Below are 144,179 nucleotides of genomic sequence, written 5' to 3'. Positions count from 1 at the left end.
GAGATCCAACCAGTCCATCCTAAAGGAGATCAGTCCTGGGTGTTCATTGGAAGGACTGATGCTGAAGCTGAAACTCCAATACTTTGGCCACCTCATGCGAAGAGTTGACTCATTGGAAAAGACCCTGGTGCTGGGAGGGACTGGGGGCAGGAGGAGAAGGGGATGACAGAGGATGAGATGGCTCATCAATGGACATGAGTTTGAGTAAACTCTGGGAGTTGGTGATGGACAGGGAGGCCTGGCGTGCTGCAATTCATGGGATTGCAAAGAGTCGGACACGACTGAGCGACTGAACTGAACTGAATAATTATTTAAGTGTTTTGGCTGAATATGTCCTAAATCTATAATCTAAATATTTTGATTTTAAAATTCAGAGACCAAAAATTCACATGATGTTACATTAGAATCTCAACTGCCATGCTTTGGAGCATCTACCTGCTCCATTACAGAATTTACAATCTTCTTCAGTGCTCCCTTGCCCAAATTATCTTAATATTTCTCAGTGCTCATGAATCAATTCTTCTCTGTCTCTTTTTCATGCTGAGCAGGAATTCATAGAACCTACTCTGTCAATTCCTCCCTGAGCCAACTGCGCATCACTGTCTTCGAGAGGGCCTCACTCCAGCATTTTCTGGAGCTACCAATGGCTCCTGAACTTCCATAGCTATTGTCTCCCTGGGGTGACAGTCTAACAGCCAAGTCCTAACAACCTCATAGGCTTAGCTCCGGTCATCTCCATGTCAGTCATCCGGCTCACTGCCATCAAATCTTGCTCTTTTAATCTGCTAAAATAAAGCCATGACTCCGTCACCAACATCCATTAACTGAGGTCACTTAAAAAAGACAAAATGAATGATACTACTTTCTTCAGTCAGGAATGCACACACACACACACACAAACACTCAACTTGGGCCCCAAGGTTTACAAATCTAATGGTGTGAGTCCTCAAATTCATCCACATAGCCCGTTTCCCCCTCCTCCCCAAGAATACTTGAGATTTCAGGCAAGCTGATGTGGTTGGGGAATTACTACCCATCTCCAAGTTGGCCAGAACCAACATTATCCATTTCACATTTTCATCTCCAACACCTTTTCTTGACATCTCTTCTTGGCTAGTTCTTTCCTTGTCTCACTGTATATATGTATGAGTGTTTCCTATATCCAAGGCACAGTTCAAGCAATAGAAATAGTCTACCATTTGTTTTAATCATCTAAACATCAAAGAGAAGGTATGGTACCTTTCAAACTATTTTCTTCTAGGTTTTTCTACCTCGTTTATATTTATGTTTTCAAATAGCTCTCTGGGAGTAGTCAGATGGAATCTAAGGCCTAATCAACATGTTGTGTGAGAATTTGCAGGACCCCAAATATTTACTGAGCCTGAGCCCTAGGAGGCTACTTAGTCAAAAGCGTACTGTATACCAGAGGCACCAAGATCAGAGCAGTGGGAATGGTCTACCTGGGTTCAGACAGTCAGTATGTACACAGTCTGGTGTGTTTTCTTGTTTATCATCACCAAACACCAGCAATTCTAAAACAGTATCACTGTTAAAATACTCTTCCCCAGAAAAAAATTTTTGTTCCTCTAAGTTAAGCATCAGCAAGCAACTTTTTCTGTAAAGGGCCAAATAGTAACCATTTGGGACTTTGGGGGATAAAAGAAACCTGTTACAATTACTCAGTCTTGATGCTGTAGAAATAAAGACGCCATAGACAAAACACAAATGGCTGGAAGTGGCTGTGTTCCAATAAAACTTTATTTATAAAAATAGGCAGCAGGCAAGATTCAGCTCAGGCTATAGTTTGTGGTCTAAATTCTAAATAATTGTTGTTCTTACTGATGATTTTTAATAATACATGTAAGCTTTAAAGAAGCATATTTTTATTACTTATCTTTTGGTAAACATTGGATTCTATATCTAAGTTAATTCAGAGAACTTCCAGTTATACAGAGGGGCTGACACATGCAGACTCAGCCACATCACTTATTTCTAGAGTAAATTCTTAACAGTAAGGAATCATTTGAGCTTGCTTCTTTCTAGTTCATTTCAAACCCCTATGGTACCACATATTTTTTCATCTAGACATATATTTAAAATAAACAGTGATCACAGAGATGTAAAGAAGAAGAAATAAAAGCTGGTTTACTTTAATTTTATTATATTATTCCTTTTGTGCACATGAAACCCTGGTGACTCTCTGCATGTTCAAATTTCTTCTTCCTATAAGGGCCCTAGTCAGATTGGATAGGCCCATCCTAAAGATCTCATTTTAACTTAATCACCTCTTTAAAGGCCCCATCTCAAAATACAGTTACATTCTGAGGCACTGGAGGTTAGGGCGTCAATATTTGAATTTGCAGGGGTATATAATTGAGTTCATAACATACAGGATGAATTAAAAATATAGTCTTAGCTTTTTAAGCCTGAAGGGAAATCAGAGTCCACTTTCTCATTTTATAGCTGAGGAAACAAAGGTCCTTCCAAGGTAAGCCAGGAAGTGAAACCATGGCAGCCCAAATCTGAGCCCAATGCTCTTTCTACTAAAATTTACAATATATTTTGTTTTCCTATTTTCTCTCCACTGGCAATAATTAAAATAGTAACTTTACATTATGTTATTATATTGCCTTCTGTAGAAAGTTTCTCATTTTGGCTTTTACTCTACACATTATTTTACCTACTTCTGTTACCATACCATGCAAAACAATGTATTTGGGAAGGTCTCCATCAGAGCCTAGAAGCTCAGTTCTTTGATAAAATTTCTGATAGGAACACAACAGGAAAAATGTGTATTATAGGAGGTCAATACTTTTAGAGATTATAAAGAGCATTATCCTTCCCATCTGTCCCCCAAACTGCCTTTTAAGGAAATAAAATATATTTTGGGATAAAGAAATACTTCTTATTCAAGGGAAAAAATCAGGCATCATGTGTTTTCCATAAAACACAGCAGTTTAAGCTCTATTCCAAGAGGGTAGAAATATTTGTGAAAGAAAAATGTAATTACAAAAATCAAAAGAATTACACAGCAGAATGATTTTTCCTAAAAGAGGAATATTAAAAAACCGAAGGAATTATTCCTGTAGATCTCTCTGCAAATCTCTGAATTTCTAACAGTCATTTCGTGATGGTTCCCAAATGAAAAATACATGCTGTTATCTGCGGCTGAGGTCAGGCAAGTTTGTTTATAAAGATGTCAGGGCACTTCAAAATGCTTGATGCTTATCACGTACATAGGCTCATGCAGTAAGCAGTGGGATAAGGGAGGCATTTTCTCATAAAACCTACCAGAAAGTGATTTTAAAAGCATAGTTAAGATTTTTCAGATAAAGATGAAGCACACAATGTCTTTTTTTTTTTTAAAGGGTTAGGGTGACCCTGATTTTGTAGAAGCCTTTTTTTTTTTTTTCCTGTACAAATATCTAGGACCCACTCTGGAGTTTCAAATCTGTTAATAGAGATGAGCAAAATGTACCTTATTATCTGGCTGATTTCCCTCTATGTGTCTCTCATAATCTAGCAACATTTTAGACTCTTGATCTCAGCTACTGGAATTTTGGATTCAGCTCTGTTCTGTTCTTCTGTAATCTCTATGTGGATGGAATAAATTAGGGGAGTTAATAATAATTATGGAATGTTTTTAAGCGCACTAATTAAATTCTGCAATAATGGCAGAAGTTTTTTTTTTTTTTTTTTCTTTTGGAAATAGTACCTTATTGTTGTTTTGGCCCTTTTTCTTTTACTGAAACTATTTACACTATTTTATTTTTCTGAAGGATTTGCAATTGGAGTCAGTAGGAAAACAAGTTTTCCACTGAAAGGAATTTTAGAGATAATCTAATCAAAGCACCAGTTCTTTAAGTTGAAGAAACTGAAATAAATGTAAAAAATGGAGGTAATGGTCTCCTGCCACATGATAAGTAGAGAGAGAACAAAGAATTGAACCCTTGTGTGATCATCCTTCATGGTATTCTTCCTGATGTGCCATGCAAAATAGAAACATTCAGATATGTTAATTATCTTTAAAAGAAAATATGACATCATGCCTTTCCTGTGGGAAGAGTAAAGGATTTTATATTCTTTCAATTCTCAAATAGAATTTTCTGTTTTTTCCTCCTAAAATTTTTATTTTTACTAGATACAGTTTTTTTTTTTTCTTTTTAATTTTTTTATTAGTTGGAGGCTAATTACTTCACAACATTTCAGTGGGTTTTGTCATACATTGGTATGAATCAGCCATAGATTTACACTTATTCCCCATCCCGATCCCCCCTCCCATCTCCCTCTCCACCCGATTCCTCTGGGTCTTCCCAGTGCACCAGGCCGGAGCACTTGTCTCATGCATCCCACCTGGGCTGGTGATCTGTTTCACCATAGATAGTATACATGCTGTTCTTTTGAAACATCCCACCCTCACCTTCTCCCACAGAGTTCAAAAGTCTGTTCTGTATTTCTGTGTCTCTTTTTCTGTTTTGCATATAGGGTTATCGTTACCATCTTTCTAAATTCCATATATATGTGTTAGTATGCTGTAATGTTCTTTATCTTTCTGGCTTACTTCACTCTGTATAAGGGGCTCCAGTTTCATCCATCTCATTAGGACTGGTTCAAATGAATTCTTTTTGACGGCTGAGTAAAATTCCATGGTGTATATGTACCACAGCTTCCTTATCCATTCATCTGCTGATGGGCATCTAGGTTGCTTCCATGTCCTGGCTATTATAAACAGTGCTGCGATGAACATTGGGGTGCATGTGTCTCTTTCAGATCTGGTTTCCTCAGTGTGTATGCCCAGAAGTGGGATTGCTGGGTCATATGGCAGTTCTATTTCCAGTTTTTTAAGGAATCTCCACACTGTTTTCCATAGTGGCTGTACTAGTTTGCATTCCCACCAACAGTGTAAGAGGCTTCCCTTTTCTCCACAGCCTCTCCAGCATTTATTGCTTGTAGACTTTTGGATAGCAGCCATCCTGACTGGTGTGTAATGGTACCTCATTGTGGTTTTGATTTGCATTTCTCTAATAATGAGTGATGTTGAGCACCTTTTCATGTGTTTGTTAGCCATCTGTATGTCTTCTTTGGAGAAATGTCTGTTTAGTTCTCTGGCCCATTTTTTGATTGGGTCATTTATTTTTCTGGAATTGAGCTGCAGGAGTTGCTTGTATATTTTTGAGATTAATCCTTTGTCTGTTTCTTCATTTGCTATTATTTTCTCCCAATCTGACGGCTGTCTTTTCACCTTACTTATAGTTTCTTTTGTAGTGCAAAAGCTTTTAAGTTTCATTAGATCCCATTTGTTTAGTTTTGCTTTTATTTCCAATATTCTGGGAGGTGGGTCATAGAGGATCTTGCTGTGATTTATGTCGGAGAGTGTTTTGCCTATGTTCTCCTCTAGGAGTTTTATAGTTTCTGGTCTGACATTTAGATCTTTAATCCATTTTGAGTTTATTTTTGTGTATGGTGTTAGAAAGTGTTCTAGTTTCATTCTTTTGCAAGTGGTTGACCAGTTTTCCCAGCACCACTTGTTAAAGAGGTTGTCTTTTTTCCATTGTATATCCTTGCCTCCTTTGTCAAAGATAAGGTGTCCATAGGTTCGTGGATTTATCTCTGGGCTTTCTATTCTGTTCCATTGGTCTATATTTCTGTCTTTGTGCCAGTACCACACTGTCTTGATGACTGTGGCTTTGTAGTAGAGTCTGAAGTCAGGCAGGTTGATTCCTCCAGTTCCATTCTTCTTTTTCAAGATTACTTTGGCTATTCGAGGTTTTTTGTATTTCCATACAAATTGTGAAATTCTTTGGTCTAGTTCTGTGAAAAATACCGTTGGTAGCTTGATAGGGATTGCATTGAATCTATAGATTGCTTTGGGTAGAATAGCCATTTTGACAATATTGATTCTTCCAATCCATGAACACGGTATGTTTCTCCATCTGTTTGTGTCCTCTTTGATTTCTTTCATCAGTGTTTTATAGTTTTCTATGTATAGGTCTTTTGTTTCTTTAGGTAGATATACTCCTAAGTATTTTATTCTTTTTGTTGCAATGGTGAATGGTATTGTTTCCTTAATTTCTCTTTCTGTTTTTTCATTGTTAGTATATAGGAATGCAAGGGATTTCTGTGTGTTAATTTTATATCCTGCAACTTTACTATATTCATTGATTAGTTCTAGTAATTTTCTGGTAGAGTCTTTAGGGTTTTCTATATAGAGGATCATGTCATCTGCAAACAGTGAGAGTTTCACTTCTTCTTTTCCTATCTGGATTCCTTTTACTTCTTTTTCTGCTCTGATTGCTGTGGCCAAAACTTCCAACACTATGTTGAACAGTAGTGGTGAGAGTGGGCACCCTTGTCTTGTTCCTGATTTCAGGGGAAATGCTTTCAATTTTTCACCATTGAGGGTGATGCTTGCTGTGGGTTTGTCATATATAGCTTTTATTATGTTGAGGTATGTTCCTTCTATTCCTGCTTTTTGGAGAGTTTTAATCATAAATGAGTGTTGAATTTTGTCAAAGGCTTTCTCTGCATCTATTGAGATAATCATATGGTTTTTATCTTTCAATTTGTTAATGTGGTGTATTACATTGATTGATTTGCGGATATTGAAGAATCCTTGCATTCCTGGGATAAAGCCCACTTGGTCGTGGTGTATGATTTTTTTAATATGTTGTTGGATTCTGTTTGCTAGAATTTTGTTAAGGATTTTTGCATCTATGTTCATCAGTGATATTGGCCTGTAGTTTTCTTTTTTTGTGGCATCTTTGTCTGGTTTTGGAATTAGGGTGATGGTGGCCTCATAGAATGAGTTTGGAAGTTTACCTTCTTCTGCAATTTTCTGGAAGAGTTTGAGTAAGGTAGGTGTTAGCTCTTCTCTAAATTTTTGGTAGAATTCAGCTGTGAAGCCATCTGGTCCTGGGCTTTTGTTTGCTGGAAGATTTTTGATTACAGTTTCAATTTCCTTGCCTGTGATGGGTCTGTTAAGATCTTCTATTTCTTCCTGGTTCAGTTTTGGAAAGTTATACTTTTCTAAGAATTTGTCCATTTCATCCAAGTTGTCCATTTTATTGGCATAGAGCTGCTGGTAGTAGTCTCTTATGATCCTTTGTATTTCAGTGTTGTCTGTTGTGATCTCTCCATTTTCATTTCTAATTTTGTTAATTTGGTTCTTCTCTCTTTGTTTCTTAATGAGTCTTGCTAATGGTTTGTCAATTTTGTTTATTTTTTCAAAAAACCAGCTTTTAGCTTTGTTGATTTTTGCTATGGTCTCTTTAGTTTCTATTGCATTTATTTCTGCCTTAATTTTTAAGATTTCTTTCCTTCTGCTAACCCTGGGGTTCTTCATTTCTTCCTTCTCTAATTGCTTTAGGTGTAGAGTTAGGTTATTTATTTGGCTTTTTTCTTGTTTCTTGATGTAAGCCTGTAATGCTATGAACCTTCCCCTTAGCACTGCTTTTACAGTGTCCCATAGGTTTTGGGTTGTTGTGTTTTAATTTTCATTCATTTCTATACATATTTTGATTTCTTTTTTGATTTCTTCTATGATTTGTTGGTTATTCAGAAGCGTGTTATTTAGCCTCCAGGTGTTTGAATTTTTAACAATTTTTTTCCTGTAATTGAGATCTAATCTTACTGCACTGTGGTCAGAAAAGATGACTGGAATGATTTCAATTTTTTTGAATTTTCCAAGACTAGATTTATGGCCCAGGATGTGATCTATTCTGGAGAAGGTTCCGTGTGCACTTGAGAAAAAGGTGAAGTTGCTTGTTTTGGGGTGAAATGTCCTATAGATATCAATTAGGTCTAGCTGGTCCATTGTGTCATTTAAAGTTTGTGTTTCCTTGTTAATTTTCTGTTTAGTTGATCTATCCATAGTTGTGAGTGGGGTATTAAAGTCTCCCACTATTATTGTGTTACTATTAATTTCCTCTTTCATACTCGTTAGTGTTTGCCGTACATATTGCGGTGCTCCTATGTTGGGTGCATATATATTTATAATTGTTATATCTTCTTCTTGGATTGATCCTTTGATCATTATGTAGTGTCCTTCTTTGTCTCTTTTCACAGCTTTTATTTGAAAGTCTATTTTATCTGATATGAGTATTGCGACTCCTGCTTTCTTTTGGTCTCCATTTGCATGAAATATTTTTTTCCAGCCCTTCACTTTTAGTCTGTATGTGTCTCTTGTTTTGAGGTGGGTCTCTTGTAGACAGCATATATGGGGGTCTTGTTTTTGTATCCATTCAGCCAATCTTTGTCTTTTGGTTGGGGCATTCAACCCATTTACATTTAAGGTAATTATTGATAGGTGTGGTCCCGTTGCCATTTACTTTGTTGTTTTGGGTTCACGTTTATACAACCTTTCTGCATTTCCTGTCTAGAGAAGATCCTTTAGCATTTGTTGAAGAGCTGGTTTGGTGGTGCTGAATTCTCTCAGCTTTTGCTTATCTGTAAAGCTTTTGAGTTCTCCTTCATATCTGAATGAGATCCTTGCTGGATACAGTAATCTAGGTTGTAGGTTATTCTCTTTCATTACTTTCAGGACGTCCTGCCATTCCCTTCTGGCCTGGAGGGTTTCTATTGATAGGTCAGCTGTTATCCTTATGGGAATCCCTTTGTGTGTTATTTGTTGTTTTTCCCTTGCTGCTTTTAATATTTGTTCTTTGTGTTTGATCTTTGTTAGTTTGATTAATATGTGTCTTGGGGTGTTTCGCCTTGGGTTTATCCTGTTTGGGACTCTCTGGGTTTCTTGGACTTGGGTGGCTATTTCCTTCCCCATTTTAGGGAAGTTTTCAGCTATTATCTCCTCGAGTATTTTCTCATGGCCTTTCTTTTTGTCTTCTTCTTCTGGGACTCCTATGATTCGAATGTTGGGGCGTTTCACAGTGTCCCAGAGGTCCCTGAGGTTGTCCTCATTTCTTTTGATCCTTTTTTCTTTTTTCCTCTCTGCTTCATTTATTTCCACCATTTTATCTTCTACCTCACTTATCCTATCTTCTGCCTCCGTTATTCTACTCTTGGTTCCCTCCAAAGTGTTTTTGATCTCATTCATTGCATTGTTCATTTTTAATTGACTCTTTTTTATTTCTTCTAGGTCTTTATTAAACAATTCTTGTATCTTTTCAATCTTTGTCTCCAGGCTATTTATCTGCAACTCCATTTTGTTTTCAAGATTTTGGATCATTTTTATTATCATTATTCTAAATTCTTTTTCAGGTAGATTCCCTATCTCCTCCTCTTTTGTTTGACTTGGTGGGCATTTTTCATGTTCCTTTACCTGTTGGGTATTTCTTTGCCTTTTCATCTTGTTTAGATTGCTGTGTCTGGAGTGGACTTTCTGTATTCTGGAGGTCTGTGGTTCCTTTTTATTGTGGAGGATTTACCCAGTGGGTGGGGTTAGACGATTGGCTTCTCAAGGTTTCCCGGTTAGGGAAGCTTGCGTCAGTGTACTGGTGCGTGGAACTTGATTTCTTCTTTTTGGAGAGCAATGGAGTGCCCAGTAATGAGTTTTGAGATGGGTCTATGTGTTAGGTGTGACCTTGGGCAGCCTGTATGTTGACATTCGGGGCTATGTTCCTGTGTTGCTGGAGAATTTGCGTGGTATGTCTTGCTCTAAAACTTATTGGCTCTTGGGTGGTGGTTGGTTTCAGTGTAGGTATGGAGGCTTTTGGACGGTCACTTATTGCTTAAAGTTCCATGTAGTCAGGAGTTTTCTGGTGTTCTCAGGTTTTGGGCTTAAGTTTCCTGCCTCTGGATTTCAGTTTTATTCTTCCTGTAGTCTCAGGACTTCTCCAACTATACAGCACTGATAATAAAACTTCTAGGTTAATGGCGAAAAGATTCTCCCCTGTTAGGGACACCCAGAGAGGTTCACAGAGTTACATGAACAGGAGAAAAGGGAGGAGGGAGATAGAGATGAGCAGGAGGAGAAAAAGGGGGACTCAAGAGGAGAGAGACAGATCTACACAGCTGTCTGTTCCCAGAGTGTTCTCCGTATCTCAGACACCTACAAGGATTCACAGAATTGGATTGGGAAGAGAAGGGGAAAGGAAGAAATAGAGGTGTTCTGAGGTAGAAAACAGAGAGTCAAGATTGGGAGAGAATAATCTTCGGTTTAAAGATAGGGCTTCTCTTTTTTTTTTTTTTTGGTAAGGTTATAGTGTAGTGAAAATGAAAATGAAGAGTAGTAGAGGAGTACTAGAGGACTTTAAAAGAAATAAGAGAAAAAGAAAAATAGAAAATAAAAGAGAAAACGGAAAGGAAAAAAAAGAAGAAAGAAAAAAAAAGAAAAAGAAAAAAAAAGAAAAAAAACAAAAAAAAAAAGAAAGAAAGAAAGAAAAAATTTTTTTTCCCCTAATTAAAAAAATCTTAAAAATCTATGTAAATGAAAGTTAAGGAGTAATGGGGGAGTAATAGGGAATTTTAAAGGAAAATAAAAGAGAAAAAATAAAAAAGAAAAAATATAAAAAGAAAAAAAAATTTTTTTTTTTCCTTACTTAGAAAAAAAAAGTAAAAATATATCTAGGAGTTTCTCTGGAGCTGCTGCGGTCAGTGTGGGTTCGGCTCAGTTTCAGATAGCTCCTCATTCCAGCTTACACTTCTCGATATCTACAGGGCCCTTCCGGTGAAGTCGGTGTTTTCTACAGGGATTTTAATCTGTTGCACCAGTCCCTTCTGAAGCGGTTCCCTTTGTTTATTTGGCTTCTGTTTGCCGGTCTCTTCAGAGCCTCATTTCCGCCCTGACACTGGCGGGCAGAGGTGGACTCTTATTCAGTTAGCTAGTTCCAGTTGCGCTGCTGGGAGGGGCTGACGCTGCGGGGAGGGGCTGGCCCTGCGGGGGCGGGCTGGCGCTGCCGGGAGGGGCTGACGCTGCTTTCTCCGTCTGCGCTGCTCAGGCTCCCGGCTGTTCTATATGGAGCGCGCCCCGCGCTGCGCTAGGTTCCAGCCCTCGGGTGTTACACAAAAGCGCGGAAGGAAAAGCTGCGCCTGCTCTCTGTGCCTTCCCCGTAAGAGCGGTCCAGGCAGCGAGGGGCTTGATGGGCACACTATCCCCAGGTGTGGCGCACTCACTCCCTTCCTCGGACCCAGTCTCAGTTTCCGCTGACGCCAGTCGGGTGCGCGCGCCTTCCGCCCTCTGCGTCCCCAGCCCCAGTCCCCGCCCGCGCCGGTCGGGTGCCTGCGCCCTGTGTCTCGCCGCGACCTTCCCCTCCCCCCTGCCTCCTGCCTCCGGCGGGGCTGGGCGGGTCCGCAGCCTGCGACCTCTTCTTGGGACTTTCTCCGTCCCTTTGTTCTGCGAACGGCCGGCAGTGTGTTCCGGCCGGTTAATTTTCTCTCTTTTGGTCTCCCACAGTTCAAGTTGGCACCTCACAGAAGCTCCCTCCGATTGTCCTCAGGGCACTCAGGCCCGGACCCTAGCCCAAGCTAGGCCGCCTAAGACTCCCTTCCCGGGACGGGTCTCCGTCCTTAGCTCTTTTGTCTCACTTTTTATCTTTTATATTTTGTCCTACCTTCTTTCGAAGACAATGGTCTGCTTTTCTGGGCGCCTGATGACCTCAGCTAGCGATCAGAAGTTGTTTTGTGAGGTTTGCTCTGCATTCAGTTATTCTTTTGATGAATTTGTAGGAGAGAAAGTGGTCTCCCCGTCCTACTCCTCCGCCATCTTGGCTCCTCTAGATACAGTTTTGATTTATTCAAAGTATAAGGAAAAATTAGTTGGGAAAATTTTGTCCCAGTTTGTTATCATTTATCTTGAGAGGCCCACTGGTCTCTCAGAGAGAGCTTTAGCCAAAGAAGCTTCAAAGTGAGGATTACATTCCAGAGATTGGTTGTTCAACTTCCCAAATCCAGGAAATTTTTGCCAGTATACTTTGAGGTGATGAATTAAGTCTTGTGAACTGACATATAACAAACTTCTTGGAAACTGATTTAAAGAAACTCCAGTGACTAATTTGTAATGAAAGCTAAAACTAACAGACAGAATATTTATGTTTACTGACCTGCAAATAGTTTACTGAACAATTGCTCCTTGGGAGAAAATTATGACAAATCTAGACAGCATTTCAAAAAACAGAGACACTTTGCCAACAAAGGTCTGGATAGTCAAAGCTATGGTTTTTCCAGTAGTCATGTGCAGATGTGAGAGTTTGACCATAAAGAAGGCTGAGAGCTGAAGAATTAATGCTTTCGAACTGTGGTGCTGAAGGAGAGTCTTGACAGTCTCTTGGACTGCAAGGAGATCCAACCAGTCAATCCTAGAGGAAATCAGTCCTGAATATTCATTGGAAGGACTGATGCTGAAGCTGAAACTCTAATACTTTGGCCGCCTGATGCAAAGAGACAATTCATTGGAAAAGACCTGGATACTGGGAAAGATTAAAGGCAAAAGGAGAAGGGGACAACAGAGGATGGTTAGATAGCATCACCAACTCAATGGCAATGAATTTGAGCAAACTCCAGGAGAGAGCAAAGAATGGGGAGTCTGGTGTGCTGCAGTTCATGGGGTTGCAATGAGTAGGACAAGACTAAGTGACTGAACAATAACAATAACAAACAGCAAATAGAAGAGATGCCAAATTACAATCCAGGACGATTTTCTCAGAAAGATTTAATGAGCATCTGGCAAAATAGATAATTTAGATTGATAGCATCAGCAGTCTATTGATAACCTGATTTTAAACTCAAGCTTATTCACCAATTTTAGTTTACATGAAACAAAGGCACAGTGGAACATTTAAAAATGTATTTTGCATGTTTGTGATATTAATAGTTAATATACTTTTACATGTACAAAAAGAAAACATGCATTTAGCTAAGCACATTTCCTTAAATTTGTTACTCATTACAGTGGCTTTTTATTTTTTACATCTAAGTAAATCTATTTTAAAGAAACATTTAGATATTTGTGGTAGTAATACTTCAGATGTGAGGCAGTAATTCCTGAGATGTTTTTTACCCACAGTTAGAAGTTGCTGTAAACTCTTAGGGAGTAATTCTTACCCTTTAGTAGTCTACTAAAATAGGCATGTACATTTAACTGGATTATGCCCTCACTTTATGTTCTCTGCCCATCAAAAATCAGTTCAAAATCCACCTAAAAACTCCTTGCCACTTTTAGAAAACCCTGCATGATGAATTCTGGCCTATCCTGATTACGCTGTTATCATTTCAGAATTGGTAAGTTCATTTTAACTCTATGAATAGGCATTTATTGATCTAAAATGTGCTTTCTGTACTTCTTATTTAACGATTGTGTAGCCAATGTCAAAGATGGACCCACGCATTTTCCTGTTCTGATATTCATAATCTTAGTTGTATCCTTCCGTAGTGAATAGGGCTCAATCAGATCAGATAACTGGATATTGTGGAAGTGGCAGACCTTGACTTCTGAGGCAAGGTCACAAAAGACATTGAAATTTTCCCCTTGAGACTTCTCCACGGTCCAGTGGTTAATATTCCGAGTTTCCACTATAGGGGGCACGGGTTCCATCACTGATTTGGGAAACACGATCCTGCAAGCCCTTCTCTTGCCTGGCCAAAAAAGAAAAAAAGTGAGAGAAACTTTCTCCTTGCTCTCCTGAATCACACACTGTGGGAGAAAACAGTTCAGACCTCGTAAAGACATTCAAGAAGCACTACAGAGACGTTCCTGTGATGAGGAGCTAAGGCTTTCTGCCAATATCCGTGTGAGAAAACCATTCTGGAAAAGGATCTTTCAGCCCAGTCAAACTTTCAGTTAACTGTAGCCCAGGATGATACCTTAACTACAACTCATGAGAGACCTTGAGCTGTAACTAACCCAGTTAAGCTGGTCTTGTTTTCCTGCAACAACTGTTAAGATGATACAATTTATATTATTTTAAGCTACTACGTTTTCCAGTATTGTGCCATGCATAATAATAACCCTGGCATAATGATCACTTGTGTTCTAACATTTAAGCTATTTAAAGTCATAACATTTTTCTTTCCATATCTTTCTTTCTTTCTTTTTTTTTTTTTTTTTGCACAGTCCTTTTGTTATTGTTCAGTTGCTAGGTCATGTCTGACTCTTTGCAACCCCATGGACTGCAGCACGCCAAGCTTCCCCATCCTTCACCAGCTCCCAGAGTTTGCTTAAACTCATGCCCATTCAGTCAATGATGCCATCCACCATCTCATCTTCTGTCGCCCCTTTCTCCTCCTTTAGGTGTAAGAGAAGTAGCAGAATTGATATACAAGGTTAAAGACAAATGTGATAGAGAAATGGTGACCTCGCCACTGTGGTTTGGTGCCATAGCATTTTGCTCTGTAAATAAAATGATGATAGGGCATTCCCTGGTGGTTCAGTGGTTAGGACTCTGTGTTTTCACAGCCGATGGCATGAGTTCAATCCCTGGTCAGGAAACTAAGATCCCTCAAGCCACACTGTGAAGCCAAAAGGAAAAAAAAAAAAAAGGATGATGATAGGAATCACAGTTTATTCATCGTTAACTTCAGGGATATGAACTAGATGAGCAGGTACCATAATTTAATCTTTTACTTTTTTTCTGTAAGTTCTTGATGGTAGAATTACTCCCTGGAAGCTAGTAAAATGTCTACTTTTCTCTTTGTCTGAAGTCCCCAAATTAGATGATAGTCTATTGCTGTTCTAGTAAATAATGTAAAACTGTTTTTTCAATCTCTCTAGCTCTCTCCCTCTTTCCTTTCTATCCTCTTTTTTCTTTTATCAAATAACTGGCTGAGGAAGATAGTGAAGGAAGGTTTTAAAAATATCTTTATTATCGATAAGTAATAGTTTTAAGAGGTTAATACATGACCCCCTTTCCCCCTACTTAAGTAGGCATAATCACTTTCTTTGAAAGAAAATTTAAGAAAATTGCCTCTGTTTTTGATATTTGACATCTCATTATAACTAATCAAGCAATAATATTTCTAAAGGTGGGATTACCAATGAGGAATTGACATATAGAAATAAAAATCATGTTGATGGGAAAATAGGTGAGGGTTTTGATTTATAGTAACTGTTGGTTTATGGTGAAGAGTGAAAATCATTTTGCAAATATTAGGGGTGTTTTCATCCATATACAAATGTTGTTACTATTCAGAAGATGTAAGTGTTCTCCAAAAAATCAGAACAAGTAGACAACATATGCACATATGCATATAAAGATATTTATTTCAAGGTATTGCCTCTTTTAAATATAATTTTTTTTATTTATATTTGACTGTGCTGGGTCTTTGTTTCTGGTCAGACTTTTCTCTAGTTGTGGCGAGCAGGGGCTACGCTCTAGTTGCAGTGTGTGGTCTTCTCATTGTGGTGGCTTCTCTTGCTGCAAAGCATGGGTTCTAGGGAGCACGGGCTTCAGTAGTTGTGGACCTGAGTTCAGTAGTTGCAGCTCACAGGCTCTAGAGTGCTGGCTCGGTAGTCGTGCTACACAGGCTTAGTTGTCCAGTGGCATGTGGGATCTTCTCTAATCAGGATCAGACCTGTGTCTCTTGCATTGCCATGTGATTCTTTACTACTAAGCCACCAAGAGGAGCTCCAAGGTATTGTCTTTTGCTAGTGTGGAGGCTTGCTGTTCAGTCGCTAAGTCGTGTCTGACTCTTGGCAAATCCACGGACTATAGAGCCTGCCAGCATCTTCTGTCTGTGGGATTTCCTAGGCAAGAATATTAGAGTGGGTTGCCATTTCCTTCTCCAGAGAAACTTCCTGACCCAGGAATTGAACCCCAGGTCTCTGGCATTGTAGGCAGATACCTTATCTCTGAGTCACCAGGAAATCCCGTTGTAGAGGCTATCCAATTCAAATTTGTAAGGCAGGCCTGCAGACTGGAAATACCAGGAGTTGATTCTGAAGTCTTTGGGTTCAATTTCTTCTTCTTCACAGAAACCTCAGTACTTGCTTTTAAAGTCTTTCGTCTAATTGGACAGGCTCACCTACATCACGGAGAACAATCTCCTTCACTTGAAGGCAGTTGACTGTACAATGCTAACCACACAAAATACCATCACAGCAATACCTTGATTAGTGCTTGATTGAACAGTTGGGTACTATTGCCTCGCCTAGTTGACACATATTGATAAAACCAGCCATCTTAGAAAATACGAATTTGGAATTAACCATACAGTTCCCATTTATAGTAGGAAATATAAATTCCCTAAACACAATTGTCACCATTAAAAAATGCTTCTAAGAACATTTAGAGTCAACTACATATTGATCTTTATTGTTGGGGAAGATTAAAAAATTTTTCTCTGTTACTGAACTGGTTGAAGTCTTAGTACTGTACCTGCTAAAAGGTCCTTAATCTTCAAAGATTTCCAACTTTTAACATTAAACTCCTTCTCTTTCTCCAAATAAAATGTGCAAGGACTTCTGGCACATAATCTGGAGTGAGAAGTAGTTGGAGCTTGCAGGGCTCCCATTACACCCACGATTTTTCCTTTTTATCTGCAGCAGATTCTCCACTGGTGAAATTTTTCAGTTTAATTTTAATCAGAAACAGCTGTTTCAAGCAGATGCTCAGAGTTCAAAGACATTATGTACACAATTATAAAAACTTTCATTTTCAGACAACAACAGTAAGCCAATCTAAGTGTAGCATGCCTAGGGATTCAAATTACATCCTTGTGTTTTATTTAAGAATCTACCTAGTATAATACTTCCTAGCAGCTAAGAAAACAGTTCTGTCACTTCTCAAAACCTAGAAAAGCCAATGTCAGGTCTCTGGAGAGGCTGCCTTTTGTCATATCTCCAGATATGCAAATTGCTTATCACAGGGCAGAGGTGTTTTTCACTGCTTCCAAACAAATGTTGCTTATATTTACTGTAAGCAACATTAACAACAAAAATCACCTGTAATTACTGACCCAATGACATCTTTCAAAGTAAAATTCTTGGCTACCCACCCTTCCAATAGGCTGCCAAAAGATACTAGAAAGAGTCTCTAACTTTTGCAAACATTTCCAAAGCCACTGAAATTCAGCTAAGAATCTGAAGTACTTACTCTCCTGGGATATGAATGTTTGTCCCCTGCTGGGCTGATGTGTTGTCACCTGCTTCTATCATTTATTAGGACAGAATTGCCTGATGGGCTAGGTATTTCCGAAAGGGTGAATCAATTCTAAAGTAAACACAAATGGAAAGGCAATGTTTTTCTATTAGATTCTCTGCTCAAATGTGAATAAATTTAGATATGCACTATTCAGTTTTGATAAGCCAAAAAAACATTGGAACTTCTTTAATACTCTATTTTTTTTAAGATGTTCTAAGAATTTAATGTCGGACTGCTGACTTTTTTTCTTCTTTTTGCTAAATTAGAGCATTTTAAAAATACAAACTTCTACAATCTACCATCTTCATCATTTTATTCAGAAGTATCAGAATACCAAGAAATGGAAACAACATCATCTTAGAACAGTATCCACCTTTTTTAATGGAATAAACTTAAAGAAAAAAATGACTACACTGTCTTCATTTACTCATTTATCCATAGATTTGTAAAACAAACAAACAGAAAGAATCACAAAAGCCCAGCATATGCCCTCTAGTAGTTTTGGAATCACTAGTGAAAATGTTACCTGAAAACTGGTTCACCTCTTTGTAGATGTTGAGTCAAAAGACACAGTCAAGTCAAAGGTTTGGAAAAGGAAGGATTTATTATTTGCTTCAAGTAAAGGGAACACTGAGGGTCTCTTTCAAAGTAATGTCTCCTGGAACTGCAAAACTGGGGAAGTTTTAAGTTAAGCGTACATGCAATTCATGAAGGGGCTTGAGGAGAGGAGAATTCAGTATGGGATTGGGGCAAAGGTCGACAGAGTCTAAGCTTTAGTTGATTGAAATCACTGATAGTTAGAAAAGGCCAACATCATCATTCGTTAGGTTCCAGTTGATTGAGTGGTTGAGTGCCCAAGAGGGCTTTCATTCTGCAAAATAGCTCAAGAAAATGATTTGGGCTTATCTTTACCACTGAAACAAGGGCTTCCCTGATAGCTCAGTTGGTGAAGAATCCACCTGTGATGCAGGAGACCCCAGTTCGATTCCTGGGTCAGGAAGGTCCCCTGGAGAAGGGATCGGCTACCCACTCCAGTATTCTTGGGCTTTCCTTGTGGCTCAGCTGGTAAAGAATCCACCCACAATGTGGGAAACCTGGGATCCCTGGGTTGGGAAGATCCCCTGGAGGAGGGAAAGGCTACCCACTTCAGTATTCTGGCCTAGAGAATTCCAAGGACTGTACAGTCCATGGAGTGGCAAAGAGTCGGGCACGACTGAGAGAATTTTACTTACCATTGAAACAGAACTGAGAGTCTTTACAATTGATTTATTATCTCTACTGTTGTTACTTCACTTGCTGATAACAGTTTGCTCTTTTGTTCCCCACAAGACCATTACTACTGAGACCTACCTGTTCAAAGGCAACCATTGTGACCAGGCTTAGATTACAAAACAGCTTAGGCCAAAATAACTTAAGTCAAGAAAGTCATTCCTGGTTCTCTTTCTGTAGAGAACTCCTCACCTATCTGTTTAGAATTATTCTGCCAACACAATTATTCAGTTTTTTTTTTAATAAAAGGTGAAATGATTTGCTCACACACACACACAAAGGTAGAAGAGCCACACTTTGAACCCATATTTTCCAATTCATTGCCCATCTTACTGAACACTGATTTGTCCAAAACTTTTATAGTTCTGTCTGTTCCCAAAATAATCTTGTCTCATCCATTCTTCTATTACTCTAACAAACTGTGACCATGCATGTTTTTGTTGTTGTTTAGTCGCTAAGTCATGTCCAACACTTTATGATCTCAAGGACTGCAGCCCATAATGCTTCCCTGTCCATGGGATTTTCCAGGCAAGAGTACTGGAGTGAGCTGCCATTTCCTTCTCCAGGAGATGTTCCCAACTCAAGGGTCAAACTCTTGTCTCTTGCGTTAGCAGTTCAGTTCAGTCACTCAGTCATGTTAGACTCTTCGAGACCCCATGGACTGAAACACACCAGGCTTCCCTGTCCATCACCAACTCCCAGATTATTAGCAGGTGGATTCTTTACCACTGAGCCACCAAGGGAACCTCTGTCATAAATTAATCCTAGTTTAATCACTGCAGAAGACAAGTTCTTTTAAAAACAAAATTTAAGATGAAAATTGGTCTGAGATGGTCTATTGGTGAGTCTTCTTTTTTTAATATTTATTTTTATTTATTATTTATTTGGCTGTACTAGGTCTTAGCTGTGGCACTCAAGAACTTCAATCTTCACTGTGGCATGTGGGATCTTTAGTTGTGGCCTGTGGCATATAATTCCTTGACCAGGGATTGAACTGAGCCCCCCTCCATTGGGAGTGCAAAGTCTTAGCCACTGGGCCACTAGAGAAGTCTAATTGGTGAGTCCTCTTTGTAACAGCACTTTGAAAGTTAAGAGAGGTAGGACTGGGCAGAGAAAAGCTGAAGGAGAGCAGTGTAATTGCAGCAGTGGCCTCAGCCAACCCTCAAAGAGTCTTGGAAGTGGCATTGCACTTCAGAGATGTTCCAAATTGAGACAAGAGGGCTAGGTCTTTGTAACCCTGTGTCAACTAGTCATTGGATGCAGGTTTTCCTTGAAGACAGGCATAACCTTGCAGAGGCAACTTCTTCCAGCGAGGAGAGGTCCCTGAGAGGACTCTGTTGAGAGCTAGCAATGGGCTACACCACCAGCAGCCATGGTAATGAGAGCATGGGTCCTTAATGGGGCCTGGGCAGTGCACCAAGGCATTCACTGCAGTGTTCTCCTGCAGCTCTTAGAACTGTTTTGCTTTCGAAATAAGCTTCTTCCATCTTGAGACAGCTCTTTCTTGCTGTGTTGCAAGGCAGAGCTCTCCACATCACTAAGTGCTCACCTTTAACAGAGAATGAGGGGTTTCTTCAGGTACATTGAGCCTGATATTTCCACTGTAAGTTTTCAGGGTCCCACTCCTTCCCAGCCAGGTCCCTGCCTGCAGGAGAGGATTGAAAACTCATCCTTCCTTGCAACACCCTAGTGTAGGGCAAACCTGGGTCTGGTCCTCAGCTTTTCATGCTTTTGGCTACAGAAATGAGTCTCTGTGTAGGCTGCCAAGGTCTCTGGCTTTCACATTTCATTTGACTTGGTAATTAATTGCCCAAGACATTTTATTTTCTTTCTCTAATGTCTCAGTAGCTTCTGGCTACAACTCTCTGATTCTATATTCTTATAATTACGACTCCTCCTGACCCTCTCAAACACCTGGGGTACTTCTATTATCAGCATATTTCCTTCCACTTGTATCCCATTCCAACTGCACAGTGGCAGTATGCCAGAGGCTCTCTGAACTCCACCTAATATCAGTAATATGTCCTCATGGCTGCAGGATATAGGTTGATTCAACTCCAAAATCCTATTTTAGAACTAATTCCTAAAGTCAGCTCTCTTAGGTGAGTATCCTAGGGAATAGGCTCTGGTAAAATTTAAGTGCAGAAACAATACCTCTAAAGGAAAGAGGGGAGAAAGACTAGGAAGAGGCAGTTTCTACAGAGGCTCTCAGACAATCCCTAGCTGAGACAAAGTGATTTGTGCCTTTATACGCAGGAGACACAAGAGACATGGGTTCGATCCCTGAGACCAGAAGATCTTTTCGAGAAGGAAATGGCAACCCACTCCTGTATTCTTGCCTGGAAAATTCCATGGGCTGAGAAGCCTGGTGGGCTGCAATCCATGGGTCTCAAGGGGTCAGACACGACTGAGCACACGCATGCACACACTCCAGTATCTAGCATCACTGAATATGAACACCATCACTTTGGGTGAGATAGCTCTTTGAGGCTGGGGGAGGCAATTCCTAGGGGGGTACTTATTTGTGAGTCATCAATAGGCAATGATCATAGCAGCTATGAGATTGGGTACTTTGGTCTTAAATGAGAATCTATACTTACCCAATCACATCTGTCAAAGGAAATTCTTGGCTACCTGCCCTTTCTATAGGCTACTAAAAGATATTAATATTTCTAACTTCTGCTACCGTACTGATATCAATTACAAATAAATTGTGAACTATAGACTAGAAATGCTTACATTTATTGTCTTCTTCAGATTCAGTCATTTATTTATCTTGCATTCAACAAACACCCCTCCAAAATACTAATGAGTACTCATCAAGCACTGGGCTGGATAATAAGACTATAGTTATACATGTGATAGACAAGTTCCTTCTGTCATGGAAGTTACATTTTTTGTGAGTAAGGCAAGTAATAAACCATTCATTAACTTATTTAATTAATATTTGAATTAGGCATCTACCATTTTGATATCTTATTTCAAATACTAAGGAAATCACAGTAAAACAAAACAAAGAAAAATGCTCCTGCTGTCAAAGATCTAATATATGAGTAGGAGAGATGGAAAACTTGTAAGCAAGCAAATAAAAGAGTGGTATTATTTCAGATCGTGACAGATGCTACAGAGAAAATAGCACACAGTAATGTGATGAAAAGTGACAGAGAGGACGGTCAAGAAGAGTCTGTCTAGAAGGTGGTATTTGAGATAAAACTTGAATAGTGAGAGCAAGCCACTCATGTGAAGGTCAGAGAGACATGTGCTCAATTAAGCACAGGCAACAAGTGAATGCCCTGATGAAACAGGAAGGAGGCCAGCAGAAGTATGGCTGAGGAGGCAAGGTAGATGCTGAGGTTAGAGAAGTGGGCAGGACATGCAGGCCATGGTAAGGAGTTTGGATCTCCAACTGATAGAGAAACTATTCAGTTCAGTTCAGTTTCTCAGTCATGCCCGACTCTTTGCAACCCCATGAATCACAACACACCAGGCCTCCCTGTCCATCACCAACTCCCAGAGTTTACTCAAACTCATGTCCATCGAGTCGGTGATGCCATCCAGCCATCTCATCTTCTGTTGTCCCCTACTCCTCCTGCCCCCAATCCCTCCCAGCATCAGGGTCCTTTCCAATGAGTCAACTCTTCGCATGAGGTGGCCAAAGTATTGGAGTTTCAGCTTCAGCATCAGTCTTGCCAATGAACACCCAGGACTGATCTCCTTTAGGCTGGACTGGTTGGATCTCCCTGCAGTCCAAGGGACTCTCAAGAGTCTTCTCCAACACCACAGTTCAAAAGCATCAATTTTTCGGCACTCAGCTTTCTTCACAGCCCAACTCTCACATCCATACATGACCACTGGAAAAACCATAGCCTTGACTAGATGAACCTTTGTTGGCCAAGTAACTTTCAAATAGGTGCATGAAGAGTTTTACTTCAGTTCTGTTTTGTTTTTTAATATATATTAATATTTATTTATTTTACTGCACCTGGTCTTAGTTGCAGAACATGGGATCTTTGATTTTCATTTGGCACAAGAGATCTTTGGCTGCACATGTGCACTCTTAATCATGGCATATGAGACCTGGTTCCCTGACCAGGGGTTAAACTCAGGCCCCCTGCAGTGGCAGCACTGAGTCTTAGCCACTGGACCACCAGGGAGCTTCCTGACTTAAGTTTTTTTTTAAAAAAAAAAAAGATTATTCTGATTACTATAAAAAATTGAATATGTGGGGATCGATGTGGAAGCGGGTCCTCCAAATAGAGGATATTGCTGTCGTCTAAAGCAGTGATGTTGGTAAATAAAGAATAAAAACCTTAGAGATGGAGACAAATGAATACTTACTGAGTGGATTTTGGAGACTAGTTGACTACTGACTAGTTGATGATTAGGCACAGGAGTGAGGGAAAGAGGACTGAAGGATCATGTTTTTTCCTTTGTTTATATACTAGACAAATGATGAAATAAAGGTGGTCATGCCATGAGAGTGATGTGATAGGGAATAAATGGTGAGCACCTTTATATGTAGATAGCATGGTTGTGAAAGGCTTCTTGTGAAGGTAATGTTTGAGCAGAGATCTGAGGCATAAGAATGATTGGCCAGCTGAAGATACAGGGCCAGAATGAGTAGTCCGAAGGGCAACTGACACCACAGCAAAGGCCTGATATCAACAGGAACCTATGATGGCTGGAGCACAGTGAGGGAGGGGAAATGCCATGAGATATGGCTGAAGACAGAAGCAAGAACCATAAAATAGCTACTCACAACTTTTTCCCCTAGACCTGTATATAAATCAGCCAGTTCATTGATTAGATAAAAAGCTCTGCATGAGAACTGGAAGAAGACCAGTATGCCTGGGGGCAGGGTAAAGTTTTTATAACTCCCAGTATTTGGCAAAGCTGGTTTGTTTTTACCACTTAGTCCCTAGGGCCATTTTGAGATCTTTTCATTGTGCTTCAAGATTCCCTATGACTGAGTAAATGAAAAATTCATTTGTGGTTTTTAGTTTTAAATTTAGAATTAACTTTTTGGCAGGTTTACTAACAATAATATTATAGAACACATGTAATGTGCAAAATGCTCTCAATTTTCAGCATTTCTGTAAGATATCGCAAATATTATTTTGCTCATTTCATCAATGAGTTGAGTTGAGTCATGGAGCAATTTAGTGAACTTGGCTAAAGTGAATTCCCCACTGAAGCAGGAGTTAGGATTAGAAATCAGGTCCCTTGTTTCCTAGTGCAGAATCCTTTCTAACAGACCCTTTTCTCTCTGAAAATGATGAATCATCACAGATAAAAATGTTTAGTAGAACACAGTTTTGGAGCCTTGGTCTGAGCAAAACTACAGAAAGAAGCAACAAAGAACAGCATTCTTTCCAATAAAGAATACTTAAAGACAAATAGGTGAGGAAGAAGCAAGCCAGGAAATTAAAAAACCGAAAGGGACTATTGCTTACCATTTTCTTCCCCCATTTCTAGTTTTTCCCTTTCCTGGAAAATGCCTATTTTTCTAAGATCAAGAACAAAAAATTTTTAACTGTTGGTCTCTCACTCACACCTATTTTAGAGCTGGAAAATTTGGTCCTTACATTGCTTCTTTCTATACTCTTTCCATTTTAACTTTGTGGATTGCCTTTTTTCTTTTTAATTTAGATTGCAAACACTTGGAGAACAGAGTGCATTCTATACAGTGTAGAGCACATTATGTAAATATGTGGCAAACATTTTCACAATGATTTAGTTTTTTTTTTTCAAACAAGCCATTATAAAGGGACCATGACTACTGAGTGTTGGTTCATTAGCTAATAAATGCCCATCCAAAGAATAGGCACCAGATCTGAAGCTGAGTCTCAATGTGTTCAACATAATACATGTGGGTTTGGAAATTCAAGATGATCATAGGTTGTGGCTAAGTTGATGAAAGGAGTGTAGACATAAACTAAAGCCTCTGCCATCAGGTGAAACTTTTTCTACTTCTTTTGAAATAAATCTAAAAAATGCTAACCTGAAACTTGGTTGAATAATTCTGCATACTTCAGCTGTAAGAACACTAGATGTTTCTGTACTAACTGGCCCTTCTGGCAGCTAAGGTTTGAGACCTCTGCTTCAAAGTAATCCAATGCCTTGAAAATATGTCATTTGTTCATGTTAGAAAAGCAACTTGACTCTTTTCAATTTTTCATTTAGGTACACACAGGTTCTTCCTCAGTATAAGCTTTTGAGACACGTATGGATAATTGTGAGATTCCTTTTAAATTCTTTAGTTTTTCCTTCTGAAACAAAAGGCTGTATTTCTTCTTCATCCTATAGTCAATTAACTGTTACTATTAGGTGGAACAATCTCAAATTAATAACAAAAAGAGGTTACCAGACTTGGTTCTGAAACTGAATTTTAATAGCATAGGTAGAAAACCTAGGTGTGTGTTTAAAATATTTTTATTCTAATAATCTAAAATATTAAAAATAATGACATAATTATTATTATTGTTTAATAGTATATGGTAATATATTTTAAATATCTATTTGATGTGGTTGAAACGAACTCTAAGATGAAAGCCAACAATCTTCCTTTTCTTTGTTCTCCTCCCAAATCCTTCTCCACTGATCACAGCTTCTCACTCGCCACTCATTTACACAGGGCATCCTGAAAAGACATGTTGGAAAACGTCTTCCCTTTGAGGGATATGCAATTTCACACGTTATATATCTTATTCCCCTTCTCCCCTTCTCTGTTTCATGAGTGGTAAAATCACACTGTATGTTTTCTCATCCCCAAACTGTGAAAAATATTAATCTGTTAAACTGAACATTTTTTATACACAAGTTTTTATCAAAGAGAAATGACTTTTTTTTTTATTTTCAGGCTGGGTTTTTTAGGGGAAGAAAATATAAAAAATGATCAGATCACAAAAAGAAGCAATGGTCTCTATACTCACATATTTCTATTACATCATAAGCCCATTATACATGTGTCTGTACTCTTTACCATTCCTTGCTTTGAAGACTAAAATGCTTTGCACAATTCAATTTTAGTCAAATAACTATCTCAAAATATATTTTATAAAAAGTAGAAGTGAGCTTCAACACACTGCAGTGATGCTCCAGCAAACAGCCTGGAACCTCACTAAGAATATTGTCAGAATTTGAAGAGAGATTTGTTCTAGGCATGACATAAAAATGTAAAAATTGAATTTCTTGCACAAACTTAAAACCAAAGCGTCGTATAACCTGTCTGTGTTTTGGACCCAACATGTCTCTGTGTATTTGGATAAAAACTGTTGAATGCACATTTTTTGGTGAACCTTCAACAGCAAAGCATGAAAACAGATGTGTTTCTGCTCTTTTCATTATTAGAGAAATAAAAGCAGCTGTGCTGGGCTTGTGTGTGAGGAAAGCTCTCAGTGCGGCCTTCACACTCTGGAAGCTGGGAAACCTGGCAATGCAGACCAGGGTTCACATCATGAGCATCTTCAAACAAGTGCTATTCAGGGCCTTGCTCCTTTCTGGTTTTGCTGCTTTCCTGGTACCAGAGTTCTGTGCGGGAACCTGTGCTAAAGTGAGGTAAAGTTATAATGGCCTAAGTCTGCATAAAACAGTAAGAAAGGCTATTTCACAACCAGACTTCATCAGAATTTGAGACTCTATCATTAAAAGAGTGAGTGTAGCTTATCGCATTTGAGAGTGACAAGTACAAAATAATGCTAGTGCTTCGACAGAGTTCTGCTAAGGCTATCTGAATAAGGAGGACCAAATATGCCCTTTCTAGACACAATACATGCAGTGGAAGAAACCCAGCACGTTTGGTGAAAGAAAAATAAATCCAAGTATAAAAACAGAGTCTTCTTTTATGCACTTGTTGACCTGACAGTAACCAGATGGTAAGGTTTTTTTTTTTTGCATTGAATTGATGGTTTTCGGGCAGAAGGGCTATTTTGGTCCAGTTTGGAAAATTTGTCACAGAAGTTTGTTTGTTTCAGTTTTTCTCTTCCTCCTGTAGAAATCCTCTGTGTGTGTGTGTGTGTGTGTGTGTGTGTGTGTAGGGGAGTGTGTATGTGTGAAGAGGGAGTACTTATATATGTGGCAATGTACTCAACCTGCCTTATGTAGAGCAGAAATTATCCCTCAGTGAAGAGAACAAAGATTAAATATGAGAATGAAGAAACTGGACTGGTGTTGATCTGAAGTTTGAATTGATATTATATTCTTGATCAGAGTCAGAAAAGATTAAAATGAAGACCCTGATAAAGGAACAGTAACATACTTAACTCTAAAAATTTTCTAAATATTGCATTTGTTGTAGTATCTTGTGTAATTTTCTTGAAGGGAGGAATAAAATCAAGAATGAATATCATTTAAATGGGCAATAGATTATCAGGCAAACCACTATATTTAAGGTGTAACTGCCACACTTTCTTTAGGTGTCTGTATGACACTCACACATCACTGTAGCCTTAGTCAAAATCCAGGTCACAGAAATAGCTGCAGGTGATTCTAACAAGAAATGTAATTCTGCAGCATTTATTTTCACAAAGTGCCTGTGTGCCAGAATCTCCTAAAATTTGATTTGTTCTCCCTCTCATTATAGATCTCAGAAGACTCAGGTTATGAAGTAGATTTAAAAGAAGAATGGGGAAGAAGAGAACATTTAGGTATAGGTTCCAAAAAGCCTTGGCATAAACTCTGAAACTCTAACCCACACCAGCAATTGTGGAGAGTTACTCAGAAAGCGTTTCTTGACCAAATGACGTTATTTTTGATTCTGTAAGTTCAGCTCATATGGTAATTTTTGGTCTCTTCTCTTTCTTTCTCATTCTCTCTCTCTCTCTTTTTTTTTTTTTTTTTTGGTTTTCAAATGGTACCTTATATTTGACGAAGCTCAGATAAATGTAGTATGAAAAAATAGCCATCACAGAATGGTTGTTAGGAGTGACGGTTCAAACGTGAAGGATGTTTGATCAACTATCAAAGAAGTGTTAAACATTTAAAAATTAGCACAAATTTGGTCAAGTCCTATTGATCCTTAAAGCTCAATTTTCAAAAATAACTATGTCCAGGTTGTTCCAGCTGAATATTCTGGACTGTTAGTGGATTGAATGGGAATTCAAAAACTTCCACTCTGTAAGAGAAGGAGAAAAGGCAGATGCCAAGGGAGTAGGCAGCACCTCCTAAGGATGTGACCACATTCTAACCCCAACAGCAGGGACTGCTGAGATCAACTTCTAAGCTTTTGTCTTGTTTACTCTTTTGTATTCCTGCCTTCTCCCAGGACATCTAATCCCCATTTCTTTGGGCTTAATCTAAATCTTGTATTAAGTGCAGAGAATGTGAAGAGAGTAGCAGATTCCAAAGTGCGCTCACTAACAACTCCTTACACTCATCTGCAAAATTAAGTTCACTAAGTATCAGTTCAGTTCAGTTCAGTCGCTCAGTCATGTCCGACTCTGCGACCCCATGGACTGAAGCACGCCAGGCTTCCCTGTCTATCACCAACTCCTGGAGTTTACTCAAACTCGTCCATCGAGTCGATGATGCCATCTAACTATCTCATCCTCTGTCATCCCCTTCTCCTCCTGCCTTCAATCTTTCCCAGCATCAGGGTCTTTTCAAATGAGTCAGCGCTTTGCATCAGGTGGCCAAAGTACTGGAGTTTCAGCTTCAACATCAGTCCTTCCAATGAATATTCAGGACTGATCTCCTTTAGGATGGACTGGTTGGAGCCCTTAATTGTAACATCCCTCAACTTTTTCTTCCCCAATTCTGATACACTGATGTACATGCACATTTTCCAATCCAGGATGGGCCCTCCCTCAGGATCAAAGCTAATCTCTCCACCATGCTCATGATTTCCTCTCTTCTTGAAATGGGACCTCATCCATCCATTTCCCCCACTTCTCCCCCCGCCCCCCATTGCCTTTGGTTTATATTAGAGAGAAACCTCTCCTATCCTTAAAAGAAGTTCTTGCTTGAGCCTGTTTCCCCTTCTGTTCTCCCACTGTAAATGTCATAGCAGCATTTTCCTACTCTTTCATCTTTTTCCCCATTTACTCTTCGACCTACTGCAATCTGGCCTTTTTCCCCACCCCAGGGAGCAATTCCTTTATACCACTCCTTTGATTCTCTTCTTATTACTTCTCTGACCTCTCTTCCTGGTTTCTTGAAAGGCTTCTCTTTTTCTGCCTTCCTCTAAGATTTTGATGATCTTCAGATTTCCTTCTTACAGCATATACTCTATCCTAGAGATAGCTTTCTGGCTTCAAAATTTTAATTGTTGCCTGTTTACTTAAAGCTCCTCAGTAAATTTCTCTAATATGATTATTTACTGAGAAAAAAAGTATTTTGTATTTACCTCCTCTGAATATTTATACCTGGAATTCATGACTCTTCCATCTTAATACCTCTGAATAGAATCAGTCTTCCTTTGCTATTCCTGGGCTTTGCCTTCTCCCTTTCTCTTACACTGTTACAACCAAACAACCACCAAGTCTTACAGAGTTTATTTATTAAAAATTTCTTGGCCTTTTATCATTCTCTCAGCACCTCTTCTCTGAATTACTATAATAACCTTCTAAATGGTGGTGCTGTCTCAAATTTTTATTTTTAAATCCATCCTGCACACTGTGATTAAAAGGGACTATCAAAAATCTATTTAGCTACCGCCCTTCTCAAAGCATGGGCTTCCCTGGTGGCTTAGTGGTAAAGAACTCTCCTGCAAAGCAGGAGACACTGGCTCAATCCCTGGGTCAGGAAGATCTCCTGGAGAAGGAAATGGCAACCCACTCCGGTATTCTTGCCTGGGAAATCCCATGGATGGAAGAGCCTGGCGGGCTTCAGCCCCTAGGGTTGCAAGAGTCGGACATGACTTAGCAACTAAACTGCCATACCGCTATTCAAAGCATGAAATGGCCTTTCTTAATGTAGTATATAAATTTTCCATCATCTGGCTTCTGCTACATTGTCAGTAGCAGAAAGTCCCAATTTTAGTCTGTCTGCCAATGTTTCTTTTCTTTCACCCCATTTATCTTGCCTTCCCGGCCTTTCCTGTTGTTTCCTCTGACTGAATCACTTTTCCTTTGTATCTTCATCTAAATTCTGTTTACCTTTCAAAGTATCACTTTCTATACAATGCCTTCCTCAATATCTCCTCAAGACTGTCAACCTCATGGGTGGGAAATATTTCTGCTGGTGATTTGGGGCCTCACAGTATCAGCTAGATATTGAGAACAGACAAGTAGTAAAGGTCAGATTAAGTGCTTTGCTTTCTTAGTCAAGGTAAATGTTCCAAAATCCTCTAGGAGTATCCATTGTGTTGAGAAAGTGGGGTGAGATAGTAGAATACAGACACCAGTAAGTCAAAAAAACAACAGTGATTTCAGATTTTAAAATTATGTCCAAAACTTTGGTTGTGGTTACTCCCAAATGAAATTGAGTAGGATCAAAAACACTGGAAACCCACTAAACTTTTGAGGACTTCATATTTTCAAAGAATGTACAAATTAAGTTTACAAAGATATTATGAGTCAAACTAAAATCAGATCATTCTGAACCAGAAGAAATCAACCTGAAAAAAGGAAGGGAGCCCTCAAACATACTTCAGAGATGAGCACAGAGGACGCTAGACTAGAAATAAACTTCCCAGGTGGGCAAAGTCACGGGCTCCTCACAGAGAGACAAATTAGGGCAGTAGACTGTCTATATAAGGAGCTTAATCTAAGGCATATAATTTTCATGATTCTTACCAACAGCCCTTAGTAATCTCTATGGATAGATAACTGTTCAGTATTTCCTATTTTTCCTTGTTTAAAATTAGAGATTTTAGGACAGTTATCCTAGTCCTATTCCACCATTGTAAATTTAGTATAGAGGGGCACATAGCTTGTCTCTTATTTTAGTAGGTTGTCAGATGCTTGAATGAGATCTGGAGAGGGCTTGAATGTGCCCTATGTACGGCTAGGCAAAATGGTAGACTGTGATAGAGCTAATTGATCCCCAGTTCATGTTCTCCTCATCTATGGCAATGGACTCTTAACTCTTACAAGGCCCTTCAAAATAAAGAGTACATTTTTCTAGCTTCCCTTGAGACTAGTTGTGGTTATGTGATTTGATTCTGGCTTGTAGAGCAGAAAGGCAATGTGCCTCCTGGGTTTTTCCTTGAAGGAATGTCCTCCCCTTACTCCCTTCGCCTTTTCCAGTGATGGAAGGTGGGGGTGGGCCATCCATTGAACACAAGATGGAAGCCATGTGTCCTGAAGGTTATAACACTGAAATAGAAGGAGCCTTTGTTTTGATATGATAACTAATATAAATTATATAAAAGAAATTTTACAAAAAGTACCCAGGGAGTTAACACAACTAATTAAATTTTATTATTAAACCATGTCTATGTTAGGAAAACTTTGTTGTTTTTCATTTTTTCCAAAGGAGTTCTAAACGTTTCCTGGAATCTGCAATACTGAAGTCTCACATGCATAGTCAATTTTTTTCCCTTTACCCATCTACATTTTATTTGGGGTTTGGGGTGGGATGTGGGGTAGCAGTGGGACACAATTGGAGGATACATGAAAATAAATGATCAGTTTCCACACTCCTTCTTGATTGGTGGTGGTGGTGGTTTAGTCACTAAGTCATGTCCAACTCTTGCGACCCAGTCGACTGTAGCTAGCCAGGCTCCTCTGCTCATGGGATTCTCCAGGCAAGAATATTGGAGTGGGTTACCATATCCTTCTCCATCCTTCTTGATTATATATTAATTATTCCTCATTTGCATTGTGATAGGTACTTATATCATTGCATATTTTGGTAAATATTAATTTACAATGGTCAAAATCCCCAAGAGATTAATTTCAAGTGGGCACAAAAATGATGAAAGGTGAACTTGAGAAATCGAGGTCAAGAATAGTGGTAAGCACCTTTATGATAGAGCTAGAACATTGAAGACTGGGATTTCCTTGGTCATAGAAATCTAAAAATTTCTAAAGGCCATTTCATTTGAGCCTGGTTGATATATTGCCAGAAAATCAGATGTTTCTCTTGTCTTTATCTGTGTCCTCTCCTTCCCTGGCCTAGGAAATTATTTTAGACTTTCTGTATAATCTCTAAATGCCATCACATGTATCCTTATAAGAGAGAGGGAGAGGGAGATTTTACACACAGAGACGGTGATGTGAAGAGAGAAGCAGAGATTGGAAGGATGTAGCCATAAGCCAAAAATTGCTAACGAATGCTGGCAGCCACCAGAAGCTAGAAGACATAAAAAATAGATTCTCCCCAAACCTATGGAAAGAAATAATCCTGCCCACACCTTGATTTTGGACCTCTAGACTCTAGAACTGTGAAAGAGTAAATTCGTGTTATTTTAAGTCACCAAGATTTTAATAATTTTTAGTAGTAGCCACAAGAAATTAAAACAATGGGTAAATTAAAACTGTTTAATATACATTGGTTTGTCTTTTTTATAATATAAGTATATATACCAAGATTACTTATTCGTTCATGCATTCCTATATTCACCCAGTAACTATTGTTCTTTTCTGGTGATTGCATGTGTGTGTGTGTAATCATGCTGACTTTGTCTTTTCAGGGTTTAAACAGACAGCATGATGCTATGATGACCTTCTCTACTTGCCTCATTCTTTCCTACGCTTCATGACTTCAGCCTTTCTGGCTTCTTTCTGTCTAAAAAAAAAAAAGCTATGAGTAAGTTAATTACTTGAAGTAGTTTCATCTATTACCACTGTTATTTGCTGATACATGCAAGCACAATTATTACTCCACCTGGCCTGGCAGCATGACAGACATTTGATGGATGGAAGGTTTTACAATGTATTTTATTCTTCTAAGTATTGCACAGGTCTTTATTAGGGTCATATCCATGACAAACAGACCATGTGTTTTAAGGAAGTAAACAACTGAGATTTAGAAATCCGCCAGCTGGTCTGCACAGACAAGGAGCCGAAGCCTCTGCTGTCGTTAGCCTGTGTTCCACTGGGGGAGACACACAGAGAGGTGTGGAAAACATTGGACAAGTATTAAAGCAAGGCATTTTTACCCCTCTACCCCATGAACCATGTTCTATCACAGTGATTCTGTTGGGCTAGCCTATGGAGAAGAGGTAGTGACAAGTGCTACTTTAGGAAGATGGGAGACAGGTAGTGAAAGTCAATGTTATAAAGTAGGTAGCTAGCCCATCCCCCTTGGCTTGGGGTAGTAAAAGAGAAAGAAAAGATGGGACTGAAATAGGGGAGTGAGACAGTCAGACATGGGCTTTTAATGGAGGAGAGCCTAAGGGCTCTGACCTCATTCCCCATTAGGAGTTGAAGAGGAACCCACTGACTAGCGTTGGCCACACAAAAGTGTAGACTGGCCCACACTGGGTGAGTGGGTAGAAAGGCACAGACAGGCTGAGACAGGGTTTTGTTTTTCCTCTGAAACCTCCCTCAGGTCCTATGCAATGTGAATGCTGAGTTGGCAGCCCAGTGCCTGGCCAAGCCAAGCAGACTCAACCACAGGTTCATTAGGTATACATGTCAGTAACAGACACCAGCAAAAAGCACAAGGATGGGACAGGGCCAACCATAGCTCACCGTGATCCAGCCAATATATTAACAAAGCAGCATAGGATGGTGGCAAAAGGCATGGGTTATAGACTGCCTGGATACTATTCCTGGCTCTGCCATTTACAGTGTAGTGTGTGCTAAGTCTTCAATCATGTCCAACTCTTTAATTCCCTATGGACTGTAGCCTGCCAGCCCCCTCTGTCCATGGGATTCTCCAAGCAAGAATACTGGAGTGGGTTGCCATGCCCTCCTCCAGGGCATCTTCCCGACCCAGGGATTAAACCTAGGTCTCATTATGTTTCCTGCATTGGCAGGAGGGTTCTCTACTGCTAGTGCCATCTGGGAAGCCCTACCATGCAGTAAAATTACACAAAAAACATTGTCTCTCTCTGCCTCAGTTCCTTCAACTATAAAACCAAGATAATGAAAGTATTTACCTTATAACATTTATAGTGTTACTGTAAGGATTATATTAAGCAATGCACGTAATCAATTAAGAGCAATGTTGAAATTATAATAGTCATTCATTAAACATGGCTGAGTTACCCAAGAACAAGCATGAGGCCAGAGATTCCCTTTTCCACACTGTTTTGAAGAGATGTAAATCCTTCTCCTACTTGAGGAAATTAAAGAGAGCTGAGTAGATACATGTAAAAGATAGAATAATTATAACAAGTCACACCTAAAGAGACTATTTAAGCAGTTGGATTGAATCAAGTTTCAAAGTGGAAGTATAATTCATATAATTTCTTTTTCATTTTTTCTTGATACTAGCTGACAAAATTGGGCACAGGCTCATGAGCAAGATCAGATTAGCTAATAGACTAAGAAAAGATTCTCTTTTTTTCCTTCATAAATTGTAGTGTGAGTAGATATCTGGTCCTGACCCCTAAGTAAGCAAATGAGCATTCTCTGGAGGTAATGATCTGTTGACAAAACCCCAAGTGGGTAAAGTCATGTGTAATGATTGTATAATGATAGTCCCAGCATTCTTCTTACTTAATTATATGTATTCCTTAACTTAAAATTTATATTTTACATGTATAAAATTATATATAATAAGGGAGCACAGGGTAAGAAAAGAACTCCCTGAGAAAGTGACACTACAGTTTAGACTTGAAGTTGAGAAGGAGTCAGGCTCGTTTATATTTGAAAGAAGAGTTTTCAGATAGAAGGAACACAAATGCAGAAATTCTGTGCCCAGATGAATTGTTATTATTTTGGGAATGAAGGGAAAGCCAATGTGGCCAGAATAATGGAGACCAAGGTATGTGCCATGGAAGGATATATAGATCATGGTAAGGAGTCTGAGTTTTATTTGAAAAGAAATGATAAACCACTGGATGTTTTAAATTAAGGAGTAAGATGATCTGATGCACATTTTTACAAATCACTTCTTTGCATGGAAATCATTTTCTTTCTAAGACATGACTGGAAGAGAAGTAGACTATGATGTAATCCAGACAAGTGAACATGATAGTTTAGACAAGGGTGATGGTGGTGGAGATGGAAAAATGTCAATGGATATGGAGTATATTTTAGAAGCAGAGCCAACAGGTTCTGCTGATGCATTAAATGTGAAGTTGAGAAATTGAGGACAATTTCTTGAGTTTTTGGCTCTAGTCTGGGTGATTGAAAGCAAATACTCTTTACTGAGGTCAAGAAGAGCAGTTTGAGGTTGTGGGCACAGGGAAAAACAGACATTGAGGATTCTATTATGGACATATTTAGTTCAAAGTGCTTGGTACATAGCCAAGTGTCAATATCAAATGAGCAAGTTCTATGAGAGAGTCTGGAGCTCTGGGTAAAGGTCATGGCTGGGGCATATACATGAGATGTCATTGGCCATACAGACCAGCAATTAAAACCAATGGACAAGGAACAATCATGTAAGTAAAGAACACAGATAAAGGAGAGGAGCAGGCTCAGGATCTCTTTATGATGAGTCAAAACCAAAACTAAAACATAACAAGTGAACAAAAAATGTTTCTCTATCTTTCTCTCAAATATATAAATGAACTGGAAAAGTGCATGAAGAATACAAGCTAAACTTGTAACACTGATTTGGTGATGGATATGATATTGGAAAATTAGAGATACCAAGGGAATATTTCATGCAAAGATGGGCATAATAAAGGACAGAAATGGCATGAACCTAACAGAAGCAGAAGATATTAAGAAGAGGTGGAAAGAATACACAGAAGAACGGTACAAAAAAGATCTTCACAACCCAGATAATCATGATGGTGTGATCACTCACCTAGAGCCAGACATCCTGGAATGTGAAGTCAAGTGGGCCTTAGGAAGCATCACTATGAACAAAGCTAGTGGAGGTTATGGCATTCCAGTTGGGCTATTTCAAATTCTAAAAGATGATGCTGTGAAAGTGCTGCACTCAATATGTCAGCAAATTTGGGAAGCTCAGCAGTGGCCACAGGACTGGAAAAGGTCAGTTTTCATTCCAATCCCAAAGAAAGTCAATGAAAAGAATGTTCAAACTATGGCATAACTGCATTCATTTCACACACTAGAAAAGTCAGTTCAGTTCAGTTCAGTCACTCAGCTGTGTCTGACTCTTTGTGACCCCATGGACTGCAGTAAGCCAGACTTGCCTGTCCATCATGAACTCCCAGACCTTACTCAAACCCATGTCCATTGAGTCAGTGATGCCATCCAACCATCTCATCCTCTGTCATCCCCTTCTCCTCCTGCCTTCAGTCCTTCAGTCATTCCCAGCATCAGGGTCTTTTCAAATGAGTCAGTTCTTTGCATGAGGTAGCCAAAGTAATGCTCAAAATTCTCCAAGCCAGGCTTCAACAGTACATGAACTGTGAAATTCCAAATGTTAAAGCTGGATTTAGAAAAACAGAGGAATCAGAGATCAAATTGCCAACATCCGTTGGATCATCAAAAAAGCAAAAGAGTCCCAGAAAAACACCTACTTCTGTTTTATTGACTAAAAGCCTTTGGCTGTGTGGATCAAAACAAACTGTGGAGAATTCTCCAAGAGATGGGAATACCAGACCACCTGACCTGCCTCCTGAGAAATCTGTATGCAGGTCAGGAAGCAACAGTTAGAACTGGACATAGAACAACAGACTGGTTCCAAATCAAGAAAGGAGTATGTCAAGGCTGTATATTGTCATCCTGCAAATTTAACTTACATGGAGAGTACATCATGGGAAATGCCAGGCTAGATGAAGTACAAGCTGGAATCAAGATTGCTGGGAGAAATATCAATAACCTCAGATATGCAGATGACACCACCCATATGGCAGAAAGCGAAGAAGTAAAGAGCCTCTTGATGAAAGTGAAAGAGTTGGCTTAAAACTAAACATTCAGAAAACTAAGATAATAGCATCCAGGCCCATCAATTCATGGAAAATAGATGGGGAAACAATGGAAACAATGAGAGGCTTTATTTTCCTGGGCTCCAAAATCACTGCAGATGGTGACTGCAACAATGATATTAAAAGACGCTTCCTCCTTGGAAGAAAAGCTATGACCAACTTCAGTTCAGTCTCTCAGTCGTGTCCGACTCTTTGCGACCCCATGAATCACAGCATGCCAGGCCTCCCTGTCCATCACCAACTCCCGGAGTTTACTCAAACTCATGTCCATCGAGTTGGTGATGCCATCCAGCTATCTTATCCTCTGACTTACTTAGACAGAATATTAAAAAGCAGAGACATTACTTTGCCAACAAATGTCTGTCTAGTCAAGGCTATGGTTTTTCCAGTGGTCATATATGGATGTGAGAGCTGGACTATAAAGAAGGCTGAGTGCCAAAGAATTGATGCTTTTGAACTGTGGTGGTGGAGAAGACTCTTGAGAGTCCCTTGGACTGCAAGGAGAGCCAACCAGTCCATCCTAAAGGAAATCAGTCCTGAATATTCATTGGAAGGACTGATGTTGAAGCTGAAACTCTAATACTTTGGCCACCTGATGTGAAGAACTAACTCATTTGAAAAGACCCTGATGTTGGGAAAGATTGAAGGTGGGAGAAGTAGGGGACGGCAGAGGATGAGGTGGTTGGATGGCATCACCGACTCCTTGGACAAGAGTTTGAGTAAGCTCCGGGAGTCAATGATGGACAGAGAAGGATGGTGTGCTGCAGTCCATGGGGTCACAAAGAGTCACACACGACTGAGAAACTGAACTGAACGATGATATTGGAAGTAGTTGAAGTAAAATGTTTTCTTTAAACTGCAATCATTTCAGTATTATCCAAAGAGGCCTGACTTGAACATATTTACTAATGTTATATTTTTTGAAATTAAAACAAAATGTTTGAAGAAAGTAAAAGCTAATACTTGTCCATTATAGACAATTTAGAAAGCTATACCAAGCCAAAATAAGAAAAGAAAAATCATTCATACCCCATATCTCAGAAGTGATCATTTTACATTTCAGGATATGGACTTTTTCTTGTGTAAATATACTTATATAGAACCTTATATATTTTCCTTTTAGCTTTTCACACACACACACAAACAAACACTCACGCATGCACGCACAAAATGATTCACAGAGTCTGTGCTATTAATTTCCATTCTATCCAAAAATTATTTTTTTCAACTTCCATGTTTTGATACCACAAATATTGCTAATCTATATTTAAATCCTGTGTACCATCCTCCTCCTGACTTCCCAGGTGGCTCTGTGGTAAAGAACCTGCCTGCCAATGCAGAAGATGTGAGTTGATCCCTGAGTTGGGAAGTTCCCCTTGAGAAGGATATGGCAACCCAATCCAGTATTCTTGCCTGAGAAATCCCATGGACAGAGGAGACTAGCGGGCTACAGTCCTTGGCATCACAAAATTCAGGCATGACTGAATGACTAAACCACAACAACCATCTGCCTCCATCCCTTGCTATCACATACTTTCACTTGGGGATCCCCTAAGAAGTCCAGAATCAAAGAATTAAACTTGAAATTTGTCAGGTGCTACAATCTCCACATTCCAAATTTTGGTAAAGGGTACCATTATATTCCAAATCCAAAAAATTTTTAGGTAATTTCTCATCCTCGACCTGTCTCATCCCCTTGCTATCTGTATCTAAATTGCCAGTGTGTTCTACAAATTCTGTATTTTGTGTGACTCTCAAACCTGATTTCAGCTATCCTCATTGCCACCACTTCAGTTCTACCCTTTAGTTCATGAATGTTTTTTTTACTGTTATGACAGCTAATTCTTTTCTTATCCTGCTCTAAACCAAACTTTCTCAAAAAAATATAAGTCCGATTATCATGACTCCATCATTTCAGACTCCGCAGTAGATACCCACCGCCAACTGTGTAAAAGCTGAACTCCATTGTGTGGGGCACGAGGTGTATCAGGATGGGCCTGCTTTGCCTTGAGTGCCTTGTATTTCCTTATTTGACCCCTTACATCCTCATTTCAAGTCATAGGAATGTACCTGTGGTTTCCAAAATATGCTGCAGTTTCAAGCTTGCCTACAGTTCCTGATAGAATACCTGATACCAAATAGGCCTTCAATGCATGCTTATTGAATACGAGAACGTAAGAGGATTCCCAGAGCCTACAGTATAGATGTGAAACAGCAGACTTAGAGGTGAGAAATTCAAGTGGAAAAGGAGCTGTATCAAAAGGGTTCAGAATAAGGAAGGAATATATGAGATCGTAGGGAGACAGTATCCAGGTATTCATATTCTAACCCACACTGTCCAATAGTAGATCATTTAAAGCTTTCTGGTAGCCATATTAAAAATAATAAAAAGAATCACGTAAAAATAATTTTACTAAGGTCCATTTAAGCTAATATAGTCACCAAATTTCCATTTCAATGCATGTGGCATGCATGCTTGCTCAGTCGTGTCCAAATCTCTGCGACCCTGTGCACTGTAGCCCACCAGGCTCTGCTGACCATGGGATTCTCAGGCAAGAAGACTGGAGTGGGTTGCCATGTCCTCCTTCAAGGGATCTTCCCGACCCAGAGATTGAACCTGTATTTCCTGCATTGCAGGCAGATTCTTTACCACTGCACTGCCTGGGAAGCCTTAATTGATATTAAAACGATTAAGATAGTTTGCATTATTTTTTTCATACTAATTACTTGGAATCCAGTGTGCATTTTATGCTTAGAGCACATTTTAACATCGAGCAGTCATGTCTCAGGGGCTCAGTAGTCACATGTGGTTGGCAGCTACTGTAGTGGATAGCAGGGGTCTAACATCTATGGAGGAGGAGGGGAAAATCTGTTGTAACACTGTGTTGTAACATTGGGAGAAGGCAAGGTGAATCCAGAAGTTCAGCTTGAGAGATTTAGGAATGTTACATTTCAGTGCCCATAGATGGAACTGAAAATGAGCAAGAGGAGTTAGAAATTGAGAGTAAAAAGTTAGGAAGGAATTTTAAACCAAAGAGCAACAGTAATAACTATGATGCAGAAATAGGAAGTTCCAAACTAAAAGCTGTGTTACTACGGTGCAGGAAAACGAGACCTAGCTACTTCAGATAGGTGATCAAAAGGCTTCAGTTCAGTTGCCCAGTCACGTCCGACTCTCTGCGACCCCATGGACTGCAGCACGTCAGGCTTCCCTGTCCATCAACAACTCCCAGAGCTTGCTCAAACTCATGCCCACTGAGTGGGTGATCATAAAGCTTAGGTATTTAGATTTTGCCAAAGGCTGTCTTCTGGTTTACTTTTCTTGGTCTCAGCTGGGAAAAAAAAAAAAGTGACCATTTCAGAAATTCTCATAATTTATTATCTATTTAACAGTACTTTTCACTTGTCATAAGTCAAAATCCAAAGTAATGGATTCCATTTTTGCCACCTTGAAATATGAGACAGTCAAAATCTCTGAATTAGTACAGGGTGGCAGCAATCACTGAGCAGAACTTGATGACAGTACCCGGCCTTCCCCTCCAATAAATAGCTGTGAGTTCAGCTAGGGCGCAGAGCTGAACCCTGGCACCTTTATTAGATAAGGACACTAATTATAGTGAGGTGGAGCATTACTCATTTACATACTTCTGAGGAAACAAGAACAGCGACGTGTCTGAACTGATAAAAGGTGAGCAGAAACAGGCTGCCTGGTTTTTGTCCACAGAGGGTACACATCTGTCACTAAAGATGTGAAGAGACTTGATACACAGTCTTTTTAAGGGAATTTCTTGTAGTTAGATTCTCTATTTATAAATAGGCAATAGTCCTTTCTTTTGTTGTTTTTTCTGGACTGTTTTAACTCCTGGAAGAGTAGTTTACAAATTCTTAGAAAAGAAAAAACAAATGGAGATTACACTGCAAGCACCCAGTTCTTTCAAATATTAAAGCAACTGGATATTTGAACAATGCCTAGTTTTTACCATATCTGTCAGCATCTGATGACTTAACATGCAAGAGCCATCAGTAAATATTTCACTTTTAAATAGTATTTCCTTACTCAGTACTTCCTGGTTATTTACCTAAGTACCTCAAAAGATAAACCTTTATATTGTTATTTAACTTTTTGGTTTTAAACCTCAACAAGCATCTAATGAATTTCTTTGATGTACCTTTCAGTGAAGAAACTCAGTTTTCTTTACTGATTTTTTATTCAATTTTTAGTCAAACTTGTACATTTTTTTTAATTTAGCACTGAAAAAGGAGGAAAATTTCATTTTTTATCACAAACAGCAGAAGGCTAATTTATATAGACCACATAAATTTGACTATAGAACTGGACTTTTGAATCTAGTAATGTGAAATCTTTCTAACGCTGTACTTGTGTTGAGACTTATTTTTGGTCCAAGATTAACCCTCCACTGCTGGAGGAAGGCGGGGCAGGGGCTGGGGGAAGAAATCAGGATGTGATTTGTTTGGGGGAGGACTACTGGGTGTGTGGATAAAGTAAGTCTATAGCTTTTGCAGAAATATTGGCTTTTGATGTTACAGGCAAAACTGGTTATTTGTTGCAGAATGAGAAAACACTTGCCATGTCTACATTTGTTTCAGGTTAAATAATTTTAAAATATGTATTTTAAAAGACATAATTGTTCACTGAAGCTAGTAATGTTAATTCTAGTTGGAGGAAGAAAAAAAAGACCTTCAAGATAATGTTCACTTTGTTTTCTTCTTAAACAAACCCATGGTTCTCAATCCTAGATTGGGGCTTCTTCCTCAAGTTTTAAACAAGTGTTCTGTTATTGCTGTTGTTCAGTTGCTAAGTCATGTCTGACTCTTTGTGACTTCATGGACTGCAGGTATAATTCATAACAGTTCAAGGCAAGATTTTAAAGTTTCTTGTCTATCTCTGTGCCAGTGGTCACCCTCCAATGGCATTCAGCTCACTGGAAATCAGTCCTCAGTAGGAAGAGTTAGTCAAACTTATCCAGGCTTCAGGGAGAGGACTTTCTCATCAAAAAAAAAAAAAAAAAACCCTTGAGATAACCCCCCTTTACAGTCTGCTTCCATCATTTTGAACCTATAAACTTACTATAACCCAGCTGCTAATGATCTTAGACAACCATATATATTTATTTTATTTAAAGAACTGTTTCCCATGCTTCTCCCAAGTTATTCTGTAGAAATATCTTCCATACAACCAGGAACAATTTGGCAAGAATGCGTTGTCAAAGTCAATCCATGGTAATGGAGAATGCGGTTCTGTTAATTTATGCTTGCCTAGGTTTTGCTTTTACCTAAAGAAAAAAATATATATGTTATTGCTTTTAAAGGTTTTATTGCATGGAATTTATTTGTTTCTTTGTTTTGTTTTGTTGTTTTTTGTTTTGTTTTGTTTTGTTGTTTTAAAGACAAAACTATAGAGGAAATTTCTGAAGAGTCAGTAATATTCTGGGTGTATTTAAGACAGCTAGTTACTACATTTGCTTAGTCACTCAGTAGATACTGAAAAATAAAAAGTATACACCAGTATGTAATAAGACTCTAAGGATAATGAATAATAATTAAGGAAAAATTTTAATTAATTGATAGCATTTAAATCAGTTATAGTGGGGTGCATTTCTAATAAAGCTATGTTTAAAAAAGGAGGGGAGTTATTACCAAGGCCAAAAGAAAATATAATCAGATTGATGTTCAAAGTTAATAGCACAAGTAACTTTAGCATACTCTGATGTAAGCTTCACTGTCAAGTTGTTAAAAAAAAAAAGAAATGATTCAGTCTCCATTTATAGGACAGTCCGTGGCTTGTAGCAATCTATAAGGATGAGAGAGAGAAAAGCAGGATTAACATGTCACTCTCCCATGCTACAGAACCATGGGACCTGCAAATCCCAAGAAAGAGGGAAACTCTTGCAAGGTCACTTGGGATTAGGCATGCAAACTAATGGCCTTACTCATTGTTCCAAGGGGTCCTGTGATTGGGCTTGAAGCCAACACACTGCAGCCAACAAAGTCTCTCAATTAGGTACAGTCCCCATGCCAAGTTTCTCAGCAAGAGCATGTGAAAGGGCTCCTTTTGACTTTTGATCAAATCCATTTAAAATCTTTGCCATGGGACTCTGAAAATCACCATTTAAAAATATGTCTGGAATGCCTCATACCTGGGAACTAGTATTAGAAACGTGTACTTATCATAGAGATTATTACTGATGAATTCAGGAAGCTCTCAAGCAGATAGATTCAAAACAAAACACTGCTGTGGGCCGTGGTGGCAAGAGGAAACCCATTCTCACTTGCCAGCAGTGCTAGGATATCAGTTTTTTAGGGTGGAGGCCTTGTCTTACACCTCTGTGCAGGTGCAGGGCCCCACAGGTGGTAGACACCTAATGAATGTTTTTCTGACTGGATAGGTGAACAAAACAGATTTGTTTACTGAGCTCGCAAAACAATCATCAAACAAATAGGCGGTTTACCATTTGGAAGATCCTTCTCTACCCTGTTTTCCCAGTTACCCATGGTGAGTCCTGAAATATTTGTCCTTTTAGAAGAGAAGAGCTTTTTACACTGGGAAATCCAAACCAATGGCAGGGTGCCTGCTTTGTGGAGGTTGCCTAATCCCTCCTGCTTTGGAATGCTCATTTGTGTTGGGATGTGAAGTCTCCTACCTTGGCAGGGATCTCAGAACTACAGCGAAGGCTTTCACTTCAGCACCCTTTCTTTTCAAGTATTAAAAAAAAAAAAAAGTAACAAAGTTTGACCGACACATTGCACTGAATGCTTTGTTTTCAGATTTTACTTGCCTTTTCTAATACATTTTTTGGTGACTTTTCAGGCAAGAATATTGGAGTGGGTCACCATTTCCTTCTCCAGGGGATCTTCCCAACCCAGGGATCAAACCCACATCTTCTGCATAGGCAGGTGGGTTCTTTACCACTGAGCCACCTGGGAATCAGCTGTGATAATAAAACAATGACTCACAATCCATAAGAAGGATCCACACATATTCCCTTTAAGAAGGATGCTCCCATGATTTCAACTCAGATTAGGTGGACATGGTAAGTGGAGACATTGAACTCAAAAGCAAAAGAGTTAGAACAGACTGCAGCAAATTCTATGGCCTGTGCATGGGATTATCTGCCTATCCTGCTAAGCTTCGCTCCATGGAGCAAAACATCTCCAAAGAAATGAACTGTTTTTTTTCCTGATTAAAAAAAAAAAAAAAAAAAAGCTGTTTATTTTCATCTCATAAATACAAGAATTCATGAGATATTGAACACTTAAATCTCAATCATGACGGCTTTGAGAGGGTAAATTGTAAAAATGTACTTTTACAAATTTAAACAATATTTGAAAACTTAATTGCCTATAGTCTTCAAAAAGATAAAAATTTATGACTGTGACATGGGCCAGATATCAGATGAATGGGGTGGTAGAGAATGCGGGGGAAGTGGTTAAGTTTGTGTGTGGTTCAAAGTTGTTCAAATTCTTGAAGACACACACACTCAGAGTCACATGCCTTGAGTGAAATGTATCAGTCAGCATATGTCTCCCTTTGGCCATTATTTTTAACTCCTGAATTCTACCCTGATGTTTTGTTTAGTTCTTCTAGGTTAGAGGGATTTTTCCAAGTGAGAGTCAAGCGTAGATCTGCTCCCTGTCATGTGAATTGTTTTAAAAGATGTGATTTCAAAAGTTTTAAAGATTCAGCCCAGTGGAGGTTAATTCCATCTAATCCCTTTCTAATTCACCAAAAACTCAGTCCCCTACTACCTACTACCGTGACCCAACATGGACTTAGTTCAGTTGCTCAGTCCTTTCCAACTCTTTGCAACCCCACGGACTGCAGTATTCCAGGCTTCCCTGTTCATCACCAACTCCCAGAGCTTCCTCAAACGCATGTCCATCGAGTCAGTGATGCCATCCAACCATCTCATCCTCTGCCGTCCCCTTCTCCTCCTGCCTTCAATCTTTCCCAGCATCAGAGTCTTTTCCAAGGAGTCAATTCTTCGCATCAAGTGGCCAAAGGATTGGAGTTTCAGATTCAGCATTAATCCTTCCAGTGGGACTGATCTCCTTTAGGATGGACTGGTTGGATCTCCTTGCAGTCCGAGTCACTCTCAAGAGTCTTCTCCAACACCACAGTTCAAAAGCATCAATTCTTCGGCGCTTAGCCTTCTTTATAATCCAATTCTCACATCCATACATGACTACTGGAAAAACCATAGCTCTGACTAAACAGACCTTTGTCAGCCAAGTAATGTCTCTGTTTTTTAATATGCTGTCTAGGTAGGTCATAGCTTTTCTTCCAAGGAGTAAGCGTCTTTTAATTTCATGGTTGCAGTCACCATCTGCAGTGATTTTGGAGCGCAAGAAAATAAAGTCTCTCACTGTTATATGGACTTAGACGTGACCCTTACTCAGTGCTCCTCTCCTTGAGCTCCCCCTAGAGGTGAGAGTCTGCCACTAACAACCTCTGTGGCCACTCACAGTCTTCTGAGAAAAGATGGGATAAATACCCTGGAAGAGGATTAGCACTAGGATGATTGCTAAGAACATAACAATCAAACGGAAAATAAAAGCAATATTTATGTGAATTTATTCCCCATTCCCTCTGCACCAAATAAATATTTAGAGCATATACTGTATGCAAAGAATTGTCATAGATGTTCTGGAAAATATTGAAATCACCAATAACACATCTTCCTCTCTCGGAAAACTAAACGCCTATAAAAAAGCAACATTCTTTCTGCTTTCCTGACATTTTTCACTAATTTTTCTCCTAGGTACTTCTTAACTAATGGTGTTCTTCAGAACTCTCTTCAAACTCTCTTTTTTTCTTGCTTTACATTCCTTTATTTATATACTCCCATTCATTCTTTTGGTTCTAATAACCACCTGTTTTCTCAAGATTTCCATCTTTATATCTCTGGTCTGAACTTTTCTTTGAGTGACGGGTTCATACTTTCTTTAACTTTTCTGCTGAAATTCTCCGCAAGAAAGTTTCAAAGTCACTTCAAACCAACATACCCAAGTGATAACTCAAGGCCATAAATATTTAACTAGAAATAAGCATTGTCAGTGATAAGGGCTATGAATCTAGAAGGTGACTTTGGGCTGAGATTGTATGGGGAAGTCTTATAGCAGAGCTAAATTTGGGGAGGGCTTTGAACAAGAGATTGTCTGTGGGCAACAGAGTGGATGAAATCAGAAGCATATCTATCACAACTTCTTCAACAGAGACCTTTTCTGTCATCCCAATACTTTTTTAACATCCAAGGTCAGCTTTGGCCTCTATTACAATTCCGTTTTTTTAAAAAGAGAGAAAGAGAAAAAAACACCTTGCCTCACAGAAATCTTTCTCTATCTGCTTTTCTTCCTTTCCAATTGGAGAAATTGGAATTGGAGACCTGATAAACAAGGATGAATCAAGCCACGTTCCCCTCACAACAGGAATATACATATTTTCTCAAACATATTTGGATTTCTCTACCCCTGAAAAACAGAAAAGGCAATGCTGAAGTCCAGTTGAGAGGTGGCTCTTGAATACAAGGCATTTTCTTTATTCCTTCTGGAGCCACTTGAGATTGTGGATCTGACCCTGCCTGTGTCCCAGCCAAGGAGCTGAATGTAGCCGCTGACGCTCACAGCACTGCCCCGCAATTCTTGAGAAAGGCATGAAAGGACTGACTTCTTTTCTGTTCCCTCCCTTGCAGTGGTGCTTTCAACGTAAGTAACTCTCAGCCCAAGTTGGACTTTTTGTAATCCCATCAAAGCAAGTTCTTTTGATGCTTACTTCAAAATAAAATAGATTTTTTCCCTTCTTTTTATCTCATGCAATGTTGCTATTTAGAAGGAACACGGGGAGGCTTATCTGTTCCTGAGTAATCACACTAATTGTTTTTCCTGTTTTACCTTTAAGTTCGTTGATTCTTTCCTTGATCATATCCAGTATATAGATGGGTATGATATACTTTCCTTTTGTTTTCTTTCCTCTGCTCACATCATCAAACTGTTCCTGGGTACTCTCTACTTTTTCCATTAGAGCTTTTTAATGTATTAACCACAGTTATTTTAAGTTTCTTGACTGATAATTCCAAGTTTACGCCATATCTGAGTATCATTCTGAGTCTTGTTTTGTCTCTTCAAATTATTTTTTTCTTGCCTTTTCACATGCATTGTAGTTTAGTTTTGAAAGCTATGATGTAGTGTATATTAAGAATTGAAATAAATAGGCTTTTATGTGAAGTTTTATGTTCATCTGCTAGGAGTCAGATTGGGCTGTGTTGTTTGTTTTGGCTATAGGCTTCAACTTCCTCTAGTGCCCTTGATTTTGTCTCTCATTCATTTTGGGATTCCATAAGAACTCTTCCTTGGATAGAAGCACTCAGCCTTTTAACCAATAATACATTGTTATTACTCTGGATCCTTGCTGGTTAGGTGGTAAGATATGGGAAGGGAAAACAGTCTCTAATCCTATGAACAAATCTGTCTTTTAGTAGGCTTGAGTTCTTGGGCTGTTACCTTCAAGGGCAATTTTGTTTGTTTTTTTTTTCTCCTCTGAACATAGAGCTTTATTATAGAAAACAGTGGATCTCTGAACCTTTTGTAAATTGAAGTTTTTCCCTCCCCCTGCCAAAGCCATAAAGGGATTTTCTTGGTTTTTCACACAAAAAAAAAACCTGGTGGGATTTCTGGAAGCAGAACCCATGAATGTGTGGGTGGTCCCCCTACGACAGTGCCCTTAAGGAATTTCTCACTCACATGCTAGCCCACACTCAGTCTCCAGTAATTCATCAAAATTACAATTTGTGTTCCTACTAGTTTATAATTCTAGAGGCTTCCTCCCCCGGTAAATATATCTCAGCTATGACTCTGGGTTCTTCTGTCTTGCTAGAATTGGGGGGTGTAGGTTTGCCTTGTGACTTCAGCTCTCTGACAGGTCCAAGGAAAGTCACAGATTTTCAATTTGTTCAGTTTTTTCTTATTGTATGGACAGATGGGACATCTTCCAAACCTGAAACATGTCACAGCCGAAAGCGGAGGGTCTCTCTTCTTCTTCATCCTTTACAATCATTAATCAAAGATCCCCAATGTTATCTTCTATCTCTAAATCCATCTTTCCTTTTTATCCCCACTGCTATTGCTTCCATGGTGTTTGTCTCCAACTTAGATCATTTCAGAAACTTTGTAAATGATCCCAGTGTCCTTAAATCCCTTCAAGTGGTATAAACATACATCTAGTTTTCCAGAAAGGATCCCAGTTCATGCCAATTTTCTGAGCGGAATGATTACAGTGCTCCTTTTTCAGTTTCAAAGTGTGCCTGTTTAGCAACCATGATGTGGTCACTCGTGATTCACTCAGGATTGTGAATCAGTCTTGCCCTGAATCCACCTCTGCCCTAAAATAATCTTTCTAAAGTTTAACTATGATCATGTCCCTCTTCTGTATAAAATTGTTCAAGTCTATATCTTTAGATATAGACTTTATCTAAAAGGTAAACATTTAATGCCTTATTAGGCAAGGGCATCCAAGATCCTCCATGACTTGACTCCTGCCTTTTTTAGCTAGTTTTTGTCAACCCCTTGAATTTGATGGCCTTGTGAAATAGAGCTGTTTGGTATTCCTTGAGCACAGTATGTTGCTTTAAACACTGCTACCTTTGCTCTGAAACCATCCAAGGCCCATTCTTTCTCCCTACCTACCATTCCCAAATTATTATAAATTATGGTCAATTAATCATCAGTCATTCATAGTTACATTTTATTATAACCATTGTTTTGTAGACACTGTCACACCTATACAAACACTGCACTACAAACCCACATTGCACACACTAGATTATGAACCTCTCAAGAGCAGAAACTATATCCTAATCATTTGAATTATTTATGTCAGTAATGTAGGTGGTACTCAACAGTCATTCTGTTGAGCTCCATTAGGAGACAGGAGTGCTGTAAGTGTTCTAGTTAGTAGCAAGGGTACAGTCAAATTATAGTCAGCTTTATAGAACAGAGTCGAAAGAGACAAAAGCTATGGATGGAAGTAAATATAAATTTGGGCTGAATATGAGGTCATACTCTCATTTCTCTGTCTCTGCCTTTCTAAGCTCCCTCTATCTGGACTCAGAGTTTCCTTACCTTAGAAACAAACTCACAGCCCTTCTTTCCCTTGATGCCTACAACAGGCTTTGGAAGAAGACCTTTCTCGACCAAGTCCTCCTTCTTTCATTAATGATTTAGGTAGTCTTCAGTAATTTGGGTGTCAAGATTTCATTCCTCATAAACCTAAGAAGATTAAGATGGATTATCAGATTAGTTTGAGGAAAGTGAGAGAGCTGGTGGCTAGAAATTCTAAAAATAGGATATATTCAGGTACAACCAGCTATCAGAATTTCCCATGAAAATTCTGTGCTATGATCTATAGAGCTTGTTTTGTCAAGAACCTTTCAGTTGCTACTTTATTGATTCAATCTACTGGAGGGAAAATTTATTTCAGCCATAACTGATTTTCCAAGTAAGTAATCAGTCATCTGCTTTCTTCTACCTACCCCAGATAGAGTATTCTAGAAGCAGATGCTGAGATGGAGCTCAGAGTGCAAGCTATTACCCATAAAGGGAAAGGCAGAGGGAGAAGTGAAACCATGATACAGGCTCTGCAAAACCTTGACCAACCTATTGAGTTGACTGTGAAGCCTTTCCCAAGATTAGTCAAAGTAGTCAGGCTTTGTATGCGACCTTGTTCTGTCACTAATGTGGACTGAGCTATAAGGGCATGACCCCAGGTGAGGCAGATCTCCATAGCTGAGGCAGACTCTGAAGCAGTTGACACCTTTGGACCATCTGATGACCACAGTCCCTGTAACTGGGCATTTTGTCCTTCCCTGACGAGAAACCTAAGAGGCACATCTCTGTGTCTACCTCACCATCTTTGGCTCTGCTTTATCAGAAGTATGATGAAAGTGTTCACCAAAGCTTCAGACTTACGTCTTATCAGCTGGGCAGCTTTAGAGAAAGAATTTCTTTTACAAAAGTTCTAGTTAATATCCTGAGATTGAATGTTATGAGTTTGGCTTGGGATCAGGAACTCACTGCCAGCCCCAGGGGTTGTGAGCCACAACTATACCAACAGACAGGAGAGCAAAGAATGAGGAGATTCCCTAAAGGTACATCGTGGCACTGTTACCAAACTAAAGGTGGAAGGGAGCGGGAAATTGATGTCTTCTACCCTCTTGTGGGCCCGGATACTCACGCATCTTGAGCCTTTCTAGACTAATCTGGTCCCCAAGGAATCATGGGACACAGTTAATTATAGGTAGAGGGTCTCAAAGAGCACTGTTAACTTTCATAGAAACTTCATTATTTTGAAAGACATGACCTTGAATTCTCTTTAAATAAGAGAATTTATAATGTTATAATGTAAAATTATTACAAATTCCCCTCTCCTTTTCTACCAATTGTACTAATTTTCTGAAGTACCACTTGCTTTCCTTTCATTTGTGATAGAGTGGAGAATAACTGTGGGATTCTGCAAAATGCTCAACGGGAAACTAGTGCAAGAACATAACAACAAAGAGCCTTTCATGCCGCAAGGAAGAGTACTTCTGTTGGCATGAAGAACCTCTACCACTGGGACTGTGAAACTGCGAATCTGTGAAAAGAAAGAGATTTCTATATTCAGGAAAACTTGATACTTTTAAAGTAGTGTCAATTTAGTGTGTGTGTGTACATACGCATACGTATGTATGTGCATGTAGACACACAATTTGTCTCTATATGTATGTACAAATCTTTTGCTTAAAATCTCTTTGGTTAGGTTTATGAAAGTTTTCTTTCTTTAGAATGCTGAATTTATTGCTCTTAAATAGAATAAACCAAGGCTTATACTCAGGAGGCATATGTCAATACAGGCACACTACTTATTAAGTACTGAAATATTTTTCCATGAGTTGGGAAATGGTATAATAATAATAAATGTGATAAGTACTGAAATTAATTAATGAATTTCAGCACATGTGGTTTATCCTCCGAAACCACACACTGCTTTGATTCCAAGATTTTTAAAAATTGTTTAGCTGTGGGCACTAAAGCCCAGAACTGGAAGGCCTGCTGAAGAGATCCTATTATTTGTTTCAGGTGTTGAGGGATTTCTTTGGGGTTCAAATGTCCTTGGCTGGGAGAAGGGAGATCACACATCACATTATGGAGGAACTTGGTGACAGCTGAAGAATCTGGGAGAATCCTGGGGCAGAGAGAGCACAAGTGAGGCTTCAACCACTCAGGGAGGATCAGGACAATTTGCTTTACTGGAAAACTTTTCCCTGCAGGGACTGACCACTCCTGAACCGTGTCTATGAGGAGGAGATCTACTTGGGATCCCTTTCAAAGATCAAAGAATGTGAAATGCAAGAAGTGACTGTGGGAACCTCCTCTCTGTCTCCTTCCCACGGCCTCTGGCCAGTTCTCCCCACGGAGGAACCTCAAGATTCCTGGGCCCTCCCATCTCTGCCCCTGTCTGGTCCTGCACGTCTTCCACTGGCACTGGTTGAGCCTGGTAGCAGTTACCATTGTTTCTCTTTCCCTCTTCTTTCCCTTTCTTCATTTGTTCTGCTTATTAGCTGGGCTTCAACCAGTCATTTTCATCCCAGCCCCAGTTATTCCCTGCATGGACATCAAAGAGGCAAACATCTCACCCTTTTTTCAGGGGACAAAGCAGACGAACCATGCACATTCTTAGCTCAGGTAGCTAGAACTGGCTGATAACCACCTCCCTTGACCCCTCTTCCTACTCACTTTTGTATTAATAAGATTTATTATTTTTTAGGATGATAAGGCCTACAGGTAAGGAGACAATGGACGTTGGAAAAATAGTTTATTATACAGGCAGATCCCAAGTGGGAGAATACACATCATGCCCCTGAGGGCCACAGGGGAGCACCGGGAAGTCAGAGGGGAAAAACCTGTGGGCAAAAGCCTTTATCACATTTTCCGTGAGAAGAAATAGGTGAGGCAGGGAAGACAGGTTTGGGATTGACTAAGCTGAATCATTCCAGCATTTGGAGCACTGGGGCTGTCCCCAGCTGTCTCACATCTGGCCCTGCAGTGACTAGGGCTGCTGGATCATGGCCAGGAGTGTGAAAGCCTGATGTGGGAGTTGGTAAGAGGTGTGGACGCTGAATTGGTTGGTTTGTTTTGAAAAGAGTGGCCCTGGGAGGATGATTCCTCCTGAGAAGAAGGAAAGCAAAGGAGGCCAAAGCAAGGTGACTCAGCAAAATTATCAGGTTGTTTGGATCAGGTGTCTGTAGTACAAGCACGTAGGGCAGCATTTAAACCATCAAATTTAAAGTAACTAGAAATGTGATAGATACATTTTCTCTTTCTCATTTTTTTTTTTCTCTCTTCCTCTGGCTTTCCAACTTCTATCAATAAGGTTATAACAAAGGGCCACTGTCTTTTGCTCTTGGATGATTCTTGGAGAGAGATTCACTTTAATGGAGAAGTCTTTGTAAGAACTTTATATGTAAAATCTCAGCTAAGAAAGGAGCATCATTTAATTCTATCACCAAAAATTACACCAATGATTTTAAAATCGTTAGAATGACTTGATGAATGAATTTTATTATAAATTTGAATATTTGGTAAGCAAGATATACAAAGTATAGAGAATACAATTGGCTCTTGAACAGCACAGTTTTGGATTACACGGGTCCACTTAAATGTACATTTTTTTCAATGGTAAATTCCATAGTACTACAAGATCCATGGTTGATTGAATCTGGGGACATGGAATGATGAGGAAGCATGAATGCAGAGGAACCAAGGATACAGAAGGCCTACTATAAGTTATATGTGAACTTTTGAAGTTGGCACCCCTAACTCCTGTGGTGTTTCAAAGGTCAACTGTGTTTATTTGGAGACTAGAAGAAATACATTTTTACAGCCTTGATTTATATATTAAAATATAAACTCTGTATTGTATATTTTATAATATAAATATATTCATATATCAGATATTAAAATGTTTTATAAATTTAAATGACTAAACAGTTTTTACATATTGTATTCTTGTTACCTCCAACTTTCTAAAATGTGATTTTCTTTCAAAGTCTGTTTAAAGCACTGTCTTCTTTTTACAAACTTGGTCATGATCATGACTTGTATCTCTTCTGTCTGTCATCGCCTGCCCCCTGTTGTCTTTCTAATTTTGTGGTGGTAAGATCACTGAAATTCTCCCATCCATTCCTAGAGCAGTCGTACTTTTCAAGGGATGGGTGCATATCAGAATCACTGCGAAGTCTCTGAAGTGTTTGCTCCTAATCCAGCCCCTCACCCAGCTGCACACACACAAAATATATCTATCCAGGAGATATCTGAATCTAATGAGAAATTTTTCTGGACGTATATCAGAATCACTTGGGGCAATACTGACCTAAAGCAGAAAAAAAAACCTAGGAACTGCCTGTCCTTAACTCCTCTTATAAACTGGGGAACTTGTTTGAGCAATGTTCCTTGACAGACTGACCTTGGTCATGGTGTTCTAACATTGCTCACACTTACTAATACAATCCAGATCACTGCTAATACTTGCCACTGCACTTCTACAATCTTCTCCAAGTCAAAATTGTTACTGAATATTTCCAGTAGCAAAGTTCCAATGGCTGGGTTTTCAGGTCTCATCATCCCTCTCCCCTTCTACACCCTATCCCAACCCCCCATGCTACATGCCCAGTGTGCTCAAATTAGCGTCCATTGAGTCAGTGATGCCATCTAGCCATCTCATCCTCTGCTGCTCTCTTATCCTTTTGCCTTCAACCTCTCCCAGCATCAGTCTTTTCCAATGAGCTGACTTTTTGTATCAGGTGGCCAAAGAATGGTTTTCATGTCTAGATAATGTAGATGGGGATGTGTTAGGCATCCTGGCTACATTTGTTCTCCTCATAGAGTTTATATCAAATACACTGGCTTTTTTGGGGTAGCTATTTGGATTTAGGGCATCTCTCCCCCCATTATATCTGGAAGAGCTGTACCATTTCTATCTATCCTTCCACTTGGGCTTTGAATTCTTCCTGCTTTCTGCACCTCAGAACTCTCACACATTATTTAATAAGTGTCCACTTCCCACACTGGATTGTGATTTCTAGGAGGTCAGTGATCTTATTCTATTTTTTATTCCTATTGCATCTGATGCCTGGCAGAGTGCCTGGCACATAATAAGTGCTCAATAAATATGTATTAAGTAAACAAATGAAAAAACTAAGGCTGTTGAAAGTATGAGATGGTGTAATGTAAACTCCATCTTAGAATCTACCATGTTACTCATAACACAACTCGGTGACTTTCACTTTCACTTTCATGATGTTACTCAGACTCTCAAAATATATTGAAATGACAAATGAAGATGCTTGGAGGGATGAATAACTCAATGTCATGTCTGAATTCATGGACTTCAGCCAGAAGAGTAGTGTTCAGTTTTAGAGGAAAGTACTCTGCATAAAGGTTTAGACCTAAATATAAGAAGCCTTGTGTGTGCATGCTCAGTTATGTCTGACTCTCTGTGACCCCATGGACTGCAGCCAATCAGACTCTGTCCATGGAATTTTCTAGGCAAGAATACTGGAGTGGATTGCCATTTCCTCCTCCAGAGGACCTTCCCAACCCAGGAATGGAACCCAATTCCTCTCTGTCTCCGGCCTTGATAGATGGATTCTTTACCACTGTGCCACCTGGGAAGCCCATATAAGAGGATATATCCCTGAATAAAAGTTAAGACAAGTCCTCATCATGTACAACACTTCTGAGTTCATTTTGATGGTCAGTACCCACATTCCTTTAAAAAAATATATGTTTAGATAATTTTCTCCTTTTCATGTTGGCAACAAAACAGAATCAGAGTGACCAAAGGACTCAACACAGTTCTTAACCATGGCCCAAGGCAACAGAAGGCTCATTCTGAGAGCATTTTTGGGTTAGTCCACATCTCCTTCATTTATTATGAAATGTCACTGGTATTTCCTGCTTCCACAAAGAAACTCAAACCCCAATTGATGCATCAGTGACTCAAAAGGACGAGGCTGTTTTCTCTCTCTTCATCCGTAAAACAAAGAATCTTCTCCTTTTCACCAAAAAAAATCCCAAATAAGACCAGGGGGACTAATAACTTCAGCTCCAATTCTATTTGTTCTGTAACAGTGCTGTCCAGCGGAAATTTAATACCCATCATAAATGTGAGGCACAGAAGTAATTTAAAATTTTCTAGTGTTAAAATTAAAAAGTAAGGTACAAGTAATTTTAGTAATATATTTTATTTTACTTAACATACCAAAAATACATCATTTTAACGTGAAATCAATAGGAAAAATTATTAGTGAGATATTTTACATTCTTTTTCCTACTTTGAAATCTGGTGTGTCCTTTACAATTAAAGTATGTCTCAGTTCAGACTAGCCATATTTTAAGAGCTTAAAGCTACATGTGGCTGATGGTGACAGGCTGGTCAGGATAGTTCTAGAATGTGCTTTTGTGCCATAATTTTCCACACAGCCAGAAGAGACATCCCATTCATCTTCCCTGCAGCCACTGGCATCCAAGTGAGGAAGGGTAACCTATTGAAACCTCTGAAAAGTTTTAAGTACATTCAGTAAATAAGACCTGTCACAATGCTTCAGGGGTCACCAGGCCCTGCTCACCACAATTGCAGTTGCCAGTTTAAGTGCAACGTTGCTCCAGCATCGCCCAACTGAGGCCATTCTTGTGCAAGCCAGCATTCTGTCGCTGTCCAGGCTGCAGCTCTGCCTGGGAACAGGGAGGATTCTTCCTCTTTGGGTATTAAGCACAGCCAAGGATGACCGAGCCAAAACTGACCCACTGTCTTAGTGCCACAGGCACTTGCAGACGTGCTCACATTTTTAACTCTGAAGATCATGTAGAATCCTTCTGGGCCAAGTGCTTATGCAAGTTATGGGTGTGTCCTCAGTCCCTCAGTCACCTCAGATGCTTTGGGACCCCGTGGACTGTGGCCCACCAGGCTCCTCTGTCCATGGAATTTTCCAGGCAACAATACTGGAGTGGGTTGCCATTTCCTCCTCCAGGGGATCTTCCCGATGAAGGGATTGAACTCACATCTCTTGCATCGCCTGCATTAGCAGGCAGATTCTTTACTACTGCACCACCTGGAAAGCCCTATAATGCCTAGTATATTTTTTAAGGAAGACTTAAATAGAAAGGGCTGATGAATTGATGAAGAATTAGGGAATCAGTCTATCTTGACGTGAGAATTGTTTAAGTGTTCTTATACTGTAATACATAGTCAATTACACAAAAGAGTCTGATAGTTTCTGGGTCATCTTTATTAGGGAGTGGTTGATGAGAAACTTTAGCATAAGATGATTTTCTTGATTTTCGAACTGCTTCTTAGACCTCATGTGTCAGCAGAGCCTGCTGCAGGGACCCTTAAGCGAGGAAGGCAGAGAGTAGGGATCAAGGGCACAGCCTTCAGCCAGAGCAGCTCTGTTTGGTTTTCTTTTAAGGTTTCTGGGCAAGATCTAGTATGGATAAGTGGTTTCTGTGCCAAATTTTCAGAAAACCGCCCACCTAAGGGAATTGTCTCTGTTTTCATTCAGTCTGAATTTTTCTGCGCTCCCCATATAGCATTTTTATCCTGCCATCTGTGCTGGGATGGCCACTTTTTCCATAGGGTCTTTACTACTGAGCAGTTAGTTTTCACTTGGGCAATTGTGCAAAGAAAAGCCTTTAAGTACCACATATTTTAGGCTCATTTTTACTGTTTTTTAAAGTAACTCATATTTATTGTGGGAAAATGAAAGAGAAAGCTAGATAGAATAAAGAAGAAAATAGAAAGCTTTCATAATTGCATCACACGAGATAAATGGTATTAACATTTTGATATATTTCTTTCTGGATTATAATATGTATATATTTTAAACTAAATTGGAATCATATTTTACAAGTTTTATGTCTTTCTTTCCTCAGCATCATATTATGATCATGCTTCTATTTCATTAAAGCATAATTGTTATTAGTTTTGAAATTCTTAATTCTATGTGTGCCTTATAATATACTTAATCATTCTTCTATTGTTGAAAATATTGATAGTTCCAGATTTTGTTTTTGTTAAAACTGATGCTTCAATTGTCATTCTTGTAAAAAATAGTGTTTTCAATGAACATTCTCACACATAAATATTTAACTACTTTTTAAAATTCATTTTCTAGAAATTGCTAAGTAAATAAACTTTCTAAATGTCTTCTTTCATGTTGCTCAAATATTGCCCTCTTGTATCAAACTTCAGCCCCACCAGTAGTGAGAAAGTGAAAGTCACTCAGTCGTGTCCAACTCTGCCACCCCACAGACTATACAGTCCATGGAATTCTCCAGGCCAGAATACTGAAGTGGGTAGCCTTTCCCTTCTCCAAGGTATCTTCCCAACTCAGGGGTAGAACCTAGGTCTCCCACAGGAGGATTCTTTGCCAGTTGAGCCACAAGGAAGCCCAAGAATACTGGAGTGGGTAGCCTATCCCTTCTCCAGCGGATCTTCCCAACCCAGGAATCAAACTGGGGCCTCCTGCGTTGCAGCAGATTCTTTATCAATTGAGCTCTCAGGGCAGCCCCACCAGTAGTGGGGTGCTAATCTATTCTCACCCTTCCTGACTTTGAGTTCGATACTCCAAAAGAATCTTTTCAATTTGATATTTTTAAAGTTTTTTAAAAATGATTTGCAGGTCATTGACCACTTGTTAAGGGACTTGTACTTCATTGTCTGATCTATGTTTCCTTTTGACCATTTTTCTTCTGATCTGTTAATAACTTTAGTTTTATTTATTTATTTTTAAAGTTTTACTTTTTTAACACCAAAAAGGTATTGAGGTAGAGCTGATTAACAATGCTGTGGTACGTTCAGATGAAAACAGAGAAGGGATTCAGCCGTACATAGACCTGTCTCCATTGTCCCCTAAACCTCCCTCCCATCCAGTCTGGCACTGTGTAGAGTTCCACGTGCTATACAATAAGTCTTTGTTTGTTATCCATTTTAAATATCAAAGTGTGTCTATGACCTTCCCAAAGTCCCTAACTATCTCCCTCCCCTGGCAATCATAAGTTCAAATAACCTTAATTTTATTCATAAGAACATTTTATGTATTAAAATTATCAGATCTTAGCCTATCATAGTATTTGCAAAAACAAATGATCTCAGGAATATCCTGTTGGTTTTGTGGTTAAGTCTCTGTGCTTTCACTGCTGAGAGCCTGGTTCAATCCCTGGTCAGGGAACAAAGATCCCATAGGCCGTGTGGCCAGGAAAAAAATAAAAACCTAGTTTCTCTTTCTCTTTTATTTTTGCTAAACTTTTTTTTTTTAAACAACATAAGTTTAATCATAAGAACTCTTCTAGTCTCTGCTTATTCTGTCACTCCAAGAAGTTTCATCCACATCCATAGCTTCAATTATTATATATTACATTAATGATTCACAAGCTTACACCTCCAGCCCAGGCAGCCCAAGATCAAGAGAGACTGGCTCAGAGAAATCTGTTGGTTTGACTTTTATCTAACAGAGTGGAAAGTAAATTAATAAGAAGGAAGCCCATAAGGTTTTAGAAGTCACTATATCAACTTGAACTAAAAGATAAAGACAGCACAAAATTAAGACAGGCCTCTGGAACTCCAGAGCATATATTAGGTTGATGCAAGAGTAATTAGGGCTATTGCATTGTTGAAATTTGCCATTTGATATTGGAATACATTCTTAAATATAGTTATGTTATACATCATTTTGATGTGCTTTTCTCACTTTATGTTTCTTTGCTAATAATTTATTGGCTTCCCTGGTAGCTCAGCTGTGAAGAATATGCCTGCAATGCAGAAGATTCCAGTTTGATTCCTGGGTCGGGAAGATCGCCTGGAGAAGGGATAGGTTACCCACTCTAGTATCTTACTGCTTATTTTACATGTATTTTAGACCATGGAAATGGTGTTAGACAAAAACAAATTCAAGCAATTTTCTTATTTGAGTTCAAAATGAGTCTTAAATCAGCAGAGACAACTCAACAACACATTTGGCCCAGGAACTGCTAACAAACGTACAGTGCAGTCATGATTCAAGAAGTTTTGCAATGGAAACGAGAGACTTAAAGATGTGGAACACAGTGACCGTCCATTGGAAGTTGACAACAACCAATGAGAGCCATCATCGAAACTGATCCTCTTACAACTGCACAAGAAGTTGGCAACGCAACCATTCTATGGTCATTTGGCATCTGAAGCAAATTGGAAAGGTGATAAAGCTCTATAAGTGGGTGCCTCATGAACTGACCTAAAATCAAAAATATCATTTTTGAAGTGTCATCTTCTCATTGTACACAACAACAATGAACCATTTCTCAATCTGATTGTGACATTCGATTAAAAGTGAAATTTATACATACGACAACTGGCGATGACTAGCTCAGTGGTTGGACCGAGAAGCTCCAAACTGTTTCCCAAATCCAAACCTGCACCAAAGAAAGTTCACAGCCACTGTTTGGTGGTCTGCTGCCAGTCTGATCCACTACAGCTTTCTGAATCCAGGCAAAACTATTAATCTGAGAAGTGTCCTCAGCAAATCGATGTGATGCACCAAAAATTGCAACACCTGCAGCCAGCATCATTCAACCGAATGGCCCAGTTCTTCACGACAACTCCTGACCACGTGTCGCAAAATCAACACTTCAAAAGTTGAACGAATTGGTCTATGAAGTTTTGCCTCACCCACCATATTTACCTGATCTCTCACCATTCAACTACCACTTCTTCAAGCATCTCGACAACTTTTAGCAGAGTAAATGCTTCCATAACCAGCAGGAGGCAGAAAATGCTTTCCAAGAGTTCATTGAAATCCAAAGCACAGATATGTATGCTACAGGAATAAACAAACTTATCTCTGATTGGCAAAAATGTGTTGATTGTAATGGCTCCTATTTTGATTTGTTTGAGCCTAGTTATAATGATTTAAAATTCATGATCTGAAGCCGCAATTACATTTGTACCAACCTAATACATGTATATACATAAGATCTTATTGGTTCTGTTTCTCAGGAGAACCCTGGCTAACATAATTAAGGATATAATTTGTGTCCTTACTTCCTAGATCTTCAGTTGAAAGGAACTATATTCAAAGAGTTGTACTCAAGGAAGTATACTAGCTTTTACTATTGGATTTTATCTTGTAAGCCAACGTGTGACTCTGTCTTTTGTCAGAGAGATGTCCAAGGACTTTATTGATTGATTCTGGGGGATTCTGCTTGTTTTCTAACATTTTGATCATAAACGCAGCCTCTGAATGGCTCACCAACCCTGGGAGGGAAGATGCTATATGTTGTGACTGAGCTCTCAGCTGTCTTCTCAATGGCAATCGAATTCTCAGATGGGATCAGCCTTAAGAACATATCGATGAAATGAGAGGGAGCAATTTGAGACCTCTTTTAACAGGCTGAGGCACTTCTAGTTAGAAATGTGACCTAAAAAATAGAAAATTTCCTATTTTGTAACACCATAATCTTTCCCCGTTGGCTCAACAGTAAAGAGTCCGCCACAATGCAGGAGACACAGGTTCACCCCTAGGTTGGGAAGATCCCCTGGAGGAGGGCAGGGCAACCCACTCCAGTATTCTTGCCTGGAGAATCCCATGGACAGAGAAGCCTGGTGGGCTACAGTCCACGGGGCCTCAAAGAGTCAGACATAGCTGAAGTGACTGAGCATTCATGCATGCACTCTTTATAGTTCAGATTGTAATAGCCATGATTTGTGTGTTTGGCATTATTTTGAATGCTTTATGTGTAACATTTTATCTTCCCAACATCCCAACAGGTAACTCTTACTCTTCCCATTTTACTGATGAAAAACTAAAGCTCAGTGAACGGTTACACTTTGAGGGAATGGTGCCCATTTTACTTCTAAACCTGTTTTCTTCTACTGCACCAAATCCCCCAGTAGACAGAAAAATGCCCGGCAGCACATTCCTTCTGCCTACTACCCCTTCCTGCAACTCCCAAAATTTTGCTGTTTATTCGCTTCAGGCTCAGAATCGAGTAGGCAATCATGTACATCTTGTTCCTGTTACGTGGTGCAGAAATCAGTAAGATGTGCTCTAATGCAGACACACGACAAAGAAAACAGGTAGACGTCACAGTGTGAAAGTATTAGGAAAGAAGAAAGTCCATCTGAGATGAATTCAACTCGATAAACATTGGATTAGCCTCTGCTATGTGGCCATTCTTGGGGAGATACCGGGATGAAATGAGACTTAACTGCTTGCACATAAGCTCCCAGAATGTCATGTCAACATTATTTGAATTTCATTAGACCAGAAATGTCCAAAACATGAGACTGTATCATGAAAATGAGGAGCACAGTCAAGAGGGCTATGTCTTTACTGGCATTCAAAACAGCGTGCTTTGCGCTTGAGTTAGTGACTCAGAAGGAATGACCTCGAGTAGCCTAGTGTCTTTTTTTTTTTTTTTTTGCCAAGAAACAGCTTATTTCCAAAGACATAACAAGTTTCACACACCGTTTAACTTTTCACTAGTATAGAAGCAAGAATTTTTTTCAATTTCAAAATTACTCTGTTTACAGAAATGTTTGTAGATGCTTTACAGACCTTCAGAAAACTACTAAATGTTAGTTTGGCATGTTAAAAGATTTCTAATATTTTTGTCTAATATTGCCCACAAAAGACTAGTAAACATTCTCCAACTCCACTGTGAAGAGAAGAGCGTCATTTTTTTTTTTTCAAAGAAGTCTTTGATTTAAAAGCATAATACATTTCAAAGAAACTTACTCTTGTTTGGAGTTTCCAGAGTGCCTGTTTGCTTGGAAAAACTAAAACTTTGAATGCTGTTTTCCATAATTTGATATTAAATATTCAGAGTATGCTTAAATCTTAGCCTATAAAATATATCTGCAACTGAAATGTTATCTTTTTCTGAATATCAAAACTCTGTGTACAGCTTCCAATCTGATATGGAATATTGTACTTCAGATCTCAGTGCGATTATCTTCAAGTTCAGTACTTGTTGAAATTGTATTTATTGAAAATTGGACATTCTCTCACACACAATCTAATTTGGTAACATTAGAAGTGATGCCAAGTTTCTCACAAGTCATCTCTGTCCCCCTGAAAAATTTATAAGGGGAATCCTAACAGAGACTGGCAGTACTAAGATTTAAACATTTTTCAAGTACTTAAACTTTAAAATTTGTAAATTCCACTAATGAAAGTAGGTAAGAAAGTACTGCATTTAGATTAAAGGACATGATGTTAAAACTTGCCTTACATTTTTTAGTACATCTCAAATTGGAATAAATCAAAAAAATAAAACTTTATGAGTCTGCTGTTATTTCTTGTAAGACACTTGCTTGTAAAACTTTTTCTCTGCCTTCATTTATTTTTATTTTTAGTTTAAAAGCTAAAGCCAAGCCAGGAAGAGGAAGACAAGATGAGGAACCCCAAATCAAGGTAAACATTGTTTTAGCATAGTACAGCATTGTGACATAAACCAGAAAGAACATTATCATGTATGTCATACAAGGCGTCCCAACAAAACTTGCTTTTCTTTTCTTACGGTTATTTTCTATGTAAGATAGATACTATTAGAGCAAATATTTCTGCATACTTGTCTTTCAAAAATGTGTTTCATATGGAATGTGTTCCTTTTTCTAATTTCCAGTTAAGAGAAATATGAAATATCCAACTCTTGCCTGGAGGCTAAACAGTCTTCTGTAACTGATACAATAAAAACTAAAGAGAAAAATTGAAAAGGCTTGAATTTGACAAGCACTTACAAGTTTGTGCATTTATCTGAATTATCTAAACCCCTTAGGTCTCCACTCATGTGAAAGTATTGTGAAGTTTTTGGAAGATTCTCTTATTTCTTCTTGCTTTCAGCTTAGTAGAAGATAGCTCAAGATCTTTGAAAAAAGACTGCTACTTTGCAGTTTGTGTGTGGTCAAATGGTCAAAAAATTTGTTGTGTTTCAAAGGAAAAACAAAACTTACATGCCAAACATAAATTCTGTAGGCACTTAAATTATGCAATATAGTAAAATGATGGCATAATAATGTTTTAAATAACTATTTATTTACTTTTGTCTGTGCTGGATCTTCATTGCTGTGTGGGCTTTTCTCTAGTTGCAGCAAGTGGGGGCTACTCTCTAGTTGCATTGCAAGGACTTCTCGTTGCAGTGGCTTCTCTTGTTGCAGACCTTGGGCTCTAGAGCTTGAGGGCTTCAGTAGCTGTGGCACAGGGGCTTAGTTACTCTGAGGTATGAGGGATCCTCCTGGATCAAGGATCAAACCCATGTCTCCTGCGTTGGCAGGCAGATTCTATACCACTGAGCCACCGCAGAAGCCTTGGTGTAATAATTTTAAAATATAGCCTGAGCTACACTAAAAAATGAGAGGAGAAGCTGAAGTTAAATGAATTTGGTTGGTTTCTGCCTTGTATCTCCTGCCTAAAAAAAGGCATCTCCACCCTCCTGCCACTCTACCCACCTGTTGGCCACATGTGGTCCAAAGATACAATCCTGGTTGCCTAGGAAGTTTTTTTTTTTTTTTTGGATGACTAGGAAGTTTTTTTAGGAATCTCAGCATCCCCAGGGGGTGGCCCTTACAATGGAGTCATGTCACCAGCAAGACATGATGTCTTGTGCACCAGAGATAAGCTGGATTTACTAACTAGGTTTTTAGTTTCAGCATTCTCTTCTATTCTGATTTTTCAAAATGTTTTCCTGTCCTTTAAATGAAGGTCTGGATACTGAACTTGATTCCCTCTCCCTTCCATAGAACTGCAAGCTGATTTTTGGGCTCATCCATTAATTTTGTTGTGTTTGGAAAGATGCAGGATGCGGCGTCTCACCTGAGAGAGAGTAAGTGAAAAGGGCCTTCATTGCTGTGCTTCATTCATTCATTTGTTTGCTTATTCATTCATCCAAGTATTGAATAATACATTTATACATTCTGTTAATGTGTCCAACATAAATTTTTAAATGAGAACTCCAGGGTTTAGTAACTGACTGGATATTGGGAAAAGTAAAGTGGAACTCATTACCAGTTCTGATTTTGGTAAAAATTTTGCCAAGCAAATTTCTACTACTAGAGAGCCAGATCATTAACTTTGCAGCCCTCTCCCCCTTGATGCCACTGAACAAAATGTGCCCCAAGTAAGGGAATCCTTTGTCTTGGGCCTACTGTTCTCTGTTCTTCCCTCTCAATCCTTTCACAGCCTTGCTTTTCATGTTACCTGGGACTGCTGCTTCCTTGATGGAAAATTTGACCAGTTCTTTAAAGAGTGATTATTTTAAATCGTCAGCTAAACCTACTTAAGATGTGCAGCCTTCTTTTTACTATTTAGTGTAATGACTATTTAAACTCCATATTCCAAAAGGTACCCTTTAGAAGAGGTGATAATTGGATAAGCATAGTGAAATATTTAATAAGCAAATCAAATATGGTATATATTTCTTATCCTCAGGGGAACCTCCTTTCTTATGACTATTATGATTTTGCTATTGAACCTTATAACAGAAAAGTAAGACTTGTAGAATAATGACTTTAATGTAATAAAGAAATTACTATTTTTTAAAAAATGAGCTACTTTTAAAAGTTACAAAGCCAAGAAGACGAAGGAAGGCAGATTATTTTCAATGCACATCTTGTTTTTCTCTAAGGTATATCAAAGCAAATACTTCAGATAGAAAACTAACAGCTTTCTATGGAAGGCATGTGATTGATTGCCAGACAAGTGATAAAGACTAGTTTGACTTGATCTTGTTTCTTTCTTTTTTCCATACATGCGCAAACTTCATGTTCCAACTCATTAGTTCAAAACCCACTTTTGTCAGCTAACAAATGGTAATTAGAGGAGACTTAATCCTAATGTACCTCCCAGAGGTATGTTGACAGAAAGAATACTGGTGATTCTATTCTGCCTTCACATGAAAATCTGTTCTAAAGACATTATTATAAAAAGTCCTCCTTTATCCCCTACATCTTTGAAGAACTTAGGAATGGTAAATATCATCTTTTTGATTATAAACTTGCAAACAAGTGCTAAATGAAAAGTGGTTTTTTTCCTGGCCTGGTTATGTTCAGACAAGACATAATCTTTTCATGCTGGTCTGTACAAAGTCTGATTTTTTTTTCCCTAAGATGTTGGGAAATGAAGTAAAAAACTATTTTAATAGTCCCTGTTCTGCTTTTTTCTAGATCTTCCATATTTCTTTCTGAAAATATTGAAGGTTAGTAAGAAGACATGAAGAATTGACCTTAGTTTCAGAAAAAGTAAACTTGTGATTTTATACATGCAATTTATTAGACAGCTGTGGTGAGCTTTAATGATACTCACATTAGTCAATGCCATCTCTTAGCATTAAAATTATCCAAAAATGTTAAGTGTTCTCTATGTCAACAGAGTAAACAAACACAAGCCTCTGTTTAGAAAAATATAGTTTCCCTGTAAATATATAACTCTATGGAAACAAACAAAACGTCATTGGCAGGAACAGTGATAGTATCTCAGTATTCTGGGATGTGACAATGTAATTAACCGGCCCTGCTGCTGTGTGTCTCAAATAACTTGTAAAACCTGATGCTTTCTCAGATTCACAGTTATACACATATGACCGTGTTAGCATGTGATAGACATTTAGCACATATGAAGACATAATATGAGAGGAATTCATAATGGTCAGGACTGTGTGTAACTTCAAATAATATAAATGGATTAGATTTTTTTAAATATAATTTGAAAATTTTAAAACTATAATTAAAATATTTTAAAAATAGACAATATTTACTGATGCACATAAAAGTAATTTTTCTTTCTATTAAAAAAGTTGTTCTTGGGGGGACTTGCCTGGTAGTCCAGTGGCTAAGATTCTGCGCTCCCAATGTAAGGAACCCAGGTTTGATCCCTGATTAGGGAACTAGATGCTGCCTGCCACAGCCAAGACCCCCATGTGCCCAAATAAACTAAAAAAAAAGAAGAAAAAGGGTTTTTTTTTAATTAAAAATGTCATGACAAGAAACCTATTAATTCCTTTTCTTTAGACTGTCTTACATATCTTTTATTTTTTAAGGGAAAAAAATGCTCATACTTCCTTTAGCAACAATGGTGCCTTCTGTGTTCATTAATGATATGAGTATATTCAGTTACTTAAGAACATTATTTCCTACTCTGTATGTGGGCATTCCTTTAATTTTTTTTTAAATCTGGTTTTCTTAAATAAAATGAAAGAAAGTGTTTACAGGGGACACAAGGTAGCTAGCTTACTGATCTTTCTTTCAATTACAAGAAGTAATTTTCTTTCAACTACAATTTCAATTTCAATTGTAAGGAATCTGAAAATAAAGAGTAAAAATTTGTCCTCTTCCAGGATAATTTTTTAAAGTATAAATTTTAAAATAAAATATTATCACTGTGGAAACATCAAGGAAAAAAGATTTAAGACAAAAGAAAGAGTAAAATAACAAATATTCACTGTAGAAAGATCAGAGGGGAAAAGGTTAAAGAAAAGATAATAGTAAAATAACATATAAGTCTGTGACCCAAAGAGAATCAATATTAATATGTTGGTGGGCACCTTTCAGAATTTTTTTTTAATGTATGTATAAGTAATTTCTGGTTTTAGCAACATTGGGAAATAAAAATAATGCTTTATTTATTTGTGCAAATTAGAAAAAAACTCTGGCCTACTCTTTCCTAAAGGTCTTGGGATCAAAGATTCCCAAAGACCCCTGGTTAATTCTGACAATAGAAGAATTAATCCTCATGCTAACCTCTGCTCTCTTTGAGAGAAAAAAGCCTCAGATATGACCCTTGAGTCTGCCTACCGTGCGGGAGACCCGGGTTCAATCCCTGGGTTGGGAAGATCTTCTGGAGAAGGAAATGGCAACCCACTCCAGTATCCTTGCCTGGAAAATCCCATGGACGGAGGAACCTGGTAGGCTACAGTCCATGAGGTCGCAAAGAGTCAGACACGACTTAGCAACTTCACTTTCACTTTCATGACCCTTGCAGCCAATCTCTTTCCCTGCAGTCCTCAAGACAGGGGCCATCCCAACCCCAGTGGTCTGTGGCCTTCAGCATCTTCTTCCTGCCATCAGTTTCTTCTGTGTTCTGATGGTGAAACCAGAATTCAAATTTACTTCATTTAGATCAGAGGTCAGAAAATTTTTTTCTGTAAAGGCCCAGATAATAAATATTTTAAAGTTAGTGAAAAAACTTTAAGTGAAAACTTAAAAACTTAAGTGAAAAAATTAAAGATAGTATGTAGGTACCTATATAATAAGAGAGAAAACACATTTCTATATGCTTTTAAATCTAATGATGATAATTGAGTACTCCAGTAGTCAAATTATTTTGAGAATTACAAAATAATATTTTGTAATACAGGATTGCAAATAAAAAAAATAGAGTTAGCTTTTTTTGAGGAAGGGGCGTAACATTTTGCTTCATTGGAGTTCAAAGTTGTGTCCCCTAACATCAAAATCAATTATAAATATTCATCTGTTAAAGTTATCTCTAATGAGATTTTATAGAGTATTTCATCTTTCAAAATGTCTTTTCATAGATACAATATTGCCAAATACTGTTATCAATCCATCAGCATATGATTTTAATCACATTTATAGATTGAAATACCTTAACAAGATTCTGTTAGATTCCTCTTTTGATATTTGTCTTTTAGCATGTCATTATACTTCAGATTAATCACTTCCAATTAAGGTTAGGTGAAAGTTTCTCAATTGTATAATTAAATGGATTTGAAATAGTGGAACTTCTTTTCCACTTGCCTCAAGGTCTGAAAAATGCTGCTGGAAGCTCCAAAAATATACTCACTGTAAGTTTGGAGGGGATAAAAACCTTGATTCTTGTTTTAACTTTTGCCAGCATGTGATGTGTATAAAGCGCCGTAAAATTATCTGTCACTCACAAAAACATTAGTTGTCCAAATGTCTTTGCTGCAGTGTAAGTTTCACATATAAATTCTGTATTGCCTCATAGCTTTAGATTTAATTCATTAAGAGACATTATCAGGGCTACAACAAAAACAACCTTTGCAAAGCTATTCAGTATTCAATGATACTGATTGAGGCAGTTCTTCTTGTTCAAGAGACTTTAATAAGCTTGGTAAATTTGTCCAGCTACACACTCTCTCTATATAGAATGCTTGGTTTGGTAATGTTGATGCATGTTGTATTATTTTGGTACAGCTACAGTGTCACATAAAACCATCTTTCAGCATCTAATTCAATGATAAACTAATCCATACTACACTGTGCCTTAAAAGTATAACTTTCAAAGTCCAATTTTCTCTACTTTTCTTGTGTTGACATGATAGATACACACTGGCAATCTTTAAAAATCATGTCATGGTACAGCAATATGCTGCTGAGTTATAATTACATCACTGTGATTTGTAATGCACAAAAATAAAAATGTGAAGTGATGAGAGTATCACATAAGGTCTCTGTTGAAGCTATTTAACTTTGCCAATATAGCATGAAAGCAATGATATATAAACAAATGAGTGTGGCTGTTCCAATATTACTTTATTTATAAATATTGAAATTTGAATTTTACATATCATGAAATGTCATTATTCTTTTGGATTAATCTGAACTACTTAAAAACATCAAAAACATTCTTAAGTCACAGACCATACAAAAATAGGCACAGGGTCAGATTTGATCCATGGATCAGAGTTTGCCAATCCTCATTTAAACTAAAAGCTTCATATTGCTGCAATTTCTGCCTCTGTTCCTGAAGAAGAAGGAGAAGGAGAGAGCCGGGGGAAAAAGGGATTTTTATAGCATAGTTCACTAAAGTCTGCTCTTTGTGATCAAAGTCAGCCAATTTTCAATCTCTAGAATGACACTTAGACCTCCTCATTACTCTTGTTTTGTGCTGACAATGGAAAAGAAGAAGTAGCTCCCATAGGCCTCAGATCAGATTTAGTATTAATGACTTTTTAGGATTGTTGATAATAAGAGTAAGCATTGATTTGTTCTCCCTACCTTAGTGTAAATCACAAGGTAAGAGAGTGCAATGTTGGTACATTTTCAAATGTCTGCTCAATCTTACTCAAGTTCATATTGTTGGTGCAGAGCTTTCTGTTCATGTATTGTATACAAGGGGCTTCCCCAGTGGCTCAATTGTAAACAATCCACCTGCCAATTCATGACGTGAGTTCAATCCCTGATTTAGGAAGATCCCTTGGAGAAGAAAATGGCAACCCACTCCAGTACTCTTGCCTGGAAAACTCCAAGGACAGAGGAGCCTGGAGGGCTATAGTCCACAGGGTCACAAGAGTTAAACAGAACTTAGCAACTAAACACCAGCAGACCTTACATACAAACTGGAGTACTCCCTACCTGAAATTACTCCCTTCTCAAACACACGCTTTTTAGAACGGTAAATCATAAAAATTTTCATTGGAGCTGGAAAATTCAACGGACAGAGGAGCCTGGAAGACTACAGTCTGTGGGGTCAAAAAGAGTCAGACATGACTGAGCAACTGAGCACAGATGCACGCAAGCACTTCTCAGGAAAGGGAAGAAAGGCTAAACCATTTCTTAATACTTAGTATGACGTCTTTTGTAATAATACAACAGTAAGTTGGGGCATGAAAGGGTCAAATACCTCTTAGAATAATAATGGTGCAGCCCATTTTTCTGAGGAAGTGAAAGTAAAGATAAAAGTTTCAACAATAGCCTTTTATTCTTCACACAAACACAGACATACACACATACATGTATGCAGGTGTGCATGAACATATTTTGGATTTGAGGTTTGGTTTTATAATCTTAGTGCCCACCATGATAAGCATTGCCTACTAGATGATCTAGTGGGAAAAGAAAACACATGTTCCTCTGTGTACTTGCTGAACTAGAATTGGAACAGTCGTATTTAATTTCAATCATGTAACAGGGATACATCCCAACTTCTTCAACCAAAGAGAGTCCTATAAACGTTTGACCAAAGTTAGTGATGCCATTCAAGTTGCCAAATATAAAAGAGATCAAAAAGAGAAATTTCTACCATGGAATAAAGTGGTAAGATTTCCCAAACACAAGCAAAGGACTGAAATAGGAAGGTAAAGAAGTATTTCTGTAGGAAAATTAATTTTTTTTAAGAGAATTGGAAAGGAAGGAATTTTATGAGAATCTATGTGTGGAAGTATAAAGAAGTGACTACATTAACTACATTGGGAGGAATTCCAATTTTCCCTTCTTCTGATTTTATTACCATCCAACAAGTTCCTCAACTCATTTTAACGTATCAGCGTGTTTAATGTGGTAGAAGCTAGTGATGCAAAGTGGCAGGGGAAGGATAGATTGAGAAATGGGCAGAAGGGATTATAGGTCTATGGTTGCCCTTCTGTACCTTTTAAGAGATTATCCAGGTCCTTAAAAGTGTACATCTTTGATCTTTGATAGCTTAGGGCTGTTTTGCAACTCCAGAGGGGTAGGAAACTGATAATTTATAGGAAACTACAGGTAATGCAGATAAATCTTTTCCAGAGCAATGCATATGAAATTGTCCCTGAGAGATGTGTTATTAATTTAAAGATTCACATTAATCTATAACAGGAGTTTCCGAAGTATGATTCAGAGTCCCCTCAGAGTCCCCGAGACCTTTTCTGGAGTCCTAAAAGGTCAAAGTTATTTTCATTATAATACTAAAATACATCTGCCTTTTCCACTTTTATTCTTTCACAAGTTTACAGTGGAGATTTCCAGAAGCTACATGACATATGATACCACTACAGATGAATGCAGAAGATATGAGAATCCAGATGTCTTCTGTTAAGCCAGACATTAAAGGGATTTGCAAAAATGTGAAACAACGCTACTTTTCTCACTAATTTGACTGTGTTTTGGAAAGCATGACAAATTTTTACAAATATATTACTTGTGATTTAAAATACTACCTCTCACCTCAAAATTGAATAGCTGTCACATTTCTTCTTGCATCTCAGAATTTCAACTTTTAATATTTAGTTTTAGTAAATTTGTAATTTATTTTGCTATGTGGTATGAGTTAGGGACTTTTCCCTCAAGTAGTTGGCTAGCTTTTTTATTAAATAAAATTTTCTTAATTAATCATTTGATATGGTACCTCTGTCATATATTAAATTTTAATATATACATGATTGTTTCTTGATCTTCTGATTATTACATTATTTCTTTCTATTCTAGTATGCTATAGAATTTTTAAATTATTAAAATGTATTGTATACATGAATATATATTTTCTATTGGTTCTGTTTCTCTGATGTTGGTGGCTTAGTCACTCAGTTGTGACGCCATGGAGTGTAACCCACCGGGCCTCTTTGTCCATGGTATTTCCCAGGTAAGAACACTAGAGTGGGTTGCCATTTCCTTTTCCAGGGGATCTTCCCAACCTAGGAATCCAACCCAGGTCTTCTCTAGAGAACGCTAATACAACTACCTTAAATATTAGGTTGGTGAAAAAGTAATTGTGATTTCAGACCTTGAATTTTAAATCATTTTAATTAGGCTCAAATACATCTTTATCAATCAAAATAGGAACCATTACAATCAATACATTTTTGCCTATGAGAAATGTTCGTTTATTCCTGTAGAGTAAAAATCTGTGCTTTAGGATTCAATGAATTCTTGGAAAACATTTTCTCCCTCCTGCTGGTTGTGGAAGCATTTTTCCGACATAAAGTTGTCAAGATGCTTAAAGAAGTGGCAGTCATTTGGTGAGATGTCAGGTGAATATGGTGGATGAGGTAAAACTTTGTAGCCCAATTCCTTCAACTTTTGAAGCATTAGTAGTGAGACGTGGGGTCAGGAATTGTTGTGGAGAAGAATTGGGCTCTTTCTGTTGACCAATGCTGGCTTCAGGCATTGTAGTTTTTGGTGCATCTCATTGATTTGCTGAGCACATTTCTCAGATGTAATGGTTTTGCCAGGATTCATAAAGCTGTAGTGGATCTGATGGGCAGCAGACCACCAAACAGTGACCATGACTTTTTTTTGGTGCAAGTTTGACTTTGGGAAATGCTTTTGAGCTTCTTCTCAGCCCAGCCACTCAGCTGGTCATCACTGGTTGTTGTAGAGATGCAACTTTTCATCACACGTGACAATACAATCGATAAATGGTTCCTTGTTGCATAGAATAAAAGACGACACTTCAAAATGATGTCGTTTTTCATTTGCTGTCAACTCACAAGGCACCCACTTATCGAGCTTTTTCACCTTTCCAATTTGCTCCAAATGCCAGGTAACAATAGAATGGTCGACATTGAGTTATTCTGCAACTTCTCTGGTAGATGTAAGAGGAACAGCTTTGATGATCCTCTCAATTGGTCATTGTCAACTTCTGATGGCCAGCCACTGTTCTCCTCATCATCAAGGTTTTTATCTCCTTTGCAAAACTTCTTGAACCACCACTGCACTGTATGTTCATTAGCAGTTCTTGGGCTAAATGTGTTGTTGATGTTGTGAGTTGTCTCCACTGCTTTACTACCCATTTTGAACTCGAATAAGAGAATCGCTTGAATGTGCTTTTTTGTCTAACATCATTTGCCTAGTCTAAAATAAATATAAAATAAACAGCAAGTGATAAGTTATTAGCAAAATAACATAAAAAGAGAAAAGTACATTAAAATGATGTAAAACATAACCACAGATCTGGAAAAGGTCAGTGTTTATTCCAATCCCAAAGAAGGCAATGCCAAAGAAAGTTCAAATTACCACACAATTGAGCTCATTTCATGTGCTGGTAAGGTTATACTCAAAATCCTTCAAGTTACACTTCAACAGTATGTGAACCAAGAATTTCTAGACACACAAGCTGGGTTGAGAAAAAGCAGAGGAACCAGAGATCAAACTGCCAACATTCACAGGATAATAGAGAAACCAAGGGAATTTCAGAAAACATCTACTTCTGCTTCATTGACTATGCTAAAGCTTTTTACTGTATAAATCACAACAAACTGGAAAATTCTTGAAGAGATGGGAATGCCAGACCACCTTTCCTGTCTCCTGAGAAAACTATATGCAGGACAAGAAGCAACAGTTAGAACCGAACATGGAACAATGGACTGGTTCAAAATTGGGAAAAGAGTATGATAAATCTGTATATTGTCACCCTGCTTATTTAACTTATATGCAGAATGCTGCTGCTGCTACTAAGTTGATTCAGTTGTGTCCAACTCTGTGCGACCTCATAGACAGCAGCCCACCCGACTCCCCCGTCCCTGGGATTCTCCAGGCAAGGACACTAGAGTGGGTTGCCATTTCCTTCTCCAATGCATGAAAGTGAAAAGTGAAAGTGAATTCGCTCAGTCGTGTCCGACTCTTAGCGACCCCATGGACTACAGCCTACCAGGCTCCTCAGTCCATGGGATTTTCCAGGCAAGAGTACTTGAGTAGGGTGCCATTGCCCTCTCCTATATGCAGAATAAATCATGCAAAATGCCAGACTGGATGAATCACAAGCTGGAATAAAGATTACTGGGAGAAATATCAACATCTTCAGATATGCTGATGATACCACTCTAATGGCAGAAAGTGATGAGGAACTAAAAAGCCTCCTGGTGAGGGTAAAAGAAGATAGTGAAAAAAAACTTGCTTTTAAAACTCAACATTCAAAAAGTGAAGATAATGGCATCTGATCTCATCACTTCATGGCAAATAGAAGGGATAAAAGTAGAAGCCGTGACAGATCTTCTTTTTGGGACCCTAAAATCACTGCAGATGGTGACTGCAGCCAGGAAATTAAAAGACGCTTGCTTCTTGGAAGGAAAAACCTAGACAGCATATTAAAAAACAGAGATATCACTTTGCCAACAGAAGTCCATATAGTCAAAACTATAGTTTTTCCAGTAGTAGTGTATGGATGTGAGAATTGAGCCATAAAGAAGGCTGAGCACCAGAGAACTAATGCTTTTGAGTTGTGGTGCTGGAGAAGACACTAGAGAGTCCCTTGTGCAGCAAGGTCAAACCAGTCCATCCTAAAGGAAATCAACCCTGAATATTCATTTGAAGGACTGATGCTGAAGCTGAAGCTTCAATACTTTGGCCACCTGATGTGAAAGGCTGACTCAATGGAAAAGACCCTGATGCTGGGAAAGATTGAAGGCAAAAGGAGAAGGGGGTGGCAGAGGATGATATGGTTGGATAGCATCACCAAATCAGGGGACATGAGTCTGAGCAAACTCCAAGAGATAGTGAAGGGCAGGAAAGGCTGGCATGCTGCAGCCCACAGCGTCACAGAGTTAGACATGACTTAGTGACTGAACAACAACAAAAAATAACATAATCACATTTATTTAAGAATGTATTCCAATATCAAATTGCAAGTTTCAACAAGCCAAAACTGCAACTAGCTTGCACCAACCTATAAAAAATTAAGAAAAGCAGCAATAGCAAGAGCCTATTTGCATTTTAGGAGCATATTTGAATAGCTACTTCATTGATCCCAGCCTTCAAATTTTTATGTCTTCTAATTATATGTATTAAATATTTCCTAAATGTTTCTTATAAGCAGTTTTTAATTGTTTTCTTTCAGTTTAATTTATTTAATATGAACCTACATGTACAATGGCTACATGGTTCTTCACATGAATATTTCTTTTCTTTACTCAGTTCTTCAGGCTTTCTATATTAACTGCCTTGGCATAGCTAACTTATTCCACATTTCTCTGACTTTGAAATTCCAAGAGGGGTTTCCTGTGCTCTCTTGGCCTTTCCCACTTTCTTTCTTTTCTTTCTCTCCCCAGAATCTTCTGGGCAGGAATATCCAACAACTATGAAGACATCTGATATTTCCAGAGAGAGGATTTTCTTGTAGGGAAAAAAAAACTTTTTGGAAACAGGAAATCATTTTTAGTTGACCACATTAAGAGTTCCAAAACTAAAAGCTTTGGAAATTTTTATTTTATTGCTTTTTGGTGTTAGCATAATGCAGTCTTTCATACTTAGTCTGGATGTCTTAGTTGGAATTATTTTTTAGAAAATGATACATAAAAATGTTCTGCAGAATGTAGCCTGATGTGGGTGCCAACAGTTCTACTTATCTATCGATCATCTTCTGTGAAATAAGTAATGCATATGAAACAATAGAGCTATATATTCCAAACAAATCTAGAATTATAAGCAGTGATGTGTAATGTAACACGAAGAATATCCTTTTCTTTTGGTTTATTTTTATTAGTTGGAGGCTAATTACTTTATAATATTGTAGTGGGTTTTGTCATACATTGACATGAATCAGCCATGATTTTACATGTATTCCCCATCCTGATCCCCCCTCCCACCTCCCTCTCTACCCGCTCCCTCTGGGTCTTCCCAGTGCACCAGGCCCAAGCACTTGTCTCATGCATCCCACCTGGGCTGGTGATCTGTTTCACTATAGATAATATACATGTTTCGATGCTCTTCCCTTGAAACATCCCACCCTCACCTTCTCCCACAGAGTTCAAAAGTCTGTTCTGTACATCTGTGTCTCTTTTTCTGTTTTGCATATAGGGTTATCATTACCATCTTTCTAAATTCCATATATATGCGTTAGTATACTGTATTGGTCTTTATCTTTCTGGCTTACTTCACTCTGTATAATGGGCTCCAGTTTCATCCATCTCATTAGAACTGATTCAAATGAATTCTTTTTAATGGCTGAGTAATATTCCATGGTGTATATATACCACAGCTTCCTTATCCATCCGTCTGCTGATGGGCATCTAGGTTGCTTCCATGTCCTGGCTATTATAAACAGTGCTGCAATGAACACTGGGGTGCACGTATCTCTTTCAGATCTGGTTTCCTCAGTGTGTATGCCCAGAAGTGAGATTGCTGGGTCATATGGCAGTTCTATTTCCAGTTTTTTAAGAAATCTCCACACTGTTCTCCATAGCGGCTGTACTAGTTTGCATTTTGTTATTCCATGAAGAATTGTTCTAACATATAATTTATTTGAATTTATGTGCTTGCTCTTGAATGCGCACATTATTTTTTTATAAACTATTTAAATTTTAGAAGATGACAAGGAATATGACAACACAATTAATGTGCTAATTTTGTTTATATGGAAACAACTGACAATAGCACTACTTTGACCTAAGTAACTCAGGTTTAAGCCATAGAATCTACATGAAACCCATTGAGACGTATTTGAGTCAAATGGATTTCACACCTTCCTTTTCCATCTTGCCTCTCTCTACTCAAAATGTAAATTGTCAAGTAACAGAGAAACATTATTGAATTACCTCTTTTACAGTTTTTTATTTTTGGTTGCATTGGGTAGGAATCATGAAGAAGAGTCTCATGAAGAAGAGACATGAGAACCTGTGTTTCAGTCATGAAGAAGACTGAAACACAGGTTAAGTGCTCATCATTTCTGAAAAGCCATTAGTTCATTTTGCATATCTTGGGAAACTAAAGGAAAGCCAAAGGTAGCTCAGCATTTCTTTTCTGCATATGCCATGCACCCTCTGGTGACCTGAGTTTGGACCTGGCTTATCTTTTTGAAATATTATTGTTGCCCCCATTATCTTGTAAAATCCTGACATCCCCTATTACAGTAATTTCTCTCTTAGCCTGGCATTTTAAGTTTTAAAGAAAAAAACAAATTCAAAGATAAAAAGGCCAGAATTTCCACTAAGCTTACCAAAAGGAAGAGTAGAGGATGAGATACTAGAGAAAAGGGAAAATTTTACTTTTCAGTTTATATATCCTTTAAAACTTTCATTTTAATATTTTTAAATTGCATTTTACTACATGCAATTATCACTTTTCTAATAAAATTGCAAGAAAGAAACCCTGAGAAATCTGCTGCTTTATTGGATGATTAATATAAGGATGAACAGAAACCAGGTGCAGGTACTGTGGCTACTTGTGTCCCAGCAGTTCAGTGATGCAGCAGATTTAAGGCTGCATCTCATTTGTGAAGACCTACCTTCTCTTTGTTCAGGGTTTCTCTGGTAGCTCAGTAGTAAAGAACGCACCTACCAATGCAGGAGGTGTGTTCCCTGGCTTGGTAAGATCCCTTGGGGAAAGAAATGGCAAAGCACTCCAGTTTTCTTGCCTGGGAAATCCCATGGACAGAGGGGACTGGCAGGCTAAATTCCATGAGGTTGCAAGGAGTCTGATAGGACTTAGAGACTAAACAACAACTACAAGGAGAGAGTGAATGACTTACACTGAAACACTGAGGATGAGCATCCTGGCATTATTACGAGTGAGAAGAGCAACTCTAAGAGAATGTAGAGTCCAGGGCAGTGTAATCTGAAAAGAATCTGATGCACAGGTCAACTTCCTGATGCTACTCGGGGGAGTGCTGAACACGATTGTCTAGAGAACTTTGCAGAGCAAGTGCCTCTTCTTACCCCGCTGTGTGTTCCTGTCGTAGCAATCCCATCTGGAGTATTCACTACTGAATCTGCAATGTTTACAACATTTCAGGTTCTTGATGAATGTTAAAGAAGGTAACACATGTACTAAATCGCCCTATAGGCATAATCACACTAGCGTTCTAGCCTCTAAGGGACTCAGTGCCAAACTAAAGATTTTAGAGGGCATTAGATGTAGCATTAGATATATGGAGGTTTGTCCCAGGTAACAGCTGTCACAGGAGTGGCTGCCTGGAGAGAAACTACCAGTAACAGAACAATCGCAGAGAGCAGAGGGAAGCAGGAGAAGCAGTCGAGAGCCACCTTGAGATGCACATTTTGCTAACTGGAATTGCCATGGAAAGCACCAGTCCAAAAAATGCCACACCCAGGTCTCTTCTAGGCCACAAAAGCTCTAAGTGGAAGATTCAGAATTGAAGGAACAAGAGTCAAAGGTTAAGAAAGTAGGGGTGGCTAATGATTTGTCATTTAATTTAGTAATATCTGGCACGTGCATTTTTGTGGATTCACTTTAGGCTTAACACATTTGCTAAGCCTCTTAAAGCTCTGAGCCTTAGTTTTAAACATCCATAACTTCATTGTCAGATCTTTAGGGTTTTGGGGAAAGAAACAACTCACATGAGCTCAACCTATATAAGCCTGGGTTATACCAGAATCAATGCTTCCACCAATGAAGATTTTTTAAGTGTTTTCACGCTAAGTTGCTTCAGTCGTTTCAGACTCTTTGTGACCTTGTAGCCTGCTAGGCTCCTCTGTCCATGGGATTATCCAGACAAGAATACTGGAGTGGGTTGTCATGCCCTCCTCGAGGGGATCTTCCTGACCCAGGGACTGAACTCAAATCTCTTACATCTCCTGCATTGGCAGCCAGAACCCATACCACTAGTGCCACCTGGGAAGCCCTTTTAAACATCTACTAATGTTCAACACAAATAGCTGTGAAAAGAAGAGAAGTGAAAAGAGAAGGAGAAAAGGAAAGATATACCCATCTGAATGCAGAATTCCAAAGAACAGCAAGGAGAGATAAGAAAGCCTTCCTCAGTGATCAGTGCAAAGAAATAGAGGAAAAGAATAGAATGGGAAAGACTAGAGATCTCTTCAAGAAAATTAGAGATACCAAGGGAACATTTCATGCAAAGATGAGCACAATAAAGGACAGAAATGGTATGGACCTGACAGAAGCAGAAGATATTAAGAAGAGGTGGCAAGAATACACATAAGAACTGTACAAAAAAGATCTTCATGACCCAGATAATCATGATGGTGTGATCACTCACCTAGAGCCAGACATCCTAGAATGTGAAGTCAAGTGGGCCTTAGAAAGCATCACTACAAACAAAGGTAGTGGAAGTTATGGAATCCCAGTTGAGCTATTCTGAATCCTAAAAGATGATGCTGTAAAAGTGCTGCACTCAATATGCCAGCAAATTTGGAAAACTCAGCAGTGGCCACAGGACTGGAAAGGGTCAGTTTTCATTCCAATCCCAAAGAAATCAAATGCCAAAGATTACTCAAACTACTGCACTCATCTCACATGCTAGTAAAGTAATGCTCAAAATTCTCCAGGCCAGGCTTCAACAATACGTAAACCATGAACTTCCAAATGTTCAAGCTGGTTTTAAAAAAGGCAGAGGAACCAGAGATCAAATTGCCAACATCTGTTGGATTATTGAAAAAGCAAGAGAGTTCCAGAAAAACATCTATTTCTGCTTTATTGACTATGCCAAAGCCTTTGACTGTGTGGATCACAATAAACTGTGGAAAATTCTTCAAGAGATGGAAATTCCAGACCACCTGACCTGCCTCTTGAGAAACCTGTATGCAGATCAGGAAGCAACAGTTAGAATTGGACATGGAGCAACAGACTGGTTCTAAATACAAAAAGGAGTACACTAAGGCTATGTATTGTCACCCTGCTTATGTAACTTATATGCAGAGTACATAGTGAGAAGCGCTGGGCTGGATGAAGCACAAACTGGAATCAAGACTGCCAGGAGAAATATCAATAACCTCAGATATGCAGATGACACCACCCTTATGGCAGAAAGTAAAGAAGAACTAAAGAGCCTCTTGATGAAAGTGAAAGAAGAGAGTGAAAAAATTGGCTTAAAGCACAACATTCCAAAAATTAAGATTATAGCATCTGGTCCCATCACTTCATGGCAAATAGATGGGGAAACGGTGGAAACAGTGGCTGACTTTGTTTTTCTGGGCTCCAAAATCACTGCAGATGGTGATTGCAGCCATGAAATTAAAAGATGCTTACTCCTTGGAAGGAAAGTTATGACCAACCTAGACAGCATATTAAAAAGCAGAGACATTACTTTGCCAACAAAGGTCCGCCTAGTCAAGCCTATGGTTTTTCCAGTGGTCATGTACGGATGTGAGAGACTATAAAGAAAGCTGAGCGCTGAAGAATTGATGCTTTTGAACTGTGGTGTTGGAGAAGACTCTTGAGAATCCCTTGGACTGCAAGAAGATCCAACCAGTCCATCCTAAAGGAGATCAGCCCTGGGTGTTCATTGGAAGGACTGATGCTGAAGCTGAAACTCCAGTACTTTGGCCACCTGACGCGAAGAGCTGACTCATTTGAAAAGACCGTGATGCTGGGAAAGATTGAGGGCGGGAGAAGAAGGGGACGATAGAGGATAAGATAGTTTGATGGCATCACTGACTCAATGGGCATGAGTTTGGGTAAACTCCAGGAGTTGGTGATGGACAGGGAGGTCTGGCATGCTGCAGTTCATGGAGTCGCAAAGAGTCAGACACGACTGAGTGACTGAACTGAATGTTCAATAGGTTGCACTGGACTAATTATAAAAGGGAATGTCTAACTATGGTTCAGAGTGTCCCATTTTATAATTTTTTTTGCTCCCCGTGGGGAGGCTCACCTGGCAGGGAACTCTACTTGTCTTCATTTTTTTCCCAGCTCGCTACCTCAGGCTGTGTACCTCTGTTAGAAAAGACCCATCTATGTAAGGATTGTTTTAATTGTATTACAGTGAAATTCATGCCAGGAATAGCCGGATTTCACAGGCTCCTACAGCAGGTGCTGTGAGTGGATTTCCTGCTGAAGGGCCAGATTCCCCTGAAAGAAGGTTACCAAGTACAAGAAAAGGAAGTGTTGCCAGCTATTAATAGAATGACAATCCTTGCACACAGGTGTTGCCAGGCAAAGTCATGTTTATCCGAGACCATTGCTAACCAAAGGGCTTGGACTGCCTACTGAAAATTACAGCCTCAGAGTTTCCCTGGACTGTGCCAGAAGCATCTTTCCCAAGATCACTGCTTTCAGTGCACTAATTTAAACCTTTTCCATCCTTTATCCTTAGTTACTCTTTTTCACTGAAATACAACACCTTAACATGTAAAAATGCATCTAGGAAATTGTGAGTGGCTGGTCCATTGGAAATACATTCGCAGAATCAATTGAAGAAAATAAAATTAATTTCTAAAATAAATTTATTATCAAATCTTACACAACAAAGACTGATTTCTCCCAAGAGAATTAGATACCAATGTCAAACTCTGTGTGCTGAAATTTCTTGCTACTAACAGTAACATGGTATCTTTTTTCAGCCATTGACTGTGACATGATCCTGTTTTTTTTTTTTTAATATTTACTTATTTGGCTGAGTTGGATTATAGTTGCAGCATAAGGAATATTTATTGTGTTATGAGGATCTTCTATTGCAGCACACAGCACTCTGGGCTTAGTTGCTCTGGAGCATGTGGATCTTAGTTCCTGGACCAGGGATTAAAGCCACGTACTCTGCATTACAAGGTGGATTCTTAACCACTGAACTACCAGGGAAGTCTCCTGTTTTGTTTTTTAATGAAAATTCTGGAAGAGACAAAACATTATAATTAAAAAGGAAAAAAAGTCCATGATTTTAGATAACTATATTGTTATCTAAATAACAATTTATCTATTTTCTATGTTTGTACCTTGTGTCTTCTTAGCAGTTATTTGTTAATATTTATGGAGCATGTATTAGCCATGATATCTCTACACTATCTACATATAACTTTATTTTATCCTCACCCCAATCCTACAAATTAGATACTCTATTTCACAAACGAGGAAACCAAAGTTCAGAGAAGTTCAGGAAAAACTCCATACCACACAGTAAAGAAAAGATTGAGATTCAAACCCGGATCTGATTCCAACCATCGTTTGTTAGCCTTTACTGTTTACTGCCAATACTGCAAGGGAGGTCACAAACACAGACATGCTTGAAGACGGATCATCCATGAGGGTAACCACCACTTTTTTTAAGCAGGGGAAAAAAACTGTTACATTCCCTGAAATTTGTTAATCTATGCATTTATGGTGAAATTTAACAAGGCCGGAGACCACTGAGACCAAGATGTCCTCCTAAAATAAATGTCGCCTTTCAGAATCAGAGACATTTGGCAATCCTCACCAAGCCACATGTGCTCATTTGTTGCATATGTAGCTGCAAACAGATGTGCAGACATTGCAGAGCACAGAGAAGCCTGTGTTGGAGATTGTTTTGTCCCAAACTTGACATTTAAATTCTTTGGGGAAATATTAAGTCATTGAAGTTATACACAGTTCTAAGAAGAACACAAGAGGTTTTAATATTTTTTTAAACTAATGGACTATAATCGAGAAACACAAGGCAGTCCAAATGTATTTAATATAAAGTGGACTAGTGTCACTGAATTCAGATTTCCCTGATCACAGGAGTAGTGATACATAGTTTAGCTTGGGCTTAGGCTTTAGGCAGCATATGTTGAAGATCTCATCTGTACCAACAGTTGTTCTTTGCCTCAGTTTCTCCAAAAAGTTTGCCTAATGATACTTCAGAGCTCTCTTGTGAACAGGAGTAAATGAACCATGAAATGTCTGGAACTGTGCCTGCTCAGAGTTTGCATTTAAGAAGCATTAGCAATTCAACATTGGAATAGTCAACAGAATCCATAACTTGAGAATATATTCTTTTCTAATTTAGTGGATTTTGTACAGTGTTCCCTTTTCATATTGCAGTACATGATTGAAAATTCAAGAAAAACTTAAAACATACTTAATTCCAAACCATTGTTCCTAGACTTTGATCTTGCTGTCCTTTATGGCACGCTTGCTTAGTCTTCATGATTTCATTACACATTAAGGGCTCTCTCGTGCTTTTTCTTGTTTTACATCAATTGCCAAGTCACATAACGTACTAATCCTATGCTTTTATTATGTTTATTAGCCTTGTGTCTCTATGATCTCTCAGTATGAAGTCATTTTTTTCTCTATCATTTTAATAATTTATCCAAACTCCAAATCACAACTTTAAAACTATAAAGCTGAAATGATCAAGTACAGAAAAAAGAAAGCTATTAAGCCAAATGAGCATTAGCAAATCAGAAAAGACAGTTCTAAATTCCAGACCTGCCCAATTAGTCAGTAAGATCCTGTGTGAATCACTTGTGATTCCCTCATCTAGCTTCTCCATCATGTAAAATAACATCTGTCAGGCCTCCCTCCAAGGGTATTGTGAAATAAAATATTATATGTGGAAGTCCCTTGTAAATTGTATAATCTGAGGGTTTGGAAGCTTGTTTATTTAAAACTTCACAATGAGAGATAAGTGAAAGTTCTCTATAAGCAGTGTAGCACATATGTTACACATGACTTTGCATGAGAGCTTATTTATTTAATCCTTCACGATGGAGGCACTGTGGTGTGATTTGGTGTTTTATAACATTGCGCAGGATTTCCATGAAAGACAGTCTATAACACTAAGTAGAATCTGATAAAGGCCTCATATGCAGTCTTGGAAGTTATGTACTGTAGGTGTCTAGGGAAGAAAATGAGAACCGGAAACTGACTGGGCTCTTCAGGGAACCATATATAAAGAGGTGGGTTTTTGACTCCAGCATGGGATGTTGGTAGGTTGAAATAAACAGAGGACCGAAGTTGGGGTTCCAGATGGAGGAACAACTTGAGTGAACATACACAGAAGCAGAAGAGCGCAGCACAGAGGCTGAACAATGGGCTGACAGTGGTGCAGAGGAGCCTTCCGGTAGGAAGCAGTGGGCGAGGAGACTGGCAAGGCTGAGCTGGCCTAAATGGAATGCCAGAGGAATGATGCACTTTGTTAGCCCGGCGCATTTAAAGGGAAAGCCAATGAAAGGGTTCTGAACAGGAGAACGATGTGGCAAAAACTGTGAAGTCTAGCTTCAGACTAACCAGTTTCTAGTCCAAACTGACCTATTAGCCAATGTTTCCTTAGGCAATACTTACTGGACAAGCATGGTGAAATGGAAAAAGTGTGATGCTGGGAGTCAAGGCGGGCCTGAGGAATGAGGCCTCTTTTCTGGACCTACCTTCGGCCAGCATGGCCAGCAAAGCCATCTTATAGCCTGGCTCTTTCCCGTTGCTTCTGGAACAGCTTTGCCACATCTTTATTTCATTGAACTATCAGCATTCCTCTAGGTTAAGAGCACAGAAACAGGTTAAAAGATATTTTCTCCTGAAAGTCTTCATAAAGGTTCCAAACTGTCCTGTCTGCTATTAATTCTTTTTCCATTCCTTTATTGCCCAATCTTCTTTAGTTCGTCACATTGCCTCTGAGCATGGAGTGTGTTTCTACATCACAATTAGAAACATATGATTGCATTTAAATGACCATTTCCTGTCCAGGTTCATCATTAAAATGCCCTTTGTTGCTAACAAATTCCAACTCATATTAAAGCTATTTTAACATCAGATATAGTCTTAATACTTAAAATTATCCTCAGTCAACCTTGTGTTCAGTTCAGTTCAGTTCAGTCACTCAGTTGTATCCAACTCTTTGCAACCCCATGGTCTGCAGCACGCCAGGCCTCCCTGTCCATCACTTTTTGTAGAGAGTTGGAAAATCATTTTTGTATCTACTGTGGCTTATGTCCATTGCATTTGGCCAGAAAGAAAAATATTTGGTTCTAAAGCTATTTGTGGGTCCCATATTGATTATTTAGGTACTGACGCTAGCAGTAAGATTTTTCTTCCCTTTTCTTTCTTTTTTATTAGGAAAAATAAAATCATTCTACCATTTGCCCTCATTTTCTCAAAACTGGAATAGGAGGGAACTTGAGTTTTCACATATACTTTAATTTTTAACTCAGTTTCCTGAGAATGGCAGAAACCTGACAACTGTAGATTTGGAATGAGCATTATTTAAACCATGCTCCACAAAACCTATCTGGTAGACAAAAGGCAAGTCTGCAATAACTACTAAGCCAGTAAAGAAGTCTGAGGAGAGTCAGTAAAGTTATTAACAAGGTATCCATCCCACTGAAGTAGAAATATGAGGAGCCTAAAATGGCCACAGTAGAGAAATGAGGATCATGGTTTCTAAGCTTCTATTTATTCTTTCTCATAGACATGGATGTAACTTGAGGTAAGTTGTCTCACCTTCAAGAATATGTTTGTATTTTACTTTTCACATTTTAAAATGATATAGACACTCTATATCCCAAATAAGAATGGTCTATCTAGGGATCACTTTGAAGTCCTTGGGAAATAAACGGTAAACAATGGTAGAAATGCCTGATGGTGATCTATATGTCTGGAAACCTTGATAATATCATTGTCATCTGAGTTTTAAATTGTTATAAAATAAGAACAGACTTAGAACGTCGTTATGAAATTATTCCCTATGCCTGTTCATCAGTAACATTTACAAATATAAAGTGATGTTTCAAGATATTCTAGGGTGTTTACTTTCTAGTTTATTATTGTTACACTTAAAACAGCCAGAGGTGAAATTATATGGAACTAGACATCAAGGTGTTCAATATATGTCCCTGGCTTTTCTATAATTTGATTGTAGTCTGTCATGAGCTCTCTCTCTCTTTGGAGAATTATTTTCACAAGCCCATTCCTTCTCAAATAAAGATTTGAGGTAATTAAAAGGGATTTTTTTTTTATAAAACAACACATTCCTACTAAGAAAATTAGAATTCATTACTGAAATGAGATGATAAAAACCTAAAACTATCTCTTGCCACTTTTTGAAAGCTATATTTTTATAAATTACATTTTCAAAGCCAGCACTTCTCCCAGATGATGAAGCAAAATGAAAACTGAATGTTTTAAATAAAAAAAGAATGCTTGTGGGAGAGAGAGGGAAGAGAAACGTATTAGTCCTCAGAACTATTCTTAATTACAGCTACAGTTAATTCGCATCCTTTAAACATAAAGTCATTAATACATATGCAATACCAGTTGTGCATATGTCTATGGTGCTATCCAATGACACAAGATATTGTCACTGCTTAAGCCAAATGGGAGAAATAAGTGAATATGTGTATTTGCCTGTATATGTGCAATATGAGGATGGGCATATCAGAACACATTTTAGGAAACACAAGAGTAACAGAGAGTTTTAATATACTGTCCAGATATGTAACCATATGGGAAACTGGAGACAAAAATTTTTCAAACCAGACAGTTCACAGAAAAGGTAAGATTGCTTGGTTCAGGAGAGTCGGAAAGTGACTTAGCAGAAAGGAAGTAAAGAAATACCGTGTGTTACATACCTCTGTGTGACCCATCAGGGCATTCTCCTTTCATTTCAATCTGCCTCAAAAAAGGGGCTGCTTTGACTCCATCAAAGGGCCCTGGTGTATTCTGACTTCTGGATAAGTTTGAGTTTATTTCTTCCGGTCTCCATTCCTCAGCACTTTGGCATTAAGAGTGGTAACATCTCACTGTGGCTGGTCCCCATTCCTGCCCTACTTGTGGTGATCCCCTTTTACTCCAGACAAACTTATTATCTGTCACTTTGTAAATAAATGCTCAGCCAAAGATCTTTTTTCTGCTGGGAACTTGACTGATACATGAGTTGGTACCGGAAGTGGCTCCAGGAAACAGATTCCTTGAACTGAGACTCTGGGATTAACACATCATATATTGGAGGAGTGCTAGGATAAAACTCTTTGCTGGGGGTGTAAGGTAGGGATGAAGTGAAGTGAAGTGAAGTGAAAGTCACTCAGTTGTGTCCAACTCTTTGTGACTCCATGGAGAATACTGGAATGGGTAGCTGTTCCCTTCTCCAGGGCATCTTACCAACCCAAGATCAAACCCAGTTCTCCCTCATTGCAGGCAGATTCTTTACCAGCTGAGCCATGAGAGAAGCCCACGAATACTGGAGAGGGTAGCCTATCCCTTCTCCAACCAGCAATTGAACCGTGACCTTCCTAACCCAGCAATTGAACCATGGTGTCCTGCATTGCAGGTGTATTCTTTACCAACTGAGCTACCAGGTGAGGTAATGATAATGGTTGGCATATTGTAGCCTTGTAAATTTTCAAGTTACCACTGTGGTTGCATGAGATGAAGAGCTAGCAGAGACAATTAAGTGACAATTAAGATTTTAAAGTAATTCAGCTTCTTTCTACACTCCTAGAGAATATTGTCAACTAAAAAAAAAAAAAAAGCACAACCTGAAAGTTGAGAGTTATGTTTTATTAGGCAGACGGAACTGAGGAATGAAGCCCAGGACTCAGCCTCTCAGATAGCTCTGAGGGACTGCTCCAAAGAAGTAAGGGAGGAATCAGGATATGTCAGTTTTTACAACAAAGATCAGGTGGGCAGAACATCAAAAGCTTACTGTTAATTAAAGAAAACCAGATATCCCAAGTTAAGGAATCTGGCATTTTTCTATGTATGGGAAGATGAAAGAGTCTGGGCTCACTGAAATCATTCCTTTGATATGCACCTCAGCTATCTAGGGCCAGTATCCTGCGCTTTCTCATCCTGAGTCTCCTCAGGGTGTATCGTTAGGGATGGCTGCAGTGTGATGGCTTGATGGCTGCAATATCCTTTGTTTATGGATATGGCAAGCAACAATTTTTCATTGACAATATCAACAGGGAAAAAGAGAATGAAAACTATGAACAAGTAATTACAGATGCCCACGGGAAGTCAGACGTTTTCCTGAGTCACTTTGAAGGAACCGTTCTCTCCTATAGTCACTCAGAAGATATAGATAATCAAGCTCACAGCATGACTATAAAGGTTGTAGAGTCATAGCACTAATTATAAATCAGACCAGCCAGATCTACTATGCTAAGAGAAAGTCAGTCATCGAACAACAGAACCATGAAACACAGTTTTGAAAAAACAACAGGACTATGCCTCAGTGGATGGGATATTTTGGAAGATATAGATTAAGTTAAGAACTTCATCTATGTGAAGTGAATCTCTAGATTTTCTTGAACCCTTGCTTCAGAAGCAAATATTGACTTTCCTCACATTCACCCCCTCCACTGGGTTTATAATAAGTTAGAGCCCAGCATGGCCTGTTCTGAAGAACACAAGATCCTATTTATAAAAAAGAAGAATGAAGTTTCAAGTCATCCTGCCAGGTATAAAAATCCTCATCCAGCAGAAGTGCTTGCAGAAGCCAAGGGAACATGGAATTGGATGGTGAAAGTAGACCTTTGTGATAATCAGTTTATGCAGTGGCTGGCTACAAAAGGAAAATACAGATGCAGCACTTTATGGTATTCTTTTATTTTTTAAACTCTTTTTCCTATTAGTTCTTTAAATGAAAAATAGCAGAAGTAGTTAACATTTTCAGACTTTGAGAAGGAATATGATGATTGACATTACCCCATAATGATACAATAGCCGGTGAGACTCTGTTCTTGCTTGTTGCAGACAAAGGCTTTCCAACCAGACAAAGACAACATTGGGTGCTGAGGGGCAAAAAGGACTGACTTCTTTGGTATTACAATAAAAAGTTTCCCATACCCTCTGACTTTCGGTCAACGGGGAGCCTAGCATACGGTAGGAAGTAGGAAAGAGAGTGATGGAAGGGAACTTCCTCTGTTGGCTCCTTTCTGGTGGAGTTAGGTAGGGCTGGCTATACTCTCAATGGGGGAGAGGGGGGGAACCAACTCTGCTCCTCCCCAGGTGGTCTTTTCTCATCACTTTTCCCACTGAGTCTTCCTCTTACCTCTCAGCACCTGCATGGGGTAGTAAGAGTTCAGCTGTGGGTGGTCCTAGAATCCCCAGTTGTTTCCTAACCTCCATTCACACCTTGGTCATTAGTCTCTTTGTAAATAAACCTTCCTTAAGTTACTCTATGTGAGTAGGCCATCTGTTTCCTGTGAGGAAGGACCCTGACTGACACTCAGATGTCTGATAACAAACATGCCAAAACCAACTTTAGAATTTGCAGAAGCAAATTTGGCAAACTTCCCTGTTAGAAAAAAGTTCACTAAGAATTTTCCTCTACTTTGTATCTTTTTTTTTTAAAAGATATCACTGAGTCATCTAAGAGAATATAGGTTTTGAGGTCTAATCATTTCTGAAATACTGATGTTCTCCATGAGGGCTGCCAAATGTCCAGGTCATGGAATGCCTGGGATTTAGAATAATGCTTTGGAAGGTTTTAGTGATGGTAATCTCTTCTAGAAATCTTAAAAATCTACTAATATAGAACCATGAACCATACCAATTCATACAAAATATTTACCATAATTACCCTTAAAATTTCTCTTCTCATTTTACCCTGGAGTACTCAGTCTAAATAAGCATGACATCATCATGTAACTCATGAGAATTTTCAAGTAGTGATGGTGGATTTTTACTGATCCATGATCCCTCTTGTTTATTTCTCTCTGGTGACTAATGGTGAGTAATCCGAGAAGGTAACTCATCTGCAATTAGGTTTCCTATCTCATTACCTATCTGCTAGTGGGCTAAGCAAAGACTAGAAACACATTCCAAGTAATTAAAATCCATTAGGTTTGCTTGCTCTTACCTAAAAGTCTAAAACGAAAAAGCAAGCAAAAATAAAGGATGATAACATTGCCTTAAGCAGGAATTAGGTTTGGTTTTTGTCATTTGTTGTCTGACAGATTCATTAATTCAGCCAACATTTGAATATCAAAAAGGTGATGAAGAAATAAAAGAAAAAAATCATTCATGAATCTTCTTTTGGGGGGAGTTCCTACTTCAGTGGTGCTTGGTGCTTAGTCACTCAGGTGTGTCCAACTCTTGGCAACCCCACGGGACTGTAGCCCGCCAGGCTCCTCTGTCCATGGGATTCTCCAGGCAAGAATACTGGAGTGGGTTGCCATTTCCTTCTTCATTCTAGTCCACTTGGGAGGAAGCAATTATAAGTAACATAGTAAAGTTAAACCATATATACACATAGGAGGGGAACCTTATAAGTCAGGTTGGAGATGGTCCAGAGAATCTTCTTAGAGGCATTACATAGGAGAAATGTTTTGGAGAAGAAATAGATTTAGATAGACTAAGAAAGGGGGAAAGGATATCCCCAGGACAAACACAGACATAGGTGCAAAGACCTGAAATAGTATGATGTGTTCAGGGAACTGCCAGCCCTACTTTAAAGTTGGAAAAAAGGGTGAGTATGGGAAGGTGACTAGTCATGAAACAAGAGAAACAGTAGTAACAAGGTCACAAAATCTGGAACAAGGCTGCAAACTTTGCCCTTCATACAGAAAGTTGTAGGGTTATATTACTTAGAATACCAGTGGTTGTGAGTGTAGTAAATGGCTTACAAAGAAGGAAATGAATGGCTTGTTTAGCTGTAAATTCATGATAGGATTGGCTTCAAGGTTAGTAAATCCAGAAGCTCTCAAGATTTCCTGAGGTTTTCTTTCCTCTCTGTGTTGGGTCCAACCATGGACTATAAAAATGCCCCATGTGAGACAATAGACACATGTGTTTGTGTGGCTGAGTGCCTTCACTGCTCACCTGAAACTACCACAATAGTGATAATCAGCTATATCCTAATACAAAATAAAAAGTTTTTAAAAATGCCCCATGGAGGCACAATAAATGCCGTTGCCCTTAGACTCCATTGTACACCACAAGGTACTGAGGAAGATGAGAGGTTTCTATCCTAGCATTTGAAGCAAGGGTTCTGAGATTCATCCAGATTGAAACTTTTCAGGTCACAACCCACCTTAAATCAAACAGGGTTCAACCCTGGGAGTGGGAAAATTTCCAGTGAGGCATGTATGTCAAATTCTCCAAACATAATTATTTCATGAGTAATGTGATTACCTTCTTTTTAACACTACATTTTACTAAAAAGCTAACTAGTGCTGTCTTAGAGAGACTTTACATTTTTCCACTATAGTAAGTCAGATAGTCAAATGATACTAAATCCTGGAGAGAAGGATGGCACATTATAAACCAACCAGAATTTCATCATGTTATTTATGTTAATTAGGCACAGTGGGCACCAAAATTCCAATGCCTATCCTTTTCTAAGAAATTAGTTGAGAACTTTTACCCGGAATCAGTGTAACCAAAAACATTGTCACAGAATCTAGTATACATCCTTTGAGTGTCGGTTGTACATTATTCTGTATTGGCTAGTTCATGCTGAGATGTCCAAATTTTACTTCTGGCATTCATTACTGAATTCCTACTTCTTTCTAGGTTTTATTTAACATATAATCTTTGAGGATGTCATCTTTGCTGTTTGATTTCTTGAAGAGCTTGCTTCCCTCTAACCTGCTTTGCACAATGGGGCCAGCGCCCCTTCCACACATTCGCTTTGGTGGCTGCATTCCTCCTGGTATGAAATGGTAGACTCATTTTAAGCCCGTTTTGTGAGAACTTATTTTTTCTGTGCATTGTTTACAGTACTTTGATGTGTGAAGAAAAAGAATGCTAAACAACAAAAAAGATGACGATACTCTTGACCGTCATTTAATGTATAAGATTGTATAGAATATATCTCTACTAACTTTGTGAATGTCTAAATTGATGCTTGTTGAAATCCATTTCACATTTGTATTAATAGCAGATTATTTTCTTCTCTTTCAAAACTGGCTACTTTGGTTTTCATTGTTCCTTAATGTTGATCTGTATCTGACAGGACTGATTAACCTCTTCCCAGGTATTGTTCAATTTCTAACAATGTTTGGGTTAACTCTTAAGCGTGTTTGATACTGATTATGCATTCATTGCAATATCTTCTCCAGGAAATAAATTTCTTGAGGTGACTTTAATGTTTTTCCTTCTCAACTATTCTATATACTTTCTAGTGCTTAGAGGGCCAGATTGTCAGTGAGTATTCAATAAATAATTGATCACTAATAATTTGAAAACCAAGTTGGGAAAAGTGCTATTAACCATAGTCCTTTAATTTGGATAAATGTTGAAATCAAGTATTTTATCTAAAGATGAACTCAATTCAGTTCAGTTAAGTTCAGTTGCTCAGTCATGTCCGACTGTTTGTGACCCCTTGGACTGCAGCACGTCAGGCCTCTTTGTCCATCATCAACTCATGGAGTATCCTCAAACTCATGTCCATTGAGTCAGTGATGCCATTCAACCACCTCATCATCTGTCATCCCCTTCTCTTCCCAACTTCAATCTTTCCCAGCATCAGGGTATTTTCAAATGTCGGTTCATCGCATGAAGTGACCAAACTATTGGAGCTTCAGCTTCAGCATCAGTCCTTCCAATGAATATTCAGCACTCATTTCCTTTACAATGGACTGGTTGGATCTCCTTGCAGTCCAAGGGACTCTCAAGAGTCTTCTCCAACACCACAGTTCAAAAGAATCAATTCTTCAGTGCTCAGCTTTCTTTATAGTCCAATTCTCACATCCACACATGGCTACTGGAAAAACCATAGCTTTGACTAGATGGACCTTTGTTGGCAAAGTAATGTCTCTGCTTTTTAATAAGCTGTCTAGGTTGGTCATAGCTTTTCTTCCAAGGAGCAAGCGTTTTTTAATTTCATTGCTGCAGTCACCATCTGCAGTGATTTTGGAGCCCCCAAAAATAAAGTCTCTCACTGTTTCCACTGTTTCCCCATCTATTTGCCATGAAGTGATGGGATCAGATGCCATGATCTTAGTTTTTGGAATATTGAGTTTGAGGCCAGCTTTTTCACTCTCTGCTTTCACTTTCATGTAGAGGCTCTTTAATTCTTCTTTGCTTTCTGCCATAAGTGTGGTGTCATCTGCATATTGAGGTTATTGATATTTCTCCCAGCAATCTTGATTCCAGCTTGTCCTTCATCCAGCCCAGCGTTTCTCATGATGTACTCTGCATATAAGTTAAATAAACAAGTTGACAATATACAGCCTTGACATATTCCTTTCCTGATTTGAAACCAGTCTCTTGTTCCATGTCCAGTTCTAACTGTTGCTTCTTGACATGCATACAGATTTCTCAGGAGTCAGCTCAGGGGGTCTGGTATTTCCATCTCTTTAAGAATTTTCCACAGTTTGTTGTGATTCACACAATCAAAGGCTAAGGCATTGTCAATAAAGCAGAAGTATATGCTTTTCTGGAACTCTCTTGATTTTTCGATGATCTAACGGATGTTGGCAAGTCAATTTCTGGTTCCTCTGCCTTTTCTAAATCCAGCTTGAACAACTGAGGGTTCACAGTTTATGTACTGTTGAAGCCTGGCTTGGAGAAATTTGAGCATTACTTTACTAACATGTGAGATGAGTGCAATTGTGCGGCAGTTTGAGCATTCTTTGGCATTGCCTTTTTTGGGATTGGAATGAAAACTGACCTTTCCAGACCTGTGGCCACTGCTGAGTTTTCCAAATTTGCTGGCATATTGAGTGCAGCACTTTCACAGCATCATCTTTTAGGATTTGAAATAGCTCAACTGGAATTCCATCGCCTCCACCAGCTTTGTTTGTAGTGATGCTTCCTAAGGCCCATTTGACTTCACATTCCAGGATGTCTGGCTCTAGGGGAGTGATCACACCATCGTGATTATCTGGGTTGTGAAGATCTTTTTTGCACAGTTCTTCTGTGTATTCTTGCCCACCTCTTCTTAATATCTTCTGCTTCTGTCAGGTCCATACCATTTCTGTCCTTTATTGTGCTCATCTTTGCATGAAATGTTCCCTTGGTGTCTCTAATTTTCTTGAAGAGATATCTAGTCTTTCCCATTCTGTTGTTTTCCTCTGTTTCTTTGCATTGATCACTGAGGAAGGCTTTCTTATCTCTCCTTGCTGTTCTTTTGAACTCTGCATTCAAATGGGTATATCTTTCCTTTTCTCCTTCTCTTTTCACTTCTCTTCTTTTCACAGCTATTTGTTAGGCCTCCTCAGACAACCATTTTACTTTTTTGCATTTCTTTTTCTTGGGGATGGTCTTGATCACTGCCTCCGGTACAATGTCACGAACCTCTGTCCATAGTTCTTCAGGCACTCTGTCTATCAGATCCAATCCCTTGAATCTATTTGTTGCTTCCACTGTATAATCCTAAGGGATTTGATTTAGGTCATACCTGAATGGTCTAGTGGTTTTCCCTGCTTTCTTCAATTTAAGTCTGAATTTAGCAATAAGGAGTTCATGATCCGAGCCACAGTCAGCTCCCACTCTTGTTTTTGCTGACTGTATATAGCTTCTCCATCTTTACCTGCAAAGAATATAATCAATCTGATTTCAGTACTGACCATCTGGTGATATCCACATGTAGAGTCTTCTCTTGTGTTGTTGGAAGAGGATGTTTGCTTTGACCAGTGCATTCTCTTGGCAAAACTCTATTAGCCATTGCCCTGCTTCATTCCGTACTCCAAGGTCAAGTTTGCCTGCTGCTCCAGGTATTTCTTGACTTCCTACTTTTGCATTCCAGGCCCCTATAATGAAAAGGACATCTTTTTGGGGTGTTAGTTCTAGAAGGTCTTGTGGGTCTTCATAGAACCATTCAGCTTCAGGTTCTTCAGCTTTACTGGTTGGGGCATAGACTTGGATTACTGTCATATTGAATGGTATGCCTTGGAAACAAACAGAGATCATTCTGTCGTTTTTGAGATTGCATCCAAGTACTGCCTTTTGGACTCTTTTGTTGACTATGGTGGCTACTCCATTTCTTCTAAGGGATTCTGCCCACAGTAGTAGATAGAATGGTCATCTGAATTAAATTCACCCATTCCAGACCGTTTTAGTTCACTGATTCCTAAAATGTCAATGTTCACTCTTGCCATCTCCTGTTTGACCACTTCCAATTTGCCTTGATTCATGGACCTAACATTCCAGGTTCCTATGCAATATTGCTCTTTACAGCATCGGACTTTATTTCCATCACCAGTCACATCCACAACTGGGTGTTGTTTTTGCTTTGGCTCCATGTCTTCATTCTTTCAGCTTCCCAGGTAGCTCAGATGGTAAAGTGTCTGTCTGCAATGCAGGAGACCCTTTCCCTGGGTCAGGGATCCCCTGGAGAAAGAAATGAAAACCCACTCCAGTATTCTTGCCTGGAAAATTCCATGGACAAAGGAGCCTGGTAGGCTACAGTCCATGGGATCGCAAAGAGTCGGACCCAACTGAGTGACTTCACTTCATTCTTTCTGGAGTTATTTCTCCACTCATCTTCAGTAGCATACTGGGCACCTACCGACCTAGGGAGTTCATCTTTCACTGTCCTTTTCATACTGTTCATTGGGTTCTCAAGGCAAGAATACTGAAGTGGTTTGCCATTCCCTTCTCCAGTGGACCTCATTTTGTCAGAACTCTCCACCAGGACCTGTCCATCTTGGGTGGCACTATACAGCATGACTCATAGTTTCATTGAGTTAGACAAAGCTGTGGTCCATGTGATCAAATTGGTTCATTTTCTGTATTAAATTAAGTCAGATTCACTAATGATGTTCTTCTTAGGAAAGGATACTTTCCTATAAAGATGGCTTCCATTCACCATCTCTGTTGATGACTTCAATTACAGAGTTTGGGCTTTGCCTTTGAAATCTGTAGAAAATTCTAAATTTATAGGGGTAACAAAAACAGGTGGATATAAACTGGTCATAATACTTTGCAAAAATGAACCTGTAAAAGTCTAATAATGATTTATATGATGTTAGAGTATGCAAGATATTATTAAGGTTATTAGATTTTGTCCAAAGGTAACCAATGTAATAAATAATAACAGAGTATAAAATTATCAAAGAAATATATCATGGAATATTTTTATTGCTAAGAGAAAAAAACTATTTGGTGCTTTGAAAGTGGTGATATTTATTCATATTGTTCACATTTCAGATTTTTAACAGAACACTTTAAAATGGAGTGCTCTTTTATTATAATATCAGTTTTATCCCTCTTGCTTCAAGGAGTATATCCATACCCAGAAGAGTTGTACATCCTAAGATATAAATTGGTCACCCTTTATTAGGACAACTACCTGATGAGCTCAATGGATTTTCTGAGGTCCTTTTAAGGTCATTGTCCTATTGTAATTGTGAGGGAAGAATGATTACTGTATAGAATAGCAAGAAATTCTTGATAATTTCTCCTCCTCATCATTTGAACCCTATTGAAGTTTATGCTTCATTTATTTTGCATTATAGATAGCTTTATTTACACTTGTCTAACTCCTTCATTATTCTGTTTTTAAAGGTAAGGACTGTGCCTTATGTATTAGGTTGGTGTAAACATAATTTGGACCATGAATTTTGAATCATTAAAATGTGCTCAAACACATCTTCATTAATTAAAATAGGAACCATTACAATCAACAGATTTTTTCCAATAAGAAATGTTTGTTTACTCCTATAGAGTAAAAATCTGTGCTTCAGGAATTCAACGAACTCTTGGGGAGCATTTTCTGCCTCCTGTTGGTTGTGGAAGCATATTTCCTGTAAGTAAGTGTCAAGACGCTTGAAGAAGTGGCAGTCAGTTGGCAAGAGGTCAGATGAAAATGGCAGATGAAGCAAAACTTTGTACTCTAACATGTTCAACTTTTGAAGTGTTGGTTGTATGACTTGCAGTTGGGCATTGTCATGGAGAAGAATTGGGCCCCTTCTGTTGACCAATGCTGGCAGCAGACGTTGCAGTTTCCAGTGATTCTCAGAGGTAATGGTTTCACCAGCATTCAGAAAGCTATCGTGGATCCAATGGGTAGCAGACTACCAAACAGTGACCATGACCTTTTTTGGGTGCAAGTTTGGCTTTAGGAAGTGCTTTGGAGCTTTTTCTTGGCCCAGCCACTGAGGTGGTCATCACTGGTTGTTGTATGAAATCCACTTTTCATCGCATGTCACAATCCAATCTAGAAATGGTTCGTTGTTGTTGCATAGAATAAGAGAAGAGGATACTTCAAAAAGATGTGGGTTTTTTTTTTTTTTTTTTTTTGGTCAGCACATGAGACATCCACTTACTGAGCTTTTTCACCTTTCCAATTTGCTTCAAATGCTGAATGACCATAGAATGGTTGACACTAAGTTCTTTGACAACATCTCTGGTAGTTGTTAGAGGATCAGCTTCGATGACAGTTCAGAGCTGGTCTTTGTCAACTTCCAATGGCCAGCCACTGCATTATTCATCTTCAAGACTCTCATCTCCTTTGCAAAACTTCTTGAACCACCGATGCACTATATGTTCATTAGCAGTTCCTGGGCCAAATGCATTGTTGATGTTGCAGGTTGTCTCTGCTGCTTTATGACCCATTTTGAACTCAAGTAAAAAAAAAATTGCTCAAATTTGCTTTTAGTCTAACATCATTTCCCTAGTCTAAAATAAATATAAAATGTGCAGGAGGTGATAAGTCATTAGCAAAAAAATAAAGTGAGAAACACCTGTAAAATGATATATAACATGACCACATTTATTTAAGAATGTATTCCAATATCAAATGGCAAAGTTCAACAATGCAAAACGGCGATCACTTTAGCACCAACCTAATTTGGTGCAATTTTCTCATTTCTTACATTGCTAAGAAAAGTTATTTTCATCTAAAAGGGAGACCCCAAAATTTGAGGAGTTGAGTTGACTGTCAGGAGAACCACATAAAACCCACTCTTATTATTAGCTAGCCGTGTGACTGATATTTGGTAAATCACTTTTGAGCCTGTTACACCTCAGTTTCTTCATCAGTAAAATGAAGGAGTTGAACCAGGGAAACCTGAAGTCACATCCCAGTTCTAAATGGTGCAGAGTATATGATAGCAATAACAAAAGCATTGGTCTTCCCTATTAACATAACTGCTAGAAATCTATGGAGCATATTTACATCCCAATATATTTGGATTTCATGTGCTATCAGTCATCTAAAACCTACAAAATGGTTTGGATTCCACAGTTTTATTTAGGTTCTTTTCATTAGCAAATGCGCCGAACTGTATTGGTTTAATGTGTTCTGATCACTGCTCCTACTCTGCCAAGACTGGGTAAAGGAATTCTTCCTGGTAGATTAAGTCACTTTAGAGAGATGTCGTACCTCCTGTAAGAATTTTTGGATCGCGGTATTCACATTACCTTGCCATGTTTCCCCAGGCAGAAACTTGTCTGGTGGTGCAGGCAAAAGAATTCAAGATGAAAGTTTTGTTTTGTACTCTTGCTTGTTATCTTGACTTTGTAACCTGTTCTGAGTCAAGGGGTCAAACTCCCCTGCACACCGCCCCCAACCCCCCAGCTTATTTCTTAGGAAAAAATGAAAGGAGTGCAAAAGCTACTGACTCTCAGGTATACAAGATAAAGACCAAACGTGAGTAAGGGTTCATTTTGGATTAAATGTATTCTGCAATAATAAATTTACAAAATTCCTAAAACTACAGATTTTTTTAGCTCTACATTCTGAAACAAAGCATACACATTCCCCACCCACACACACACTTTGCAGAGCTGTACTTTGGCACCGCGGGTGTGACTCCGAAGTCATAATAAACAGGATAGCCAACAAAAACCACTTAACGAGGCCCACCTATACAGTGTGACCCAGTACAGGATAAGCCTCACTCAAATATTTCACCTGGCAGGAGTTCAAGTTCTGAAGCTGAATGAGTTTGCTTTTGTTTCTCACTAAGTTGGGAAGAAAGAGGGCTTGTTGCAGAGGAGGAGCGCAAAGAAGGGAGGAATGAGTTAAGTCCTAAGCATCTTTAGTTCTTTTGCTTTGCTTCTTTTCAAACAAATACACCACACTGAATAGCATGTGGAAAATTGGCATTTCTCGTGAATAAAAATTAACTGGCAAACAACAAAAGGAAAAACAGAGGAATGCTGTTGGATGCTGTTTGCCTTGTCTTGTCTTGTCAGAGAAAGGACACGTGTGAATCAAATGGCTTAAGATGAATTTTACCTACACATCTGGCTCCTGTTCAGATGTCTTAGATTTCTGACTGAACCTTGCTTACTTGGGAGGGTTGGTTTTTTTTTGTTTTGTTTTTTTTGAATAAATTTTTTTTCTGTAAATTAAGAATCAAAAAGGAGAGGACCATTTAAAGTTGTATGGGTGAACAACTGTTCAAATGTTCCACTTCAAAAAGCTTCCTTCCTAACTTTTGTTTTCTTTGGGGGAAACATTTTAAAAAATTAGTAAAAAAGTCAGAAAACCAATGAAAGTATCTAGAGTTCTGGTCTTTGGAGAAGATTGATAATCTGGTATTTTCAAATAAAAGTATGTCTCTTTAGGAAAACACATAAAGCTTTTTTCAATATCAAAATACTTTTCTTCATGAACAATAGTACCCCCCAATATGCTGCATGAACTTAAAACTATTTGAAATCAAAACCCCATTTCATTCTAGGGAATTTAAAATTGTTCATTTATTTCTTGTGCTGTGAGGTTATCCACTGACCAAATGTGTTCTGTCCCAGTAAAAAGCCAGAAGTGAGACTCATGGTTGTCTTGTTCTTTGCTCTCTTCCTTGGAAACATAAAACCATCTGACACAACTTATTTCATTTGAAGAAATTATCCTCTGAATACAGAACAGACTCCATTTGTCATGCCAACTCCATCATGACTTGTGGTGGAATCAATTAATCAAAGCAGGTATCGAGTGAAAGAACATATGTTCAGTGACAGAGATCAGCTTTCCTGAAGAAGAGCTGCAGGCCAAGTTGCACAAGCTTATATTTTGGTGACAAGGATGTCAAACAACTCATCGCATATGTAAAATAACTCACAACCAAGACCTTTTCGACAATACCAAAGTCATGGTGTTTTCATTACTCTCCATGTCATTAAATTATAATGACTAATGGTGCATTTCAAACAGTGTTTAACTTTCAAAATAATTGGACATTAACTTCAAGGGAAAATATATCATGAGGGGAAAAAAGTCCCCTACAAAAGATACTGCTCAGTAAGGCCTGACTTCATAATCTGATATCAGGTTAGAGCCATATGAAAGGCAAGAACTTTAGAATCAGAGACTGGCTGAGTTGTATGGGAACTTAGCTCACTGAGCATAATTATGTTACTTAGTGAATGAAGAAGCTTAATGATAGCAAATGACTACACAGCAAGTTATGAGCAAAACTTGATCAAGACTCCCAACTCCTAGCCCTATGTCCATTACATTTACAGCATTTTATGTGGTTTCTGGGGTGATATACTTGTCTTCATTTCATACTAATGTCTCTGGCCTCTAGTGTTAAGAGAGAAGTGCCTGGGTTGGAGCTGAGGATATGAGAATGGATGGCGCACTAACTATCCTTTGGAAACAGTGGCAGTGTCTCTGCTGAGCTCAGAATCATACAACTGCTCACTCTAAGCAAACATTTTAGGGGCAAATATTTTCCCCAATGAGGTTATCATTTTGATGACTTTCTGCTGTGTGTGCATGCTAAGTCACTTCAGTCATGTCTGACTCTTTGTGACTCTATGGACTGTAGCCCACCAGGCTCCTCTGTCCATGGGATTTTCCAGGCAAGAATACTGGAGTGGGTTACCAAGCCCTCCTCTGGGGCATCTTCCTGACCTAGGGATCAAACCCACATCTCTTAGGTCTCCTGCATTGGCAAAATTTCTGTTAGAAGGTGGCAATATCTTTCTGAAGACAAGTATTCCTGCAAAAGCAAAATAAAAAAGAGAACTGCTGTTATATTTTTTTCAGTGACCTGTTTTTCAATTTAGTCACTGTGTATGCATGTGTGCATACAAACTGAGTGAAAGTATTTTTAAGTATTTGGATCACAAATTTAAAAAAGAAAAATTAAATATTCCAAAGGTAACTTTTATATTCTAAAATGGATTCACTCTATGAAGGTTTGGTTTTATTTGTTTAAAATAAAATTACAAGATTTAAAGCAGAGCATATTCAGCAGACTTTGAAAGGTTCGTAATTGTTTACTGTAGCAGCAGGTTATTAAGAAAGGGTTCAGAAACTATTTTGCATGGCCCTCCAAACTATTCATCATTTGAATCAGTCCAATGTGTTCAGTTTTCACAGACCAGCTTAGTATCACTGCCAAATTAAAGCTGGCATCTTGAAAGCTTATTGAATCTTTTTGACCAAGTGCTTTGCAGTTGTTTAAAATTTTGCGAAGTAAGAAAGAATAATTATCGAAGATGGAAAAGCACTTGCCCATGAAAATAAGTTTTTAACACTCTTCCTCTAAGAATTGTATTTTATATGGAAACATCATATTTCTCTTGTATGCCAGTGAATATGCAGCTATGCCTCAATACTTGTCTTCCTGGAAACTTCCCTCATCTTACTTTGGTTCATAATAGTTGACTTCCAGTACTACAGAACAGGGTAATTTAACCCTCGAAGACACTAACACTAAAGTATTATTTCTCATCATGGTTTTTTAAGTTTGCCTCTATTTTTTTTATTGGCTACTTTATTTTTTCTTACATTATGTTTTTTTAATTTAATTTTTATTTTATATTGGGGTAGAGTTGATTTACAATGTTGTGTTCATTTCAAGTATGCAGCAAAATGATTCCATTATACATATACTGTATTTATTTTAGGAAGAGACTTCAGATCAAAACCACATGTGTCTCTTGCTAGGGTGGCGTGAGTGTCTCATACAGAGTGACATATTAGGAGGCCATATAGAGGCCATATTGGGAGACAATTTTCTATGGGTGTCTCACATCTTGTGAGTAGAAGAAATGACTTGCCATGTTTAGAACTATCTTCCCTGGTGTATATGTACCACAGCTTCCTTATCCATTCATCTGCTGATGGGCATCTAGGTTGCTTCCATGTCCTGGCTATTATAAACAGTGCTGTGATGAACATTGGGGTGCACGTGTCTCTTTCAGATCTGGTTTCCTCAGTGTGTATGCCCAGAAGTGGGATTGCTGGGTCATATGGCAGTTCTATTTCCAGTTTTTTAAGGAATCTCCACACTGTTTTCCATAGCGGCTGTACTAGTTTGCATTCCCACCAACAGTGTAAGAGGGTTCCCTTTTCTCCACACCCTCTCCAGCATTTATTGCTTGTAGACTTTTGGATAGCAGCCATCCTGACTGGCGTGTAATGGTACCTCATTGTGGTTTTGATTTGCATTTCTTGTATATACACCATGGAATATTACTCAGCCATTAAAAAGAATTCATTTGAACCAGTCCTAATGAGATGGATGAAGCTGGAGCCCATTATACAGAGTGAAGTAAGCCAGAAAGATAAAGAACATTACAGCATACTAACACATATATATGGAATTTAGAAAGGTGATAACGATAACCCTATATGCAAAACAGAAAAAGAGACACAGAAATACAGAACAGACTTTTGAACTTTGTGGGAGAATGTGAGGGTGGGATATTTCAAAAGAACAGCATGTATACTATCTATGGTGAAACAGATCACCAGCCCAGGTGGGATGCATGAGACAAGTGCTCCGGCCTGGTGCACTGGGAAGACCCAGAGGAATCGGGTGGAGAGGGAGGTGGGAGGGGGGATCGGGATTGGGAATAAAGACCTGCCCTCTGTAGTTGAAATAAAAAGAAAAAAGAAAAAAAAAAAAATAGAACTATCTTCCCAAGGGTATTTGCATAGCAAACAGCCTTAGCAGGTTGATAATCTTCCTCTAGAGCAGAGGGCAGATTATTTTTCTTCTCCCATATAATAAAGGTAATATCTCCTTAAGGTAAAGATCAGAGAGGTTTATTGTCCATTACTAAAAAAGCAGTTTCCCTAAACTTGGGATTTATCTCCTTTAATGAAACCCATTGCGTGTATAGCTAACACTTTGACCCACTTTACAATGACTTATGGAAGTGGGGCTCAAGGAACTGGCACAATGCAGATACTTCAGTTACTTCCACTGTTTTCAATAATAAACCGTCTTTTGAGTATGACCCAGTGTCTCATGGCTTCTGTCGGTACTGCCATCCATGAAACTGGCAGGTCAACTTGTTAGTTTGCAAGTAGGATAAAATCTCAGTTCTTTCACAGTTCTTGACAGGGAGCTGGGTAACCCCAAAGTGAATGATCCAACAGACAAAGAGAACCTGAGGTGATTTTTGGAATAGCTGAGAAAGCATAGAGTTCTTCTGGCCAGCCTTGATTCTGTGTGGGAAGGGACTAGACAAAGGTGGGAAATACCAGAAAGTGAGAACCATTAAGAGTTATTCTGATACATGGCTATCACAGTTCTTCTAAATATTGTAAAGATTACAAAAACTTGAGCTCGGAAATAATATATTGATTATCTTTGTGTTTCCTGCAGAACTCAAACTATTGTCTTTCACATAATATCTACTCAAAATACTGTTTATTGAATTGCAACTTCTCTAAATATATTACATATGGTATAGGGAAAAAATTTCCATATGAAATATGATGAGTAAGTTCATAAAAATATAAAATATTTATCAGTGTACCTTTTATTATCTATTAAACAGAAGAAATCTCAGCACTGAATCAGAATTGGTTCACTAACTAGCCTTGTAAAGACCCAAGATAAGAGATATAACTGGCTAATTTGATTGCCTATTATTTTCTGCTGCATCAAAATCTTCTGAGTGTTATAGAATAAAATCAAGAAAATAAGATTTATAGAATGTGTGGCCAAAGCTCAAACACTCCACCCGTACAAATTTTTCAAGAGTGAGGTAAGGAGAATGGACAAAAAGGACAAAAACACTCTAATTCATTTGAGTAACTTAACTGGAGAATAATCAGAAAATTAAAGATTTTCTTTTAAATCATTTTTTAATTTAAAATCATTTTTTAAATTATAGAATTAATCATTTAACTGGGGAAAATGAATTAATCCTTAGATTGCTTCCAGTTGTAATTATGGAATTCAATTGTATTTTTATGGATGTGTACTAAAATCCCTAAGAGCAAATAAATTTGGATTAAGTTGGAGACATGCAATCATATTCCATTTGGGGTACATTTAAATTTGTAAATTCAACTTTGTAAGTTAAGGAGGGGGAAAGTGGGTTTCATAAAACAAGGCCACTAGCTGTAAACAAATTCCTTCTTCTGATGCACAAAGAAACAGTAACCTATCCCCACTCTAGGGAAAATGATTTACTGTAGGGAACTTCTTGAGAGATGGAATGATACCCAAAATATGTTTGCTCTGCCTCATGTACAATTTAAAGGACTTTCAAAGTTAACTTTGACATTTACAATTCTTTCCTTATAAGAATCTTTAGAATCTAATCACTGAATAATACGGCAGCAACACCATGCACTATTTTTATGAAATTGTAAGCCAGAAAGGGAAAAAAAGAGACTTGAGCGTGGTGGTGTTTTTCATCTAAATATTTATAAATCAAGCTTACATCTTCAAATCCTGAATTATTTTGGTTCATGATATCAGCTAAGCTAATAGTGCAGACTTCTTTGAAGCTCAGTGACTGAGATTTATCAAAGAAACCTACCATGATCTCTGCAGAAATAATCTTCAAATTCTTATGCAGTTATTCTATTTCCTGGCCTGGGAGCATAATGAGTTTAAAGCATTAATTAGGAACACATTCCATCTTTTGCCTCCCATGGTTAAACGGTTTAATTAAAGGCCTAGAAGCCTTCTGGGTAAAACAATCAACACATGGTGTGATCATCTCCCTCTTATTCTCTTTGCTTTGTGCTTTTTCATCTTTTGGAACTTAATTCGTTTATTCTAGGACTGTTTGGCACTCTCTACTCGGCAACAGTAGACAGAAGGAGTCAGTGGTAGTCTGGTTTGTGTAGATTCTCAGCAAGATTGATTTCTGATTGTTGAAGACAGTCATGCACTGCACAAATATTTGTTGAGTGAGAACCAACTAAGGTTCCTGACATTGCTGGATGTTTTGAAACATCTGATGAATCAAACTTTGCTCCTTGTTTACACGTTCAGGCAAGGAATGCTCAAAGCAAGAAGGGAAGATGAGACTGGAACACAGCTATCTGCAACCCAAAGAGGTAAATATTAAAGTAAATATTACAACAATGCAGACAGAGAAGAGACTATTTCTTGACAGGAGGAATTAAGAGAAGACACAAGAGTAAGGTGGGATTTAAGGTCTACTAGAAAGAATTTAGACTTGCAGAGTTTGAGGAATGAAAGAATGTGGGGGAAAAAAGAGACAAAGTAGACAAGGGCAGTGTGGATTACCAAGGCAAAGTTTATAAAAGGAAATCATGTGGGGAAAATTGAGTTAAGGTTAAAACAGTGACTGAACTGAACTGAAAAACAGTAAAGCTGGACTTTAAATTCTACAGGTAACAGGAAACCATCAAAGCCTTTTTTTTTTGCAGAGTGGTGACATAATCTAGATTTGCTTGAATGCAAGGGAATGAAGGTGGTGAGGCCATTTAGGATGTCAAATCATGCAGGTTCTTGTTAAGTCTTTTCAATGATTTTGGACTTTATTCCAAGGCCAAAAGGAAAACATTATTAAGAAGGTTTTAATTGGTGAACTAGTTATTTAGATTTGTGTTTTAAATAACTAACTCAGATTATAGTGCAGATTTGATTGGAAAGAGAAAGAACGGAAACAGAGGGAAAAGAAACTAGCCTGCTTCTTGTAGCTTTTAGTATTTACAGGCTGCCCTTTCTGCTTGAGAACCCATTTTACATAATGACAAGCCATTCTGGCTTGACTTGGTATCCTCTTTAAAGCATCTTTTTGATATTCATCATCTGGTCTCTCACCTTGTGACCATACCTAAAAACTGTTTCTTCCATTAGTAGAATCATTGTACTGGGCTGACTCATTACATGGCTTCCCCAGTAGGGTGTTTGTGAGTGTGTGAGTGTGTGTGTGTGTGTGTGTCTGTGTGTGTGTGTGCACGCTCAGTCACGTTAGTCATATCCAACTCTTTGCAACCCTAAGGACTATAGCCCACCAGGCTCCTCTGTCCATGGGATTCTCCAGGCAAAAATACTGGAGTGGGTTGCCATGCCCTCCTCCAGAGGATCTTCCCTAGCCAGGGATTGAATCTGAGTCTCCTGTGTATCCCTTATTGCAGGCAGATTCCCTATCCCCTGAGCCACCCGGGAAGCCCAGTAGGTGGGTGAGTAGGTGATTAGAAACGCTGCTATTTGTCATCACAGTTGTTATAGGCTCTCTCTCTCTGTGTGGATGTATTAGAAGAGTGTGAGGTTGGCCTATGAATGTAGGTTTGAAACAAAGGGAATCAGGTTTATGTCTTAGGCTCAGCAGTCTCAGGAAGCAAGATCTCTGAAACTCTTAAGACTGTGGGAATAGGTAGAGAGCAGTTACTGTGTCCAAAATGAAAGGGCTAATTAATATTTTGCCAAATGGAGTGGATGCTGGAGCACCCTAAGGCAATTACAGACTTGGAGAACAAGGCCTTTTTACAAAGAACCTTAAAGAAATCTTGTGGGATGAAACCAGGTTGGTAAAGCTACGGCAAGTTATGACATACATGGCTCCCATGTACTTGCTTAACCTCAGAGAGCAGAGTCTATGTGTGAATCCCATCACCTCAAATGCCCTATGGGTAGCCACTTTTTATACCTTTGGGTTGATAATAAAGATAGTTGAGCCAATTGTAAATATTTCCTTTTGTTATGTAGAAATAAATTTTCTAGGGGAGAAAATGCTGTAATTTAAAGAATTTCTTGCTAGCCTCTTTCTATGTTGTTGTATTGACTTTAAGACCCTGTGGCTAGAGTAATACTTCCAATGTGATATGAAATAAATATATTAAAAATGTAGTCTTCTGGGTGGCAACATATGTAACATGGCAAGAGATTAAGTCTCTTGCTCAAAGTTACAAGGCAAATTGGTGTGATGCCATCTTGTACACCGTTTATCATCAAGTCAATGGTTGGGTTTGCATTTGTGAGGATAGAGACTAAGATCAAAACTCAATAAAAGAGGACAACTGCTGGCAGAGACAAGAAGATGGCTCACAATGAAGCAGTGTGAATAGCACTGTTTTTTTTGGGTTGGCTATCAATGCTTCCTCCCAAAACTCAAAATAATGAGATGTAAGAAAACATTTAGATTATTTGATTCATAAAAAGTACTAACCGTCCTAAGATGACATTCATGAAGTGGCTTCTAAGCAGCCATTTAATTGTAAGAAATCTAGCTTATAAAATTATAACTTGAGGTGCCATTAAGGCCCAAATCCATAATAATTCTTCAAATACTGTTAAAGGTTGTTTGCATCATTTAAAAAAAGTTTTATGCATCTGTCACTGAATAATCATACACCCAGTCTCATGTAAAAATAACTGTATTTGCCAATAGTTTGCAGTTTGAGTAAAAATAAATCTCTTCAATTAGAGAAACATCTCAAAATGTTTCAATATTTGCCTGTATACATTTTATATTGCTTTTCTGACATCTATTCATGAAGTTATGCACTTAAGAAGTTTTGGCAATGTTAACCAATGCCAAATAGCATAGGTCCCTGTTCTCAATCAACTTACAGTTTAAAAAGAAAGGCAAGTAATATATTTGTGTATTAAGAAACTTTGTTAGCTATTTCTGTAAACAATATTTGCCCATTTTAGAAATATGTAAAAAATGCTATATGGCAGTGTTTTTTTCACATTTTAAAATACATATGTGGACATTTAAAAAAATGATTTCAGCCTCTGAAGCTGGCTTAAATAGTTTTTTCCACTCTAAGACTTAAAAAGGATTCTCCTGTATATTTTCAGAGTATGTTATGATTTTATTCTTACAGTTATATAATTAAACTTTCTAGAATTAATAGAGTATTAAAGAGGTTTTAAAAATGTACCCGTCTACTTTTTCTAAATGAATTTATTTATTTATGGATGTGCTGGGTCTTTGTTGCTGCACCTGGGCTTTCTCTAGTTGTGGCGAGTGGAGGCTACTCTCTAATTGGGTGCAGAGCTTCCCACTGAGGCAGCTTCTCTTGTTGCAAAACACAGCTCTAGGGCGTGTGGGCTTCGTAGCTGTGGCGCATGGGCCTGGTTGCCAAACAGCATGTGGAATCTTCCCAGACCAGGGATCGAAGCCATGTTCTCTGCATTAGCAGGCAGATTCTTAAGCACTGGACCCTCAGGGAAGCTCCCATTTATTGTTTTTTTAAGACCCCATTTATTGTTTTTTTTTCCTTTTCTTGCCTTCTTTTTAAAAAATATTTTATTGATATTGTGCTAGTTTAAGCACAACAAAATGATTTACATTTTGTCATTTACAGCAAGATGATTCAGCTTTATATATGCATGTATTATGTGTATGTGTATATCAGTTTTATACATATATGCAGCGTTATGGTGTAGTGTTTAAGAGAGCTGGGTCTGGAGCCACCCTAACTGGAATTGAATCCTAGCTCCAGAGCTAATGGTAGTGTGACCTTGCACACATTAATTAACCTCTTTGAGACTCAGTTTCTTCAGCGTAAATATATATATGTGCATATATATATATTCTGTTTCTACATTTTCTTCCCTTATAGGTTATTACAACATATTAAGTATAGTTCCCTGTGCTATACAGTAGGTCCTTCTTGGTTATCTATTTTATATAGTAGTGTATATATTTTAATCCTAAACTCTTAATTTATCCCTCCTCCACTTTCCCTTTTGGTAACCATAAGTTTGTTTCCTATGTTTATGAGTCTATTTCTGTTTTATAAATAAGTTCATTTGTATCATATTTTAAGATTCCACATAGAAGTGATATATATTTGTTTTTCTCTGTCTGGCTTACTTCACTTATTAAAGAGAATTTTTAAATGTCTAGCAGTTCATCAAGCACCATGTGGTATTTTTTCCACTTGAAACAGTCAGAATATCTTTATCTTTAGAAATTTTATTTTTATTATTTTAAATATATATCTAAAAATATAGTATTTAAACTTAATATTAATACATTTATTTTTATTATTTAAAATTAGTTTCCATTTACATACAAGTAAAAGTAAAGAGTGCATGACATGAACCACAAATATGTGTTTTTTCAAAGAATAATTAATTGCCTGGAAGTAACAAAGGGAAAATAAGGTGACAAGGGAAGGATTTTTCTCTCTTCTTGAATTCTCTCACAAGTTGAACAAATCAGGAAAAATAAAATTTCAGATCCTGAAAATTAAACACCTTCATTTTTCTTCTCTTTTTTTTTTTTTTTGGCTGCAGTGGATATATGGAGTCCTACCCCTGGACCACCAGGGAATTTCCCTTGTCTTTCAAACTAACCATTTTTGATTATTTTATTGTTGTTGTTTCCTAACCAAGACCACTTAAGAATCTTATTTAAAATTATCTTTATAGAGGCGGCATTATGGCGTAGTAAGAGAGCTGGGTCTGGAGCCACCCTAATTGGATTTGAATCCTAGCTCCACAGCTAATGGTAGTGTGACCTTATGCACATTAATTAACCTCTTTGAGACTCAGTTTCTTCAGCTGTGAAATATGGATATAATTATACTATTCTCATAGGGCTGATACAAGGATTACATTAGTATATCTAAAGTACCTTCAGTCTGGCAGATAGTAGAAACTTGATAAATAATATTATTGTTAATACAATTATTACACCAAAACAACAAAAGTTACTTTGTAGAGTAAAAAAAAATGTTTTTAGTCTTACAAAAATATTTTTATATTGTCCAAGTGAAACCAACTCATTAATTTTTTGTTTATTTCATATTCAACCAGTTATGATAACATGAAGATATAACCTGAATGTCCTCTTTATTTTTATTTCTCACATTGCACAGTTAATGCTTTAACTCATAATACTGTCTGGATATTTTTACCTGTGATGGTTTCTGCTCCTTATTCTCTCTCTTAACTTCTTAAATCCAATACTTTTTACACCTCATTTTTCTTGTTCTTATTGTTTGAACAGAGAAATAGCAAAAAGTAGAAAATACATGGATATTTGAGTTGTACTTGAACTTTAATTTGTGTATATGTAATTGATTACCTATGTTTGACTTAATGGACACAGGATTTAATTGTTCTGAGCTTGAATATCACCACCAGGTACTCAACTAAGTCAATGTGTGTTAGTAGCTCAGTCGTGTCTGACTCTTTGAAACCCTATGGACTGTAGCCCGCCAGGCTCCTCTGTCCATGGGATTCTCCAGGCAAGAATACTGGAGTGGGTTGCCATTCCCTTCTCCAGGGGAATTCCCAACCCAAGGATCAAACCCGTGTCTCCTGCATTGTGGGCAGATTCCTTACTATCTGAGCCAACTAAGTCAACAGGTCCTCTCATTTCAGTGGGTATATAAAAACAAGGAAGTCTCCTTAAAATGTAGCTTCTTGGAACTTTCAACAAGCTACCATGTAATTCTGAAGATGCTAGTCCTCAGCTCACACCTGAAGTACCAAGGCTCAGTACTTCCTGCTAAAGCAATACTTTAAACAAAAGAATAAGAACCTTCCCACTTTGGTCTCCACTGCCACCCCTCCTCACCAGGGACCAATAGCATTAAAACTTAGAGCACTTTTTATGGTGATTCCGTACTACGTTATGTCTCAGAATCCAGTTCAACATAATGTCCCATTTATATCTGCTCCATTCTACTTTGAACATTCTCAAATGCTAAGCCACTTTTTACATTATTCTATGCCATGGGTTCTCCAGCGTGCATGAGGGCTTATTAAAACACAATTTACTAGGCCCAATACTGAAAGTTCCTGATTCGGTAAGTCTGAGATAGGGTTGAAAATCTGTACTTTCAACAAGATCCTAAGCAATGCAGATGCTGCTGCTCAAGCACACACTTCAAAACCACTGTTTTGTGCAATAGTGTACATGCAAGAAAACCATAACAAAGCAAACTCATGCCGATATTCAGTGATTAAAAAAAAGAGAGAGAGAGAGAAAGTTCAAATAAATGCAGAAGAAATATTTTTCTTATTTGAATAGGTCAAACTGGAAAAGCAGGTCCTTTCAAACTTCCCAGAAGAAAAAAGAGAAGGATTGGAAAGGCAACTTCAAAGCCAAGGGTGCTCCCTGAAAAATGTACCACATACAAGCTGAGTATAGAAGTGTGAAAAAAAAAAATCTTAAAAAAGAAATCTTAACTACCCTCTGAAGCAAAAGAAACATTGGTTCATGAGATTTGTAATCCCTGCTCTTAAAACTAGCACTTGAGCAGGACCAATGTTGTGAACTGTAAAGGAAGGGAAAATATCTGATATGTAGCCACATTAAAATATTTCATAATTATTCCCTTGTTGAGACTGTTGAGATGAAGTCCTCCAGGTTTAAGTGTAACCTTTTAAGTAATACAAGATGAGGGAGAATTTTGTGACCTTCTTACCTTCCTCGAGTGTTAGGAGGACTAACATGCTAACCAAGGAGAGGCAAGCAGAGAAATTTTGTTAGGGTGGTAGGAATTCCTTTATTTGAATGTTTTGGACTGAAACAATGTCTTTAAAAATAAAATTAAGTGTTCCTGGAAAAGTTTATCCTGGGGAGGGTTTTAGGGAGTCAGTGAGTTCAGAAGTTGCCACAATTCCTAATTTGACTTTTAGAATATTTAATGTGAACATCAAGAAGCTTCTGGACTTTGAATTGTTTCTATTCCTAATGTTAACTGAATAAAAAATGAATTTGGAATGATTCACCACATCAATTAGACATTTTCTGCTTATAAAATTTCCTCTTAAATTTGAAAAAATTAAGACTTTTTTGATGAATTAACACTGTACCTTGGGAAAACATCATTTACATTTGAAAATTTGAGATTAAGTTAGCAAATAATAATGACAAGTTTTCCCTGAAACGTGTAACAGTTTTCAGGAGATATATTATAAATTTACTTTTTATAAAGTAAATAAATTGTAAGAATGTTTTCTCAAATCAATCTCCCAAGGCAAAAGAAATAAAAAGCAAAAATAAACAAATGAGACCTAAACAAACTTAAAAGCTTTTGCACAGCAAAAGAAACCATAACAAAATGAAAATATACCCCATGGAATGGGGGGAAAAGCATTTGCAAATGATCTGACTGACAAAGGGTTAATATTCAAAATATACAAATAACTCATACAACTCAAAGTATTGGGAAAAAAATCCAATTAAAAACTGAGCAGAAGACCTAAATAGACATTTCTCCAAAGAAGACAAAGATGGTAAGTGGGCACATGAAAAGATATTCAACATAGCTAGTTATTAGAGAAATGCAAATCAAAAATCACAATGAGGTACCACTTCGTATTGGTCAGAATGGTTGTTACCAAAAAGTGTACAAATAGTAAATGCTGGAGAGGGTATGGAAAAAAGGGGAAACACTTGCACTCTGTTGGGAATGTAAATTGGGGCAGTCATTATGGAAAACAGTATGATGATTTCTTAAAATATTAAAAATAGAGCTACCATATGATCCTGCATTCCCACTCCTGGGTATATACAAGAAAAAACAAAAACTCTAATTCGAAAAGATATATGCACCCCAGTGTTCACTGCCACACTGTTTACAATAGTCAGAACATGAAAACAACTCAAGTGCCTATCAACAGGTGATTGGCTTAAGAAGATGTGACATATATAAACTACAAAATATTGATATTACTCAACCACAACAAAGAATGAAATATTGCTATTTGCAGTAGCATGGATAGATCTATAGAATATTATGTTTAGTGAAGCAAGTCAGACAAAGACAGATATTATACGATACCTCTTATATGTGAAATCTAAAAAACAGTGCAAATGAATCTATATACAAAACAGAAACAGACCCACAGACAAAGAAAACAAATTTATGGTTGCAAGAGTGGAAAGGGAGGAGAGCAAACATCTTCATTTGTAAATGCAGGAAACATTGCACACACCATGGATTCTCACATTCCAGTTTCTAGAATGTAACCATACGTCAAGTAACCATACATAGCTACAAGGGAGGCTGAGATATTTAATAGATGATCTCTAGCTAGACATCAGGAGAAGGCAATGGCACCCCACTCCAGTACTCTTGCCTGGAAAATCCCATGGACAGAGGAGCCTGGTAGGCTGCAGTCCATAGGGTCGCTAAGAGTCGGACACGACTGAGCAAATTCACTTTCACTTTTCACTTTCATGCATTGGAGAAGGAAATGGTAACCCACTCCAGTGTTCTTGCCTGGAGAATCCCAGGGACGGGGGAGCCTGGTGGGCTGCCGTCTATGGGGTCACACAGAGTCGGACATGACTGAAGCGACTTAGCAGCAGCAGCAGCAGCTAGACATCAATGTGTTTTAAACCATTTAAAAATGGGATTTAAGCTATTTTCCTAGAGATGCTTTTCAAATGGAGAAATCGTTGCTTTGCCCCTAAATTCTGCGCGTTTGCCCTTTATGCACCAGAGGCTTTATATAGCATATCTGGGAACTGAGAAAAAAATTTTTTGCCAAGTGAATAGTTGCTATCCTAGGAAGCTGGGACTGTGTTAATTTTCTCCACCAAAGATATCACCTCCAGAATAGCAGCTGCAATCAGTTTAAATCAGCTTTCAATAATCCAGTAATTCTCCAAGGTCCATCTTCCCATAAGCTGACTTTCCAGATCCTTTTTCAAGAACTTCCTAGGTCTGCAAATTCAGTGGGAGATTATAAGAAGTAATGAATCCCTGAGTTCATAATGGAAATTAAGTTTCTGTTTAGCAGACACATGCTCTTTCCAGTTACAGAGATTAAGTAATACCTTGTCGGCTGCACATCTACTTTATCCTGGAGAACATTGCTATCAATTAGCCACAGCCACCAATTTCTGTAGGTCAAAACACTGGTTGACGCTCAGTCTCGGGCTGATTGTGGTCATTGTATTATCTTTTCTCTTAGGGTTAAGCGCTACCACATGGTCTTTCCCAGGACTGTGTTATTTCCATTGAAATGAGCGATCACAAGAAATGAGAGACCTTACTACAATAGCCACATTCTTCATCTTTACTTTCAGTTTGCCAAGGACAACTGAAAAATCCCATGGACAGAGGAGCTTGGAGAGCTATAATCCAAAGGGTCACAAAGAGTTGGACACGACTAAGTGGCTGAGCACGCACACACACACAGCTACCATGGAAATTCTCAACCGTTCTCTTCTTGATGAAGTTTTTAAATTTCTTATTGCCTTGATGAAAGTGAATTTCTCTGAAATCTCCTGATGGACATAGAAGGAAGATGTGGAGGTTACATACAATACATCTATCTTAAGGATCTCAATTTTCAAAACCTTTAGATTCCTTTCTTCACATAAGGCAGGGAAGTTGTGGCATCTTAACATCAAGAACAGTTGGATTTCATTGAATCCAGGCTTCAGTAGTCAGCAGAGGAAACTACTAAATGTACTTAAAACTGTTTTGGCTGGCACATTAAATTCAAAATGCTAAGTAAGTACATGCCTACAGATAAGTCTTCTGTCTGCTCTAGGAAAACACTCTCAGACACCATCCCCACACAGCTCATCATTATATTACTGATATAACTTTAAAAGATTTTCTAAGTCTTAGGGTGCATGGTCTGTCTCTTCTGAGACAAAATTATCAGTTTTCCACCTGAGCAATTCTGGGATCTATCTCTGTGGCTATAGAGGCAATGAGGGAGAATGGGGATGGGTATTAAGAAAAACTGATATCCCGTTGTGAGGCAAAAACCCAGATGGAAAGGTCTTTATGTATGAAAAGATTATTTTTCTCATACAAAGGGAGACAGGCTACTTCTTCATACACAAGAATCTCTGGATCATTTGAGGAATTGAAGTTCACACCTTCAAATGGGTCTATGCAAATATGCTCATCCTAAACCTCAGAGTCCAGCTTCTCAACCAGTGTTCTAGCCTTATCATAACAGCTGTGGTGATGCTGTGTGTTTATACAGTGCAGCAATTCTGCAACCTAAACAATCATATTTTGGGCCCAATCCTCAGGCTTGTCTGCCCTATAGTTACTAGACAGAAGGGTTTTTTTTAAGGTTACCACAGAATTACTTAGCACTCCACTAGTTCTTTGAGCTTGAAATTTAAGTCCTGTACTTATCTTTTTTTGTTTTGTTAAGCTCCCAGGATAGCAGAAATAGCCAGTCTATTCCATACTCTTTGTAATTATCATTATTGTCATTGAAACCAAATGCAAGAGCCATTTGATATCTGGCTCTTCACCCCACATCAGCATTGAGTATTTATGATGCTGTGACATTTATGCCATTACCAGCTTCTCATCGTCCTCCAGGAAGACCATGAGATCATCAAATACATTAACAAATCAGTTCTGGAACACCAAACTGAGGATCTACTTCATGTGGCTACTTCTGGGGTCCAGGACTAGATCAGGCAGAACCTCTACAGGAAACAGGATTCTCCCCAGATGATCCCATTTTAACAGTTGGCTACCTATGGATGTGTGTGCAGGTTAAAGGGAAGGTGAGGACACATAGTTATGCTAGTGATGATATTACTTCAGCAGGAAAACAGACCGCTCCTAGGACCTAGAAGCCAAGGATGAAATAAGTTCCTTGAGCCCAGAGAGAGCTAGAATTGTGATAAAGGAACCACCTGGCTGAAGTTTTGAAGTTGGAGAGATACAGCTAGTGCTGAATATATTTGCCAAGGTGTGGAAACACGAAGGAAGAATTCCTTGACTTCTCTCTCCTGGTACCCTCTGATCTCCAGCCAGTGCTTCCACTGGCTGAGCTTAATTGGAAGCCAATCAATAACTCTGGCCACAGAGTTAGGCAGGGGAAGGGAGAAATGGAACTATGAAAGTGTTCACAGGGCTGGGAATGGAGGGGAATGCAAATGGAGAACTAGCAGAAAAGGTAACTATTTCCATTGTTACCACAGTTTATCCTTTTACTATCTCTGTTTTCCACATTTTATAAAGAGGAAAAGTGAGGGTCAACATGACGAAGTAAATCGTTTAATATCACATAACTAGCAAAGGTCAAGCCAAGGATGAATCCAAGTCTGTCCAATTCATACTTATATTCCTTTCTCTTCTATATTATATCATGACAAACTTTTAGATATGAGCAATATGAGCATGGAAATGAATCCCCTTCATGGATCACAGCCTTGTCATGGTGATGCAGCTTGCATACCTCAATGAAGCTATGATCCATGCCATGTAGGGCCACCCAAGATGGATGGGTCATAGTGGATTCTAACAAAACGTGGTCTGTTGGAGAAGGGAATGGGAAACCATTCCAGTATTTTTTGCTGTGAGAACCCCATGAGCAGTATGAAAAGGCAAAAATATATGACACCAGAAGATGAGCCCCTCAGATCAGAAAGTGTCCAGTATATTATAGGGAAGAGTGGAGGGCAAATACTAATAACTCCATAAAGAATAAAGAGACTGGGCCAAAGCAGAAATGATGCTCAGTTGTGAATATGTCTGGTGGTGAAAGTAAAGTCTAATACTATAAAGAACAATATTGCATAGGAACCTGGAATGTTAGGTCCATGAATCAAGGTAAATTTGATGTGGTCAAATAGGAGATGGCAAAAGTGAACATCGACATCTTAGGAATCAATGAACTCTAATGAATGTTAATGGGTGGACTTAATTCAGATGACCATTATATTTATACTGTGGGCAAGAATCCCTTAGAAGAAATGAAGCAGCCCAAACAGTCAACAAATGAGTCCAAAATGCAGTACTTAGGTGCAAACTCAAAAACAACAGGATGATCTCAATCTGTTTTCAAGACAAACCACTCAGCATCACAGTATTGCAATGGCTAAGTCTATGCCCCAACCACTAATGCCAAAGAAGCTGAAGTCAAATAATTCTATGAAGACCTATAAGACCTTCTAGAACTAACATCAAAAAATATATATATATGGCCTCTTCATCATAGGGGTTTTGAATACAAAAGTAGTAAGTCAAGAGATACCTGGAGTAACAGGCAAGTTTGGTGTTCGAGTACAAAATGAACCAGGGCAAAGCTAACAGAGTATTTTCATGAGAAGTCACTGGTCATAGCAATCATCCCCTTCCAACAACATAAGAGATGACTCTACATATGGACATCACCAGATGGTCAACACTGAAATCAGATTGATTATATTCTTTGCAGTTGAAGATGGAGAAGCTCTATACAGTCAGCAAAAACAAGACCAGGAGCTGATTGTGGCTCAGATCATCAACCACTTATTGCAAAATTCAGGCTTAAATTGAAGAAAGTAGGGAAAACCACTAGGCCATTCAGGTATGACATAAATTAAATCCCTTATGATTAAACAGTAGAGGTGATGAACAGATTCAAGGGATTAGGTCTGGTTGGTAGAGTGCCTGAAGAACTATGGATGGAAGCTCATAGCATTGTACATGAGGCAGTGTTCAAGACCATCTCAACGAAAAGGAAATGCAAGAAGGCAAAGTGGTTGTCTGAGGAGGCTTTACAAATCCCCAAGAAAAGAAGAGAAGCAAAAGGCAAAGGAGAAAAGGAAAGATAGACCCAACTGAATACAGAGTTCCAGAGAATAGCAAGGAGAGGTACATATACACCATGGGATATTACTCAGCCATTAAAAAGAATTCATTTGAATCAGTCCTAATGAGATGGATGAAACTGGAGCCCCTTATACAGAGTGAAGTAAGCCAGAAAGATAAAGAACATTACAGCATACTAACACATATATATGGAATCTAGAAAGATGGTAACGATAACCCTATATGCAAAACAGAAAAAGAGACACAGAAATACAGAACAGACTTTTGAACTCTGTGGGAGAAGGTGAGGGTGGGATGTTTCAAAAGAACAGCATGCATACTATCTATGGTGAAACAGATCACCAGCCCAGGTGGGATGCATGAGACAAGTGCTCGGGCCTGGTGCACTGGGAAGACCCAGAGGAATCGGGTGGAGAGGGAGGTGGGAGGGGGGATCGGGATGGGGAATACGTGTAAATCTATGGCTGATTCATATCAATGTATGACAAAACCCACTGAAATGTTGTGAAGTAATTAGCCTCCAACTAATAAAAATAAATAAATAAATAAATAAAATTTTTTAAAAAAAAGAAAGTTTTTATTTAACTGAACAATGCAGGGAAATAGAGGAAAACAAAAGAATGGGAAAGACTTCAAGAATGTTGGAGCTATCAAGGGAACATAGTCTTATGACCCAGATGACCACAGTGTTGTTGAGCCAGAGTGTGAAGTCAAGTGGGCCTTAGGAAGCATTACTACAAACAAAACTTGTAGAGGTGATGGAATTCCAGCTGAGCTATTTAAAATCCTAAAAGGTGATGCTGTTAAAGTGCTGCACTCATTACGTCAGCAAATTTGGAAAACTCAGCAGTGGCCACATGACTGAAAAAGGTCAGTTTTCATTATAATCCCAAAGAAGGACAATGCCAAAGAATGTTCAAACTACTGTACAATTGTGCTCATTTCACATGCTAGCAAGGTTATGCTCAAAATCCTTCAGGCTAGGCTTCAGCAATATGTGAACTGAGAACTTCAATATGTGAACTGAGATGTACAAGCTGGGTTTAGAAGAGGCAGAGGAACCAGAGATAAAATTGCCAATGTTTGATAGATCATAGAGAAACAAGGGGATTCCAGAAAAACATCTTCTGCTTCATTGACCATGCTAAAACCTTTGATTGTGTGGATCACAACAAATTATGGAAAATTCTTAGAGACGGGAATGCCAGACCATTTTATCTGCCTCCTGAGAAATCTGAGTGCAGGTCAAGAAGCAACAGTTAGAACTGAACATAGAACAACAGACTGGTTCAAAATTGGGAAAGAAGTGTGACAAGGCTTATATTGTCACACTGCTTATTTAATTTCTATGCAGAGTACATCATGTAAAATGTCAGGTTGGATGAATCACAGGCTGGAATCAAGAGTGCTGGGAGAAATATCAACAACCTCAGATACGCAGATGATACCACTTAAATGGCAGAAAGTGAAGAAGAACTAAAAAGCCTCTTGATGAGAGTTAAAGGGAAGGGTAAAAAAAAGCTGGCTTAAAACTCAACATTCATAAAACTAAGATCATGGTACCTGATCCCATCACTTCATGGCAAATAGATGGGGAAACAGTGACAGATTTTATTTCTTAGGCTCCAACATCACTGCAGATGGTGTCTGCAGCCATGAAATTAGAAGAGATATCCTTCTTGGAAGGAAAGCTATGACAAACCAAGACAGCCTATTAAAAAGTAGAGACATTACTTTTCCAACAAAGGTCTATATAGTCAAAGCTATGGTTTCTCCAGTAGTCGTGTACAGATGTGAGAGCTGGACCATTTAGAAGGCTGAGTGTCAATGAATTGATGCTTTTGAATTGTGGGGTTGGAGAAGGCTCTGCAGAGTCTCTTGGATTGCAAGGAGATCAAACCATTCAATCCTAAAGGAAACCAGCCCTGAATATTCATTGGATGGACTGATGCTGAAGCCGAGGCTCTGATACTTAGGCACCTGATGGGAAGAGCCGACTCATTGGGAAAGACCCTGATCCTGGCAAGAATGAAGGCAAAAGGAGAAGGAGGCAGCAGAGGATGAAATGGTTAGATAGCATCACCAACTCAATGGACATGAATCTGAGCAAACTCTGGGAGGTAGTGAAGGATGGGGGGCCTGGCATGATCAGTTCATTGGGTCGCAGAGAGTCAGACACAACTTAGTGACTACACAAGAACAACAAATGAAAATGAAGAGATTGAAAGTGATGGGGCCAAAATGGGGGAAAGGGCACCAAAAAAAAAAAAAAAAAACCCTGCATTTTTTGACATGCTTGAACATGAAATTTTAAAGATGCTTGTTTTCTTAAGAGAACTTATCACAGTCTGAGATTACTTCCTTCTTTACAAGTTTGTCATCTGTTTCACTTACTGGAATATAAGGCCCATAAGGACAAGTATTTTGTTTGTCCTTTTTATTGCTGTATTCCTCTGCCAAGATCAGTACACAACATCTGTAGATGCTCAAAGAATATTTGTTGAATGAAAAAGTAAATAAATGAATAAATGAGTGGGTCAGGATACAAGCATATTCCTCTGGAAAATGGGAACTCAGAATCTTATCCTGAAATTTCAAATTTGCAAGTAGTCATGAATACCAATCAATGTTTGCTGAATATTTTCAGGAAAGAGTTATCAACTGTATAGGCATCTATTCTCCTATTTAAATACATTGATAATTATAGTCAAACCTTTACTGAAGGCAATTCCATTCTGTTTTACCTGCAATTTTAACCTCTATAATAGCAAAGATAATATCTTAACAGCCACTTTTTAAGTACTTATTAAAAAACATTATTTAACCATTTTTTCTCTGTGTAAGATAAAGCCACTGGTTCCTTCAGCTTTTCTTCATGTAATGTAAGCTAGTTTCTAGTTATGTTACGCTTCTGCATGCCCTCTCCTCTGCACAGACCAGTCTTTCAACAGTTGTTTTTTTAAATGTTAAAACTTGATAATGATAACATGAACTTAATACAATATCCCATATGTTGACTGGCTTATTAAGAGCAAAACTGCCTCCCTTGTTTTCAGAAATCTCTCTCTCCTAATTAACGTGTGAGTAAAAACTATTTTCCTTTGCAGCCTCATCGTGTTGTTGATGCAAACCGAACAACCAAGGAACTAAACCCACAGAACTAAAATCATAAAGTCAGCAGGATTTTGTCATTGCCAGCTTTGCTTACACTTTTAAAATTTCAGGTTTAGGATGATGGTGATCCATTTAACTGTGCTATTCTCTAAGACTCACTGGGTGCTGGTCTCAGATTCCAGTCTATTCAGTCTCAACAGGCTCACCATGGGTATCCCCAGAGTTTATTTATCCTATGTACCTAGCACCCATATTTTCTTATACATTTTTCCTTTTCTTATTTCCTTTTGTTAAAAAACTGCCTTTTCAACAACTTGTCTAACTCTATGCTTTACCTAAAACCCAGTGAGGTAAATGGAATAAAGCAAAGTCATTGCAACATCCAAGGATGTACTCAGACTTGAGAAGTATAATTATATTTGAGTGAATGTGAGAGAATAACAAATGTTTGTATAAATGTGTGCCCATCTGTGTGAATTGGCTGGGAAATCCTATGTTTATCTACAATTGGTATTGTAACGTGGGGTTGATAAAATGTATGTAAATAATTTTCTTAAATAAAAATGTCAGTTAAAAAAAGTGGTACCCTTTGTAATATGTAACACCAATGGCAAGTTATACCTGGCTAATGTACAGCCTGCGGTAGTGTCAAGAAGCAATGGGACAGGGACTTCCCTGGTGGTCCAATGGTTGGGAATCTGTCTGCTGATGCAGGGGACATGAGTTTGATCCCTGGTCCAGGAAGATCCCACATGCCTGGGAGTAACCAAGCCAGTGTTCCACAACTCCTGAGCCCAGCACTCTAGAACCCCGGGAACCACAACTACTGACCCCACGTGCCCTAGAGTCCATGACCCACAGCAGGAGAAGCCACAGCAATGAGAAGTCAGCATACAGCAACTAGAGAGTGGCCCCTGCTTGCCGCAACTAGAGAAAGTCCATGTGCAGCAACGAAGACCTCCCCCGCCCAAATAAAAATAAAGAAGAAACAGTGGGACATTCTACCCAATCATATCCCTTCCCATTGGTCACTATGGTAGTGAAAGTTCGCTCAGTCGTGCCCGACTCTTTGCAACCCCATGGACTATAGCCCACAAGGCTCCTCTGTCCATGGGATTCTCCAGGCAAGAACACTGGAGCGGGTAGCCGTTCCCTTCTCTAGGGATTCTTCCCAACCCAGAGATCAAACCTGGGTCTTCCACATTGCACGTGGATTCTTTACCATCTGAGCCACCAGGAAAGCCCTTTACCTCTACACTATGGAAGAGTTCATGATTTTTCTCAAGTTCCCCTCCCGCCATCTGTCTGGAGGTGCAGAAGCAGTGGTGGAGGGTATTTTCCAACTTCACTGATGTTGAGGTTGACCATGTGAAGTTTTAGGCCAACAGATTTGGAATTCTGAGTCAAAGTCTTCAGAAGAGACATCACATATTTCTTCCTGCCTTCTTGGCCTCCTGGGAGTCCCTATGAGGAGACTGGCTTGGGTAGCTCCTGGTCCCATTAGTGTGCAAACATGATCATTGCCACCTGTAGCCAACCTGAAACTTGGGACCAACCCAACCAATCTAAATTCTGTAGCAGAGCCACCCCAGAAAAGCCATAGACCTGAAGAAGAAAACTAAGCTCTGGTGACTACAAGGCACTTAACTTATTTGAGTGGTTTGTTAATGCAACATTATAGTAACTACAGCTGATTTACACGGCTACATTAAATTTGGGGTTTGTTAATACAACATTATAGTAATTATAGCTGATTTACACGGCTACATTAAATTTGGGGTTTGTTAATACAACATTATAGTAACTATAGCTGATTTACATGGCTACATTAAATTTGGGGGGAAATAAGTATCAAAAGAAGATACAAGAAAAAACAAAGTTAAGGGTAAGGTCAGGAAAGGAGCACAACCTTTTTCAACACTGAGAAAGAAATGAAAGTCTTTTTAAAAAAGAACTCATTTGAACCAGTTCTAATGAGGTGGATTAAACTGGAGCCCATGATACAGAGTGAAGTAAGCCAGAAAGATAAAGGCCAATACAGTATACTAACACATATATTTGGAATTTTAAAAGATGGTAATGATAACCCTATATGCAAGGCAGAAAAAGAGACACAGATGTACAGAACAGACTTTTAGACTCTGTGGGAGAAGGCGAGGGTGGGATGTTCTGAGAGAATAGCATTGAAACAAGTATACTATCAAGGGTGAAACAGAACACCAGCCCAGGTTGGATGCATGAGACAAGTGCTCAGGGCTGGTGCACTGGGAAGACCCAGAGGGATGGGGTGGAGAGGGAGGCGGGAGGGGGGATCGGAATGGGGAACACATGTAAATCCATGGCTGATTCATGTCAATGTATGGCAAAACCCACTACAATATTGTAAAGTAATTAGCCTCCAACTAATAAAAATAAATGGGAAAAAAGTAAAAAAATAAAAAGAACCACAATCCCCTTTGCCTTCAATTCCTGGCCTCCTCTCAGGCAATGGGTTAAATGAATTATCTTGACATATTAAAATTTTAGTTTTTAGGGATCTACTAATGTGAGTAGTGAATAAAAGATATCTAGAAGCAAAGGAACAGTTTACGTTTCTTTTTTTAAAAAAGTATAAATTGGAGGATGGAAGGTAGGAACAGATGGTCTGTGGTTCAGTTTACATGAATCACCCTTTCCAATGAAATCCTGTGTGCATCTCAATTAGGTTTAAATGTTAGCGATGCATTTATAGGGTACAATATGTCTGTTTTTGATATCCTAATCACGCGCCATGGAAAAGATAATATGGACTTGGAAAAAGCTAAAAGGAAAAGACAATTTTCTTCTCTTTGGGCAGGGGGAGGGGAGGGACAAGGTTTCTACATCCTGCAAGTGAGCTGAAGCTTTGTTTTAGGTGTCTTTTGCTCCTGTCCTGCTATGAGAACCTGAATGAAAAATCTGATCCACTATTTTTAAACCTGGGGAAATTAGAAAGTTACTCTTCAATGCTTTTATGGATATATAACTAATGAGAAATAGACCTAGCTACATTCTTTAGCTTCTGCCACCTCCCAAGAGTGGTGCCTCTAATTTAGCATGACCTGCTGTCAGTTCAGGAAATTTCCACCCTGAGATTTTCCTAGCCGAGTCAGAATCAGTCACAGTCAGAAACAGATAAAGATTGTTTTTATGAGAGTGCCTGAAACAGCACTTAAATTCTATCTTTAAAAGTTGCAAAGGTCTTGGCTAATGATTTTCCATAGTGTCATTTTAAAACTATTTTGGCATGCTCTGTGAATAGTACATACATTTACCGTTCAAAAATTAATAAAAAAGGCATTATATTTCTTGGAACAGAGTATCTTTGAGAAAGCAAAAACCCACCCCAGTACACTGCTGTTATCCAGCTGGTTAGGGGTGACAGACATAGGCCTGAGTAGACCTTGGTCTGGCAGTAGATTAAGAGTGAGAGAGGAATTTGGAACAGGCTGGGTCTCAGGCAAAATGATTCTGTGATGTGGGTTCCAGGTGGAAGTAACTTAAGGTGGGTTTTGGAAATGTCTCCGCTCCTTTTCCGCAGCTGAGTTAACTGTATAGTCTCCAAAGACATTCTTTTTGGGCAGGCTTACTATAAGGAAATTTCCAATATCCTTGCATCCTCTTTTCTTTTTTTTTTTTCCCTTGAATTCTGTAAGGTTGTTCAAGAAAATTCAGTGAGGAGGCAGAGAGAATAGATTTTGGAGTTCAGGTCAGTTCAGTCGCTCAGTCATGTTCAACTCTTTGTGATCCCATGGACTACAGAACTCCAGGCTTCTCTGTCATCAGCTCCCGGAACTTACTCAAACTCGTGTCCACCGAGTCAGTGATGCCATCCAACCATCTCATCCTCTGTTGTCCCCTTCTCCTCCCGCCTTCAATCTTTCCCAGCATCAAGGTCTTTTCCAATGAGTCAGTTTTTTGCATCAGGTGGCCAAAGTATTGGAGTTTCAGCTTCAGCATCAGTCCTTCCAATGAACACCCAGGACTAATTTCCTTTACGATGGACTGGTTGGGTTGCCTTGCAGTCCAAGGAACTCTCAAGAGTCTTCTCCAACACCACAGTTCAAAAGCATCAATTCTTCAGAGCTCAGCTTAGTCCAACACTCATATCCATACATGACCACTGGAAAAACCAAAGCTTTAACTAGATGGACCTTTGTTGGCAAAGTAATGTCTCTGTTTTTTAACATGCTTTCAAGGTTGGTCATAGCTTTTCTTCCAAGGAGCAAGCGTCTTTTAATTTCATGGCCACAGTCAACCATCTGCAGTGATTTTGGAGCCCCCCCAAAATAAAGTCTCTCACTATTTCCATTGTTTCCCCATCTATTTGCCATGAAGTGATGGGACCAGATGCCACGATCTTAGTTTTCTGAATGTTGAGTTTGAAGCCAACTTTTTCACTCTCCTCTTTCACTTTTATCAAGAGGCTCTTTAGTTCTTCTTCACTTCCTGCCAGAAGGGTGGTGTCATATGCATACATCTCTGAGGTTATTCATATTTCTCCCAGCAATCTTGATTCCAGCTTGTGCTTCATCCAGCCTGGCATTTCGCATGATGTACTCTGCATAGAAGTTAAATAAGCAGGGTGATGATATAAAGCCTTGAAATACTCCTTTCCCGATTTGGAACCAGCCTGTTGTTTCATGTCCAGTTCTAACTGTTGTTTCTTGACTTGCATACAGATTTCTCAGGAGGCGGGTCAGGTGGTCTGGTATTCCCATCTCTTCAACAATTTTCCACAGGTTATTGTGATCCACACAGTCAAAGGCTTTGGCGTAGTCAATGAAGCAGAAGTAGATGTTCCTCTGGAACTCTCTTTTTTTTTTTTCAATGATTCAACGAATGTTGGCAATTTGCTCTCTGGTCCCTCTGCCTTTTCTAAATCCAGCTTGAACACCTGGAAGTTCATGGTTCATGTATTGCTGAAGCCTGGCCTGGAGAATTTTGAGCATTACTTTACTAGTGTGTAAGATGAATGCAATTATGTGATAGTTTGAGCATTCTTTGGCATTGCCTTTCTTTGGGATTGCAATGAAAACTGACCTTTTCTAGTCCTATGGCCCCTGCTGAGTTTTCCAAATTTGCTGGCATATTGAGTGCAGCACTTTACAGAATCATCTTTTAGGATTTGAAATAGCTCAACTGGAATTCCATTACCTCCACTAACTTTGTTTGTAGTGATGCTTCCTAAGGCCCACTTGACTTCACATTCCAGGATGTCTGGTTCTAGGTGAGTGATCTCACCATGGTGATTATCTGGGTTGTGAAGATCTTTTTTGTATATTTCCTCTGTGTATTCTTGCCACCTCTTCTTAATATCTTGTGCTTCTGTTAAATCCATACCATTTCTGTCCTTTAATGTGCCCATCTTTGCATGAAATGTTCCCTTGGTATCTCTAATTTTCTTGAGGAGATCTCTAGTCTTTCCCATTCTATTGGTTTCCCCTATTTCTTTGTATTGATCACTGAGGAAGGCTTAGGCAAAGGAGAAAAGGAAGGGTATACCCATTTGAATGCAGATTTTGGAGATGGAGTTGCAAACGTAGGATAGATTCTTACTGTGGTCAGTTATGAACTATGAACTATGTAGAGAATATGCTAAGAAACAAGTATAAAACTATTGATTCCCTGTCACTGGCATAATGGGGACAAGGCAGAACAAGAGGAGTTTACAGGCAAGTCAAATTACAATTAAAGCAAAAGAACACAAATAGCTTTATGAAAAAATGCATGTAAGGCATATCCAACATTTGGGAGCATATACTCTATTCTGCTCACCTCATTTAACAGTGTAAAATTCTACATACTAAGTTCAAAGACATTAAACTTCAAATAAATTATTTCATAAATAAGGTCCAAAGGGCTTACTTTTAAATAGCCTGAACTGATTTATATACATTTTAATAGATCTATCCTTGGTCAGTTATTGAAATAGGAGCTAACTAAGCAAAATTAGAGTTCAGGCTCCCTTTCCTTCCTTCAGCTAATTTCTCCAGGTTTACACCCACTATGATAGACTTTGCCTGGGCTTAGTGCTAATCCTTTAATTAACCCAGAGGTTAGACATTAAACCCACTATGGTAGGGACTGAGCCAACCCTTTCACTAGAACCAGCACTTAGCACAGTACCCAGCATGTAGCTAAGACTTCATAAGTATTTGCTGAGTAAAAAGCATGAATGATTGACTGTCAGCCAGGAGTAGAGTACTGGGGTTGAGGCACTCAATGAACAATGCCTCTACACTTTGCTTGGCTCATGAACCATCTGAAAAGTAGGACAAAAGAGTAAGACAGATGGAGAAATGAAGTAGTGCATGATTAGCTGATAAAGCAGCGTATGGCTTAAAGGTGTGGGCAAATGGATTTCCTAGTATTCATCTTCCGAACTAGATAAACATATCTATAGAGGGACAAGCACCCCTGGACCACCAGACACCTTCTCCCAAAAAGATAATGGGAATAGAACAGGGCTCGTTTTTATAAGGAGAAGGAAATGGCAACTCACTGCAGTGTTCTTGCCTGGAGAATCCCAGGGACGGCAGAGCCTGGTGGGCTGCCGTCTATGGGGTCGCACAGAGTCGGACGCAACTGAAGCCACTTAGCAGCAATTTTTATAAAGATAGTTTCTTCTGGATTCACCTATTAAATAGAATCTTTTATCTCTTTAAGGAGGAATAAATAAGGGGTGGAGAAAAGCTCAGAGTATCACATTAGTGCTCATCTCCCATGTGAAAGGCAATACTGGGAGCGCCAAGGAGCTGTCTTCTCACCTTCCAACAGTGAGCACTGTTTCAGAGGTGAGTGGCGAGAAACAGAGGCACACTTGCTACATAAAGTAGTGTCCATTGGTTACTTTCAGTTTCAAGCAGCAAATGTCTTTCAAATGTCGACTTTTGATCTATAGAAATCATAAAATTTACAAATGTGTGGTCTTAGTGTTTGCCTCCACAAATTATCACTAATCAATCGATCCCTAAATAACTGAGTTAACTGTAATTTCCTAAACTGCCCTTTAAATTTAGAGACAAATTCTGAGCATATCATTGTCCTCAGTGGAGGATTCATGGAGTAAGTCACTGATGGTATTAACACATGAATCATGGGAAAAAATCCAAAGGGCAACTTAAAATGTTTTGAAGCTATCTGAGGATTTGTGAAATATGCTAGACTATAGGAAATGCTTTAGTTAATTCTGTGTGTAATGGTATTTTAACACCATAAAATACACCCAGAGAAATCCTTAAAACATGCAAATATGGATTTGTATTTCAGTTCTAAGAAAAATCTTAGTAAAGAATCTGCCCACAACACAGGAGACTCAGGTTAAATCCCTGAGTCAGGAAGATCCCCTGGAGGAGTGCATGGCAACCAACTCCAGTATTCTTGCCTGGAGAATCCCCACGGACAGAGGAGCCAAAGAGTTGGACATGACTGAACAGTTAATACTAACACTTAGAGAAAACTCAAATTTAACTGAGTTTTAGGGTCAAAAGTCTTAGAACTACTATGCAGCACATTGTTCCCATAAGAACGTAACTGAGTATTATCAGTCAAAAATTCACCCCCAAATTGTTGAGTGGCTTAAAAGTCATTGAGAACATGGTCAAAATCATTAAATTATACAGAAGAAGAAGTTTCACCTGATTTCACTTTTTATAATGGAATCTCTCTGGGTTCTAGTGAGCTAAAAACTGCTAACATTTGTCTCAAGTAGTGACAAATGATTGCAAGTTGTCAAACACAGTTAAATAAAATGAAAGGATGACAAAATTATGCCTACCTGAGTAACTTAGAAAGTAAACAGGAATGGTTTAAAAGGGGAAGGGAAAAAGTTAAATAGGTTGAAATATTGCATTAAGAGAATTAGGTTTGTCAGAGAATTGTTTTTGTTTTTGAATTGAAGCTAAATCAGTGTAAATTTCTGATAAAAATCACAGATTTGACAACAATTCATGAGTAATTTTGTTTCTAGTTTTAGCTATATTTCTTACGAAAATAAATAAACAAAATAATTTAGGCACACTCAGAGTCCAAGTTCTATGAGTTTGATTTCATATGGGACAGTCATAAACAGATATTTCTGAATAGTTTAGACCTTCTCATCCTTGCAGTGTTTCCATAATGCTTTCAAAGAGGTAATAAAATAACTTAAAAATGTATATGCCTTCATCCATTTGCAGTACTATATTACCATATATCATATGGTATATGTCCAATCATCTTTTCCAAGATAATTTTAAGCATGATTTTAATGGAGAGACATATAAGTACAGAAATGCGTGAAATATTACAGAAATAAAGCTTCACATTCCTGCATTTCCTTACCTTTTCCATCCCTCACCTTTACTTCTTGCTTTCCCAATAGTCTATTTACAAATATTTTCCTAGTCTCTCCGTGTGTGTTAACTCAGACAATTTTTACTCCAGTCTAGTGCTTTTTACACACTGTATTTCTTCTGTGATTCCTAAATTTCTAACGTGGATATTCCCCTTACCTCTGTGGTTTAATCCTCATTTTGCACATACTGAGATGATTTTTTGGGGACGGAAAGCTATATTCACGGCCACAGTGTCTATTTTCAGTCTCTCAAGGCAGGAATTCTGAAGTCATCTTCTTTCCTCTATCTTTCTTCCCCAAGTTATCTAATTTATCCACCTAGTTTATCATCAAAATAACTAACTTCTTTCCTTTAACATAGTCTCTGATACACTATATCTTCTACAGTGGGATGCACAAAAGAGAGTTGCTTTAGAGTATAAATATCTTTATACTTACATTTTAATTCCACTAGTATCACGCTAAATAGAAACTGAGTTATGACAATTTTGGTCTCAGTACTCTTTGCAAAGTTTGAAGGTAGATATATCTACCTAGTGCTGAAATAGTCATTCCTGTTCTGGATTATCAGCAGCCTGATAAAAATAGAATTATATATGTGTGTGCATGTGCTAAGTTGCTTCAGTTCTATCAGACTCTTTGAGACCCTATGGACTGTAGCCCACCAGACTCCTCTGTCCATGGGATTCTCCAGGCAAGAATACTGGAGTGGGTGTCCATGCCCTCCTCCAGGGGATTTTCCTGACCCAAGGATTGAACCCAGGTCTCATATGTCTCCTGCATTGGCAGGAGGGTTCTTTACCACTAGCGCCACTTGGGAAGCCTAGAATTATATGTGTGTGTGTGTGTGTATATATATATATATATATATATATATATCTCAAGGTGTCATATTTATATTTTTTTACAATGTTATCAATATTTTCAATAATTCAAACCTATGGAAAGTTACCAAATGGCACCATGGGTGATCAAGGTGTCGTATTTCTTATCCTTGCTTCTGAGACTGATCTTGTACTTTGTGGGCAGCACAATTTCTGATATTGTGAGTAACAAATTAACTGGTATGCACGATTCGTTACCTGCTGGTCCTATGACGCAAATAATGTGAGAGTATTCGTTCACTCCTTTCTCTAACTGCTTTCTCATTCCTTTCAATTCCTGCTGGCCAGCAGGAGAGCCAGCCATCTTATGAGATAGCTTCAAATTCAGTCTTGTCAGAAACAGAAGGATGGCTAAAATGGATAGATTTCAACACTCCTTCTTTCCTAAAAATTTGACTTACCCATTTATTTTTATAAAGTTATTTGATAAATAAGTACAGTGAGTCTGTTGGCACAACCATGGGAAAGATGAGCATCAAGATAAAACCATCACAGTAGGAAGATTTAGCCATTGCATAATGAGAAGACAGTTGCATAAAATTTATTTTTCTTTACATATTTTTAGACTTTGCTTTCCTTGGAATGATATTTCTTTTTCAAGTATTAAGGTAAATATTAAATATAAAAACTTCACCAAAATTATGCCAGATTATTAAATACACCTGTATAATTTGGTTGATTATAAAAAGATGCACAGATGAATTTGATCCAAATGCATGACTATCTTACTAACTGAACTCATTAATCATCAAACAGTGGAATAATCAGTAATAACTAGCCATCAGTTGCTTTTTCATGGTCATTTTACTAATTAAAATGTTAGCTTTAATTTGGAGCATAGGAAATATAAATTAAAAAGGGTTTATTCTTCCTACAGATTACGTGACCAATTCATTCTCATTTTGCTTGCATTAATTACCATGAGATGACATACAGGTCCTGTGGCTATTTCCATCTTACAGAACCTGCATGTAAAATTACTTTTCAAGTAAGTGTTAAATCAAAGAATTAAAAAAAAACACATTTAGATCTTGTTGTCATCCATTTTAAGTAAAAAAGGAAAGTTTTTGCTCAATAATGAAAACCACTGAAAAATGAAAAGGTAACCTGCAGAATGGGAGAAAATATTTACAAATCATATATCTGATCAGGCTTCCCCTGTGGCTCAGCTGGTAAAGAAACCGCCTACAATATGGGAGACCTGGGTTCGATCCCTGTGTCAGGAAGATCCCCTGGAGAAGGAAATGGCTACCCACTCCAGTATTCTGGCCTGGAGAATCCCATGGACTGTATAATCCATGGGGTCGCAAAGACTCGGACATGACTGAGTGACTTTCACTCTCACTCTCACTTTCGTATCTGATCAGGGCTTAATATCCAAATTATATAAAGAACTCATACAACTCAATGGCAAAAACAAAAACAAAACCTCAGTCTTATTAAAAAATGGGCAGAGGAACTGAATGGTTATTTTTCAAAAAAAGACATATAGGTGGCCAGTGGTTTCATGAAAAGGTGCTCAATATCTCTAATCATCAGGCAAATGCAAATCAAACCACAAGATATCATTTCACACTTGTTAGAATGACTGCCATCAAAGAGACAAGAGATAACAGATGTTGGCAAAGATGTGAACAAAAGTAAACCCTTGTGCACTATTGGCTGACTTTATCTTTGGGGGCTCCAAAATCACTGCAGATAGTGATTGCAGCCATGAAATTAAAAGACGCTTGCTTCTTGGATGGAAAGTTATGACCAATCTAGACAGCATGTTAAAAAGCAGAGATATTACTTTGTCAACAAAGGTCCATCTAGTCAAGGCTTTGGTTTTTCCAGTAGTCATGTATGGATGTGAGTGTTGGACTATAAAGAAAGCTGAGCACCAAAGAACCGATGCTTTTGAACTGTGGTATTGGAGAAGACTCTTGAGAATCCCTTGGACTACAAGGAGATCCAACCAGTCCATCCTAAAGGAGGTCAGTCTTGAGTGTTCACTGGAAAGACTGATGCTGAAGCTGAAACTCCAATATTTTGGTCACCTGATGCAAAGAGCTGACTCATTTGAAAAGACCCTGATGTTGGGAAAGATTGAAGGCAGGAGGATAAGGGACAACAGAGGATGTGATGCTCAGATGGCATCACCGTATCAATGGACATGCTGCTGCTGCTGAGTCGCTTCAGTTGTGTCTGACTCTGTGTGACCCCAAGATGGCAGCCCACCAGGCTGCCCCATCCCTGGGATGCTCCAGGCAAGAACATTGGAGTGGGTTGCCATTTCCTTCTCCAATGCATGAAAGTGAAAAGAGAAGGTGAAGCCACTCAGTCATGTCCGACTTGCAGCGACCCCAGGGACTGCAGCCCACCAGGCTCCTCCGTCCATGGGATTTTCCAGGCAAGAGTACGAGAGTGGGTTGCCATTTCCTTCTCCCAGTGGACATGAGTTTGGGTAAACTCCGGGAGTTGGTGATGGATAGGGAGGCCTGGCGTGCTGCAGTTCATGGAGTCACAAAGACTCAGACACGACTGAGCGACTGAACTGAACTGAACTGTGCACTATTAGTGAGGATATCAATTGGTGTAGCCACTAGGGAAAACAGTATGAGGGTTCCTCAAAATGTTAAAAATAAAACTACCACATGATTCAGCAATCTCACTTCTGGGTATATATCTAACAAAAATAAAAGCAGGATATAAATGGATATCTGCACTCCCAAGTTCGTTACAGCATTACTCACAATAGCCAAAATATGGAAATACCCTAGGTGCCCACAAATGGGTGAATGTGTAAAGAAGATATGGTATATATGTACAATGAAACATTATTCAGCCGCAGGAAAGAAGTAATCCTACCATTTGCAACAACAGGGGATGAAACTTGAGGGTGTTATGCTAAACAAAAAAAGCCAAACAGAGAAAGATAACTACTGTGTGGTGTTTTGTTTATATATGGAATCTTCTTTTGGAAAAGTCAAGCTCATAGAAGCAGAAAGTAGAAAAATGTTTGCCAAGGACAGGGGTTTGGGGGAAATTGGAAGACATTGGTAAAAGGATCAATTCAGTTCAGTTCAGTTCAGTCGCTCAGTCGTGTCTGACTCTTTGCAACCCCATGGACTGCAGCACACCAGGCTTCCCTGTCAATCACCACCTCCCGGAGTTTACTCAAACTCATGTCCATTGAGTCAGTGATGCCATCCAACCATCGGATCCTCTGTCAATATCTCTTCCCAGCTTCAATCTTTCCCATCATCACGGTCTTTTCCAATGAGTCAGTTCTTTGCAACAGGTGGCCAAAGTATTGGAGTTTCAGCTTCAGCATCAGTCCTTCCAATGAATACCCAGGACTGATCTCCTTTAGGATAGACTGGTTGCATCTCCTTGCAGTCCAAGGGATTCTCAAGTGTCTTCTCCAACACCACAGTACAAAAGCATCAATTCTTCGGTGCTCAGCTTTCTTACAACTCTCACATCCATACATGACTACTGGAAAAACCATAGTTTTGAATAGACAGAACTTTGTTGGCAAAGTAATGTCTCTGCTTTTTAATATGCTGTCTAGGTTGGTCATAACTTTCCATCCAAGGAGTAAGCATCTTTTAATTTCATGGCTGCAGTCAACCATCTGCAGTGATTTTGGAGCCTCCAAAAATAAAGTCCATCACTGTTTCCAATGTTTCTCCATCTATTTGCCATGAAGTGATGGGCCCAGATGCCACGATCTTAGTTTTCTGAATGTTGAGTTTGAAGCCAACTTTTTCACTCTCCTCTTTCACTTTCATCAAGAAGCTCTTTAGTTCTTCTTCACTTTCTGCCAGAAGGGTGGTGTTATATGCATGCATCTCTGAGGTTATTCATATTTCTCCCAGCAATCTTGATTCCAGCTTGTGCTTCATCCAGCCTGGCATTTCACATGATGTACTCTGCATAGAAGTTAAATAAGCGGGGTGACAATATACAGCCTTGACGTATTCCTTTCCCGATTTGAAACCAGTCTGTTGTTTCATGTCCAGTTCTAACTATTGCTTCTTGACTGGCATACAGATTTCTCAGGAGGCAGGTCAGGTAGTCTGGTATTCCCATCTCCTTAAGAATTTTCCACAGGTTGTTGTGATCCACAGAGTCAAAGGCTTTGGCATAGTCAATAAAGCAGAAGTAGATGTCTTTCTGGAACTCTTACTTTTTCGATGACCCAGCAGATGTTGGCAATTTGATCTCTGGTCCCTCTGTCTTTTCTAAAACCAGCTTGAACATCTGGAAGTTCATGGTTCACGGCTGTCGAAGCCTGGGTTGGAGAATTTTGAGCACTACTTTGCTAGCATGTCAGATGAGTGCAATTGTGCAGTGGTTTGAGCAGTGTTTGGCATTGCCTTTCTTTAGGATTGGAATGAAAACTGACCTTTTCCGTCCTGTGGCCACTGCTGAGTTTTTCAAATTTGCTGACATATTGAGTGCAGCACTTTACAGCATCATCATTTCGGACTTGAAAGAGCTCAACGGGAATTCCATCACCTCCACTTGCTTTGTTCATCGTGATGCTTCCTAAGGCCCACTTGGCTTTGCATTCCAGGATGTCTGGCTCTAGGTGAGTGAGCATACCATCGTGATTATCTGGGTTGTGAAGATCTTTTTTGTATATTTCCTCTGTGTATTCTTGCCACCTCTTCTTAATATCTTCTGCTTCTGTTAGGTCCATACCATTTCTGTCCTTATTGTGCCCATCTTTGCTTGAAATGTTCCCTTAGTATCTATAATTTTCTTGAAGTGATCTCTAGTCTTTCCCATCCTATTGTTTTTCTCTATTTCTTTGCGCTGATCACTGAGGAAGGCTCTCTTATCTCTCCTTGCTATTCTTTGGAACTCTGCATTCAAATGGGTATATCTTTCCTTTTCTCCTTTGCCTTCCACTTCTCTTCTTTTCACAGCTATTTGTAAGGCCTCCTCAGACAGCCATTTTGCCTTTTTGCATTTCTTTTTCTTGAGAATGGTCTTCATGGCTGCTTCCTATAAATGTCATGATCGTCCCTCCATAGTTCATTAGGCACTCTGTCTATCAGATCCAGTCCCCTAAATCTATTTCTCACTTCCACTGTATAATCGTAAGGGATTTGATTTAGGTCACACTTGAATGGTCTGAGGATCTAATGTGGAAATAGACTATAGTTTAGAAAGTGCTGGGCTGTGCCAAGTCACTTCAATTGTGTCCGACCCTTTGTGACGCTATGGACCGTAGCCTGCCAGGTTCCTCTGTCCGTGGGATTCTCCAGGCAAGGATAGTGGAGTGGGTTGCCATGCCCTCCTCCAGGGAATCTTCCCAACCCAGGGACTGAACACAGTCTCTTAATCTCCCGCATTGCCAGGTGGGTTCTTTACCTCTAGGGCCACCTGGGTAGCCCCATAGTTTACAACACTATACTATATAATTGAAATTTGCTAAGAGAGTAGAACTTAAATGTTTTCATAGAAAAGATAAAAGTAATGAGATGGTGTATATATTAATTAAATGTTGGGAATCCTATGCATATATTATATCAAATCACCATGATGCTACACTCTACATATCTTGTGATTTTATTTTTCAATTATACTCCCCAAAGGCTGGAAAAAAAATTTTAAATAAAAGGAAAAATTTCATTCAAGGCTGAAAATTGCTCCTTGTCAACTGTCACCGCAATGAAAAATTTTAAAGTGTCAAAATAGAATTTCAGCCTGTCTCAAGGACTGAGTACATTTCTGCCTCTAACACAAATCCATGAGTAAAAGGATGCAATTGAGGGATTTTTGTTCTCCTGTTATCACTGTAGCTGATATGTTTACAAACATGTACAGAGAACTTGAAAGTGATTAGAGGAGAAAACAAAGAAGAAAATTCTATTTTGTATTGTTTTTTCAGGTCTTTATAGCTATGGAGCCCAGGGATGAGTATAAATGAGCATTCCAAGAAATCTTTTACCTTATTTATCTGAAAGTCTCTGATACAGAGAATACTCAGGGAGAGATTCTGCAGACAGTTTCCTTAATACCTTCTGCTTTAGGCAAAGCTACACACAAATGCTCATATCAGACAAACGTCTTATTTTTATGGAGAATTCCACAGACTACATGGACACCCCATTCCAGAATTTAACAACCACCCTGAAGATCCGCCTTATTCTATAAGGTCATTTTCTTCTCCCTGTTCTGTGCTCTTTTGAGATTGAGAACATCTGGTCCTCATTCCTAACATAATGACATTTCCTGCTCCAGAGTTCCTTTTAAAATCACCCTCAACCTTCTCTTCTTCAGGCTAATTTCCAGGTCTGCTCTCCCGTCTTCAGAGTCTTACGTGCCAAGTACCCTCGCCCTGCCCTGAATCCATGAAGTGCTCCTCCACCCCAGCCAGACCTGGACCCTGCGCTGACACGAGGATCCCCACCGCGCAGTCCCAGGGCCACATTTCCACATCTCTGCTCACCCACTGCAGCTCTCAAACTCGTTCAAGGAAGAGGCATATTTCATCTCAGGGAAGAGAGGCTCTTCCCATCAACTTGCTTTCCCTCTCTGTCCCCAGGGGGAAGAGCAGAGAAGACTGAGCTCTGGGAGTCAAGTGGCAGACAGCTGTGGTTTCGGCTTCCAGCGGTCACACAACTCCAGAGGGACCGGAAGGTCAAGGAAAGCATGCAGAACCGCAGGCTGTTCACGTGGCTCTGAGGAGGAGATGACCAACCCCTAATAAAACACCGTCTGCCGGACGTGCCATTGGGACTGGCATGCTAATTGAAAACAGCAGGCTTGGGGCTGCCTCTCTGACTTTAGCACTCCAGCTAGGAAGAACTTTTCCTTCCACAGAAAAAGCAGTATTCGGTCAGTAAAGCAGTATTTGTTACTAATTTAAAAAAAGAAATCAAACAAACCGGCATCACTGCTCCAGCAGAGGATAGGAAATATTTCTGGATTTCTCTTTATTTACTTTTCTAGAAAGTTCATGTCTTGTTTATTTCCTTTCTGCTAGGCCAAAGCTTGACACTGCTGTACACAAATGTTTTGTTGCCTTAGGACAGAGAGTATCTATTAATCCAATTCATCTTTCAATACTATTAGTGCCTTGTGATTTTTAACTGATTACTTATTTTTTCTAAATCAAAATAATGTAGGCACATAGGTCAACAGTTCCATATTATTTTTATTGAATGTCTACTTCAACACAAATCAGTCTTTCTGTCCCAGAAGTACTTTGGCTATTTTCTTTGCTATGTACCTCTGTATATAACATATATAACATATTTAGTATTAGTTTTGTTTTTTTTTTAATTTTAGGCATTATATTCTGACTTTCTACTATGGAAAAAGAAAATTTAGCTTGTGTCACTATATTTTCCTTATTCCCTTTGTGTTTCCTCAGCCTCTGGATGAAATTGCATCATAATTTTGGTTAATTAAATAATAACTAGTATTCACATTATTATGAATAATTCATATTTAAATAATTCATAATTCATATTAAAATAAATGATATAAGGTAACAATTAATTTTCACCATTTGCATAATTTTCTATTTCCCTAGAGTATAAATATTTACTTATTTTTCATTTGTTTAGTTTTCTATGGACTCATCACTAATTCATTCTCAAACTCTCTTCCAGTCACCTATATCTACTTTTTAGATGTCTGAGGTCAATTTATGTTTAAGGATATGTTCATCCTGTAGCTTTTTGATTTGCCCTAACCTGGCCTGTTTTCCCAGTCAACAGCTGTGATTATGGTCTTTCTCATCACTGTTATCCTAAACAGTCCCTCTCTTTCCCTTTTGAATGGCTCTGCTGTTTTCTATATTCCATCCATTCCTCTTAATGGATTTATCTCCATTTTGGTGCAGACGTCGTCTCAGTAATTTTCTGAGAAGGTATTCATGAATGACATTTTGAGATCTTTCAAGTCTGAAAACTTCTCCATAATCTCTCACATGCAATAAGTTGATAATTTCTTTGCATATAGAATTCCAGGTTGATTATCATAGTCACTTAGAATTTCAAAGACTTTATTGTCACCCAGTTTCCAGTGTTGCAGTGAAGAGTTCTAAACCATGCTGATTCTGGATCCTTTTTTTTTTTGTAAGCTATTTTGTTTTCTCTCTGGATATTTATAGGATCTCTCTTTTTGTTCTTAATGTTTAAACTACACAATGGTGTGTTTTGGTGAAGCCCATTATCAGCACTGGGGTACCCAGGTGGCTCAGTGCTAAAGAATCTGCCTGCCAGTGCAGAAGCCACAGGAGACTCAGGTTCGACCCTTAGGATGGGAAGATCCCCTTGGGATGGGGAAGAAAATGGCAACTCCTTCCAGTATTCTTGCCTAGGAAAACCCAGGGACATAAGAACCTGGCAAGCTACAGTTCATGGGATTGCAAAGAGTTGGACATGACTTAGCAGCTAAAAAACAGTAATCAATATTGTTCTGGGTTCTTATTGGGACATTTTGATTTTGTAAAATTATCTTGAATTATTTATGATCTCTTCCATTTGATTTTCTCTGTTCTTCCATAAGTATTGCTTTTCAAATGTTGAAACTTCTGGATCAATTTTATAATTATGTTTTTTCTTATCCCTTTATTCTATTTCTTTTAACTTTTTATATACTTTCTGTTTTTTTCCTCTCTCATCTTTCTTTCATTCCTTCTATTGGAGTTTAAATTTCTACAACCATATCCTTCAGTTTCAGGAAAAAAATTTGTTTTGATTCCATTTTTAAGATAATTCTAGGGCAGGAAGTCTCTATTAATCCATTTTCTATTTGTTGGTGTCCTATTCTTATTTAATAGATGCTACATATTCTCATAATTCTTATAATAGTAATGATTCTCTTTAAAAAAAAAAAAAGCAACTTTTCTTCTCCGTGTGTAGTCTCCAGCTATCCAAGTTGCTTCTATGCTGTTTCTTTTGGAATATGTGTAGCTTTTATGCTAGCAGACTTCTTCAAGTGTTGACAATCATTTATTGGCTCCAGAAGGAAATGGCAACCCACTCCTGTACCCTTGCCTGGAAAATCCCATGGGAGGAGCCTGTAGGCTACAGTCCATGGGGTCGCAAAGAGTTGGACATGACTCAGCGACTTTACTTTTACTTCTGTTAAGAAGTTAAGGTAGTGACACAAATAAGCTGATTATAAACTTAGTTCTCCCTGGGCACTTCATTCAGTGTGACCTGATTAAGCCATTTCATGGGGGAAGCCTGAATAGCATTGGAGCTTTTCTCTTAGGCTGATCAAACTCCCCTCAAAATAATTCTACTAGCTTCTGCTTGGGAGGTAATAGTCTGCCTCCTAGTATTCTGGAACTCAAGTAGCAGAAGAAAACTGGTACTTCAACATTCAGTTTAAAAACTTATGTTGAATTCCTCTGTTATCTGTGAAGTGAAGTGAAGTGAAGTCACTCAGTCGTGTCCGACTCTTTGTGACCCCATGGACTGTAGCCTACCAGGCTCCTCCATCCATGGAATTTTCCAGGCAAGAATACTGGAGTCGGTTGTCTTTTCCTTCTCAAGGGGATCTTCCTGACCCAGGGATTGAACCCGGGTCTCCCGCATTGCAGGCAGACACTTTACCATCTGAACTACCTGGGAAGCTGTAATGATCCCTAAATCTCAGCTCTATTCGAGCATGTGTGTTAGTGTTAGCATGTCCAACTCTTTGCGATCCCATGGACTGTAATGATCCCTAAATCTCAGCTCTATTCGAGCATGTGTGTTAGTGTTAGCATGTCCAACTCTTTGCGATCCCATGGACTGTAGCCCATCAGGCTCCTCTGTCCATGGGATTCTCCTGGCAAGGATACTAGAGTGGGTTGTCATTTCCTTCTCCAGGGGATCTTCCTGACCCAGGCATCAAACCAGGGTGTCCTGCATTGCAGGCAGATTCTTTACCACTATGCCACCTGGGAAGCCCCCAGCTCTATTGAGTACCTCACAAAGAATTTCTGCTTTATCTTTACAGAGAAAAAATAACTGGATTGGGAGAAGAGTAGTTGTGTGGAATGAAAGAGAGGATCTAGGATGTCTAATAGTTTCCTAATCAAACCTTTAAACAAGATTCTTTTCGGCTCCATCTTCAGTTCACTTTCACAGGTATGGAGTATCACTTTACTGAACCATGTGAGGCACGATAGTATAAACTGAGCTGCTTTTTGTTTTCCCAACTATTGTATTAAAAATCTGTTTTCTCAGTCTAATGATGTCAATTACCACTTATTATGCTTTTGACCTTTCCAAAATTTCCTACTCACATATTATTTCCATTTCTTTTTGACCTTGTAAATTTCATTTAGTAAAGCTTTATTTTGTTATTTTAGTAAGCTTTTAAATTAATGAAGAAATGTTTATATGTTTAATATGCTTTATATGTTTTCTTTTTCATTTATTTTTATTAGTTGGAGGCTAATTACTTTACAATATTGTAGTGGGTTTTGCCATACATTGACATGAATCAGCCATGGATTTACGTGTGTTCCCCATCCCGATCCCCGCTCCCGCCTCCCTCTCCATCCCATCCCTCTGGGTCTTCCCAGTGCACCAGCCCTGAGCACTTGTCTCATGCATCCAACCTGGGCTGGTGATCTGTTTCACCCTTGATAGTATACTTGTTTCAGTGCTGTTTTCTCAGATCATCCCACCCTCGCCTTCTCCCACAGAGTCCAAAAGTCTGTTCTGTACATCTGTGTCTCTTTTTCTGTCTTGAATATAAGGTTATCATTACCATCTTTTAAAATTCCAAATATATGTGTTAGTATGCTGTAATGTTCTTTATCTTTCTGGCTTACTTCACTCTGTAAAATGGGCTCCAGTTTCATCCATCTCTTTAGAACTGATTCAGATGAATGCTTTATATGTTTATATGTTTTATATGTTTAATATTACTTTAGCTGGAAACCGCCATTCATTCTTTTACTTATTTATTTAAAAACTCTTAATTCTGGGTTACAAATGAGCTATCACATGAAAATAATCGTGTAAAAATACCAATCCACAGAACTTTATATTTCCAATTGCACTAGTCTACATTATATCATAGTTCTGTCAAAATTTGAGCTGGTGATCTCTTCCTGTGCACGCTAAGTTGCTTCAGTCATGTCTGAATCTTTGCCACCCCACAGACTGTAGCCCACCAGGCTCCTCTGTCCATGGGGTTCTCCAGGCAGAAATACTGGAGTGTGCTGCCATGCCCTCCTCCAGGGGATCTTCTGGACCCATGGATTAATCCCGCATGCCTTTCTTCTCCTACATTGGCGAGCGGGTTCTTAGCACTAGCCCCACCTGTAAAGCCCTGAAAGTGATGCATTCTGATTAAAAATTCTGAGATGGAAGTAGACGTTATGGTAGTTTAACAGTGGCCTTGTTCCTGAACTTAACAGAAAAGTTTTCAGCTTTTCACTGTTGACTATGATGTTTGCTGTGGGGTTTTCATATAGTGTTTATTATGTAGCGGTAATTTCCTTCTATTCCTAGTTTGTTGAGTGATTTATTATGAAAGGTATTGAATTTTGTCAAACACCTTTTCTGGATCTGTTGAGGTGATCGTATGATTTTTATCCTTCACACTGTTAATGTGGTGCCTCACATTGATTGATTTTTGTATATTGAACCATCCTTGCATCTCAAGGAAAAAAAAGTCTCACTTGATAGTGGTTTAGTATCCTTTTAATGTGCTATTGAGTTTTGTTTGCTAGTATTTTAATGAGTATTTTTATACCTGTTATCATCATGGATATTAGTTTGTAATTTTATTTTCTTGACGAGTCTTTGGCTTTGGTATCAGAGTAATGCTGTCCTTATTAAAATAAGTTTGGAAGTGTTCTCTCCTCTTCAATTATTTGGAAGAATTTGAGAATAATTGACATTAATTTGTCTCTAATTGTTTTGTAGAATTCCCTAATGAAGATATCTGGTCCTGGACTTTTATTGTTGGGAGACATTTTATTGCTAATTCAATTTCTTTTCAGGTTATGTCTGTTCAGATTTTCTATTTCCTCATGAATTCATCTTGATAGTTTTCATGTTTCTGGAAATTCATCCATTTCTTCTAACTTATGCAATTTGTTGGCATATAATTGTACAGAGTAGTTTCTAATATTAAATTTCTATTTCATCAATTACAATGTCTTTTCCCTCATTTCTGGTTTTATTATTTGAGTCTTCTTTCACTTTTTCTTAATTAATCTAATGATTTTTCAATTTCATTAATCTTTACAAACAATTAACCCAGTTTGATTATTTCTCCTATTGTTTTTCTAATCTCTATTTCATTTACTTATTCTTGAATCTTTGTTACTTCCTTCTTCTAACTCTGTGTGTGTGCTCAGTCATGTCTGACTCTTTGTGACCCCATAGACCATGGCCCATCAGGCTCCTCTGTCCATGGAATTTTCCAGGCAAGGATACTGGAATAGGTTGCCATTTCCTCCTCCTGGGAATCTTCCTTACCCAGGGATTGAATGTGTCTCTCTTGCATTTCCTGCATTGGCAGGCAGATTTTTTTACCTCTGAGCCACTGGGGAATTAGACAACTAAGTTTGGAGTTTGTTTATTCTTCTTTTTCTTGTTGCTTGAGGTATCTTTGGGTCATTCTCTTTTTTTTTTAATACAGGTATTTACCACCACAGACTTCCCTCTAAGTACTGCTTTTGCTGCATCTCACAAGTTCTATTATGCTGTATTTTTGGTTGTCTTAAGATATTTTATAACTTCTCTTTTGATTGCTTCCTTAACTCACTGATTGTCAGGAGTGTGCTGCTTAATTTCCACATATTTGTGAATTTTCCAGTTTTTCTTCTGCTATTGATTTCCAGTTACATTCTCTTGTGGTTGGAAAAAATACCTGGAATGATTTCAAACTTCTTAAATTTGTAAAGACTTGTTTTGTGACCTGACAAGTGATCTATCCTTGGATAATGTTTTTGGAGAAGAATAGGTATTCCGCTTGTTGTTGGATGGGCTGTTTTGTATATGTCCTTTAGCTCAATTGATCTGTACCATTGTTTAAGTTTTTTTCCTTTCTATATTGATCTCCAGCTGGTTATTCTATTTATTACTGAAAATGGGATAGTGAAATCTCCTACTATTATTTTGTTGCTGTTTCTAACTTTAGTTCTGTCATTGTTTGCTTCCTATACTTGAGTACTCTGATATTGGATGTGTGTATATTTGTAATTGCTATCTCCTTGGTGAACTGATCCTTTTATAACTATGTGATGTCCTTTGTCTCCTGTGACAGTTTCTGACTTGAAATCTTTTTTTTTTTCCTCTTTGTGGTTATTACCATTTTTTCCAAGCATGATTTTACTGAGCTCATTTGCATCTTTATGATGATTATCTTAAATTGTCAGTTAATTTATAATATTCAATTCTTTAAGGTCAGTACCTGGAAATTTATTTTGTTCCCTTGATTGGGCCATGTTTTTCTGTTTCTTCATGTGACTGGTTACTTTGGGGTTGTAATCTGCACATGTAAAACAGCATCTACTTCTTCCTGTATTTTTGGACTAGCTTCTTGCAGGGAAGGCCTTCACCCACTAGCCTGAACAGAGATCCTTGGAGCCTCTTAAACCTTTCCTGCGGATGTGTCTTCTCTGGGCTTGTGAATATAAATGTCCAATTAGAGATGTTTTGCAGGCTCTTTCTCCAAGAGTTCATAATCTCTTTTTCCCTCTATTGTCTCTTTGTGGTACTGCAGGTTTTCCGGAGTACCATAAACCACCCAGCTCTTATCTGTTCTCAAAGAACCATCCCCCCCACCCCACCCCACCCCCACCCCACCCCTGCCCCAGGCATCTAGAATATCCCAGGTCCCATCAGCACTCCAAGTCAAATGAGATGGAAATTCATTCCTCTGGCATACCCCCACTCTCAAAAGAAGCCAGACATTGAACACATGATTCAACTCTTTTGCTCTCCAGGGAGATGCCAGGAGTGGGGGTTTTCCCCCCTTGCTCTATTCTGAGATGGAAGAGTGGAAATTCTAGTTCAAACATTTATCTTTGTTCTTATCACCACCACCCCCTCTCCCACAGTCTGGTATCCTTTTGTGCAGTGTTTATATTCAAGCAAGAAAGAAACTAACCACTGTTAGCCCCCCGCCCAAAAGTCAAGATGTTATTAGATATTCTGTTTTGTTCCCCCAACCCCAGAGAATTTCCTTTGAATCATGCTGCTGTGTGCTGCATTGTGCTGGTGGGAGGGATTCTGGTAGTGAGTGCTATGAATTTTCCTACCAGCTTTGAAGTAGCTGACTTCAGGCTTGTCTGGGGGTGAAGTAGCCTCTTAATTGGTGTCTGGATTTCTCACAAAGGGAATTGGTCTGTGTATCATTCTTGAATTGATGTATCAATGGTGAGAGGAGAGTTTGAGGCTTCCTATTCTGCCATCTTGCTGATGTTTCCATTCAAAGCATGATTAATTCTATAAATAATAGGAAAAGTTCTCTAAAATGTGAAGCAGTTATTAGAGCACACAGGTATGTTATTAAGAGAGTTTTTGATAGAGCCAACTCCCAGCCTTCCTTTCCTACCTTCCTCTTCTCTAGCTCACATTGTAATTGAACTTCAAAGAGAAGTTCTCTTTGAAGGGGGCCTTACAAGGATATTTTACAGGAGGTTCTATAGATATTTTTAGAGTATCTGAAATAAGTCTCCTGTGAAGTAAGTTTCTAAAATTCTACATCTTTTCTTTCCTTCATCACTCAGCATTAAAGTTGGAAAACCATATTTCATATTAATAGTCTTACAAAAAGAGTATCAGAACTTCATGTCACAAGTAGTCCAAATCACCTCAGTTCCCCTGGCCTCTTTTTCAGATATCTTTTGCATGGAGAGATGAGTCCCAACTGCAAGGTTTTTTTACTAGCTGTCAACTTTCCATTGATCAATGGGTTACTTTCTCATTTAATAAATCACTTCCACTCTGCTACACAGTAGGAAACCTCCTGGTGCATTTCCAGAATAACTGAAAATAGTTTGATGTTCTCAGCTTCTCCCCGAATATTTGAATGAAGATATTGGATAAACTGCAAAGTCTCTGTGTGCTGAACATGGGATCATCAAACAGTTTTGTCAGCTTGCCAGACAGCCAAAGAGAAGCAAACTGCAATTGAAGGAGAAATATTCTGCTGGCCAAATGGAAAGATGAGTACATTTGGATTACACATTCCAGTCCCAAAGACTAAGCCCAGATATATGTATGTATGTACCGTCAGATATCATTAATAAATTATTTATAAATATGCTAGAGAATGTTTTTCTTAACATTCTTCCTCTGGAATAGACTATGTTAACATACTAGATATTCCATTCTCTTAAATCTCTTTTTTGTTCTATCTCTATTTCTGGACTAATTTATTTATCAGGCACAGTGATAAGGACTGACAAAACACAGAAAAGAAAAAGTAAACAACAGTTAGTAAACAACAAATAATTAACTTAAAGTATTTCTACTCAAGTAGCTTTCCTTAGAGGAATTAGCAAATTTAGTCTAGTGAGGCATAATGCTACTGATGTTTATTTTTGGCTCTTTGGCCATAATGCTTTTGGTGGAAAATTTTCCTAACACTAATTTTAGGAATAATATCAGTAAGCAAATAATCTCCAAATAACATTTATTGAGCATGTAATTTGTTTCAGGCACTGTTCTAAATGGTTAACACAGATAGTGGCAGAGCTGGAATTTAAATCCACTCTCCTGCTACTGTTTTGTTGCTAAG

The 144,179-nt window shown here is 38.6% G+C and overlaps 2 long non-coding RNA genes across 3 annotated transcripts; both read left to right on the top strand.

Moving 5' to 3' along the window:
• The first annotated feature begins 39,779 nt into the window (after positions 1-39,779).
• On the top strand, positions 39,780-132,968 carry LOC122685264. 2 transcript variants are annotated; one of them, XR_006338317.1, is made up of 6 exons: positions 39,780-39,883; positions 61,640-61,697; positions 63,023-63,105; positions 103,633-103,697; positions 125,913-126,040; positions 132,840-132,968. It is a non-coding gene; the product is annotated as an uncharacterized LOC122685264 (long non-coding RNA). The 2 variants fall into 2 exon arrangements; XR_006338316.1 differs by lacking the exons at positions 103,633-103,697; positions 125,913-126,040; positions 132,840-132,968 and adding exons at positions 64,445-64,476; positions 69,963-70,290.
• A 33-nt stretch (positions 132,969-133,001) lies between these two features.
• Positions 133,002-143,802, top strand: LOC122685267. Its single transcript, XR_006338319.1, has 3 exons — positions 133,002-133,044; positions 135,010-135,302; positions 143,450-143,802. It is a non-coding gene; the product is annotated as an uncharacterized LOC122685267 (long non-coding RNA).
• Positions 143,803-144,179: the final 377 nt, after the last annotated feature.

This window comes from Cervus elaphus, chromosome 28 (assembly GCF_910594005.1).
Source record: "Cervus elaphus chromosome 28, mCerEla1.1, whole genome shotgun sequence".
In the NCBI taxonomy this organism is placed as follows: Eukaryota; Metazoa; Chordata; class Mammalia; order Artiodactyla; family Cervidae; genus Cervus; species Cervus elaphus.
The sequence above is the reverse complement of the archived record's forward strand: the minus strand, read 5'-3'. Positions and strand labels throughout refer to the sequence as shown.